This window comes from Danio aesculapii, chromosome 15 (assembly GCF_903798145.1).
Source record: "Danio aesculapii chromosome 15, fDanAes4.1, whole genome shotgun sequence".
NCBI lineage: Eukaryota > Metazoa > Chordata > Actinopteri > Cypriniformes > Danionidae > Danio > Danio aesculapii.
In genome coordinates, this window is record NC_079449.1 from 41,339,469 (window position 1) to 41,483,647 (window position 144,179).

Genomic DNA, 144,179 nt, shown 5'->3' on the forward strand with positions numbered 1-144,179 from the left:
AGCTTGATTGCTAGAAGCTCCCTGTCTCCTATGCTGTAATTCTGCTCCGCCGGGCTCAACTTCCGAGAGAAATAGGCACAGGGATGCAGTCGGGGCGGTGTATCATGATGTTGGGATAATACTGCCCCGACGCCGGTGGTGGATGCGTCCACTTCCACCACGAAAGGAAGATTTGGGTCAGGATGAGTCAGGAGTGGGGCCCTTGTGAACTCCTTCTTAAGAAGGCGGAAGGCTGCGGCTGCTTCTTTGGTCCACTCCAGTCCTTTGGGTTTACCCTTGAGGAGATTAGTGAGAGGTGATGTAATCCTGCTGTAGTCCTTGATAAACCGTCTATAAAAGTTAGCAAACCCAAGAAACCTCTGGAGCTCCTTAATGGAAGTGGGTTCTGACCAGGATAGAACAGCCTCAATTTTCTTCCCATCCATACGTATACCGGTTTGGTCAATGATGTATCCCAAGAAATGAATCGACTTCTGGTGGAATGAGCATTTCTCCGCTTTGAGGTAGAGGTGATGTTCTCTCAATGTGTGTAGGACCTCCGCAACGTGTTGGCGATGTTCGGCCTCACTCCGGGAGTAAATGAGGATGTCATCTATGTACACTATTACAAAGTGGTGAAGAAACTCCCGGAGGACTTCATGAATGAAGTTTTGGAATACGGAGGGGGCGTTGACCAGACCGTAAGGCATGACCTCATATTCATAGTGGCCAGTAGGGGTCACGAATGCTGTCTTCCATTGGTCCCCCTCACGTATTCTTATCAGATTATACGCGCTGCGGAGGTCCAATTTAGTGAAGACTTTAGCTTCTCGGAGCTGTTCCAAAGCGGCTGGTACCAGAGGAAGGGGATATCGGTATTTTACTGTACCGTTATTTAGGACCCTGTAGTCGATGCATGGACGCAGCCCTCCGTCCTTCTTGGCCACAAAGAAGAAGCTTGAGGCGGCTGGTGATTTTGAGTGACGTATGTACCCCTGACTCAGAGCCTCCCTTATGTAATCTTCCATTGCCTGATTCTCTGGAAGCGAGAGCGGGTAGATCCTACCTCTTGGCAACTGGGCATCTGGAACTAGGTCGATCGCGCAGTCCCATGGCCGATGCGGCGGTAGCTGGGAAGCTCTCTTGGGGCAGAAGACATCATGAAAGGAGCTGTACTCCTTAGGAATGTGGATAGACTGCTTCTCAGGAGGACTCTCGACCGATGTTGTAAACAAAGAAATGGGGTTCCGACCTTGAAGAGGGAGATTTGGAAAACAGGTAGGTGTACATCCAGATCCCCATTTCTTTATCTCTCCTGTGCCCCAAGAGATGATGGGATCGTGCTTCACCAGCCACGGGCGCCCTAGAATGATGTCCATATTTGCACCCTCCAGAACCAGAAATTGAATCCTCTCTTGATGTAACAACCCCACTTGAAGAAGGATGTCTTCGCATTGTCGATGGATACGGGTCGAAGATCGAGTGCACTGGGTTATCGGTTGTATCTGGTATATATGCGAGGACGCCTCAGTACGTAGGTGGAGTTGACGACAGAGGGATTGGGAGATGAAGTTCCCTGCTGACCCGGAGTCGATGAGGGCTGTGACAAGGAGAGAAATAGAGGCAGTAGTTATTTGTACGGTGGTAGTAAGTGGTTTACATTGTTCAATATTCGTACTGAATACACTCACTGAAGTCCGAATGGGACGAAGGGGACACTCCATACGGGTGTGTCCACTGACACCGCAGTATAGACACAGACCCCGGGTCAGCCTCCTCTGTCGTTCCGCTGATGTCAGTCTTCCAGACTCTATTATCATGGGTTCTGGTTCTGGAGAGGCTGTTGACTCAGGCGATTGGAGGAGTGCAGACGAGGGGGTGATGGTGTCCTGTTGATAGGAACGGAGACGATCGGAACATCGGAGAGAATGTTGGATGAATCTCTCCAGACCCATAGTATCATCTAATGTGGCCAGCTGGATTCGGAGAGTGGGTTCCAAGCCGAGCCGGTACGTGGTCAACAACGATCTCTCATTCCATCCACTTGCAGCTGCTAGAGTGCGAAACCGGAGAGCATATTCCTGTGTAGATAGAGTACCTTGCTTTAGATGATACAGCTGCTCTCCAGCGGCTACTTCCCCATCAGAACGTCCAAACACCTCTTTGAAATACTCCGTGAAGGTAGTGATGGAATTCATGACCGGCCCGGCTTGGTTCCAGATCGTCTCAGCCCATTTAAGTGCAGGCCCAGAGAGTAGTGATACGATGTAGGCGATCTTTGACTTATCTGTGGGATATAGAGAAGGTTGCATTTCGAATATGAGGGAACATTGTAACAGAAAACCATTGCACTCCCCCGCTCCGCCTGAGTAGGGCGCTGGTCGGGCCATGGGACTGGAAGGAAGGGCCGAAGAAGAAACTGTGGAGGCGGAAGTGCTCGGTGCTGGTGGTGCGTTGGAAAGTGGAGCTGGTGGCTGTAGAATCCGCTTCAACTGGTCCACCAGCTCTTGAAAGTGATCGGGGGTGCTCATGTTGTCGTCGTTATTGGTCCGGGCTTCTGTTATGAAGCGGACAGGAGACAGAGGTAAGGAAACGTTAGGGTGTTTATTAAATGACAACAAGGAGCACATGAAGGATAGCCAGGAGGATCAGGAATGATGTTGGGGTCTTTTCCTCCGTGACTGGGTAACAGGAATACACGAGGATGGACAGCACACACCAGATACAGCTGACAGAGGATGACACAGACTTGGAAGGACTGGAAGACAGGACGATTCGGGTGGACCAGGAAGACTAGGAGGAATACAAAGAGAACAGGTAAGTAAAGCGTTTGTTTTAGCTGAGGATGACTACGCTGAGTGGTCGCTCAGTTGTCCGCTTTCGTCGAGACGAGCCCGGACAATGAGCGACTGGAGTGCTGTGCTTTTATCTGGTGCTCGTGAATGTGATGCAGCTGTGTGCTCATTAGAAGTCAGGTGATGGTGATCTTCGTGAGTGGGGATCGTGAGAGCCTGACCAATCCGTGACAGTATGAGGTCCTATTTTAGTTAAGTTAGACAGCTGTCTATGGCAGAAGGCAGTGAGGCATATCTGGTTTTGGAACAGAGCCATCAAAATCCATTCTGCGGCTGTGTAGTCTTTCTTGTCTCCTCTTAATGTTCCTCTTGTTGTTTTATGCTTGCCACTGAATTTTAATCATGTATGATTTGATGATTCTAATTCTCACAATTTATCATGTTTTCTTTTATTTATTACTCTCTTTGTTGTCTCTAGAGTACATTTCTTTTGTGATATGAGTTATGAAACAGGGCTTAGGAAACTATATCACAGTTTAGTGCGATGCTACCAGAAAATCAATGCTTTTTTTTCTTTAGAAAAACGTCAATATTGCCTTTCTCATAATAACCTGATTTATATGATTAACATTAATGACACTGACATTTATATCTAATGCACAGATTTATTGAACTAATGCATGGATCTGATATATTGATACACGTGTTTGCTTTCGAGCAGCACAATGATTCAGTGGTTAACACTGTCACCTTAAAAAGAAGGCCCCTGGGTTCGAGTCGTAGCTGGGTCAGTTGGCATTTCTGAGTGGAGTTTGCATATTCTCTTTGTGTTCGCATGGGTTTCCTCCGGGTGCTCTGGTTTCCCCCACAGCAGTATAAGTGAATTGCATTAACAAAATTGGCCTAAGTGTATAAGTATGTGAGTGTGTATGGGTGTTTCCCGGTTGTGGAAGATTAGGTTTAATAAATTATTCATTACATATGCAGTGACTGAGAATTCATGCAAAATGACTTCATAATATTGTTATGTCCTCCACAAATGTGTATAGTTGTGATAACCTGGGCTAAATAAGTTCTATGAGAAGTCATAAATTAAACAGGTTTCCAGAACAGTCCATTTGTCTTAGTATTATTCACAAAATTAGCTATTTCTGGTGAATTAAACATAAGAATCAGCGGCGTTGTGGGGGTGGGGCGAGGAGTGCTACTTTGGGGGCTAAACCCTGATGTACTGTCAAAAGCCCCTGATCTTTTGGAATATGTTGCACTTAAAAAAAAACATTTATTTTGTTATCAAATTACTTAAAATTACCACATAAATCACACGCATTCCACCTAACGCAGCTTTTGCGTCTGGTATTTAAATAGTCAGCTGTTCAGCAGTAGTTACCTGTTTCTACCAGCAGGTGGGAGTGGGACTGTTGTCACGCGGCAGATGTTAAAAAAATCCTGCCACTGCACTGTCGTCAATCATTCATTATTTTGAGGAGCTGAAGCAGATAAGGTAATAATACAACTGTTTTGTGAAACTGAACAATTCTAAACAGTTCTCTGAACAGTTCAGTTTTGTGAAACTGAACAGTTCTGATAAAGCTTATGTGTGTTTTCACAATAAAATGTGTGTAGTTTTGGTGAAATAAAATCAATCAATAAAATGTGCATCATATTAATGTAAATACATGCTAATTATTCAGAAAAATATAAATTGCACTAGTTTTTTAGATAAGATAGACATATTTATTTGGATATGATATAGCCAGTCACATCTTTTCTGTAATAGTTAAATTAGAACTTTTTGGGGGGTGGGGGGTGGTCTTCCACCCCTTATCCCTATCGACTCTAGCTATGCCCCTGATAAGAACTATTTTTATACCGTTAGTTATATACTGTAAACTGTAAAAATATCTGTTAATTAACAGTACAGTATTTTTTAATTCACGATTGTTTTCATTTATTTACGCTTGTGAATTGCATTACGTGGCCTTGTTCTCTGTTCTGTCAACTCTAAGTGACTTTCATCAACATTTTAGTAGTTTGAAATAATATAATGTAAGATAAATCATTTGTAGAGAAATAAGAACATGTAAAATAACAGAAAATGTACTGGCAGATTATCGCAAGATGTATTGCAACACAAACCCAGGCAATGTACCACTTTAAACTATTAAACTATAAACTATTACACCTCAGCCATACGCCTGCAGCCCAAGACCGGTTTCTCACTGAAGCTGAGCAGGCCTGAGCCTGGTCAGTGGGAGACCACATGGGACTAGGTTGCTGTTGGAAGTGGTGTTAGTGAGGCCAGCAGGGGACACTGATCCTGTGGTCTGTGTGAGTCCTAATGCCCCAGTAAAGTGAAGGGGACCCTATACTGTCAGTGAGCGCCATCTTCTGGTGAGATGTAAAACCGAAGTCCTGACTTTCTATTGTCATTAAAAATCCCATGGCACTTCTCATAAAGAGTAGGGGCAGACTTAGTGATTTAGGGGCCGTAAGCAATTCCAGGTATAAGGGCCTAACATTTTTGAAAAATAAACCGCATGTAAAAAGTATATATGTTTATTTATTTATTTATTTTATCTCCAACTTGTCTCAACACACCTGCCAAAGACGTTTCTAGAAAGCCTAGCATTAGCCCAGGTGTGCCTGATTGGGGTTGTGGAACTAAACTTTGCAGGACACCGGCCCTCCAGAACCGAGTTTGGGCAACCCAATGTATAGTTAATTAGCCATTTTTGTGATTGTGATTAACAGCAAGAAAATAATAAATGGTCCATTTAAATTATTACATTTAAAACAAAGAAGAAGCAGATCGGTTTGACTGTACCAGGGAAATACCTCTCGCTCGCAGTGCTAAACATTTGCCGATACGATATCGATACGCAGAGGAAAGATCTGCTTTCAATGCTGCAGGTGTGAGTGACGGCTGTGTGGCACTGTACTGCCTTTGAGTGCTCCGAGACGGGGGAGAGACCAACGGCATTACCCGCAGCTCATCGCGAAGAGTAACATTAGAAGCAGCACAGTATGGACACATGAGAGTCTCTAAAAATGTAACACCTAAAAACATTCGCTAGTTGCTTTTTTTTTGTTGAAAATTTGACACTATGGGAGTCTGAAAAGTCGCTAAGCTGGCAACACTGTCTGGCAGTAGCGTCTTTGATCAAAGCGCTCACACCTCGTGCATGTGCAGTACGAACGAAACGTTCCATTATCCTTGGGGGCCCCCGGTTTTTAAAGAAGTAATAACAATAAAATCTTAACAGTTATAGACAGATTTTACAACAGATGTTAGAAAATAAAAGAGCTATATGATTATTACAGGCTTCTTGGCATTGGTCAGGGGCCCCTAGTTCCCTGGGACTCTAAGCGGCTGCTTACCTCACTTATTGGTTAAGTCCGCCCCTGGTCCTGTTGCTGCCGTCGCATCATCCAAGTGGATGCTGCGCAGTGGTGGTGTTGTGGAGAGACCTCCCCCTCATGATTGTGAAGCACTTATACACAATAAATGCACCATTTAAATACACATTACTATATTAAATACACATTACTTACTTACCTATTTACTTACTTATTGAAAATGTTACTAAAACTCACTTTATTTAACTTTTCAAGTTTTAAAAGTTGTTGGAAGAAAGATCCAGGTCCTACAAGCAGGCTGTTTAGGAATATTTATTTTCACAAATGTCAGTCTATGCTATAATGTAATCACATATATTCAATGATCCATTACTCACATATGATGCATGATGGTTTGAAAGACAATGTTCTTAAAGCAGTTTAAATATTTGACTCATAGCAGTTCATTAGCTTTTCCATAATAATTACCAATCTGTTATGACCACTGCATCTGCTCTGTTTTGTAGATCTGCAAACTGAATGAACACATTAATGGAGCCATTATATAGGTCATTACATTTACATTTATTTATTTATTTATTTGGCAGACATGTCTGTCCATAAGAAATTGTAATGAGGGTTCAAGTTAATCTAACACATTTGAATAGCAGGGCATAAAATGAAAAATAGATTAATGTAAAGTGCTAGCAATAGCAGTTTAAAAACTGAAGTATAGAAATAAAAGCAAACACAATTTCAGGAACATATTTTTACATCTTTCTCAGTCATTAATTTATTGCATTACAGTGCATCCGGAAAGTATTCATAGCGCTTCACTTTTTCCACATTCTATAATGTTACAGCCTTATTCCAAAATGGATTAAATTCATTTATTTCCTCAAAATTCTACATACAATACCCCATAATGACAATGTGAAAAAAGATTTTTTGAAATTGTTGCAAATTTGTTAAAAATAAAAAAACCTGATAAATCACATGTACAGACGTATTCACAGCCTTTGCTCAATACTTTGTTGATGCACCTTTGGCAGCAATTACAGCCTCAAGTCTTTTTGAATATGATGCCACAAGCTTAGCACACCTGTCTTTGGGAATTTTTGCCCATTCCTCTGTACAAAACCTCTCTAGCTCACCAGGACCTCATCAGGTTGGATGTGAAGCGACGGTTTACAGCCATTTTCAGATCTCTCCAGAGATATTTAACAGGATTTAGGTCTGGGCTCTGGCTAGGCCACTCAAGGACATTCACTTAGTTGTTGTGAAGCCACTCCATTGATATTTTGGCAGTGTGCTTTGGTGTCATTGTCCTGCTGGAAGATGAACCGTCAGGTTTTCATTCAGGATGTCTCCGTACATTGCTGTATTCATCTTTCCCTCTATCCTGACTAGTCTTTCAGTTCCTGCTGCTGAAAAACATCCACACAGCATGATGCTGCCACCAGCATGCTTCACTGTAGGGATGGTATTAGCCTGGTGATGAGTGATGCCTGGATTTCTCCAAACATAACGCCTGGCATTCACTCCAAAGAGTTCAATTTTAGTCACATCAGACCAGAGAATTTAGTTTCTTATGGTCTGAGAGTCCTTTAGATGCCTTTTGACAAATTTCAGGCAGGGGGTGGCTTCCGTCTAGCCACTATACCATCAGCTTAGATGGCCGGCCAGCACTAGGAAGAGTCCTGGTGGTTACAAACATCTTCCAGCAGCAGAAATTTTTCTGTAACCTTCCCCAACCTTGAGGTCCACAGACAATTCCTTTTTCTTCATGCTTGTTTTGTGCTTTGACATGCACTGTCAACCCTGGGACCTTATATAGACAGGTGTATGCCTTTTTAAATCATGTCCAATCAACTGAATTGACCACAGGTGAACTCCAATTAAGCTGCTGAAACATCTCAAGAATGATCAGTGGAAACAGAATGTAAAGGCTGTGAATACTTCTGTACATGTGATTTTTCAGCTTTTTTATTTTTAATAAATATGCAACAATTTCAAAATATCTTTTTTCACATTGTCATTATGGGGTATTGTGTGTAGAATTTTGAGGAAATACATGAATTTAATCCATTTTGGAATAAGGCTGTAACATAAATGTAGAAAAAAATGAAGCGATATAAATACTTTTCGGATGCACTGTAAACTTATGAGAGAGGAGAATGCTTTAAAAAGCAAATCATAATGTTGGTTATTATAAAATGTAAAGTGTTCATTGAGTCTTTCTGCTTTGCCAGTATTTTAGACGTATGATTATGTTAATCAAAAATCAAAGGTGATTGCAGTGACATTTATTTTCACTGAGGGAGATCAGATGATGTATGCGGCTGCAGGTGTTGATGCTAATATTTTTGACATAGCATGTAGGCGGAGTTTGCCATGATCTCTGCTCGTCTCTTAGGAAGTGACGCTCTTTCTCACCCATCTGTCCACACAGTAATCCCTGTAGCGCTTAGTGATATTACTGCCTGGCTTATCGCCGTGGCAACAGGCCCTCAATCCCAATTTGAAACCACGTGACTGCGGGCAGTAAAGGGGGTTTAGATGACACACACACACACATAGAATAAAAGAAAATAGGCACACACTATCTAATGTCACATTTACAAATCCATGACTCACATACAGTGCATGGTGCTTGAGGTGGGAACGGTATTTCATTTTTGCAGTTTTTATGTTTTATTCATGACAGTTCATTAGCTTTTCCAATAATAATTTTCAATATAATTATTGTTTCTGCTATGACCACTGCTGTTAAGAAGCTGTTGGTGTAGATGAACTCATTAATGCAGCTATTAAGCCATTGGAAAATACAGCAGTTACATTACTAACTGTGATTAGTGCAGGATTACTTATGAATAACACTGAGTTGGAACCAAAAGTATGAAACCACTAAATCAGTAGTGGAAATACTTATCTTATTCCATTTTTTACATGTGTTGTTGTTAGCTGAACTGTACAATTTCATAATATATTAGATTTTAGGATAACATATTGAAGCACAATACAACACAGCATTAATCTTTATTAATGCAAATTCATTCCTTCATTTCCTTTTCGGCTGAGTGCTATTTATAATCAGGGGTCGCCACAGCGGAATGAACCACCAACTTATCCATATGCATATGTTTTAAGCAGCGGATGACCTTTCAGCTGCAAACCATCACTGGGAAACACCCATACACACTCATTCACACACATACACTACGGACAAATTAGCTTACCCAATTCACCTATAGCACATGTCTTTTGGACTTATGGGGGAAACAAGAGCACCTGGCGTGAACATGCAAACTCCACACAGAAATGCCAACTGACCCAGCCGGGGCTCGAACCAGCGACCTTCTTGGTGTGATGCGGCAGCTCTGCACCACCGCATCGCCCCTAATGTAAATTCAACATTTAAAATCAACATTTTATTTGTTCACATTGGTTACTGCAGTGTGAACATATGCATATTTTCAATTCATAACATTAACAAAATTAATTAATGCTTTAATTAGGGATGTCCAGATCAGATCACGTGTACAGAAATCGACCCTGATCACGTAGTTTCAGACTCGATCGGAAACAGACATTAGCTCCCAAACAGGACTCGAATATATATGTGGCATGCAGGGGCGCCGCTAGCTGCCACAGGCCCGTCGCGGACGAAATTTAATAGTGTTTTTTTTTTACAGACTTATAATATGCTGATGTTCTATTGGAATTTTCATTTCAAAATGGCCACCGCGTGACACTAGCGGCATCTAGTGGCTGTTTCCCAAATCGCACTAGAGTGTCGCCTCTTGGTGACTATGCTCTTTGGCACGAGTATGTCTGCGGTCTGGAAGTATTATTAAGTTGATGATGACAACATTGCCATAGCAAACTGGCATGTAAACGTAAACATGTAAATGTAAACTTGGGATTGCCTGATAAAATAAGGTGAATTAAATAAAAATAAGGAACATCCTGGATCTGTTTCTTCACTCTACTTTATTCTTTTTATGTATTATAGAAGTATCGGATCGGGTATCGGAATCGGTAGATACTCAAAATCAATTGACTCAGACTCGAGGGCAAAAAAACCTGATCGGGACATCCCTAACTTTAATAATTGCTTTTGTGAGTTAGAGAATATATATTTAATGTTAGTTATGGCATGTTAATGTCTAAATTTTTTTCTATATTTAGAATGTATCCTTTGTGTTTAACAGCAGCACTCAAACTGAAACGTGTGTGCTACTCCACAAATCTGCAATAAACCTGATGATCCATGTTATCTCATCATGTTTTGAGGATGTTTTATGGAAAATCTTTTCTGAAAGTTGTTTTAATTGATCAATAATCAATAATTTCAATTAACAATTGCTCTGGTACATTTCTACACTCCCTATTCTACCTTTTACTGTCTAATGCTAATATTCTTATTACAATCTTTATATATAAATAAAATAATAAAAATAAGTAATATATACACATAACTTTGAACTAACCCTAACATTCATTTTTCTATTTTCTTTAATAATAATAAAATAATAACCAGACCCCCTAGTTTTTCGTGATTCCGCGATCGCTGAATACAATGCCAAATCAACAAAAATTCGCAAATTTTTGCGATCCTGCAAAATTTTTTATTAAACGCAAAATAATCGCAAAAAAAATGTAAATGATCTCATAAAACTTCCAATTCCAAACCATATAATCAAAATATATTTATTTCAGTTTGCAATTTGTTGTTTTATAGATGTTGCATACGCAGCATGCGCGGATCAGCTGAAATGACACCCGAATCCGCGGCTTCATACTAATCAGCCACGCTCCACCGCATAAAAAATTTTATCTTCTGATATATGTATCCGCACCCGATCATCGCTTTAATAATTTAAGTCTTTATTTTAGGCATGATATGTCACCGTCAGGGCCGGAGCAAACTGAACTGGAGCTCTAGGCAAAAGATGATCATGCCGCCCTCATACTGAAAGCGAAAACGAGAAACGGGGGTGTGATTGCGCGTACGACAGCAAGGACGGGGCAGTGGGGGGATTGTCGTGGACGCCGCCCTCTCTATTCTGGTGCCCTAGGCGACCGCCTGGGTGGATATTATCTTTGTTGATATTAACAGCAGATTCAGTGAGCTTTAATCTGCGCATCTCTGATAGTAAAATAATACGTTAATCTTAAACATTTTCAAATGAACATTCATTTATAAAAACAAAAGTTTGTCTACAGACAACATTTTCTTCATTTTCAAATAAATACAGAAAGTAAAAATAAGACATTTTAGCTTTTACAGATACAGGAACAAGATAACAAAAAGGGTGCCACTTCAGCCTAAATGGCAGCTATGTTATGTTTACTTGGCCTTTTTCTTCGCACTGTGTAAAAACAGAATAGCATCTATTGTGCCTGGATTCAGGCGATGCACCTCTCCTCCAAAACGCTGTCAGCTGCATTGAATTGAGCGTTCGCTTTCACTGCTTGTTGTAGGAATGAACAAGATTCTCCTCGCAAGACGCTGCAGTTGTGGAAATATGCGATCTTGTTTCTCCCAGAATGATAGCAGATTTTGCTCTGATGACTCTAACTGAAAATTCAGTATAGGCTACTCTTCATCCATTATTTTGGGCGTCTCATCTTCCCATTCTGTAAAGCCCACTCTCTGCTTTTTTCGCTGGTTCACTGCCATATCCCGCTACATCCACCCGCAACCCACCCGCAATTAATCATAATGTATGTTTTTATTACCCGACCCGCGGATTATCAGCAGCGGTCACGGATATAACCGCCATCCAAGCATCACTAGCGCACGTGATGTCTCTCGAAAAATGACGTCTCACATGCGGCCTCACAATCATTACATTACATGGAATGGGGGGTGGGAGAGTTTTCAGATTGTGCAGTAAGCAGACACAGATGAAGCACGAGTGATTTACATGTGAAGCCAATGAAAAGATGAGATATAGACATCTTGTGGCACAAATGGGCTCTATGTACAGCTAGAGTTTTAAAGCCAACGATAAACTTCCGGTAAAAGTTAATGTGACTATTTTCAGCTTCACACGGTTGTTTTTACAGCATCAATGTTGTAATGTAAATACAATACATTCAGTTAAATAGACTTAAGCATTCATTTAGTTCAGGGGTGGGCAAACTCGGTCTTGGAGGGCCAGTGTCCTGCACAGTTTAGCTCCAACACTAATCGAATACACCTGAACATGCTAATCAGTGTCTTCAAGATCACTAGAAATCTATAAGCAGGTGTGTTTGATTAAAGTTGGAGCTAAACTGTGCAGGACACCGGCCCTCCAGGACCGAGTTTGCCCACCCCTGATTTAGTTGTTCAAGCATAAAACAAGATGAAAGATCATCACCGCCAGTGCCATCAGAAGCAACAGGCCAGTGTATTGTAAATACTGGGGTAAAATAAACATATTTTCATATGTCATATTTTTTAAGACATGGCGGGGGTAAACGGAATTTAATGCAGTGCTTCTTGTCCGATCTGAGACCCACTTCATATTGTAAATCCAACAGGCAGTGAAGATCGCTGATTTTTAAAGAAATCAGATCTTAAACGTGACAATTTTGTTAATGGAAAGACAGGAAGCCCTTGGACTGCCTGGCTGAAAATGAAAAGTCTGTGTGCATGTAGTCCATTGGGCGTTTAGTGCGTTTGACGCGCTTCAGACTGCAAAAGAAAGTTGGAGCAAATGGAGCAATTAAACAGACAGGTGGAGATGAGATTTAAGGGTGATGGCCACTGGACATGACTGAATTGAAGGACAAGTATGGCTGGTATCATGATGTGTGTCAAATCGATAAATGATTCCGTTTAATTCTTTCCGTGCAGTTAACGAGAGAAAACACTTCTCTGCCATTGACAAGTTTTATGGCAATCTGTGTTTTAGGTGTATTACGGTAGGGGATTCCCCAACGCATGTCCTATGTGTGCTGATGTCAGATGCTCCTGGGAGTGAAATCTGAAAAAAAAGTAAGATCGTAGATAAAAATAAGAGGGATACAACCTTCCTTTGGCTTAATTCCTACCGTTTCAAATCTTGTCTTGACAAGAGATCAAAATAAAGAAGCTTTATTTTTATGATTTGTGTAATTGTCATTGTTTTAGATTGCACACATAACACAGTAGGCTACCCAATATGTTAAATACATATTAAAAAAATTTCATTTGTATATATATATGTTTTTTAATCGCACAGTTGTCCACAAATTTCTGGGAATTACCTCCAAAAAATCTGTAATTTTATCGCAAAAAATCAAAAAATTTATATAAACTAGGGGGTCTGAATAACATCTTTCTCATATTATTTACTGCATGTTGTTCTTTTGCTGCTTTTGTAAGCTAATTTGCATAAAAGCATTTGGCAAATGATTCATTCATTTAAATGTAAAATTTGACCTTTTGTACAATTTTTTTCTTGTACCTCTTCTGAACTTAGAGTTCTAATGTTATATAAAGCACACTGTGAACAAATATTAAATGGAAATGCAGAACTGGAATAAGAGACTACTCTATGTAGGCAGCAATTATGCCACAGAGTAATATGAAGAAAGAAAGAGTGACTTCAATAGACACTGGCATTTGCATGATGCTAAGCTAACAGCTAAATACAATAGCTTAATATTTATATATACTGTATGTCTAGCTGCCTAGTCTTCAAATAATGAATTCAGACCATTAATGGATATAAATCACCTGTCAAGCGAACAGTTTTTTTCTTTTTTTTTAAATAATGTGGTGGTGCAGTGGCGCAGTGGGTAGCGCTGTCGCCTCACAGCAAGAAGGTCGCTGGATCGAGTCTTGGCTGGGTCAGTTAGCATTTCTGTGTGGAGTTTGCCTATTCTCCCCCCGTGTTGGCGTGGGTTTCCTCCAGGTGCATGTGCTAGGTGAATTGGGTAAGCTACATTGTCTGTAGTGTATGTTTGTGAATGAGATGGTTTGGGTGTTTCCCAGTCATGGGTTGCAGCTGGAAGAGCATCCGCTGCATAAAACATATGCTGGATAAGTTGGTGATTCATTCCGCTGTGGTGACCCCTGATTAATGAAGGACCTAAGCTGAAAAGAACATGAATGAATGACTATTATATGCTCATAACCATCATACCTCCACTTTAGGCCTATAAAAATTCTTTACATGTCATTTTTAAATCTAACAAAATCAGTTTGACGTGATCATGCTGTGCATACGAACATACCAATATAAAAAAATCCAGGCCAAATCCAAATTGGTTGACTATACAGGGACGGTTGACTATACAGGGTTGAATTGGTTGACTATACAGGGACGGTTGACTATACAGCAAGCTGAACTGCCGCTCTAGGCAAAGAACTGTCACGCTGCCCCCAACCTGTGTTGCCAGATGTAGCTGGCTGATTCCAGCACAGTCATCTGGAAATCACGCTAGGTGGTGGAAGGGGTTTCTGTTCAGTTTTTTTATCTTATTTTATTATTGTACTATTTGATTGTTCTTAAGGAAATAGCAAATGTTAATTTCTTTTATTCATGCTGTCTAGCAGCTATGGATCTGAATAATTTTACAAATATCTAGGTAAATATACATGAACATATACAATAGGTGATCATATATGAACGGACGGACGTGGAATTCAAACTAAGTGGGGGGCGGGGAGGGGGGGTGACGGTCGCGGAACTTACGCTAAGTGTGGGAGTGGTATAGTTGGATGCGCGGAGGCTATGCACTATGCAGTTAATTTTATGTGGGTGTATTCTTTTCTGAAGTCATAATACCAATTACTTTTAAGTATAGTGGAAGTTATACTTTTTTTTTTCCTTCCCCCATTTCTGCCGCCCCTTGGACGTATGGGGCCCTTAGCATTTGCCTATACTGCCTATGCCACGGGCCGGCCCTGACTGAATATACTGTACACACAAAAGCACACAAAAAGACAGAGTTCATTCAAGGTGTTTAATTAAGTCATTGCACACAATCCACAAGTCAGAAACATATAGAAAGAAACCTTGAAAAAAGGTCAGCTACAAAATCGAAATCTGTGTTCCAAACAACAGACTTCCTTGTGGAAATTAGAAACAAGTAAGAATCATTCATTTGGATTCAATTCAGCAAAAACTATCAAAGAGATCGAAACAGGGCAAAGAGACAGTGGCATTTGTAGACTTGACGACTGATGTACAGCTGTCAGTAGAATCAATAATACAGTTATGCATTTAGCAGCACCTGTTTGACATTTCTGGAACATCACATTTTGGAACAGCACACTGATTTGAACAAAATTGTGCGTCGACCTTTATCTATCATTGCCACACACAAAATAAGATCAAATGAGATTCAAAAAAATAAAATCAGATTTAAAAGAACATAATAAATCCTATTCAGTGCACACATTCTAGCCCATTTTAATTAGATAAAGTAATCAGACTGTTTATTTTGTGGTGGATTAAAAGGTTGCACTTTGACCTCATTAATATGTATAATCTCTGAAGGACGTGGCTGAAACATTCAACCACAGGTAACAGTGTTCGCCACATAGAGTGGAGCAACAATGAATATGCTAAATATGACTCTTTTAATGACTGAAGAGCTGCTGACGATCTTTAGAAAAATGTAATTAAATGGACTCGCATTGCATTAACAATGACTGACCAATCCTACGCTGCACAACATAACAGTCAACTTTGAAATGAAATGAGTGTAGTTAACTCAAGATTTGACTGAAAGTTAATTCTACTCTAACTCAGTGTTGAAGATAATGAGTTAATTAAATACCTCATTACTTCAACTTAAATTGAGTAAGTTCACAGTTCTCATATAGATTAGTTTTTAAACTCAAATGGTTTGTTGCAATCGTTTTCCGAAAATGGTTTGAGTTGTCTTAACTTATTGAGTTTTACAGTACTCATTTGGTTTAAGTTCTTGCCATTTATTGGGTTTTACGGTGCTCAAATTGCTTTGTTTACTCAAATGGATTAAGTTCACAGTACTCATTAGGATTAGTTTTTGAACTTAAATAGTTTGTTACAATCGGTTTCCTCAAATTGGTTTGAGTTACCCTAACTTTTTGGGTTTTGCAACTGCTGCAATTCTATTATCAAACCAGCTATAGAAAAAGTTTGTGTAAATATATTAAAGATGATCTGAAATGGTTTATTGAAGGATTCGTGCACTCTAAAATCTCTGATTGGACAGATTGCCCACCCTGTTGTGATTGGTTTACTGCTTACAACGTCTGACAGGGAAAAATATGAGCCTGATTTCAAATTTGCTTTTGTCTTTTCTTCATGTGGATCAACCCTCAACTTCAATAGTGGAAGGCAGATCATAAAAGAAACATCACATGAATGTAATACTGGAAATTAATATTACAGACTATTCATTTCAAGTAGTTCATGCAGTTTTGAAACTTTGTAGACTTTTACATTCACAAACAGCTACCTAGGGGCACTGTTGATGCACATTAAGGGGATAGCTCACTCAAAAACGACAATTATGTCAGCATTTACCCACCCTTGACTATTTAAAAACCTATTTGAGTTTCTTTCTTCTGTTGACCACAAAAGACGACATTTTGAATAATTCTAGTTGCTGGCAGCCATTGACTTCCATAGTATTTTTTCCTTCTATGGAATTCGATGAGTCCCACACTGCAAAAAAAATGATTTCTTACTTAGATTTTTTATCTTGTTTCTAGTCCAAATATCTAAAAATTCTTAAATCAAGAAGAATTTTCTAGACAAGCAAGAATTAATGTCTTGTTTTAATTAAAATTAAGTGAGTTTTTCCTTAAAACAAGCAAAACAATCTGCCAATGGGGTAAGCAAAATTATTTTAGGTCAAAAGGAAAAACAAGATTATTTTGCTTAATTCATTGGCAGATTATTTTGCTTGTTTTAAGGAAAAACTCACTTAATATTTGCATATTATTTCTGAAAACAAGACAATATGTTTTGCTTGCCTAGAAAATGCTTCTTGATATAAGAATTTTTAGATATTTGGATTAGAAAGAGCTTTTTTGCTGTGCAGCAACTGCCGTTCTTTAAAATATCTTCTTTTGTGTTAAGAAGAAAGAAACGCATAAAGGTTCAAAACCACACAAGAAAGAAAGAAAACTGTGAGGTAATTTTCCCTTTTGGGTGAACTATGCCTTTAATGCATCCCAGCAGGCACACAACATCATAAGATGTTATTAATATTAGGTTAGATCAGCCTGATCTCATGAGAAAACGTAAGTAGTTTTGTCAGTTTAGTGGCTAATTGGAACGAATTCGAACGAGTTCAGTCGTACGAAATTGTACGATTTTAAAAAGGAGGCGTGGCACCTAACCCCACCCCTAAACCCAACCATCATTGGAGGATGAGCAAATCGTACGAAAATGTATGAATTAGATCGTACGAATTCATACGAACTAGCCACTAAATCAAAAAGTTATGAATTGCCGTGAGATTGTGTTGATTAGATTTAGGTCATGACGTCAGGTGACCAAAATTCAATGTCTAGCCAGCATTCAAGGACGTTATTTTAACATCCAATAACGACGTCAAATTAAGGTGATATATGGTTGATTTTAGGTTGTGTTGGAGAGTGACCAAAATCCAATGTCCGATAGATGTCCTATAGGTAACGTCCACACAACGTCAAGGTGATGACATTGATATTTGGTTGATTTTAGGTTAATTTTATGTTAAACATGGGACATGACATCAGCCTGACATTGGGCTCTGACGTGAACCCGATTTTTATTTCCAAACAACATCCAACAATCCAACAACGTTGGGGTACAACGTCAATTTGAAGTCATGTTGACATCCTGTGCCTGCAGGGACTAGACAATTCAGTTTTCCATATTCTAAACAACAGTAAGCAAGGGGGCAAAGGTCCACTGTACTTAAACAGTCACTTATGCATCATGTTTTTAAGGCTAATTGAAATCACAAATTGCAATGGTTTGAAATGTATTTTCAGTTCCGTAATAAAGTTTCCCTGTAGACAGAATGGACCCTGATTTCTCTTGCTGCTCTCTATCTCTCTCTGTGTATAAACATCGATTTTAGGGTTGATGCTTTTTGCGCAGCTCCTGAGTTATGGTGGCATGTGTTGATGTGATTTGTCCTGTGATGGTACAGGTACAAGGGATTGATGATTCGTCTGCCCTTTTGCCTTTGCCAAATGCTAATCCAGTGTTTATATTACCGTATAAGCAGCTGGGAAGGATTAGGAGCTGCAACTCTTCTTATTCCTGAGAGATTAGTACGGCTTGTCTGGCGGGTGTCAAGCAGGAGTTGTAATTGGTTAAAGCTGTCCTTAACTTTCATCCCAAACCAATTTTGTACTGCCGTTTTATATTAAAAAAATGAAGAACATTAGCCCTAAATGAGGGTTAAATGTAAAATAAATGGCTTCTCTGAGCTGTTTGGAAATACAGCAGTGTTTATTCAGCAAAGGACATCAGATTAAAAATGCATCTCAATTAATTGTCCGTGCCGAAATGAGGGATTGGTCATGAGCCAGAGGAGCCAAAGCTTTAGAAGACAACCTGGGTTTTCAATGGAAAAGTATGGCCGGGACACAGGCTCCGGTGACAGTGGGTGCTGTGATTTCTGGCAGACATTCAAAGAGCATTCTGGGACATTTGATGATCATTCAAAAGGGATTAGGATGAGATTAGAATGATTCTTTTTCCTGAGCTAAAGGAATGAACTTCACTCTGTTTTATTCATTACTTAATATGTAAATCTGGGTGGAATGATTGCTGTAAAAACCTTTTGGCACTGCCAGGAGAGACTCGACTGGAATTATTTTTCTGCGTTGTTTACATCCCCCTATAAAACAGATTGTAAGAAATGTACTTCTTGTATTAAACAATTCTCAATTTATGAGTTGCTTTATAACTCTACAAAACATGGGCAAAACGTTCAGCTGAATACTGAATACTAATATTCAAAAAACCCTTGAAAAAACCTGAGACATTTCCCCCCACATGCATTGGTCCACTGTGTTCTCTGGGTGTTTAATTACCATTATGATTTCATGAAAGATCAGCAGTTAACATCATCTCACATTTGATATGATGGACTACACAGCAAAATCCTGTAAAACTGAGTAAATGTACTCAGTTCAGAGAGTATTTGGCCCTAAATAAGGGCAAACAGGTTGGTAATAAGCAGTGCTTAATTTGTGAATTGCGAAAGTGGAGAGTGGGGAAGGGTGGGGCGTTTGATGGCGGAGGGGTGCCGCGGACGAAGGACGAAAGTGAAGAGCGGGGGGTTGTTGCGGACAAAAGTGAAGAGGGTTGGGGAGTCGCGGAAGAAAGTGAAAGTGAACATCGGACGGGGGAGGAAGGCGGTTGAGGAGGGGGATCAGCAAAATCAGGTGTCGGATCAGATTTCAGAGCTGCCGGAACCGGCGTGTTCCGGCACAAATTAAGCCCTGGTAACAAGTAAAGCTGCTGTTTGTGGAGTTGCTTAATGATATTCTGCTGAGATTTTGAGAGATTCAATGTATTATAATTCAGCTGATTTCATCTAAGGCTGTGACTGAAGTCAGTTGTAGTTTTGTGTTTCTCTTCTGTGTTTCTGTTTATAATAGCAGGTGTTCATCATCACCAGTGCTCAATCATCACCTTATTAATCCTTTCATTGTCTCGTTAACTTGAGTAACTTTAACTCAATTTAGAGAGGGACCAAATACTTGATGGATTCAGATTTCTGCCTTCCAATCCGTCCCAGCATGGATCAACATTTATCCTTTTTCTCATTCTTTATTAATATGATTATTTGAATGATGAATAAAGTTAACACATAGCTTAATATAAGAATGTTCAGTGCATTTGCCTGTGTCTTTGTAACTATTTTCAGGAGCCACCAAATTAGGTCAGAGGTCATGGAGACCTCGAGTGGAACTGAAGTGCTTGATGATTGAAAACAACTGTTTTCCTATTTGTTTTGCTGTGTGTGAATACTATCTAAAGTGTTTTTGATATTATTATTATGTGTTAATTCTGTTTAAAGTGATTTCCTTTTAATGCAAAATAGACTTTGTGTGTAATAAGAATATGTCAGCCTGAATGCTGTTATTACCAGTTTTGAACTAGTTTGATAAGATGGCTGAGAGTATGAAGAAACGACCTTAGGTTTTTATAACAGATTGTCTCTTGCCAGTGTATATGGATCTAATGGGACAGTTCTACAGGTCTGAGACCAGGTCTTAATTGTCTAAGGGCGACCTGACCCAAGCCTCTTGTCGCCATCCCCATCTGGACTCAGATACGACCCCGCATTGACATACATATTTAGAATTGTCTATATTTGCCATGACCAATCGTAACAGTTTACTGGAATCACACCTTTAGTCTGGTGTAGATGGTATAATTGTTTTTGATTTGTGATTGTAAGCAGAGCGGCCTAGGAACTCATTGCGAGTGTTGAAGCTGGCTTCTGCTGATGAAACTGCAAACTATCTTCAGTAAACTTTATTTATTTGAATCTCCGGCTCTTCTTCATCTGACAGACTGGTCGTTCTTTGGGTTCAATCTGTAAATTATCCATACAATCTTAACTGAGTAACTTTTACTCAAAGGATTTTGCTGTGTATGGCAGTAGAGTATCATCATAATGTCAATTAAACAAGCAGGTTGATTACTTCAACTTTTTTTTGCTGGCAAAACATTTATTATGATTATTATTTTTAAATACAAAACTGTCTGGCAGTGACTTTGTTGCATGTGATAATAAAAAACATTTCCCTCATTTCAAAACCTTGTGCTGAAAATTGAGTTTTGCATATGTTTGTAGACTGCAGTCTATGTAGTTTTAAAAAACCTAAAATAATTAGTCAATGGCTCATTAAAGCTTGAAAAAACCCCAATTCAGTCTAACCATGCCTTTACTTGTCCCTGCTTTTCTGTTTCATAAAGAATCGAGAAAACAAAACAAACAAAAAACATGCTTTCCATGTCAGTTATACATGCTTTACAGTAACTGAACAACCCATTCACCGAAACCCATTTAGTTGCATATAACAGAACTTTGGCAAGAATAGCCACATTTTAAGTTTAAACTATAACTCTGGTCCCCACGTCATCCCTGTTAACCCTCATATTACAGCACTGTATAAAAGAAAAACACACATATACACAATTCACAAGTTGGAATAAATAATAATAATATTCATAATAAACAATCCAACATTGTTCTCTTTGTCTATTATTCAAACTTTGATATAGGATTTATAAAAATATACTGAGGAGAAGAGTGGATTGATGCAAGCACATGAAGAAGTTCTCACTTGGGGAAGCAATCTTCATAATCTCTGAACTGCACTTGAAAATAATACGCTTAATTGTAAAAGATGCCCTTTTATGCTGCATAGTTACAGAGGTTATGGTTTTGGTAGTGTTACTATTTCTTTTTTAAGATCTGAATGAAAATATCTGGATTTCTCAAACACAGGAGAAGGTACAGTGTAAAAAAGAGACATGTTCCTAAGAATAGGGCTGCATATTCTTTTTAGCCCACACGATAATGACTATAAACTGGTCCCAATTATTATATCTGCAAAATATATATTTAAACTTTGGTGTCAGGAAAGCCACCCGTAGCTACAATGTTATTACAGTGGCACTATTATACATTAAATAATGCTTAACGCACAGCTAACAATGAGTTAATGCACGACTCACAGAGATGTGAACCATTTATTAATGCTTACTGAATCAACAATAAACATTTTATATTAATAGATTAAATGATGTTTAAACTGTCAATAGTCAAATGTTTTGAAATGTATGAAATCCTTAATATCATACAGTTGAAGTCAGATTTTCTTTTTCTTTTTAAATATTTCCCAAATGATGTTTAACGGAGCAAGGAAATTTTCACAGTATGTCTTATAATATTTTTTCTTCTGGAGAAAGTCTTATTTGTTTTATTTCGACTAGAATAAAAGCAGTTTTTTTTTTTTAAAAACATTTTAAGGTCAACATTATTAGCCCCTTCAAGCTATATATTTTTTCGATATTCTACAGAACAAGCCATCATTATACAATAACTTGCCTAATTACCCTAACCTGCCTAGTTAACCTAATTAACCTAGTTAAGACATTAAAAGTCACTTTAAACTGTATAGAAGTGTCTTGAAAAATATCTAGTCAAATATTATTTACTGTCATCATGGCAAAGATAAAATCAGTTAATAGAAATGAGTTATTAAAACTATTATGTTTAGAAATAAGTCGAAAAAATCTTCTCTCTGTTAAACAGAAATTGGGGAAAAAAATAAACAGGGGGGCTAATTATTCATAGGGTTAATTTTGACTTCAACTGTAATTTATAACAATTTATCGATTACTTAATTGAGAATTATATAGAGTGTTCGGTTGTTTGATGCAGTAATCCTTAATAATGAGCCATACATTTATTCGCCATTAGTTAAGCATTATGTAATGCATATTAGTGCACACATTTTGTAAAATGTTACCGGCGCAATAGACCCTTTTCACATTTCAGGGTTTCTCAGCAGCGGAAGTTGTCATACTTGGGTAAGCTTAGAGAGCAGTAAATGGTAGACTACCCGCTCTATATATACTGTATATATCAATTTAAAACAACAACACTTTTTGGTCACACTTTTTTATAAGGTACAATGCTTGCTGGTAAAACACCACTAACTATGTATTTTAGCTTAATAAACCACTAATTTACTGCTTATTAATAGTTTGAATGGTCATTTTTGAATTCATGTACTGGGTAGGATTGGGGTGTAGAATAAGATTAGGTAACACTTTATTTTGATGGTCCATTTGAGTATTAGTAGACTGTCTGCTTAATATCTGTTGATACTGTTCCTTCAACAGATTTTTAACTGACTATAAGAATCTTTTCAAGTACATGTCAACTTAACCCTTTAACCCCAACCTAACAGTCTACTTATCTAGTGAGAACTAGTTGGCATGTAGATGCAATGTAACTTAAATTCAACAAACGGACCATCTTATACTTTATTAGTATTAATACACAGCTAATATTTTAATAATAGGCACATAATAAGCCAGTAATTAATAGTTTAATAAACTAACGTGTTACCCAGTTTTATTTGCAGTTTGAATGGCTTGAACCATGACTTCATCACATTATAGCAGTCTGTTGAGGTACCTAATATACTAGCAAGACACTTCATTTATGTACTGATCAATCAAATTTGCCACTTGATGAGAGTTAATTCTAGACTGTAAATGTAAGCATAGAATACCTGGTTTTTATCTCAGAGGCAACAAGGGTTGTGCAGAAAGGTTTTACTAATCATTTATGAGCTGTTTACATTTGAAGTAAAACAAATCTGGTACGCATTGCAAGCCTCAAATGTGACCTATTTTATACCTCTCATTGAATTTAGATGTGAACAACGTCCATCCTCATACTTAATTCTGGCCAGTATCAGAATTGTGGCTAAACTACATGTCATGTCAAGCTAAACATAAACACACTTTCCTGTGAAAGACCTTTTTTTTATTTCAAGTCAGGACTCATTGTGTTGCTATTAAAGGGCCTCTGCAGTTTCCTCTCTTTCTCTCTGTATTTTCTCTGACAGTGTTTTCTGTGTCTGCGGTACGTCAGCGAGCTGTCCCGTGTTAGCTGCACTGTGTTCTGTCTACACTGGGTTCATGTGCACTTGCAGAGTGGTGTCAGGGCTGTGTAGGCACAAGTACTTTCCATAGTGGGTCTAAGCTAGTGCTAGTATTGGCTGAATGACAACTCGATATTATCTGGGTGATTTTGTTACACCCTGCTTTAACCCACACTGTGTAAACAAAGGCACACAGTGGATCACAGCTACATATACATACATACAGTACCTACAAACTTATAATTGATCTTTTTTTAGGGTGGACCAATTCAAAAGGCTCACTTTTCCACCGCTAATGTCCTTCCCAGAGTGAGTTTCTCCTTTTATCCACTCTTCCCATCCCACAAAGTGCAATGCATACATATATATTCTAAGATTCATCTTTTGTTAATAACAAAGGCATGCCGATAAACACGTGACAAGAAGGAAAAGCTAAGAAAAACACTCTAAATTGTTCATTTTCCTAATAACAAACACTGAACATCAATTTGCATTTCGTGTAACAGATACGGCTTTGTAAACATGCCTTTGAAAGAGACCAATAAGTTCATCTGATAGAAATATCTTATGACTTATGAACACGTCACTTTTTTTAGCTACAGGTTTCTCCCCCATGCATACAAATGATCATAACAAACACTATTACCTTTGTCAATCATGATCACCAGAATCACCATGCTGGTTACCTTCCATTTCATTATTTTTTATTCTGCTTAAAAGTGTGGCTAGGCAGCTCCACCGGTTACAATAGCAACAACCAGCTTACGCCTGCCTTGGACCAGCATGGAAATTCTTTTCAGCAGAATTGGCTTCCATTCCCAATAAAGATAAATATTCTAACTTTGTTACAATCTATCTAAGTAATAATCTGAAATAAACAGTCGTTTAAATCAATGGCACCAGTCTTAGTGAGAAAAACAAAACATAACTGAAAATTAACACGAAGGAATCTGCAGTCTAGAAATTCTTTCAACTTTGATCACGTACATACATAGAAATGCACATTCATGCACCACAAGAGGGAGGAATACTTGACTGGAACACATAACCGTGGGTGTCTTGGTGGAAGGGCACACTTTGCGCAGAGGTAATAATCATCTCTTAGGTTTGTACAACAACCAGAGAGAGATTATATATATATAAAAAAAAAAACGATGCTAATGTTTGTTCAATCGTATGTCAAAGTGAGGGTGCCACTGCTGGAACAATGTTTATATGTCACCAGTTGTTTGTTTTAGACAGATTCACTGCCAGGAGAGCAATCCTAAACAGTACTCTTCTTCTGGCACCATTGCAGTGACAAAGGTTGAGGAAAGTGGAAAAGTGGGAGTGGGAGAAAAGTGGTCTCCTTTTCTCATCCTTCCTCTTTCCTCAAGATCTGAGCATGAGGAAAGAATCCAAGTGCCTTCCCCTTGTCACCCTTCCACTTGTGATCCTTGTGCCCAATTAGAGACATCACCAACATTTCTTGTCTTTACCACAAGCTTAACACTGGGCTACGTTGTTGTATGCCACAAAGAGGGAGGGAGTGGCTTATGGGAAAGGGGTATGGCTATATTAAGCCCACCCCCCCTCTCTTCATTTTAAACATTTACACAAGTACCTTAACCAACTTGACATTTCAGCATTCCACTCTTCAACTCCTTGTGATGCCAAATTTGGATGAATGGAGATCAAACATAAGCTGACTCGCTGGACTGGGTCCTGCCCAGGTTTGGCGGTTGTGACAGGTGGGCCATGTCCTTTTTGCGGATCTCACAGATGGACTTCCTGCGGGCTTGGACACCTCGAATGGCAGCTTTGATTTTTCTCCAGCCGAGGTGGTTGAGTTCAGCGAGGTTGAGCACAACGCAGATGCCACTCACTGCAAACATAAACACTAGGAAGACTGTCTTCTCAGTGGGCCGGGATACATAGCACTCCACTTCCTTCAGGCAGGGGTAGCGGTCACACTCGAAGATGCCAGGAACACTGAAGCCATATAGAAAGTACTGCCCTGCTAAGAAGCCTATCTCCAGTGCATTGCGGAACACTACCTGGATTATGTAGAAGCGAGAAATCCCCTCTTGCCGGCGTACCTTTGAACTCTTGCCATGCAAGAGGCCTCTTGGAGCATTTGGGATCTCCTTTACCTCTAAGCAATCAGGTTCATCCTTTCCACCACCACTTTCAGAGTGCTGCACCAAAATGCCATTAATGTTGCGTAGTTTTCGCGTACCCTCACGGCTGTAGTCCTTCTCCATTATTGGGTAGAGGAAGGAGTAGCGACGGTCACGCTGTTTGGCTGACTGGTGTACTGAATAGGTGATGAAGCACAGACTTGGTGTACAGACAAGGATAATCTGGAAGACCCAGTACCGGATGTGGGAGATGGGGAAAGCTTTGTCGTAGCAGGCCTGGTTGCAGCCCGGTTGGAGGGTGTTGCAGATAAACATGGTCTGCTCATCCTCATACACGGTTTCACCAACAATGGCCACGATTAGGATACGGAATATCACCACAACTGTCAGCAAAATCCTGGAGGAGAGAAAGAGAGGGATTAATTTGATCTGTGATGTGAACAGAGCAAAAACAAAATCTCAGTTTCTTTCGTTGACGTAATTTGTGCCTTAATTAGGCTACCAGCTAATTAGCATCGCAGATGTTCACATTTGCTATTCAAATGTGCGTTTTTCTCTTTTAAGAGCAACTTTACTGACTTAATCAAGAGCTCTAATTGGAAATAGTTCTGCTCTCTCAGGCTCTAATTATAGCATCCTCTGTGCCATTAAACTCTGTTAACATGGCAATCTGTATTGCTGATACAGTAGCATGTGTCAAAGCTTGTCTTTCTACTGCTTATTAATTTGGTAGTGTGATAGCAGTCAAGCTCATTCTCTTCTCTTTCCCATAGCAACAGTTTAGATTTTACACCTCACTTGTCACTGCAGTTAGGGCTATTTCTGTACCAGTGTTTGATTGAGAGAAAGAGGGAGGGGAGAAGGGGGTGGACAAAGACAAGGATTACATATGTTTGTAATGTAAGACAGGAGAAGATTACTGTCATAAGACAGCTTTTTTATGTAGGACAGGGGTCTCAAACTGCCGGCCGCAACTGACATTAAAAATATAACGACATTCGGCCCACAAAAACATGTATTTTTGAAACACTATCATTGTTATGCAGTAGCGTCTACCCACTTGTAGTTTTGACTCGCCACCTAGTCGACATTTAAAGTACTGCATTCAGATAAATTTTACTTTCATTTTCTCTCAGCGTTACAGTTGAAACCAGAAGATTTTTTTTTAAATGTCTGATGTTAAATCATACTAAACGTTTACTTTTGCTAAATGCCAGAATAATGAGAGAATTATTTTTTAGAGAACGTTTTATTAATTTCTAGACAGTCAAAAGTTTACATACATTTCCTTGGTATTTTTTAGCTTTGCTTTTAAACTGTATAACTTTGGTCAAATGTTTTGGGTATCCTTCCACAAGCTTCTCACAATAGTTTGAAGGAATTTTGGCCCATTCCTCCTGACAGAACTGGTTTAACTGAGTCAGATTTGTTGGCTGTTTTGCTCACACAAGCTTTTTCAACTCTGCCCACAAATTTTCTATAGGGTTGAGATCAGGGCTTTGTGATGGCCATTCCAATACATTCACTCTGTTGTCCTTAAAGCACATTTTAACTAATTTGGCAGAATGCTTAGGGTCATGGTCCGTGTGGAAGACCTATTTGTGGCCAAGTTAGCTGATGTCTTGAGATGTTGCTTCAGTATTTCTACATAATGTTCTTTCTTTATGATGCCATCTATGCTGTGAAGTGGACCAGTCCCTCCTGCAGCAAAACAGCCCCACAACATGATGCTGCTGCCCCCATACTTCCACAGTTGGGATGGTGTTCCTAGGCTGGTACACTTTCCCCCTTTGTCCTCCAAATGTAACACTGGTCATTATGGGCAAACAGTTCAATCTTGGTTCCATCAGACCACAGCACATGTCTCCAAAAATGAGCCTTTTTCCTAGTATAATTTATCAAATTGTATTCTGCCTTTTTTGTTGATTCTGGCTTGATGATTTTCCCATGTTGTCACACAAGGAAGCAGTGTGTTTGAGGTTTTCCTTAAGTGAAGTTTAGTTATAAACTAATTTCGAGAGGATCACGTGCTTATGATTGCTAGCGGCTGGATCCGCATTATCCAATTCTCAATGCACCAATCAGACGATTCCTAAGCTACTAGAAATACCCTGGGTTACGTACCAACGCTATCTCCGTTTTGAAGAATCCCCCCATCCACCCCTACTCCTCCTTCTTCCTAGATGGGTGACACGGTGGCCCAGTGCTTAGCACTGTTGCCTCACAGCAAAAATGTCTCTGGTTCTAGGCTTTACCAAACCAGCAGACATTTCTGTGCGGAGTTTGCATTTTCTCCCCATGCTCACATGGGTTTCCCCCAGGTTCCCCGGTTTCCTCCCACCAAAAAACATGCAACATAAGTTAATTGACTAATTCAAACCAGCACTATAGACATGCTCCTAGTAAATGGTTATCTCTCAAGAGCAATCACTGGCTGTTCATTGGTTATTACAGCGGGGGAGTTCTTGAGATCTACCTGAGCTCAAACTCCCCTCTCGCCTTGCAACGGGAGGGAGCCCCGGGCTCGAGGATCTTATGAGCTTAGGGCTCTCTCCCGGGACAGCATGCCAAACAAGCTTATAATTAATCATCAGCTAAGTGTGAACTCTTGAAATACTATTCTACAGTTGTGCCTCCAATTAACTCAGATGTTGTCAATTAGCCAATCAGAAACTTCCAAAACCTTGACACCATCTTCTGAGCTTTTTCAGAAGCATAATAATCTTATTGTATGTGAACTTGACTTTCTTGAAAAGTTATAATAATTTCTCAAAAATATCTCTCTCATTATTCTGCTATAACAGAAACACATTTGATAAACCTAACTTATCTAAAAGAGAAAAAGTTTAGTCACATTAACATCTGACTTTTTTTAAATGGTTATTTGCCTTTTTATAGAGTGTATGTAAACTTCTGGTTTTAACTGTACGTCGAGAGTAACACACATGCGTTTTAATTCTGTGGCTGATTTAAATATTAAAATATTTAACCGTAAGTGCTCTATTTTTAATAAAACTCTATTTTTGTAAATATTCAAGGGTCGTTTGATTATTATCAGTTCTATTCCACTTGTATTTTGTTGACAAACACTTCATCGTGGCTTACACGTTGTGCTGGTAGCGTAATAAATATGATCAATTTGCTAATATTTGATTCAAATGGTCTTATTTAATATTTTCCTCGTTCGCTTATTAAGGTTTGCATAAAAACTTTGTACATCAGTAAAACTGTACTGCTAGTTAAATTAAACTTGTTAGTAAATAATATATGTACATACTTTTCCCCTCTTTGTTGTAGTTTTACAAAAAAAAAGAAAGACATTGAGAAGAACAATTGCCTGAAAAGTCTCTTAAGTTACTCAAACTGCTTTCTGTTCTTACACTATTGGGCAATACAATTGATTGGGACAGAATGATAATTATTAAGCCTATTATTTGTAGTAATTTCACAGCAACTTAAACTATCCCTTCAATATGTACAACAAATGGAAAAACTCTTTGGAAGATGACTGAGTGTGTGTCTAATGCTCGGCCATACACACAACAACAGATATATTTCAGCAGCTGCTGTGTGACATGATAAACGTGCTGATTTGCATTATCACTGGTGAAAGGTAATGCTTAAAATATAAACTTCATGTCTGTTGTCCTAAGATGCATAAGTTATGTCAGGTTTCCACTTTTGTCTTGTGTTTGAATGTTAAAACGGCCCTCCTATGATTTGTCATTCACTGAAATGCCCCCCTGCCATTTTGAGTTTGAGACCCCTTATGTAGGGCATTTACATATCCTCTTTTAGGTTCTATAACTGCATCAGTTGATTGTTTTGAGCATATAGAAGGTATAAGGTAAATATTAAGTCAAAACCCTTTCAAACCTATCTCTTTAGCTTGAAAGGTTAGTAAAACTTTGTGTAATTTATAGACAAATTTGAAGCTGAGCACATTGTGGTGGCAGAAAAACAACATAATTATTATCTACGATTGAAACAGGCAAGACAACCCTCAGAAAATGAATTGTCATTCTGTTGAATATCAGAATAGGAATAGAAAAAGGGGCTTAAATTTTTAACACCCCATTGTTGAACACCCCATTTTAAGGTTCACGTGGATGTAAGCCATTAAATGGGAAGACTGAAGTAATGAAATAATCTCGAATTTTCAGTTTCAACATAATCTATTTAACGTTTCAAGAAAACATATAAAGGTCACACTTTATTTTGATGGTTTGTTTGTTGAATTTAAGTTACACTGCATCTACATACCAACTAATTCTCATTAGATTATAAGTAGGCTGTTGGGGTTAGAGTTAGTGTAAGTTGACGTACTTGCAAAGTTTCTTATAGTCATGTCTGTTGAAGGAACAGTATCAACAGATATTAAGCAGACAGTCTACTAATACTCAAATAGACCATCAAAATAAAGTGTTACCCATACAAATGATGTTTCATAATTTTCCATTCCAAGCTCTCATTACCACACTGCTCTAATAGCGCACAACATTTGATTGTTTTATGATTGTCAGTACAAGCCAGTTGTTTACATAATGGAGAAACAACTGACCCTTGACTTTAACAGTAGCCTATACAGTATATAAAAGTTCACAAGGTTATATATTTGGAGTATTGATTTTTTTAATTCTTATCTTTAATGACTTATTGTAGTCAATCAAGGGTGTGGCTCAGTGGTTAGCACTTTCACCTCACAGTAAGAAGGTCGCTGGTTTAAGTCAGATCTTTTAAACGTGTATAACTTTTTTTTGAGCATTATAAACTCTAGATGATGGATAATAAAGCCCAAAGTTACTTTTTTCAAAGATGCATGAACTGTGAATGCAGACCAAATTATTTAGCAACTGTTACTGTTTTAGTTTGGGAAGGTCATTTTTGAGAAAATGCCTTTGACGGTGAGGGAAACCTCACTTTTGAGGGAACTTTTTACAGAAATCTCATTTCCCATGCTATCTTCATCAAATTTGACATATAAACTCATGAAACACTTCGTTTTCAAGGCATATTTTTTTTCTAGGACATTACATTAATGTTTTCTCTCGACTTCATAATGTGTAACTTTTAAAAGCATATCATAAAAAAGAATTCTTTGATATACAGCTGCTGGTCATATCTTTAGAATGTCCTCAAAAGCTGATTTATTTCAATAATTCAATTTAAGAAGTGAAACTTGTATAATGTATACATTCATATTCGTATATATACATTCACACACAGACTGATATATTTCAAGTGTTTATTTCTTTTCATTTTGATGATTTTAATGACAACTAATGAAAACCCTAAATTTAGCAAAATTTCAATATTGCATAAGACCAATACTTGTACTCATTTTGCCTGAATCACTGCAGCAATGCAGCGGGGCATGGAGTCAAGGAGTCTGTGGCACTGCTCAGGTGTATGAGAGCCCAGGTTGCTCTGATAGTGGCCTTCAGCTCTTCTGCATTGTTGGGTCTGGCAAATCACATCTTCCTTTTCACAATACCCCATAGATTTTCTATGGCGTTAAGGTCAGTTTGCTGGCCAATTAAAAACAGGGATACCATGGTCCTTAAACCAGGTACTGGCAGCTTTGGCACTGTGTGCAGATGCCAAGTCCTGTTGGAAAATTAAATCTGCATCTCCATGAAGTTGGTCAGCAGAAGGATGCATGAAGTGCTCTAAAATGTTCTGGTATAGAGTTCTGTTGACCTTGGACTTTAGAAAACACAGTGGAGCAACACCAGCAGATGACATGGCACCCCAAACCATCACTGACTGGAAACTTTACACTGGACCTCAAGCAACGTGGATTGCATGCCTCCAGGCTCTGGGATCCTGATATCCAAAGAGAGAACATAACATTGGACCACTCAGCAGCAGTCCGGTCTTAATCCCTGGCGAGACGTTTCTGACGCTGTCTGTTGTTCAAGAGTGGCTTGACACAAAGAATGCGACAGCTGAAACCCAAGTCTTGTATACATCTGTGCATAGTTGTTTTTAAAGCACTGACTCCAGCTGCAGTCCACTCTTTTTCTACCACATCTTTCCTTCCCTTTGCCTCTCTATTAATGTGCTTGGACACAGTTCTGCGAACAGCCAGCCTCTTTTGCAATAACCTTCTGTGTCTTGCCCTCCTTGTGCAAGGTGTCAATGTTCATCTTTCGGACAACTGTCAAATCAGCCGTCTTCCCCATGATTGTGTAGCCCACAGAACTAGACTGAGACCATTTAAAGACCTTTGCAGGTGTTTTGAGTTAATTAGCTGATTAGAGTATGACACTAGGTGTCTTCAATACTGAACCTTTTCACAATATTCTAATTTTCTGAGACACTGAATTTGGGGTTTTCATTAGTTGTCATCAAAATCAAAAGAAATAAACACTTGAAATATACCAGTCTGTGTGGAATGCATGTATACATTATACACGTTTCCCTTCTTGAATGGAATAAGTGAAATAAATCAACTTTTTGAAGATATTCTAATTATATGACCTGTACTTCAGTAATGTACTGTACATTTTATTCTGTTGGCTGGAATCGTAATCTGGAATACTCTAAAAACCTAATTTAATTTAATAAAAAATACCTTCTTTACATCTTTACCCGTCTTTTAATACAATACACTGTATAGATGCATGTAATTTACTAGATTTTTTTTCCAAAATGTTTCTGTAATTTTCCTATTTAGAACTCTAGCCATATTCCATCTAAATTTCATACAAGCGAGGTTTGCAATAGAACATGAACTAATTCAATTGGGACCGAATGTTATTTTATTTTTTTAACAAAACAGTCAAATAAGCAAATGTTTTAAGTAGGCTCCTTTTCACCCTGTACATCCTAACTACTATGCTAATCTATATGTACACAGTAAAAAAGGAAGCTTGATGAAGTACTTAGCCTTTTATTTAATCAATAGGAAACAACATTGCATACTGCACTTTACTGTTTTTTGGGGTGTTTTCGATCCCTGTGGTTGGTGTCACATCAGGTAAGTGAATTGTGTGATTGAAGCCACCGCTTATTGGATTTATGCACTGCGTTCCTGTTCCAGCTGTGAGGTCAAAGAGGCAGCTTTAATCTGCACCCAATCAGCAGCAATGTTTCTTTTTTCCTGAAGCAGTCGGTGTCGGACAGTGGGTGAAAATGTGCAGCCAAAGAAATTCAAATGTGCATCATTTCTATTGTGCAGGTGTGTGATTGTCACCAAAAATGACATTTAAACACTGCCTGCTGTTTCAGATGAAGATTTTTAGTTATTTATCTAAAAATATTATTATAATTATTCATTTTCCTTCAGCTAAGTCCCTTTATTCATCAGGGTTTACCACAACGGAATGAACCAACTTATCCAGCATGTTTTTACACAGCGGATGCCCTTCCATCTGCAACCTAGTACTGGGAAATATCTATACCACTCACATGAACACACACATACACTACGACCAAGCACCCGAAGGAAACCCACACAAACACGGGGGGAACATTCCTCCTAACAACTCTTATTATTATTATTATTATTATTATTATTATTATTATTATTATTATTTGGATGAAATGTGAGAGATTCATCCAAATTACGAAAACAAATTCCTCGTATGTGTGAACATACCTGGCAATAAAGCTCTTTCTGATTCTGATTCTGATTCTGATTCTGAAATTACGTCAGAACCCAACATCAATGTACAACATAATCAACCTAAAATCAACCTAATATCAACATATAATAATGTTACACATTGACATTGTGTAGACGTTACCACTATGAGATCTATTAGACGTTGGATTTTTGTTACTTTCCAACACAACCTAAAATCAACCAAATATCAACGTAATTTGACGTCGTTATTGGACGTGAAAATAACATTGTCCTTAGAGGCTGGCTAGACATTGAATTTTGGTCACCTGACGTCATGACCTAAATGTAACCTAATATTAACATCTTATGATCTTGTGTGCCTGCCGGGAGGATAATTTGAAGTTGGAAAACAGCAACCATAATATTTTTGCTTCGACTCTGGATGTCAATGGCTGATGGTTTTGTAAAAAAACAATCATAAATATTTAGAACCACATAAATAGAGTGAGTAAATTATATATATATATATATATATATATATATATATATATATATATATATATATATATATATATATATATATATATATATATATATATATATATATATAATTTTTTTTTTTTTTTTTTTGGCTGATCAATCCTTTTGATTAATAATCTTGTCATAATCAATGTCTTTAATAATCTTTAAATGTTTACACTTTAGAAAGTCAAGATAGTGATTACCTAACCCATTACTTGTATGTGATAAATACTAAGCAAAAGGTTTTAAATGAGCTTAGTTGCAGTGTTTCATTGCAGGTTTGCTCAACATTTCATCACATGAATCCAAACCCACCAGTGACTTTGCTAAGGTGTGCAATGGAGAATATATTCTATGATTTATTTTTTTGCAATTCATTGCAAGCACTGTGCATTTGGTCGGTGTTTGTTGTCTTTATTTGCTTAGTGTAGGCAGCAAGACTGATCAAAAGAGTCGGCTGAATACTGGGAAATGAAGAAAGGAAAAAACTGCAATTCCCAGCACTGTTTTTCCTTTTTCCATGCACAAAGAAACATGCAACACTGACAACTAAAATGAGATTTTTGTGAATAAAAACTGCCAATGTGGTAAAAATTTCATCAGAGGATAAATTATATAATAGCATCCAAACGCAAAACCCACAGCCTCTAATCTGTACTAAAGCCAATAGAGGGATTCTTGCATTACGAGTTCTTTAATGCCATCCAATAGCTTTAGATTATCTATTTCCCAACCCCCACCTACTCATCACACTTTCCCTCTCTGTCGCTTTTCTTCTCTTTAAATTTCCCTTCTGTCTGCCTCACCTTCTTACTTTCTGTTTTTCATTAGTTTCCTGTCAATCCAGAAATACATTTTAAACTGCACTAGTCTGAAAAAAGATATATCATCTACTATTCCAGGAAATAAATCTGCCCAAAACATTATCTTTGGTAACACTTTATTTTGATGGTCCCTATTGCACATTTTGTTGACTAAAAGTTGCATTGCAATTACATGCCAATTCATTTTCATTTGAGTATTAGTAGACTGTCTGCTTATTATCTGTTGATACTGCTCCTTCCAACAGACATTTAACTGACTATAAGAAACTTTGCAAGTACATATCAACTTACACTAACCCTAACCCCAACCTAACAGTCTACTTATAATATACTGAGAATTATTTGGCATGTAACTTAAATTCAACAAAATGCATTAAAGGAACCATTTTAGGGGTAACACTTCAGTAACAATTCGCACCATTTACTACTGGCTAGTTACCTGCCTATTTTTTAAGATGATAACTGTTTGTTAGCACTTATAAAGTATAATCTTATTTTACATCCAACCCAGGCTCATTCTGAAAACGTACCTCTACAGACATTTCTGGAGACCGTGAAATATGTCCCGGCGGCACGTTTTTCTGCAGTTTTTGTTTTCGCGAATCCACCAGAGTTAGCTGTGTACGCTTTTTGAGATCTTAAATTTCCCTCGCGAGTGCCATTCGTGCCTGCTGTTCTCGCGTTAACCCACCAGAGGCCACTGTTGAGTCACTTCTTGACAAACTTTTTGACTGACTGAACCAACGATCAGCTGACCCAGCCTCCCCTTCCCTAAACCCAACCAATTTTATCGATTGACCCGCCCACCCGCTTCCCTAAACCCAACCAACAGGTTTCAAAAGCAATCCAAAAAAATAAAAGCCCTTGTCGGCTTTCTGGAACCGCTCTTCACCGGACTCGAATCCCGTCTTTGTGGTCAACTCCAACTGCATCTCAAGTCCGCCGACGTATGTGGCGCGCTAACGGGACAAACTGGTTGCAGCCGGAATGCCGTCCATACGGAGGTGAGCTGTCAGCTGGTAAACACGAAAAGGAACGGCTTCACACCACCCCGTAGCGTTTGTTTAACAAATGAAATGCAGCCATACGTACCTCTGGCTACGTAATTCGCTGTCTCCAGAAACGTCTGCAGGGCTACGTTTTCAGAATGAGCCTGTGTTGATCCCTAAATCTACCCAATACCCAAACCCAACTACTATCTTACTAACTATACCATTAATTCATCTTACGATACTATACCATCTGAAGTATCGATGCCAAATAGTATTGTGATACTGTAATTCATAACACAAATTATAAAGAAAATTGTCAGAAATACTAAATTTTATATGTTATAATATGTCTACCTGGATTTAATTCATATTTCTTTGCATGTCACTTCACCTAAAATGTATTAGTTCTTTTAGTTTATTTTGTAGATAACTGGCCAACAAAAAATACATTAAAATAAAGATACAAAATTATACCAAAATGAAATTTGTTACAAAAAAAAAAAAAAATTTCCAACAAAATTAGGCTATATGAGGTGGTCAAAAATTGTTTAAGTGTTTCCTGTTGTTATTTTGGGTTTTTCATCTATTGTTTTTTATTTTCAGTCTTATCAGGTAACAATCCAAAGTAATTCAAAATTTCACTTTGTGGAGATTGTTGCTGTTGCTGTAGCTGCTAAATCATATTGACAACAACAGAAGTAAACTGATTCAGGTGTGCATTTGAAACGTCAGAAAACATCAGAAAACGTGCTACCCTAAAGAGCTCCACAGACTATTAAAATAAAATAGTCTATTGTTGCACAAACGTGTGAGCATTTTAGTGACTTTTCCACATGCAACATTATGTATTGTTGATAGACCGTTGATGACGATACTACCGTTTACAAACTACAGTGGCACCGCCAGTATTTTGGAGCCATAAGATCACCATACTACCATAGTACTGGTAAACTGTGCAACCCTAGTAGCTGATTTGCAGTTTATGGAGCTAAAAGTCTTAGAGCACGATCGCCTCGCAGCAAGAAGGTTGCTGGTTCAAGCCTCGCTGGGTCAGCTGGTATTTCTGTGTGCAGTTTGCATGTTCTCCCCATGTTCGCATGGGTTTCTTCTTGGTGCTCTGGTTTCTCTCACTATAGGTGAATTGAATGAGCTAAATTGGCTGTAGTGTATGTGTGTGAAAGAGTATGTAGGGGGGTTCCCAGTGTTGGGTTGCGGCTGGAAGGACACTGCGTAAAACCTATGCTGGATAAGTTGGTGGTTCATTCCACTGTGGTGATCCCTGATTAATAAAGGTACTAAGCCTAAATGAATGAATGAATTTGAACACATTGAGAAATCTGCATTATGGAAAATTCCTGATCATATTCTAAAGTTCAACTGTGTACATTTGCCAAACAATGGTAAAAGAGACTGCACATTTCTATTATACAGTGCATCCTTAAAGTATTCATAGTGCTTCACTTTTTCCACATTTTTTATGTTACAGCCTTATTCTAAAATGGATTAAATTTATTTGTTTCCTCAAAATTCTACACACAATACTCCATATTGACAATGTGATAAAGATTTTTTGAAATTGTTTCAAATTTATTAAAAATAAAAAAAAACTGAAAATCACATGTACAGAAGTATTCACAGCCTTTGTTCAATACTTTGTTGATGCACGTTTGGCAGCAATTACAGCCTCAAGTCTTTTTGAATATGATGCCACAAGCTTGGCACACCTGTCTTTGGGAATTTTTACCCATACTTCTTTGCAGTTCCTCTCAAGCTCTATCAGGTTGGATGGGAAGCGACGGTGTACAGCCATTTTCAGATCTCTCTAGAGATGTTCAATAGGATCTAGATCTGGGCTCTGGTTGGGCCACTCAAGGACATTCACAGAGTTGTTGTGAAGCCACTCCATTGATATTTTGGCAGTGTGCTTTGAGTCATCGTCCTGCTGGAAGATGAACCGTCGCCCCAGTCTGAGGTCAAGAGCACTCTGAAGCAGGTTTTCGTTCAGTATGCCTCTGTACATTGCTGCAATCATCTTTCCCTCTATCCTGACTAGTCTTACAGTTCCTGCTGCTGAAAAACATCCCCACAGCATGATGCTGCCACCACCATGCTTTACTGTAGGGATAGTGTTAGCCTGGTCATGAGTGCTACCTGGTTTTCTCCAAAAGTAATGCCTGGCATTCACTCTGAAGAGTTCAATTTTAGCCTCATCAGACCAGAGAATTTAGTTTCTTATGGTCTGAGAGTCCTTCAGATGTCTTTTGGCAAATTCCAAGTGGGAAGTGGCTTCTGTCTGGCCACTCTAACATACAGGCCTGATTGGTGGATTGCTGCACAGATGGTTGTCCTACTGTAAGGTTCTCCTCTTTCCACAGAAGAACATCAGAAGTGACCATCAGGTTATTGATCACCTTGCCGACTAAGGCCCTTCTCCCCTGATCACTCAGCTTAGATGGCCGGCCAGCTCTAGGAAGAGTCCTGGTGGTTCCAAACATCTTTCACGTACAGATGATGAAGGCCGCTGTGCTCATTGGAACTTTCAGAGCAGCAGAAATTTTTCTGTAACCTTCTCCAGCCTTGTGTCTCGAGACAATCCTGTCTCAGAGGTCTACAGACAATTCCTTTGTCTTCATGCTCGGTTTGTGCTTTGACATGCACTATTAACCCTGGGACCTTATATAGACAGGTGTATGCCTTTTCAAATCATGTCCAATCAACTGAATTGACCACAGATGAACTCCAATTAAGCTGCTGAAACATCTCAAGAAAGATCAGTGGAAACAGAATGTACCTGAGCTCAATTTAGAGATTCACATCAAAGGCTGTGAATACTTCTGTACATGTGATTTTTCAGGTTTTTTATTTTTACTAAATTTGCAACAATTTAAAAAAATCTTTTTTTTACATCGTCATTATGGGGTATTGTGTGCAGAATGTCGAGGAAATACATGAATTTAATCAATTTTGGAATAAGGCTGCTACGATAAGTGAAGCGATATAAATACTTTCCCAATGCACTGTTTATACATATTTGAAATAATGAAATTAATTATTTACCGCTATCAACATAGCTTGAACACATTTTCAAGATTAATGCTCTGATGAATCAAAAGATGTGGAGAAAGGACATGCTTTTCCCTTTACTCTATCCTCTAATACAACTGACTGTGTGTATGCTTTAATAGTAAGGACTGTGAAAGCTTTTGATTCGTGAGGGAAGAAACCCCCCAAAATGTCTCCCCTCCACCCCGTCTATGATACCCACAGCATCACTCTGCCTCCCTCTGCCTGTTGCCACGGCAACAACACAGGGCAGAAAGCTGGAGAGAACAAGGGGAAGGCGAGTGAGAGAATGATTTTCTTTTAGTTGTGAGATAAGAACCTGCTATTTTGAGACATTGTGATCTATTCATCTGCTATTTCAGCTCAAGCAGTGTGCTATTTCATCGCCTCAGATAGCAGCAATTACACTGGCATGCTGATTCAGACAACAGAACAGAGCCGAAAGGCACCAAATTTTTTAATGCAATACAGCATCATGTAGTTCTTTTTTTCCTGCTTTATTAAAAGACAGTGAGGAAGGGAGACAAAATGAAGAGGAGAAATTAAAGCACTGCTGTTGTGACTGAATCGATGAAACCTGAAAACTCATGTTCCAATCCACTTTTAGCTTTGGCATTTTCAGCTGAGCTGCAGACTATGAATTGTGACTTGGATAGTTATTCATTAATTTATTTTACTGCCGCTTAATTACTGCATTAATTAATTAATATGCTTAATATTTAATAATAATTTCCTTCATGCTCAAATTTCTCTGAAGCCATAGTATTATAATGCATATATTTAAAGAATCTGTATACATACACAGTTAAGAAGGATTCGTTCATTCATTCATTTTTTTTTCGACTTAGCCCCTTTATTAATCTGGGGTCGCCAAAGCGGAATGAACCGCCAACTTATCCAGCATATGTTTCATGCAGCGGATGTCCTTCCAGCTGCACCCATCACTGGGAAACATCCAAACACTCTCATTCACATACGGCCAATTTAGCTTCCCCAATCCAATTCACATATACCGCATGTCTTTGTAAATGTTGGGGAAACCAAAGACTTTGTTTCATAGTAGACAGCTCACTAATTGTTAAATAACTATCACAGGGTCTGACTAAGAAGTTTTAAACCTAATCTGTAGGTTTTATCAATCAGCAAAGCACAAACAAAACGGGATCCCTTCAGTACACTTCCTGAGTCCTTGTTTTTTGTTTCCTCACCTGCATAAGCAAATGACTTTCTATAACTATTACCTGCTTTTTTGCTTCATTTATCAAACTGTTCGGTAAACAACCTGGCTTTGCACTTGTTTCTCATCCTACTTGATGGATGTTAAGAAGGCAATCCATACTAAATCCATATTAATGGCATTTCTCATCCTTCCTAATGGTGGCGTCAGGGTAGCGCAGTGGGTAGCACGATCATCTCACAGCAAGAAGGTCACTGGTTCGAGCCTCGGCTGGGTCAGTTGACGTTTCTGTGTGGAGTTTGCATGTTCTCCCTGCGTTCATGTGGGCTTCATCCGGGTGCTCCGGTTTCCCCCTCAGTCCAAAGACATGTGGTACAGGTGAACTGGGTAAGCTAAATTGTCCGTAGTGTATGAGTGTGAATGAGTGTGTGTGGATGTTTTCCAGAGATGGGTTGCAGCTGGAAGGGCATCCACTGGGTAAAAAATATGCTGGATAAGTTGGCGGTTCATTCCCCAGATTAATAAAGGGACTAAGGCGATAAGAAAATGAATAATTAAATGTGGTTATAAGTAAAGAATACAGGATTTGTAGATGCAGTTATAAACTGCTTATGACCGTTTATTATTGTAGAGTTAATGCCTAACAAACAATGAATTCACTAGATGCTAATGCTTAGTAAATGATTCATAGTGTGTAGTTTTTATAGTGTTACCAAATTGTCTTATTGTTTTTAACTATGCCGTTGAAAAAAAGTGTTATGTTTTCTAGCTTTCAACTTAAAATTCATATTAACTTATATTTAATATAATATCAAGTCAAATTAATATACAATGAAGCTTAATATCATGTATCGTTGCACTATTATTTTATTGTGTAAACATAATAAACTGGTAAGTGATAGAACGTGCCTTTGCAAAAAAAAACATGGCTTAACCTTACACTTTATTTCAGTTCAATCTAAATCTCAATATTTTGTCCCTAATTGTGTATAGATAAAATGAAATTCTCCAGAACCGGATTAAAACAGATAACACATTGGTAAAGCAGTGTTCCATTTGCAAGACTGGGATGTTTGGTACCCTGGTTTAATCAAAGTGCCAAGGTGTTACATCACTGTAGTTCTTTGAGGAACTTCCTTCCACAAACCCATGAGACCCACATGTCCTTATATAGGGAAACAGAAGATGGCTAGTTTCCATATCTTTCCTCTCTAAGCAGAAGGACAGAGGAGAAAGAGAGGAGAGGAAGGTCCCCACGCACACTTTTGTGCCAGTAAAACCATCCGTTTACCCGCACTGACTTCCAAATATCAATGACACACACACGCACAAAGCTACAAGTCAGCAACTTGAAATTACCATTGAGTTATATTGAGTTATACCATTGGTTATATATTTATTTTTATTATTTATCCTGTACTCAATAAGATTTTGAATCTACTTTAACTGAGCAATGATATGAACATTTAAAAGGTATTTATTTGTATTTATGCGAGGCTTTAGTAAATCTTTAAGAGTGATTTTGGCAGTGATTTATAAATATTGCATAACCTAGATCTTCAATGTTTAGGATGTTTTGTCCTCAACCTTTATTGTTTGAAACCTGCTAGTCTTAAAAAAGCATCCCTTCAGGATTGCTTTGCTGATAAATGCTGTGTTTCTGTGTCACTGAATGGAATTATACAGGCTTTATGCAGATCTTACATCTCTCACAGTAAAATCACATCTTGCTAAATCTCTGCTTTGTTTAGTGCTGGTCAGATCACACGATTTTGGCACGATTTCCTTGACGTAGGGTGTTGTGGGGATTTGTAAACGACAAATAAGCGTCATGACACAGATTCAATTGTGTCTTCTCATGTAATGTGGCATAGTTCTTGACAATCGATACCATCCCTGCGATGCCTTCTCACACCAGAAAGTTTAGCATGTTTTATTTTTTCTTGTTCTTCACGACGAGTTCTGTCACGTGGGTGACACTGAGCAATAGGGGCACATCATTTCTCGGTTATATCAGTGGGTGCTGCCGTTATTGCGCCGGTCAGGTAATCAAAAAAATAGGCTTTATTGTTTATTTACTTATGGGTGGGTCTCGAGTGGATAAGATCAATCATTGGTTATGCAAACTTTAACTACCTTTTCTAAAATGTTAAGGTGTTTTAAGCAATTTTATCTGACAGACTGGCACAAACGTGTAGACATCTTCATTCTCACAACAAGTTTCTGAGTTCTCTCATCCTTCCAAGTTTGTTCTTCTGAGGTAATCTGGGAACATGTTTAGTGCTGCGAATATATTGCTGTCACGATCACCAGCGATCATACTCCCAAGATCGCTGGTAAGTACTCACATTCACATGGACTACAACTTATGGACTGCATATTCAGTCATGCCACACACACACCTGCTCCAAGTCTCCACTGATTAGACTCCCACAGCTGATGCTGCTTCTGGACTGATTACACACACTACTTTAGCAGCACACACACTCACTTCCTTGCCGAGTCTTGTTTTCTGTATAGTGACAATTCAATGCGTTTTTCCTTGTCTTGGTTTCCCGTGTTTTGACCTTAGCCTAGTTTATCTTATTGTCCCTGTCTGCCGCCTGCCTTTCGACCTCTCGCCTGATACATTTGACTATGATTCTGGACTGCCTTTATACATCTGTTTGCACCTGTGTTGACCATTGCTTGCCTGACTTCGAATAAACCTGCAAGTGGATCCGAACTTCAGTTTGTCACTCTCCGTGTTACAATTGCAAAAGCATTTCCTGCTTCTTCAAATTTGTCATTACTAGTGAAAATAGTTTAGTATAGTCTTCTCTGAAACGGAATATTTCACTTTTATTTTATTTAGGCTAGATTATTATTTTATTTAACAAACAAACACAATCTCACGGCAATTCGTGTTTCGGCACATATAGCAGACTTGACTTCACCTCAAATGTTATTTGTTATTCATGTTTATAGATAACTGACCAGCAAAACATACATTCAAATTAAGTTGAAAATCATAACAAACTTTGTTTCAAAAAGAATACGAATTATATTTTTGTTTGTGCCCCTGCACTACTCAACTATACGAGTGGATGATTTGTTTTGCTCTGTGGAAAATAAGGATTTAATGAATGCTTCAATCTGATTGCATCACAAATCTCAGTTATATATTTACACATTTTCAAATATGTCATTATTTTGTGTGGTTTATTTATAAACTAATTTTGAGAGGATCATGTGCTTATGATCAACACGGCTGGCTCCTTATTAGCTCCGTAATGTGACCCATTAGATGATTACGGAAGCATTATAAATAACCAAAGTTTTTCACTCCAGTTATCTTCGTCTTGAAGCTTCCCCCTCCTTCCACCCCTACTTCCTCCCCCTTTTTTCCGATAGGGTGACACGGTGGCCCAGTGGCTAGCACTGTTGCCTCACAGCAAGAACACCGCTGGTCCAACATCCTATCGAGCTGGTTGGTGTTTCTGTGCGGAGTTTACATGTTCTCCCCATGTTCGCGTGGGTTTCCCCCGGGTCCCCCGGTTTCCTCCCACCGTCCAAAAACATATACCATAGCAATAGATTAAACCAAATTATCACCGAAAACAACCCTAGTTTACATTTCTCACGTGGCGACAAGCAGGGGAGTCTTGAGACCTACCTGAGCTCGAACTCCCCTCTCGCCCTTCTAACGGGAGGGAGCCCCGGGCTCGAGGATATAACAAGCTCAGGGCTCTCTCCCGGCACAGCATGCCAAATACGCTTTATTGATTATCAGCTAAGTGTGAACTCTTGAAAAAGGTTATGTCTTGAGCATCTGATTTTCCTTGCTGCTTATGTGCTTTCATTTCTCCGTCTCACTCGCGGCAAATTCAAATGAGGGAGTGTTTAATACACAACCCATGGCAGGAAAATATTCAGATTTCAAAGAAAAGATCTTAATAACATAACGAATGCCCATAAATAATGTAGTTGTTAGTTGTTTACAAGCATTGATCTGACCGGTGCTTTACATTTAAAGATACGGTAGCCTATATCCAAACTTGATATGTCTGACTTACAGCCAATTGATGGGGTAAATAATTATTTGATCTGTACAACTCACTGATGCATTTTATTTGTTTAATGTGAATGAAGATTCCTAAACAATTGACTCTATACATCTCCTTGGGTGAGCCCCTGCATTATCAACGATTTACAGTTTCCTTCAGAGTTTGAAAACGAGACGTTCTTTCACTGAGGAGGAGTTCTAACCATTCGGAAATATTATATTGAGTAAACTTTGAGTAGATATGTGTAGTATAAATGAAATCAGGACATACAATCACCATGTTGCAATTGTCATCAACCACCAGCATGAGTTGTGTTGTATCACTGCCATTTACAAACCCTCTACAGATTAGAAGTATACAGTTTCAGATGTCTCTCTATAATGAAGATAAATGTGTCAGTATCTACTGAGGTTAACAACAGTTTATAGATTGTCCAAGGCAGAATCTCAATACTTAAATTGATCCAATAGGAAGGTTGGTTAGGATGGCTGACATTATCAGCCACATGAATCAGCCAATGCCTTATAAACTCAATAGTAATTGTTAACGGATCCTTCAACCATAAGTTAGATCTTTCGGTTATTCTTTATATTAGGTGGCCGTATGTAATAACATTAAGGGCTCTATTTTAATGATCTAGGTGCAAAGTTTAAAGCGCATGGCGCAAAAGCATTAAGGGCATGTCAGAATCCACTTCTGCTATTTTAAAGACGGAAAAATACGCTCTGCGTCGTAGTGCACGGTCTAACAGGGTTGTGCTTATTCTATTAATGAGTTATGGGTGTGTTTTGATCAGAGTCTCATCTCCCATTCCCTTTAAGAGTCAGTTGCAATTTGCTATTTACATGGCAGACTTTGTAAGTGCAAAAACTGAACGCTTCACTAGTGAGAAAAGAGTTAAACAGAGCATCTGCACCGCGAGGATAAAGAACAAGTCTTCTGCATTCGGCCTCTTTCTTTCTCTTTCTCTCTACGCACTCCACTGAAGACATCCATTAGCCTACATATTTAATTTCATTTGTTAAGCACAAGGATTTGTTTCAAAACTATTTCTAAATTCAGTTCTAATTTCCATCAAATGAATAAATAAACAATAATAACAAAGTGTGGTCAAATAACTGAGTTATATCCAAACACACGTCCTATGCCCCATATGGTCCAAAACCTGACAGGTGGACAAATCTAAGCTTGTTTTTAATAAAACAAATATAAATATGCATATAGTAAATAACACTGCTAATAATAAAAGCATCATACAGAAGCAAGATGTCATGAATAATCTGCAAAAAGCCCCCTGAGATGAAGAAGGCATGGATGCAGTGGGTTTTATATTTATGTAGAAAATAATAATTTTTGTAACATTTTAATCCTTTAATTCTTTTTCATTTGTAAACATTTGCGTGTTGCTGTATGTCATGTGTGTATTATGCAATGTGTACGCATTTAAGGCACACAACTAACGTGCTCTGCGCTGGGCTTTCAGCTGGTCTATTTTAGTTACTCAAAATAACAATGCGCCAACAATGCGCCTTAACACACCTCCATCTTAGACCAGCACACCCATGAGTGCACAAAGTGGCGCAAATGGATTTGCTATTTAAACAACGTGGCGCAAAACAAAAAAATTTGGGTTGCGCTTGTCTGTAAATAGCAACATATCGCGCCAAACACGTCTTGCGCCGGATGATACGGCCCTAAACACCTACAAGATTATGTACATTTATTTATAGTTGTCAGATGCAGTTGGTCTCACTTTATATTAAGTGGCTTTAAAGGCAAAGTTTACACCCTCAGTCGTGTATATCATATGTAAAATATATTGTTGTTATTATTTTTTTATTTCTTATATTCCTCCTTGGGTGTGTAGAGGGGGCTCACTGACAATTTTGAATGTCTACTCTTAATTGTGTTAAAAATGAAAAAGAAATGTGCAAATTTATCAAGATTGCTATATCTTTTGTCTGATTTTTTTTACTCACCAATAGAGCTCACTAAACAATCCATGGCTTAATCAGTATGATATACTTTAATAAGATTATAATTTTATTATAATATAATAGGGTATATGCACACAGACTTTTAATTTCAGCCAGCCAGCCTCAGCGCTTCTGGTGAACTGTCTTTCCATTATAAAATTGCCATGTTTAAGGTCTGATTTCTTAAAAAATCAGAGATCTTCACTGCCTGATAGGTACATTATAAAGTGGGTCTCAGATCGGACAAGAAGCACTGCATTAAATTCCATTTCCCCCTGCCATGTCTTTAAAATATGAGTTTATTTTACCCCAGTGTTTTCAATGGAGTTTCTGCACTCACCTGCTGATCCTGATGGCGCTAGTGGTCACACGGTCTTTCATCTCGTTTTATGCTTAAACAACTAAATGAATGCTTAAAGGCTCATACACACCGGGACACTTTTCATTTGCGTTTATCGTCAGTGTTTTGAGACGTTTTTCTGGATTCAAACCCAAACGATTTTCAATGGCGTCGAGCAGAAGAGTATGCAAAATCACTCCTTGACGTTTGATGGCGCTACACAACTTTAAGCTTGTAACACAGAAGAAGAAGAAGAGAGAAAGTTGACATGCTTGTTGTTAAAGTTACTGGCGATTCGAACAAGCATGGATGGTTTAAGTAGCAGCTCCAGCTCTAGCAATGAAGAAATGATTATTGTTCACCAGTGAAATAAGCAGCTTAGATCACCTCTGGGCATCTTCTTCAATGTGCGCTCGCATTGACAGTTTAGTGCTTGAGCGCCTCAAAGTGCTGTTTACGGTAACGTCAGAAGCTCCGTGCACGTGAACAAAAGTGCCAATCTGATTGGTGGAGAAGGCGTTTCTTTAAAAAATGACGCTTTTACGCCTGGTGTTTTGCATGCTGGTGTGCACCATCACATTGGCGTCCTTTATTTAGTCACAGGCCATTAAATGTCAACAGAAAATGAGAGCAAAAAGCATCCCGGTGTGCATGGGTGTTAAGTATTTAAGTATTTAACGGAATATATTGTAATTACATTACAGTGTTAATACATTTTATATATATATATATATATATATATATATATATATATATATATATATATATATATATATATATATATATATATATATATATAAATTAATATAATATATATATATATATATATATATATATATATACATATATATATATATATATATATAAATTAATATAATATATATATATATATATATATATATATATATATATATATATATATATATATATATATATATATATATATATATATATATATATACATTATATAATACAATATTAAGATACATTGATACTGTAAAAAAAACCTAATGAAACTGAAAATAGTCACAGTAACTTTCACCTGAGGTTTATCATTGGCTGAAAAACACTAGCTGGAGTATAATTTTAATATTGTTTTTAAATATCAATGTGCCATTAAATGTATACATTTTCCCGCTCATTTATACACAAAGAAAATCCCAAAGTAATCTAAGAAAAATAATTACTATTTAACTGCACAGAAATTAACATCTGCTTAAAGAATATATTTTGAAGAAAGCTGAAAACCTGTAACTTGTAATTATTGACAAATACTATGGAAGTCAATGGTTACAGGTTTCCATCATTCATCAAAATATCTTCTTTTGTGTTTAACAGAAGAAGAAAAAAACTTTAATAAATGTTTAAAACAAGTCAAGAGTAAGAACATTTCATTTTTAACGAATTATCCCTTTAATCAAAATGTCAGCATTTTCTATATTTAGACTGCTATAGATTTACAACAATGCCCTTTTAACTGTACTCTGCCACTCTCATATATTCACTTCTAAGTATCCAGTGAACTTTAATAGCAATGTCTGAATGAAACCAAACATGGTGATATGGGTCCATTGCATTGTTACTATGCGAAAAATATTTCTGCCAGCCCTCCTACATGTTGGCAACAGACATGAATGTGTAAGCATATGTGTGTGTGCATACTTGTTAAATTACGTATATAGCACAACAGGAGGCTGACGTGCCCCTGAAAGAATGGTTGTCTCGCTAATGTGATGTTAGTAACTGGTGACATACTGTTGGTGCAAACGGCTCTCTTGGTGTAAATATGTCTGGATGATAATTGTGTGTATTGTTTTCATTTGTGTGGTTTTTAGGTGTAAATGTGAAACCTGTAAACTATGATATTCATTTAATTTGTACACTGTAAAACACAACAGTCAACTTGATCAAATGAAATGAGTTTAGTTAACTCAAAATTTACTGAAAGTTAATTCTACTCATTTGAGTTTTGAACTCAGTGTTAAAGGTAATGAGTTAATTAAATACCTCATTACTTCAATTTAAATAGAGTAAGTTCACAGTACTCATATAGATTAGTTTTTTTTAACTCTAATCGTTTGTAGCAATAGGTTTCCTCAAACAGTTTGAGTTGCCTTAACTTATTGGGTTTTACAGTACTCAGTTGGTTTGAGTTCTCTTCATTTATCAGGTTTTACTTTGCTCAAATTGCTTTGTTTACTCAAATGGATTAAGTTCACAGTACTCATTAGGATTCGTTTTTGAATCGGTTACCTCAAACGGTTTGAGTTACCCTAACTTTTTGGATTTTAAAGTGTATTATAAAAACAAAAGCCACCTCAATAGGAGATGATGATGAGAATTATATATGATATAATGAACCAAAGCTCATCACAATTTTTTTTTACACAAGCAGAGAAACACATTTACATATAAGCAGAAGGTGCTCTTTGTCATTCACACAACTGCTTAACACCATCATAGTAACACCAAAGTACAGCAATAAAAAGTATTTTAACAATTTTAAATGTAACAAATCTCTAATGAACTCAATTGTTGAGGAAAAAAGATAGTAATGGCAAAAAATTTTAGATATTAAACTTAGCTTGTTTGGCCCCATCTTTGAAGGAAAACTAATTCTGTTTAGATGAAAAACCTAAAAACATGTTGAGATGAAAACTCATTTTAAATTGAAAAGTCCATAAACAAACAAACAAATAAATAAATAAATACTAATAAAAACGAATAATTAAGAATAAGTAAACAAATAAATAAATAAATAAATAAGAACAAATAAGTATAAATTAGAAAAATAAATAAATAAATAAATAAATACTAATAAAAACGAATAATTAAGAATAAATAAACAAATAAATAAATAAATAAGAACAAATAAGTATAAATTAGAAAAATAAATAAATAAATAAATAAATAAATAAAAAGTGGTTATTCACCAAATATAGTAAGCAGACTTATTGTTAACCAGGGAACATTTTACAGTAACATTCTTAATTTTTCCTGTTAAAATCACTGCCATTTTGTTTTTACAGTGTGCCGTTATATAGACTGGTTTTTTATTTAATGGTTATTGTCTGTGAAGTGTTTATTTTACAGATTTTCTCTTCTTCTCAGCTTTCAAGAACATATTTAGTTTAAACACATTCGCGTATCAGCCCTCAACCTTGCATTGCACTATATCGGTTTTGACAAGCATCATGTGCGTCTCTTGTCCTCACAGGACCCTTTCATCTTTCTTATTCCATCTTCCACAGAGCAGCTTGGGGTGTTGATGCACACTGATTTATACTTTATTTGTGCAGGCAATTAGTGCCATTCAAAATTCCCTATGGTAAACTACCACACATTTCAGTTTCGAAGGAGCTCTATGCACAGCTAGGGTTTTAAATCCAACGATAAACTTCCGGTGAAAGCTTAATGTGACTAATTGCAATTTCACAAGATTGTTTTTACAGCATCTACTTTGTAATATAATTACAATACATTCAGTTAATAGACTTAAGCATTCATTTAGTTGCTCAAGCATAAAACAAGATGAAAGACTGATGTAACCGCGAGTGCGTCAGTAGCAACAGGCTAGTACAGAAATTCCATTGAAAATACTAAGGTAAAATAAAGTGTCAAATTTTAAAGACATGGCAGGAGGAAATGGAGTTTAATATAGTGCAGTGAAGATTGCTAATTTTTTAATAAATCAGATCTTAAACATGACCATTTTGTAATGGAAAGACCGGAAGCCCTTGGCTGGGCTGAAAATTAAAAGTCTATGCACTTATACGGTTGTGCTTGTGAAAAAGCACATTGTCTTATTATTATTATGTTTTCACAATATTTGTGATTTAATTGCCTTTAACATATTTACTTAGTGATATTATACCATTCATCATCAAGCTGTTTTTACACATTAAACACTATAAAACGACACTTCTACAGTGGCAGCTAAAGCTAAAATATGCACAGAGGAACATTTCATTTGCTGCGCAGCAAGTTCATTGCAGAAATTTTCTTACGCAAAACCCAAGGCGGGTTAGGGCTAGCATGGTTTTGTGTCTTTTGTTTACCTCAACAAAGTAAAGATGTCATATTAGCATACCCATTAATAGCTAGGGCATGGGGTATGTACAATATTCTCATCTTATTTGTTCGGTTATAAGAAACCTTAGAAGCAATGCACTGTTTTAATGTTGACATGTTTTCATATATTATATTTAAATAAGTAAATATGTTCATCTGGAGCTGTTTCATCATAAATAAACCATTAAACAGTCAGTAATATTTTATTATGATTATTACTATTCTTTACAAAGGATAGAATAAATAGTATACATTAGATAAGCGGCAAATAAATTAGAAAACAGTTTTAACAATTAAAATTAATAGCTAAAGAAATAGAATCAAGGTATCAAATCTCATTAAGCTTTTCTTCACTGTATAACTTGAACATTCTGATTAAAGAGCAACAAATGAATCTCTCATTTAGATATTTCATTTGATTACATTAAATAACAGGTGTCACTTTAAAAAGCGCAGATCTAGCGTTATAATGAAAGCATTCGATTGCTTTCCTAACTTTTTATGCTCATTTAAGACTAAATTAGTTGTGTTTAAAAGAAAGCCCACCAAAATCGACATCTTTAGATATTATTCTTATTATTAACTATGTGTAAACACCCACCCAAACCAGACCTTCGCTCCACTTCAAATCGCATGTTCAGAATCCGTTTGGAAAGCAGCGTCTATTTTTCATTATGGAGTGCGTCAGCTGACAGTCACACACTGCTACATGACTGTTTTGAGGATTGTATTTTTATATTTATTTCAAAGTGTTTTCATGCGGAAATAAAACGAAAGCACAGAACAGATTCACATCTAAGAGAAAGGGCCGTCCCTTTGTGGTTTGGCGGTATGAGTTACGTATAGGGAGGATTGGGTCTTTATTGCCACCCTTCATTGAAAGATTGAAAATACGAAAGAAAAATGGGAATACCTTTATGGGATGAAAGAAGAATAGAACTGTAAAATACGAGACAATCCCAAGAAAAATGGGAATGTTGACAGGTATGGTTTTTATGTTGGTTTGATTTGAATTAAAAGGATAGTTCAACCAAAACTCTGTAAAAAAATAAATAAATTCTGTAATTATAAAAGAACATAATTTTTCTTAAAAGTATAAATAGTAACCAAACGGTTTGGTTAATAAGATTGTTGTTTTAAAAAACACACTTTCTGTGATGCCTTTGTCTGTTATAGTAAAGCTATAGCTTTAGTTGTAATGGGAAAAGTTTTAGTCTGAAATTTCTAATTTTGTCATCATGTGCTCACATGCATGTTATTGCAAAACTGTAAAACATTATTTCTTCTATGGAACATAACATAAGATATTTGGTTTAAAGCAGGGGTGCGCAAACTTTTTCAAATAAAGGGCCGAAAGCCAAATATCATTATGAGCCATGGGCCGAAGTTAAATATAGACCATTTTGAGGGATGTAAATAATAACAATGGTATAACCAAGCGGCAACCTCTCGCTCTCTCTCGGGAAGCCAATACGGAAGTAACTAAAACTGCAATTCATCAACTCGCCTTGGGGGGCTGGCTCCAGGAAGTCCAGGTGATTTCTGACTGCAGTGGGAAATTGGCCATTTTTACAGCTGATAAAAACATGCTTGCAGCCTGGTACAAAAGATGGCTTTGGTGCATATAGCCATGATTACCCTTCATGACAACTGTGAGGGGGTGAATTTTTTTATGACTCAACCGTTTCGTTTTTATTAAGTTATATTAAGCCTGCATAATTAAGGGCGTGGCCACTTGAGTGGCAGCTAGGTCTCACTGCTCGCCACCTCAGCTGATTCCGGCTAATTAGCAGCTGAGCTCAGCATATTCATCATATTTTTGTGTTGGTTAATGTTTCTTTACAGTCAGTTGCCTTTTGGGATTATTTCCTACAATTATCAGATGATATGGCATGCTGTGTGCACTTAAATGTGCTCACAAATCGTTCAAGTTGCCAGGTGAGTGAAGTTATATACTTATATACCATCTCTATAAATGTATTTGTTTTATTTAAGAACGTTTATCATTTATAATGTTCTTTATAGCTGTAAAGCACTCCAGAATCTGACAGATTAATTAGCTGTAGGCTCTAGAACAGTCATCTGAAGTTGTCATACAGTGTTATGCCTGGAGTTCATCAATAGTCTTGCATTTACTAACACAGACTATATCTGAAGTGTTTGGAAGTAATTCGGGTTTTCCTTCTATTGAAAAACATCATAAGAACAATGTTTAATGCGTCAATGTGTTATAAGAGTGTTTTTAAAAGTCTAAACACTTTATTGATATAGTATACAACCAAGCACATGTGGTCAGATACTATGAGATACTATTGTATGTATTACAATACAATAGAGTATTAAGCGTTTCTCCCAAAGTAAAGTCTGTCTGCCAGGTCCAAGCAAAATGCCAGCAGGTGTCTGTAGCTCCGCTCACTCTCCGCCTCTTTGCCCTTGTTTGGTATCCCGCCGTGGGTGCGATGACACGCGAACAAAATGGCGACGGTTGGCCACGACTCCTTGCCGCTTCTTTTGCAGTGTTCAGAAACCTATGGGTAGGGCCAGACGGAATCTGCGGACGTTTTTTTGCGATTTCTGCGGAATTATTTTGGGAGTATCATAACTAAAACCTTAATATATTAAATAAAAAGTAATACATTTTTAACTTTTATTTAATGTTTAAAATGCAAATCCAATTAGATTCACTTTATTTGGTAAACAAAACAGGTCTCTCATATAATATATCTACTAAAAGACAGAAAATATTACTGTGATTAATTTAAAAACGGAATAAATATAGATTTACACACATTTACTCAAGTAAATAAACAGAATTAATGATGGGCTAAAAATCTGCGGAAAATCTGCGGAATTCTGTGCGCGCAGATTGCATGTGGGCCTATTTATGGGTGACGTCACAGATACTACGTCCATATATTTTACAGTCTATGGTCTTACCATATTTTTACATTTTTAATTTCCATATCTTCCGAGAATCCTAAAAGGTCCACATATTGATAAATAACAGCATGACAGCTGTTTTAATGTTGAGATGTGATTGAATTGCCTCATTACAGTTGTTAAAATAGTTTGACAACAAGCAGGAAATGTTCATGGGCCAATGGCATACCACACTGAAATGGTCTATTCCAAACTATATTACATTAAAGTTGCCATATTTCATTATATATTTCACAATATTTGAAAATGAAATGTAAAAACTTTACTTTAAATCGTATTAACTAATGCAACATGACTTTTAAAATGAAAATAAAAACATAACAGTGACCAGTGGAATTTAACTAGTCAAGCAGAACCTGGCCTTGCCTTGATTTGCTCACCAAAGTCTCTGCTCCTCTATCCATGGGGTATGTACATTTAAGCTAATTCTGATTAATTTACAATATTTAATTAAAACATTTAATTTCAGTCAGCTTTTAACAATAAAACAAACAAGCAAAAGGTTACATTAGATTTAAAATGACAATCTATAAACCGTACCCATCGTTCTTCCTCCCTTGTCAGATGGGATGGTCGGCCAAATCAAAGGTTACCATGGGGCCAACTTTGGCCCGCAGGCCCTAGTTTGGGCATCTTTGGTTTATAGAATGTTGGTAAAAGTCACTCTGAATTACATTATATGGCTTAAAGAAACATCTTTTATGTCCCACAGCGAGCACAGTAAAATAATTTATATTTTTGGTCACTGTTTTTTTTAGTTTTACATAAAAACATAAGAGTAATTTTCTATTTTTCTTGAGATATATTCATTCTACTCTATCCTTAATTTAAACTCCTAATCACCATTCGACGTAACGTCTGTCTTCACTGTGTATAATCTTGCTGCAACAGATTGAAGATGATTGTGTCTGCAATATACATTTGTGGTCTCTAATCTGGATGAAATCTGTGTTGATGTTGAGTGGCAAACGGACTGATGATTTGAAAATGTGTGTCATAACACATCTCCTCTGAGGCTTCGTGTTCTTTCTTTGCACAGAATCAAATACACAAGCAATATATAATCCAAGGGCTAAAACTGGTGAAGAGATGAAAACATGGAAAGAGGGCAGAGAGGGGGACTGGAAAAGCAGGACGGACAACAGCCAACAGCCTGTGGTTCAGGAAGTCACAGTGTGAATCAAGTCACGCATGAGTGTGTGTGAGTGAATAGAGCTGTAATGAATGTGTAAATGAATGAATGATAAAATAAGGATATAATTAAAGGATTGAAGAGTGAATGATGGCTGTATTGTGTGATGGAAATGCAGAGTGGACAGTCAAATCTAAAAATACAAGCGGAGGCACATTGAGAAACACGCGTGATGTCCATAAATCTGTGGAGCTATAAATATCCCATTCAAAGATGAGGATCTCTGTGTGAAGACCAACTAAACTGATCATTCTTGTGGTCATTACAGACTCATATTTTGAGTGATTCCTTCTCTTTGTGGAGGGATTTTGCTTTTGATACTACAATATGATCCTATTTCACAATGTAAAAGTGCCATGGAATTTTCCATCATAAAATCGAACAACTATATAAAAATAAATGATTAAATTGTACATGCATCATTTAAAGAACAGAACTGCCTATCGGTGGTGTAAAGTAACAAATTACAAATGCTCAAATTACTGTAACTGAGCAGTTATTCTTAGGAATTGAAAGTAGTTTAAAATGTGTACTTTCCCTTGAGTACATTTCTAGGGCAGTATTGGTACTTTTACTCCACTACTTTCTTTCAACCTGCTGTCACTATTTTTTCTTGTCTATGGAGATTAGAAAACACAGTCCTGTGATTTCTGTCCAATCGAATTGCACATAGAAGTAAAGAAGTAAATCGAATCATAATGAACTACCTCAAGACATGGGTGATTTATAATTGCAGCAAACTGTTTAGAAGTATTAAAAGTGTCCAAGAAGATGTCCAAAATCTTTTTAAAAAATCTTTGCATTGACCCAGAGACTGTTTAGATGCATGTCACTGATAAAATATTGACGGATGTTTACTGTATGATGACCGAAATGGCCTAAAAGACATGAAAACTACGTCACATTAAAGTTGTACCCTTACATAATGGGGACGTGGCATTTCGTTTGTAAATGAAAATCAGGTTGACGTCAGAACTCAATGTCAGGCTGAAATCAATGTCCAACGTCCATCCTAAAATTAACCAAATATTAACGTCTAATGATGTTACAGCTTGACGTTGTGTGGACGTTACCACTATGACGTCTATCAGACGTTAGATTTTGGTTGCCATACCTGGCGAATTAATGTCAGTATTTGACGTCAATATGACGTTGGTTTAAGATGTTGGCTTAACATTGGATTTTGGTCACTTTCTAACAACCTAAAATTGACAAAATATCAACATGATGTTACAGCTTGACGTTGTGTGGACGTTACCACTATGACGTCTATCAGACGTTAGATTTTGGTTGCCATACCTGACGAATTAATGTCAGTATTTGACGTCAATATGACGTTGGTTTAAGATGTTGGCTCAACGTTGGATTTTGGTCACTTTCTTACAAACTAGAATCAACAAAATAACAACATTTTTTGACGTCGTTATTGGACATCTAAATAATGTTGTCCTTAGACACTGGCTAGACATTGAATTTTGGTCACCTGACATCACAACCTAAATCGAACCTAATATTATCGTCTTATGATGTTGTGTGCCTGCTAATCAATAACTAAATGCACTACAGAATTTTACGTTTACACACATCCACAAATTACATGTATATGCATCTGCTATTTACAGGGTAATACTCACTACTTTTGAGTACTTTTGAAAGATCTTCTTTTTACTCATACTTTGAGTAATATTCACAACAGATACTTTAACTCTACTTGCTCTACATTTTTAGGCAAGTAATGGTACTTTTACCTAAGCATGATTTTTCAGGACTCTTTCCACCACTGTCTGTTTGTTAATTACCAGTAAAGCGATGACATCAAAATACAACTATTAATAATATTAAAGTTGAATTATTATGCTTGAGATGATTGTTATTTGTCATTGACAACATTATTAGACCATTTTATTCACTAGTAAAATGAAAAATTTGTCAAATACCCTCTTGCATTATATTTAATATTATATAGGCTAGAGTAGTTATACTGACCCAGTAAACATTTATTTTCAAGCACAAAACTTTGTGTTCACTATGAAAGAAAAAAAACATATCAAATGCTTGTAATCATAACTCTAAAATGCAATATGATCGTTTAAATGATATAATTATAATGAATAATACTATTTTCACCACTGTTGGTTATATTTATTTGTATATGTAAAATATAACCCTTACCCCTGACATTTCAACTAACAATACTTAAAAATTGTAATAAAAAGGTACAGAATTTATTTTTACTAAGATATTACTTGTTAATTTTACAATCCATTCATTATTAAACATCCATTGTGAACTGTGAAAGCACAGCCACCTGTCTAATCTTGTGGTTTCTATTTTAAGATATCTTTTGTTGAGTATAGCTTGTAAATGATACCGCTGTTTAGAACAAATACTAGTCATCCACATTCCTGCACTCTCTTTCCTACACGAGGATTGAATTAAAACTGTCTCCTATTACTGCAAAATAAATGACACATTAATTATAAGAGGGTTTATGTGAGTTAGTTGGCTCAAAGGCTGTAAACATATTTAAAGCATTTGGAAAACCTGAATTTAGACTGGATTGTCATTACAAAACCTTCTGCCATGATACTAGGGTTTTGTTGCTGGTTACCAATGAAAAAATATATGTATTAACTAAGATGCTCAGAGCAGTTTTTAGCATTTCACTGTGCAGTTGCCAAGGTGTTGTGAATGGTTGCTAGGCAGTTGCTAGGAAATTCTGAATAATTGCTTGGTGGAAAGCATTCAACAAACCAAAGTATCAGCATAATATTCTTGATATTTTGCTGCAGCATATCAGACAAAGTAAACATTTTGGGCCCTATAATACACCCGGCGCAATAAGGCGCAAGACGGGTTTGGCACAATTGTTACTATTTTAGATCAGCGCAACAGTAATTTTCCTATTTTGCACCACATTGTTTAAACAGCAAATCTATTTGCGCCACTTTATGGACTCATGGATGTGCTGGTCTATAAAGGAGGTGTGTTAAGGCGCATTGTTGGCGCATTGCTATTTTCAGGAACTAAAATAGACCCACTGAAAACTTGTCTAAAGTCCAGCGCAGAGCGTGTTAGTTATGCACCTGTGCGTGTTCAATTGCTTACATATTGCTTAATACAAACAGGGGGCCCTGTCCTACACCCAGTGCAATAAGGCTCAAGACGTGTAGGGCGCGATGTGTGGCTATTTTCAGACCAACGCAACTCTAATTTTCCAGCTTTGCACCACGTTGTTTAAATAATAAAATCCATTTGTGCCGCGTACCGGCAAAGCGTACCGAACCGAACCATACCGTACCACTTTTTCGGCACCCTTTCGAAAGGGTACCAAACACGAGAAAGGGTACCAAAAGGCGGAGCCACACGCACAGCTGAACTCTATTGGTTTACAGAGAGGCGTCATTTGCTTACGCAACAAGCCAGAATGAAAACAAAAAAACCGCCATGTTTGAAATACACAGCCGACGAGCCGAGACATTACAGCGGAATGATATATACATATAATAATGTGCCATGGTCGACCCGGGCTCAAACAAATCTTGTCGTCGTCATGATGAACAGCCACAAATCCAAAAAGAAGAGCAGATTTACCTTGAGCCCCGTAGTTTTTTTACGAGCCAGTCTGAGGCGGGAGCGGTTTCGCTTTCTTGCTAGCGCTCGCGTGCGTCTAACATTATATCTGAAATAACAAACTTCTTGAGCTGATGATAATAACGCGCGCTTGATTTTTGATGTGCTTTTGAAACCCAATCCTGTCAGACACTGACAAACGCGAGAGTGAAGCGTGAAGAAACAAAGAAGAAGCCGGAAAAAAGGAGCACATTATTTTTCAGCAAACAAAATGCCATGTATAATCTTCACATTTTGGACTAATATGAACCGGGAATGACGGAATTACTCTCTAACAGAGGCTACATGTGCTGCTGAAGCTTACATACACAGATGAGAGGTTTTCACTGGGCTATATTTTGTGTTGTTTTGAACCTAAATACGGACGAAAATGCCTGCTGTGTGTAGTTCTGTAGTTTATAACATATTGGAGACTGTAAGGGGCTGTATGTGTTTATATATGTTCATTTATTTAGTTATTTAATATAATTACAGATGTTACAGTAGTCTGTACAGTCGCACTGTCATTGATCTGCAGTTACAATCAACTCATGTTCATAGAAAAGTTAGTAATAAACATTTCTACACAAGTATTTATGTGTGTAAAGCATCTGTTTTGTGAGAAGCGCTTTTCATGTGATATGTGAGCGACCCGTACAGCTTTATTGTAGACATTTCCTCGAGTGAGAATGACGTCGACTGAAACTTTCTGTCATACACCACGCCCACCAAAAGGGTACCCCCTATTAGTGGAAACGCAAGCCTGATAAAGGTGACCCGTACCAAACCGAACCGTACCGTACCGTACCAGTCAGTGGAAACGAGCCATAATGGATGTCTTCAATGGAGTGCGTACAACACTGTTTCCTACGAAAGTAAACAAGTAAAGAGTAAAAGTAAAATAAAGAGTCAGAATGAGGAGGCTCATTCTTTATCCTCGTGCGGCAGATGCTCTGTTTAACTGTTTTCTCGATAGTGAAGCATTCAGTTTTTCCACTTACAAAGTCCACCATGTAAATAGCAAATGCACCATGCACCATTCACCACGCAACTGAATCTTAAAGGGGGTGTGAGATGAGACTATGATTGGTTTAATGCACGTTATGCTCAAAACACACCCATAACTCCTTAAGAGAGTAAGTACAACCCCTTAATGCTTTTGCGCCTGGCGCTTTAGACTTTGCGCCTAGATTGTTCAAATAGAGCCCTTTGTGTGTGTGTCCAAACACTCAGACTTTTGAAGTGTATATTTTTAAAGGGCATTCCACACTTGCACTAAAAAGATTCATGTCTTTGTATTGATTTTATTAAGTTGGCAAATACCTTTTAACTCCTTGCATTTAAGAGGTAGTTTAACAAAAGTGAAACTTTTTCATCATTTATTTCCTCTGTTTGAACATAAAGGAAGATAAGAATGTTAAGGTAGTATTTTTAGTTACATAGTATTTATTGTTCCTTCTATGGATGTCACTGGCTGCTTTTTAAAATATTCTTCAGGAGATTTTATTTTCAGCCGAAGAACAAATCATTTAGAACCACCAGTATGAGTAAAGGATTTTTGGGTTAACTATCCCATTAGCACAGGCATCAGTTTTTGTCGTCTTTAGTAATGTGATGTTGTTTTTATTTCATCTCCTCTCTTTATATTTGGATTGTGAAGCAATGGTCCCTGTTCATCGTTGACACATTGTAGACAAACTAAGTAGTGCAAAAAAAATGATTTTGAAGTGCATGTGCAAGCTGTAGACAAAAAATAGGTTGAACATGTACATTATGCATATACTATTCTGGTGACACTTGACAAAATTTGATTGACTCACTTTATTCAAATTCTTGTGTTAAAAGTGACATAAACCAAAAATTAAAATAAAAAAATAAGCTAATTATATAAATATATATATATATATATAAAGTTGAAGTCAGAATTATTAGCCCCCTTTGAATTTTTTTTTCTTTTTTAAATATTTCCCAAATTATGTTTAACAGAGCAAGGAAATTTTCACAGTATGTCTGATAATATTTTTTTTCTGGAGAAAGTCTTATTTGTTTTATTTCAGATAGAATAAAAGCAGTTTTTAATGAACCATTTTAAGGTCAAAATTATTAGCCCCTTTAAGCAATTTTTTTTCGATAGTCTACAGAACAAACCATCATTATACACTAACTTGCATAATTACCCTAACCTGCCTAGTTAACCTAATTAACCTAGTTAAGCCTTTAAATGTCACTTTAAGCTGAATAGAAGTGTCTTGAAAAATATCTAGTCAAATATTATTTACTGTCATCATGGCAAAGATAAAACAAGTCAGTTATTAGAAATGAGTTATTTCATGAATAGAAATAATTATGATTAGAAATAATCAGGGGGGCTAAAAGTTCAGGGGGGCTAATAATTCTGACTTCAACTATATATATATATATATATATATATATATATATATATATATATATATATATATATATATATATATATATATATATATATATATATATATATATACACACACACACACAGTTCTAAAAAGAACTTAATACCATAGGTATATATATATATATATATATATATATATATATATATATATATATATATATATATATATATATATATATATATATATATATATATATATATATATATATACACACACACACACAGTGCTTAGCACAAATATGTGCACCCCCTTTTAAAAATGAATATCCATTTCTCAGTGAATATAGCTAATATATATTAGTGCATAAAATTTGATCAGTAATTTCACTTAGTATAGAAAAAAAGGATTGGTCAAGTTCCCTCCATATTCAAAATCATTAATATCTTTGTAACAGCTCATAAACTAATTAACTAACTAACCAAATAACTAACTGACTAACAAACTACATTACCTCAGTAATGCCAAATATGATGAATGAAACGGTCCCTTGAGACATACTCTGTTAGGCATAGAGTAATTCACCATTGACAGCCAAACAGCCTGTGCTCACTGAAGTGTGAGTGTGGAGGCAGTGACTGGTGAATGAGATCTGCTCAAGATAATCATTCATATTCAGCCCAACAGCACCTCTATTAAAGTGTCTCTAAATGCCTGGCCAGCCAAATCAATGAAATCAGACCTAACATGTGCAACAAAAACGCATGCCAAATGCAAACCTTTGTTATTGTGAACGGAGGAGAGTTACACAAATTGCAGCATCTGTTGCCATGGGACCTGTGCACATTCTGGGTTGTAGCATTGCAATGAACTGCAGATTCAGCAAAACATGTCATACTGTATCAATCTAAAATATGTGCCAGATGAGAGTCATTCATATGAAGATTAAATGATTTATAACACATTGTCAGAAGGCGAATTACCAAAAACCTACACTAAATATTAAGCATTGATGTTTTTTGGACGTCTAATACAATTTCACACACCATGTTTCCTGGCTGACTGGCTTTTGCTGAACAGTCATTGCCTTTGAAATAAATTCTGATGACAGGCTGAGACAAATTAGTGTGTTTCTTGGATTTAGGTACATGACACTGAGAACAAATTGCAGCTGACAGAAAAACAACAAATGAAACCAGCAAATATCTCATGTAGCTTAAACAAGCACCATTCGATGAGTCTATATAAAATCAGTATTTGTTTGAGGTAAATCTGGCAAATATGGCGGGACATTTGTGTCTGAATCACATGAAAAGAAAAGAATGTGAGAACATCACCCGAGCAGGCGATGTCACTTGAGGTCTCCCAAGCTTCAGTGGTTCAAACATTGGATCTACTGAAGCTTGAGATCGGCCAATAGCAGCTCACAGCGCCAGCAGGATTAACTAAAAGCTCAGCAGCTAGGTTATTCTTTCTACACCATAACCCACCATTATGTGCGGATAACGTCATATAGAAGGGGTTCGTGATCTTGGTGTGAGGGATTAACAGCTCTGCACGTTGTATATGTCTTCCTAATTTAAAGCACATCAATCTAATTGACAATTAATTGTTTTAAACTGTGTGTGCCTGATAAGAAATACAGAATATGCAGTTATGTGGTCTCTGAGTGCAGGATTAATAACCACTGCACAACAATTTTTTATTATTCACCAATTCATTGTAATTTTGTATTAATATTTTAGAATTCATTTTGAAATCTCAGAACAGCCGGCACTTTTATTTTGTAGTTAAATTAAAAATTTCGAAAGCCATGTGAAAATCAATTAGATCAAGCAAGTGTTATACTTAAGGTTAGAGGTTTAGACAAGCAAATATTAAGGAGAAATAGCATCCACCCTAAAAAAAACAAAAAAAAGTCCACACTGAACACCACAGTTAAGCATAGCCATCACTGGATGTAAATAGATGAAATCTTATGAATAAGCTACATATTTTAAATTTAAAAATCAACTGCTAAAGCGCTAGTAACAGTTACCATTAATAATAATTTCTTTGAAATAACTGAACCTGATCATTTAATTTATTTAGCATTTCTTACCTTCCGATCATAGTAGAGTGCTGCTGCACAGCGGCCTCCAGGAGGCGCTCTAAAATGGTCCACTCTCCCATGGCTGGGTGCTGAAGACATCCAGGGATCAATGGACACTATAATAGACCCCGAGCGATCCTTTAAGTAAACCTCCAAAGATCTCTTACAGTCTCCGTGGCTGCTCTTTGAGGTAGTCAACAGGAACTGCAATACTTTGTTCCTAAAAATAGTTCCGCCGATGGCACGAGAACACACGTGCACCCATGTTTTCTCCTTATCTGCTTTCTCAGTCTCTTTTTCTTGGTTTGCTTTCCTTCGTCGGGTCAGCAATACTTGGACGGCAGTTACATTTAAGCAAAATCTTTGAGCTTAGCTTGTCCCTGGATGCCCTGGCATCCTCAAGTGCTTCAACTCTCTGGACTATCTTTTCCTGTTCCTCAGGCAACTCTCCAGCTGCACGCTTTTCCAATCTAAACACGCACACTCGCGGACAAGCTGCACCTAACCCTTTTGTTCACCATTAAACTCACACACTCTGACACACACACACACACACAATCGTCCTCTTCTTGATCTCTCATAATCCACCAGGCACGTTTTCCTGGTGGCGCAGACAATCAGACCGGCTACACAAACACACTCCACGCTGTGGTTTAAGCACAGCCAGTTGCACATCACACACACATTTGGACAGATCACTCAATTTCCACACGCTCTCTGTACTTCTTCATTCTTGCTTACTAATGTTTCTATCTAGGCTTGGCAAGCAGTCGGCATTCTCCTGTTTTTCCTCCAGCAACCCAGCTTTCAGTGTCTTGCCTGCATTTTCCGCCGCCTCAGTACTCTCTTCCCCTGCGCGCTCGCTCTACCTCTCTCTGCCCCTGCTGTCACTATGAGCTGCTTTCTTGCCACACTCTCGTTTTCAGCTTTGCTCTCCCCCCTCCGCTCTGTTCGCCTGCCGTTCTCTCTGTCACTCTTGATAAGTGTGCTGCCTCCCCCATCTCTCCCTCTCTCTCTCTCACAAACACATACACACAAGTGCTCTTGAACTGTTGCACGAGTCTCTGCTTCAAGAAGGGGCACAAACCGATGCCACTCTTTATTTAAATGGTTTGTCTCTGAATTAACCCTCTTCATTCACCTTTCACTCTACAAGCCTCTTTCTCAGTCTTGTAGGCACCTGGCTTGTGCGTGTGTCCAGAGGATTAGTGGGAGAAATCATCACGCTACCCCTCCTCTCCCTTCCCTTTCATCACACGCCATACATCCAACCAAACTCCTCCTTTCCTTGCCAATCCCAATCCTGTTTTTGTCAGACTTATGCAAAGGACGAAAAACAGAGGTGTTCAACAGATAATATGTTGAATGCTCGTGATAAAAATATTGAAAGGAGACAGAAAAGGCAAATCTTTTTTTTTTCAATTCACCTTTATTTGTCTAGCGCTTTTACAATGTAGATTGTTACCCCTCCAGTGACCCTTTTCAGTGTTTAAGTTCGTCGAGAGAAACCAGGCTCAGTTGGGCACGTCCATTTCTTCTATGGCCAAACGTCTTGTGTAGAGCTGCGGTCTAGGCGCTGGAGAAGCTGGATCAGTCAGAGAGACTCGGCTGTCCCTGGAGCGTCACAGGAATCAGTCTCATGCTCTCCACTCCTCCATGACCATCACAGCAGCTGCTCAGGATACGGCCTGGTCCAGAATAATGGAAACCTTGGGATCATCTTGGGATCATCTCGACGCTGGTTTTGGATCTAATTAGTGGCGCTGCATAGTCTCTGAGGGCCTCGGGATGAGTATCCCCAGGTGGAAATAGAGAATAAAGAGAAAAATTAGCGTAGCTGCTGTTCATAGTGTACATAAACGAGATGTAAAAACCTGTGTGGAGCACATTCATGTAACATCCCGCTAAGTGATGCACTGAGTGTATGCTTTACTAAACAGATAGGTCTTTAATCTAGTTTTGAACTGCGAGAGTGTGTTTGAGCCTCAGACATTATCAGGAAGGCTATTCCAGAGTTTAGGAGCTATAAATGAGAAGGCTCGACCTCCTTTAGTCGACTTTGCTACTCTAGGTACTACCAGAAGCCCTGAGTTTTTAGATATTAAAGAGCAGGTTGGATTGTAGCGAGACAGAAGGTTGATTAGATAAACAGGAGCTAAACTATTTAAAGCTTTATAGGTAAGAAGCAATATTTTAAAATCAATATGAAACTTAACAGGCAGCCAGTGTAATGAGGATAAAATTGGGGTGATATGATCATATTTTCTAGACCTGGTAAGAACTCTGGCAGCTGCATTTTGTACTAGCTGAAGTTTGTTAATGGAGGATGCTGGGCAGCCAGCAAATAGAGCATTACAGTAGTCCAGCCTAGAAGTCATAAAAGCATGGACTAGCTTTTCTGCATCTGAGATGGATAGCATACTTCGTATTTAAGCGATATTTCTCAGATGAAAGACGACAGTTTTTGTGACATGGAATATATGATTTTCAAAAGTTAAATTGCTGTCTAATATGACACCCAGATCTTTTATAGTAGCGCTAAAGCTAACTTTGCATCCCTCTAATTGCAGTTTGAGTTGTGAGATCTGCTGTGTACAGGATTTAGGCCCAATAAGTAACAATTCTGTTTTGTCTGAGTTTAAGAGAAGAAAATTGTTGGTCATCCAGTCTTTAACATCTTTAATACACTCAGTTAGCTTCATGTAGAAACTGCTTCAAACAACACAACAGCTTTAAGTGGCATTTACAAAGCAGAAAAGCATTACACTACAAAACAGCTTTAAATATCACCTTTACACAAAAGAGCAGCATTAATAAACAACATAATTATATACCACCCCTGCAGAACAGAACAACATTACAAAACTCTAATCATTTTATAGCAAAACAGCTTTACACAACCATTACCCCAGATGAGTTCTACAACATAACATATTTATTCATTCATTTTCCTTCAGCTTAGTCCTTGATTATCAGGGGTCACCAAAGTGGAATGAACGCCAACTATTCCAGCATTTATTTTATGCAGCAGATGCCCTTCCAGCTGCAACCCAGTACCGAGTAACACCAATGCACACTCAATCATGCACACAATTCACCTATAGTGCATGTCTTCGGACTGTGGGGGAAACTGGAGCACCCGGAGGAAACCCACGCGAGGACGGAGAGGATATGCAAACTCCACATAAAAATGCCAATTGATCCTGCATCCTTCTTTCTGTGAGGTGACAGTGCTAACCACTGAGCCACCATGCCACCAATAGCATATTTAATGCACCTTTATAATACAGAATAGAAAAACTGTACACCACTCACTGTATCACAATTTACAGAGTAATTCAAGTATATGTACCTCAGTCTACATGTTTGTGAAATGCACAAAATACCTGGCACCAGTTGTTTCAATGCAAAATGTGCTGCAAGGATAGTTTCATTGCACATTTCAGATGACATCCACTAGAGGGCATTGTGTACATTTTTGCCAATCTTAAATACTTTGAGTACATTTTGCTATAACTTTCAGAAACACATCCCCATCCCTCTTGTGGAGAAACCATTAACCCTCTGGGGTCTGAGAGGGTTAGATACTGGGGAAGTTTGGCATACCCTGACATTTTTTTTCAATTTCTTATAAATATAATAAAGGCGAAAATCATCTAATGACAATGTATTTAGCAAAAACTGTACTACAATGATATGAAAGCAGCATGTATGTATATTTTATTTTTGGGGGGAAACAAATTATTAATAATAATATGGACGTAGGTCTTTTTTTACTTCTACTTTTTAAAATCACTGAAATACAACTAAACATCAGACAGTAAATATGTAGTCTGTGGTAACTAATTAATAAAGGTTAGAATATTGACCTGAAAATAACTGTTTGCTCAATCACTATAAACAATAAATTGATTTTCATTACGCAAGAGACTTATTTTGTTAGATTTTATACCTGTAGGGCCCTTGTCATGAATATTGATGGACAATTCTCACACTTAAACAGAAAAATTCTCACACTGAGGACAGAAAAAGACCAGCCCCTATTGCCCCATCAGCTGAAGTTCGGGCTGACGCGATCGTCATAGCAGCATCAGCCAATGAAGTAAGTCTGCAATTGGCTACTGTGTGAGTTGGGGTATTTGCATAAAGCGATTTGATTGGTTGACACTTGAAAAGTTGAGAAATTCCCAACTTCTGCAGAGAGCAATACCGTTGAAGCAGAGCAGACCGACCCACAATTCAGTACGACAACGCTTGACGTCACCCATTCAAAGTGAATGGAAAGCATTGACACTGACGTCCTGTGTGAATGACGCGTAATGGGCAGAGAGTCTGTGTGACTGAGAATTGTAAATGATGATAACTAGACCGTGAGTGTTTTTGTGTCTTCAGTTTATTTACAACTTAGTCCACAATATAAATATAAAAAAATCATGGTCAAAGGTGGTCTGAACAATGTCTTGAATATTCACATACATTTATGTCAAGTATCTGTTCAACTGTAGACATAGAGCAAGTGTGGCACCTGCTTTTTCCAAGGGCCTTACTGATTCTTTTGTCATGGAGTACTCAGTGATTTTGCTCAGCTTGAGCATGCAGTCCACCATACAGAGCTTAATTCTGCTGACATCTGTGAGTTTGAACCAACAATGTCAATTCAATAATATAGCTGCAAGTAGCTATTATCTGGGCCAAGCAGCCACATCATAAACAAGCACGGCAACAAGGTACAGAGCACTGAGAAAATTCTATAACTTTTTGGCAGCATGTTCTGAGCCAACTTTGGTGGAAATTGGGCCAACAACCTATGGAGAGTTCCATACAACATTTTTAAAACGAATTCAAGATGGTGAAATAGAAGTTGTGTCAATTAGGGAATAAATTATATCCATGTTCACATATCAATGATACAAGGAATCTGCAAAACCAGTCTCATTACAATAGACAAAACTATTCAAAAGTCATTTGAAAAATCTTGAATGATTTCTATTGATAAAATTTGTCAATTTTACCATTGGTCAAAGTCAGGTCTAGATCACACACATTAAGTTTGGTTTCAATATTTAAAACCATTGCAGTGATTCAGACTGTAATGTCATCTGGGAGCATTACATCAAGTTTGCACATATGCTACAAGATGCTTGCAAGGTGACCCAACGCAAATTTGGTGAAGATTGGAGCAACGGTCTAGGAGGGGTTAAAAAAAAGAATGATTTGAACAAAATCAAAATGGCAGACAGGAAATTTGGCAGATTATGGTTTAATTGGTATCTGTGTTGTCGGCATGACACAAGGAATAATTTGAGACCGATTTCATCAAAATAAGCATATGCAGTCAAAAGTTATTACCAAATTTGTACGTTTCATTAATAATGGCTAATGAATGTCTTATAACTCTTTACCCATAGATGGTGCTGTCACCAAATTTTTACGGTGTGGTCAATGCGAGCAGACAATGACAGACCTAAAATTTGGTGTCATTGTCTTTAACTATTGCAAAGATACAGCCTCAGATGTAGCTGGCATCATGCCATCACATTTGTCGGAGCTGTATAAAAAAATGTTACACATATTGACACAAATTCAATAACTTTTTGTCAGCATGGTGTGAAGACAATCAGAGTTAAATTTGGTGCAAATCAGACAAAAAATGTAGGAGCAGTTTGAAAAAGTAGGTTTTTGACTTAAGGCTAGATGGCGGACAGGAGTTCAGTTAATTAAGGCATATTTGGTATCGATATTCTCAGGACAACCCAAGGAATGTATCAAGTCAAGTTTCATAACAATAGGCAAAATTATTCAAAAGTTATAAGCAGTTTTAGAAATATCGTTATAACGTTTGACCAAAAGGTCGCGGCGTAACGACAAAAATTTTTAAGCACCTTCAGGGCACAGTCTTGAAGACACATACAGACTTTCATAACAATTTGCCAATGCATCCATAAAATGGCCGAAGACCAAAATGGCTGACCTGGGAAAATCATTCGAATTGGCCTGCTCTGCCAGATGTAAAGAGATCAATTTTATGAATTTTGGACAAAGGGTTGAGAAGTTACAAAAAAAAAAGGCCTTTTTTTGTATCTCCGGACCACTACGGGGCAGTGCATCGAAACGCTGTAGGTAATTTCAGACCATGTTTGTCATAACACACACTGAGTTTGGTGTGAATACGTCATTGCATTACGTAGATATTGCCTCAGGTCCATTTTTGCAACATCTATGTTAAATTTGTTAATTGAAAACGGATCGTCTAATCAACTTGAGTTCCATAACTTTTGGTCAGCAGGTTAGTAGATCAACACATTGTGAAAATTTCCTTGCTCTGTTAAACATAATTTGGGAAATATTTAATATTAAAAGAATGCTCCACCTTTTTTGTAAAATGCTTTATTTCAAAGTCTCCTCGAGTTATTTGAATCCATTCAGCCGATTTCTTGTTCTGGTGAGGTCCCTTTTAGCTTCATGCCCAAATTATATTACAATATGAAAGATATGGATGAATTAAACTATAATACAGCGTAAGAAAACATGCTGTATGTGTTAGGGAAGCAGACGGACAAACAAGGAGAGTAAATGATGAATGAGGTTTATTATCACAGCGGAGCAAAAAGGTATAATGATGGAAGTGAATGTAGTTCGGTAGAGCTGATAATCCTTCTTTGAAGTAGGATGGATGACAGACGCTGAGGATGACCGTATGCACACACCCGAGGGCTTGCGGGGAAGACAGACTGACGATACACACAACTCTGACAGGACACCGGGAACACTGGAAGGAAACAGAGATCAGGTAAGTACAAGAGATGAGTCAAGTAGATTGTGACTACCCAGAGGTACTCACTATGAGCCCGCTTCGTGGGAACGAGACCGGACAATGAGTGAAGTGAGGTGTGTGCTTATATAGTGAGTTGGAGTGATTGGGTGCAGCTGTGTGTGATTAGTACTCAGGTGATGATGCTCGTTGCGTGATTATGGTGGAAGAGCCTGTCCAATCCGTGACAGTATGACCATTAGCATTTCATTACAAAAATTTAAAAATAGTTTTTATAATTTTCCTATTTAAAGCTTGAGTCTTCTGTAGTTACATTGTGTAATAAAACTCACAGAAAATGAAGAATTACTGTTTTCTAGGCCAATATTACTAGGAACTATATTCTGGCATAATAATCAAGAAACCCTGCTGCTGTACTTGAGAAATGTGCTTGACAATTGGCTGTTTTCAAAGAGTGCCGTGAAAACATGGAGATATGAGAGATGCTGATAGGACGCTCCATCAGAAAATAGTCCTTATACACAATTCATTTTTAAAATGCATAATCTAACATTCTGAATCAAACATTATATTGAAAAATAAATCCACTGCAAACTAATCTGAGATATTTATTAGACATAAAAAATATAAACATAAAAAATAAAGCAATGTAAATATGTAAAAAATTATATTATATGCTATCGAATGCTTAACAGTTAACAGGCATTTTAAGTCTTAACAAAAGAATTACTGTTATTAATAGATGACCAATATACAAACTAAAATGATGTACGAAATATATATTTTTATAAAACAAGTCATTCTGACTTTACCTTAGCGCTTGTGTGCTTTTATTTTCTCCATACCACTCTCAGCGAGTTTAGGTCACTGTTTTGAATAGAAGTAACAGGACTGGCACAGAAATCAAGGTTTGCTGAAAGTCGATTATTTTACCTGAGATTTTAAAGGACATCTAATTGCCTTATTAACAAGCCTAATATTGACAAAACAGATCCTATCAATGTCGTAACATAGAATGCCTTTAAGTAATGTGGTTTAATGCAAGCATCAAGTATTTATTGATTGTGTCTCTCAAATGTAAGTCTATATGTTCTTTACAGAAGCTTGTTTAACCAGACATCTCTCATGTTTCCATGGTTTCAAGGCTCCTTCTGAAAACAGCCAATTCTCAGGTGCTGTGTAATATCACTCCACCTAGTGTAGCCATTGTACAGCAGCAGGGTTTCTTGACAATTACACAGGAATGAGAATATAGTTCCTAGTTTCTAGAGTAACAAAATAAATTAAGTCCTTTGCTGCTGACTTATCCAGTTGACTTGTTATCTTGTTGTTTCTTTTCAATCCTCTTGTGATACTTTCCCTAATCTTGTTTTGACAAGTTCCACTGATGTTATAGGCTTTGAAGTTCTCTCAGACATTACCTGTGACATTGACTCTGGTGGATCTATTTTTCAGGGTTGTAGGCATTGTATGTGCAGTCCTTTAGTTCTGGAGGGCTATCAACACTGCAAATTTATGAATGTGTTCCAACTGATAGTAAGTTTCTTACAATTCTGAAGGGAAGTGCCCAATTACACTCTAAAAAAAAGAGAGCAAAAATACTAACGCTGAAAAACACTAGCTCTGAACTTCTGAACAAAGCTTCTGGGTAAAGAAAACACTTGGAGATAGGGCTCTCCACCAGTCCTGCCTTGCTGTACAGCACTTACGAATCTGTTTGGTTAAGTCTTTATTAATCTTCCTATGTTCCATAATCAATGAGGAGTATTGTGATCCACCTTCTGTCAAAAATCTTTGCAGACAGACTTTGTCCGCCAACTTCTTAAAGGCTTTGCTAATCTTGTAACAATGGTAGGTACTTCCTGCTCCCCCGCTTTAAGAACAAATTCAAAAATATTGAGCTTGCCTCCATCTTCTTCTAATGTGTCAATTGCTCTCTTGAAAAAGTCCAGGGGCAAGCATATATTTTCCATTCCGTATGGATGGATGTGACTGGGAGGGAGCGCTTCCAGGACATTAATGTCATCAGATTCCTTAGTGATAGGACAAACATAAAGCATGGCTTCTATCTCACATGGGATTGTAGAAATGCTGTCATGCCGGAATGAATTCAGAAATCTTATTGAGGCATTCCCAAGCACTGCCATGATGTGATGCACCTGGAGTGTTGAAGTCAATGCCATCTTTTAGGAAAGCTTGCTGTGATCAATAGCTGCTAAAGCTATAAAAAACTCTTGCACTTCCTTGTCTGATCTTAAAGCCAGGAAACACCAAACTTATGGTCGGTCGTTGGACGGCATTGGGCCATCGGTCAGCATTAATTCGTCTAGTTGGTTTTGGTGTGCTTCACACATCTAACTTCAAAAAGTGCATTGAAGACAGATTTTAAAACAATGACCTTTGACATATGTGAACCGGTATCCATTATAAGTCAGCAAACTGCACACATCCAACCAACACCACACTTCTCAGACTAACTGAACAATTTCTTTGCTTAATTGGTCAAAAAACAAAACAAAAACACAGAAACAACAACGCTGCCTTGTGATTACCTGATGCTCACACTTTCCAGTGATGTACCCTCCATCTTGAGTTTGGTAAATGCACACAAAGCTGCCTGGACCTGACTGCATTCCGGGTGTAGTGCTTAGGGCTTGTCCAGAACAACTAGCAGAGGTCTTCACCAACATTTTCAACCTCTCTTTGTCACAATCCATTGTTCCCAACTCGTTCTAGACAGCCACCATTGTGCCTGTACCAAAACATGTTGGTGCAGTGGCCATCAATCACTTCCGTCCAGTTACTCTCACTCCTATAATAGCAAAATATTTTAAGAGGCTGTCCTCTCCCATCTGAAAACATGGCTGCCCCCAACACGAGACCCATATCAGTTTGCTTACAAAATTTAAAAAGGTCAAGTGAGGATGCCATCACCTCAGCTCTCCACTCTGTCCTTGATGCATCTGGAAAAAAACAACACGTATGTCAGGATGCTATTCATTGAATTCAGCTCTGCCTTCAATATTGTGATTCCATCCAAGCTGATCTCCAAGCTTTGTGATCTTGGCATTGACTAACCCTTGACTTTCTTACCAACAGACCACAGTCTGTGATGATCAGCAACCACACCTCCTCCATTCTCAGTCTAAACACTGGTGTTCCTCTGGGCTGTGTGCCAAACCCAATACTTTATTCTCTGTTTACCCATGACTGCGTACTTGTACATGGTTTGAACTAATAATCAACTTTGCAGATGACACCACAGTGGTAGGCCTAATCAGCGGTGACAATGAGACAGCCTACATAAGTTAGGTTCAGCATCTAACAATGGGGTGTCCTAACAACAACCTTGCAGTCAACACCCAGAAGACCAAAACGCTAATTGTGGATTACCGGCGAACTTATGGCTCGTTTCCACTAACTGGTACGGTATGGTATGGTTTGGTTTGGTATGGGTCACCTTTATCAGGCTTGCGTTTCCACTTATAAGGGTACCCTTTTGGTGGGCGTGGTGTATGACAGAAAGTTTCAGTCGACGTCATTCTCGCTCAAGGAAATGTCTACAGTAAAGCTGTAGGGGTCATTTACATATCATATGAAAAGCATTTCTCACAAAACAGATGCTCCATACACCTAAATACTTGTGTAGAAATGTTTATTACTAACTTTTCTATGAACATGAGTTGATTATAACTGCAGATCAAAGACAGTGCGAAACAGCCTACTGTAACATCTGTAATTATATTAAATAACTAAATAAATGAACATATATAAACACATACAGCCCCTTACAGTCTCCGATATGTTACCAACTACAGAAGAACTACACACAGCAGACATTTCGTCTGTATTTAGGTTCAAAACAACACAAAATATAGCCTACAGTCAGTGTAAACCTCTCATCTGTGTCTGTAATCTTCAGCAGCACATGTAGCCTCTGTTAGAGAGTAATTCCGTCATTCCCGGTTCATATTAGTTCAAAAGGTGAAGATAATAAGTTAGTTATACATGGCATTTTGTTCATGTTTGCTGAAAAATAATGTGCTCCTTTTTTCCGGCTTCTCCTTTGTTTCTTCGCGCTTAACTCTCGCGTTTGTCAGTGTCTGACAAGATCGGGTTTCAAAAGCACGTCAAAAATCAAGCGCAGGATATTATCATCAGCTCAAGAAGTTTGTTATTTCAGATATAATGTTAGACTCGCGCGAGCGCAAGGAAGAAAGCGAAACCGCTCGCGCCTCAGACTGGCTCGTAAAAAACTACGGGGCACAGGGTAAATCTGCTCTTCTTCTTGGCTTTGTGGCTGTTCATCCAGATGACGACAAGGTTTGTTTGAGCCCAGATCGACCATGGCTCGTTATTATATGTATATGTGATTCCACTATAATCTCTCGCTGTGTATTTCAAACATGGCGGGTTTTTTGTTTTCATTCTGGCTTGTTGCGTAAGCGAATGACGTATCTCTGTAAACCAATAGCGTTCAGCTGCGCGTGTGGCTCCGCCTTTTGGTACCCTTTCGAAAGGGTGCCGAAAAAGAGGTACGGTATGGTTCGGTTCGGTTCCGTACGCTTTTTGACAGTGGAAACGGCCATAAAAGCGTACCAAACCGAACCGTTCCGTACCACTCAGTGGAAACGGGCCATTAGAAAAACTTCTGAGTACATCACTGGTATAGGGCTTCCCTCCATCAAAGACAGCTACCACAAACACAGCCTAAAGAAAACAAGAAAAATCATAAAAGATTCCTCTCATCCTAGTCACAGATTATTCAATTCTCTCTCTTCTGGGAGATGCTATAGGAGTACTCAATGTTGCAACAGAAGACTCAGAACAGTCTCTTTCCCTCAGCTATCAATCTACTGAACTCAAACATAGCAGTATAGTAAATAGTAGGGAAAGTACATGCCCAAATTATATTACAATATGAAAGATATGGATGAATTAAACTATAATACAGCGTAAGAAAACATTCTGTAGTAACAAGATGCCGAACCCTCTTTAATATACCTGTTAATTTTGATACTTTTCTGCCAACATAATCTGCTTGTTTCCAACTCAAATTCTCATCAATAAAAACTCACAAGGATTTTGTAGTTGTTACTTGAGGTACTGCAATAGAATCAATCATAATTTTGGCTAAATCATTAGGGTATGATTTTATACACAATAAAATAATAAAACTTGATATTTTTAATATTTAAAGATAATTTATTTAAGTTAAACCAGTTTGCATAAGCAATTTGACCATTATTTGTATTATTAATGGGTGAATTAATATTTAGATGAGAACTAAGGTTGTTAAATCAGCAAACATTACTGGTGTATGAGTATTTGATAAGTTGTTTATTTAAATAACAAATAGTAGTGGTCCAAGTATGGACCCCTGATGAATACCCCCAAGGAAAAGATAGTCTATATGCTATTATAGCTACCCTTAAAAAGAAACTATGATTTAAGATACACATTTTCAACCATTCGTATGCAAAATTAATAAAACCATATATTTTACAAATTTTTCCAATGAAATACAATGATTCACTATGTCAAAAGCTTTTGACAGGTCTACAAATGTACTACAAACCCATTCTTCATTTTCAAGAGCAAAAGTAACCTTGTCAATCAAGTGATGCAAAGCCATATAAGTAAATAGATTTTTTCAGAAACCGCAATGATGTTCATAAAGAACAGAATATAAGTCCAAATGAGAAATAATCTGTTTATAAACTATTTTTTCCCAACATTTTTGAGAAAAATGTCAAAAATAGATATAGGTCTATAGTTAAAACATTGTGAATCATCTGCTTTAAACAAAGGAATATTTTTAATTCCTCCTGCACAATACCTGATTATTAAGAAAGATAATTAATATGGACAACTGGCATTATCTTAACATTTATTAAGAATACAACCTGTTTATTAAGAAATACATCTATTGACCAGCAGAAGATATTTTTAATTCATCAATAATTTTACATATTTCCTGAATTTCAGATGCCTTAATATTAGATATTATGGGAAAAAAATTCCAGATATAAAATCCAAGGGTACACCATTAGCAAAAGGGATATTTTTAGTTACTTTATGTCCATGTTTTGAGCTTTCAAATGGATTGTTAAAAGTATTTTCACCCTCCACAAAATTTGAAGGTAGCATCACAAGCTTTATTACTTTCAGTTTTAGTATCATTTGAACATTTGTTAATTTTTTTGATCCAACATTTTGATCATTATACATCTTTCCAAGAGGTATTAGAAATCTTCTTTTTTTATTTGGAAAAATGTAACTTATTCATAATTATTTTTTGGTGAATTCCTTTGGTGGTTTAACCTAGTTGACTTTGATTCTAGAATAATGGAAATTAGCAAAACACAAATCTGAATATAAAAAGCCTGATTTAGCATCTTCAGAAAAAAGTTAAAATACAACCCTAAATCAGAAAAAGTTGGAACAGTAAGGAAAACGCAAAAAAAAAGGAAAGTAGTGAATTCTAAATTTACTTTGACTTGTATTTCATTGCAAACAATATAACAAATATTATGTATTGTGTTCCTCATGATTTCTATTGTTTATTGTTTGTTTGTTTGTATTTTCAAAATAAACACGTATTCCAATTTTGGTTCTTGCTACACATTTCAAAAAAGGTGTAACAGTAAAGCATTTACTTTGTAATGTTGCCATTCCTTTTCACAAAACTTAAAAGACAAGGGACTGAAGACACTAAATGACGAAATGTTTCAGGTGTAATTTTGTCCCATTCATCCTTCAAACAAGTCTTAAGGTGCAACAGCACAGGGTCTTTGTTGTTGCATTTTGTGTTTTAAAATGCTCCGCACATTATCTGTTGGAGACAGGTTTGATGGATTGTGAACTGGTGGATGCACAATGAGCTTGTCATACTACAAATATGCAATGTCACATCTTCCTCAAGCTGCCGTCAATGCTGGAAGTAATTCTCTTCTTCTTTGCCAGAAGATTTCAGGAAAGTCTTCGCTGAGGCCAGCTTCCAGCCTCCGCCACTGAGACTGCAGCTCTGCACAAGACGTTTGGCCAGCGGAGAAATTAAAATGATCATGCCCAACTGAGCCTGGTTTCTCTCAAGGTTTTTTTTCTTCACTTCCGCCATTAGTGAAGGTTTTTTTCCCTCTCCGCTGTCGCCACTGGCTTGCATGGTTCTGGATCTGTAGAGCTGCGCATCGTTGGATTTGCCCTTCAATATTTGGACTTTCAGTAGTGATTATTAAACCACACTGAACTGAGCTCAACTGAACTGAACTTAAACACTACAAACTGAACTACACTGTTCCAATTTACTAAGACCTTTTATGTGAAGCTGCTTTGACACAATCTACATTGTATACAATGCTATACAACGCTATACAAATAAAGGTGAATTGAATTTAATTGAAAGTCCTTTTTAATAAAGATGACAGAGCGCTTTAAATTCTTTGCTTTATCCAGATCTGCAAGTTTGTCCCTTAGCTGTAAAATCTAACAATTGGTCAGCGCTTCTCTAATGATACCATGGATTTCCCAACTCTGTGAGCCCAATCCAACTTTTTCGGTGGTCAAGTTGCAATTTTTCACTGAAAAATGTTCTCACTTCAGACACATTTTCTCTTAAAGACTTGTTAATTCCACTTACAACAATATTATGTCTTGACTGGCCGTCCAGATACTATGTCTTGTCTGAAATTGTGAACAAACTTTTACATACTGTATCCACATCTGTTCTGGTTTTGTTACAGTTTGTAGACAGGTTTTTAGAGGAAATGTTACGATCACCAATTCTTTGAGTTATTTCTAGACTCACCTCAAAATCATATACTTGTTTTAACAGATCGTTTAGCCTCCTGTTAAAAGAGTCAAAGAGTCAAGAGCTTGACATGACCATGACACTGAGCCTACTCTCAACAAATTGTCCCTTAATACAGGATCCAATCTGTAAATATTGCTGGATTTCATTACAGTGGCTCCAGCTTTTAACATTGAAATTTCTTCCTTGAATGCTACTTGCTGAGTAAAACAAACCATGGCAGCTTCAGCTCTGTATAGATCACTTACAGAAAGTGGTTGCTTATCAATTGCCTTTCTAACTTCTTTTATCTTCTCTTTCTCCTCCTTTAGTTCCACAAACAAGCCAAAATCATTTTCTTTCTACTCAGTTCCAACAGAATGGATTTGAGCCTCAGGAACTAAACAAAAGAGATCTTGTGCTTAAACAACTCAGAAAAAATAATCAATGAGCTTAGTGGTTGCAACTTCAACTTGTTTAATGATATTCACCAAGACATCCCTTTTGATCACTGATCACAAAAATATGGGCTGTAACTCAAAAGGTCTTGGCCAATACATTTTTGGCCAAGGGAGAATAAGCTGGGAATAAGCATTCATCACAGGTTAGATGATTTCTACATTGTTTGCTATTTTGTCCTTTCTTCAAGCATCCAAAGCAAACTCCTTTTTTCTCAGGAATTCAATCTTTTCCTGTTGAGATTTTTTTTTTCAAACTGAATCCACAGACTTCTTTACAGCAGAGGCAAAATTCCATACCTTACTCCTAATCTAAGCACTGAAATGGCATGATGTCTTGCATATTGTGGCATTGGTAGCTTCATTATCAATGGTAGCTGAGATGTAAGTCACAAAGCTACTACCTTTGATGCCACTCTTTGGCTGTGGTTTGTTCTTATTCATTTTCTTTGAAATGTTGATCTGTGTACCTGTAATATCACAAAAAATTGGATAAGACAAAATCGTGACTTGAGTCTCCAGAAAATTCAACCATATCTGGAAAGGCGGCTCTAAAGCCTCATTACTCTTGTAGTTCAGAGGCTGTTGACCTCTAACTTTCCCTTTACTTGTATGGCTAATACATATTCTGTATTTCAGAAACAATGTTGCAGCAAACCCTGGCCTAGGACAAAACAAATCCATGTCATCTTGATTTGCCAGTTTTAAATAGGATATTGTGACTCACCTTTATATTCGCCATCTTCTCCAATTCCAACAACTCACTGTTGTCCATTGTTGAAGGGTCGAATAGAGTAAAGCCTCATCCCAGAACATATCTCTTCTACACATTTCTTGCAACAGCAACTTTGGCAGCAAGGTGACAGGTGATATGAAACAGTGCAATATAGAGGGAATTGACGACTGATAAAATAAAAAGTCTGGTAAGTGGATGTATTTCCACTACATGGTCGATCCCAGGATGTATTTGTTCTACATATTTCTTGCAACAGCAACTTTGGTAGCAAGGTGACTGGTGGCAAGAACCCCAATGAATGAAAGATGGAACTGAAGACTGGAAGATCTCCACGTCTTTGTATGTGGATACATTTCTACTGCTTAGCTCATCCCAGGACATATCTTTGCTACATATCTCTTGCAAAGGCAACTTTAGAAAATCAATGGATCATAGATAGAGCTGATGACTGAGAATTCCATGGCTGGTATGTGGGGACATTTCCATTGCAGAGCTCATCCCAGGACATTTCTTTTCTAAACAATTCTTGCAAAAGCAACTTTTGTTGCAAAGTGACTGGTGATAAGAAAGACAAGGGATCATAGATGGAACTCAGAACTGATATAATTCCACTTCTGGTACGTGGATGCATTTTCACTGTATAGCTCATCCAAGGACATACTGTACCTCTTCTACACATTTCTTGCAAAGACATCTTTGGCAGCAAGGTGACTGGTGATAACAACCACAAGAAGTCAGAGATGGAACTGATCTGATGGAATGGAAGGCAAACCAGATGGGCTACTTAAGGGGAAAAATACATTAGTCATTGAGCTGTGACTCTATACCTGTTTTGATGTTTGCTTTTATCCTCTGTTCTTCTGCAGATAAAAGCAGCTGATAACCAACACTCGCCAATTTACAAGGACTTTGGAGCACTTACCTCACTAGAGGTTTGTGGTTTGTTCTTACTCATTGCGTTTGGAGTGGTAGGTTATGTGTCTGTATTATGACCAAAATGTAGACAAAACAAAATATTGAATTGAGTCTCCAAAATGATCAACCTTATCTGGAAAGATGGCTCTAAAGACTTGACGCTCGTGTAGTTCACAGGCCCCATCTTTTCCTTGAATTGTATGGTTATCACATCATCAAATGATTCAAGTTTGTTGGGATATTAAACCCCTCCGTATACTGCATTGTAGCCATAACATACCAGCAAAAAGAGAGATGGACATCTGTTTTAATGGCACAACCCTTGCCTTGCCCAACATAAATCCAACACACACCTTCTCATCTAGGTGTCCCAGCCTTAAATAGGATAGTGTGTCAATAACCATATATACTGTCAGCTGCAAAATAAAGTTGTGCACTGGCCAATCTTCCAAATCCCTTTGGGTTGATACAGTGGCTCACATTAGTCTTTGCCATCTCCAATTCAAACAGTCCATTGTTGGAATACATTGTCGCAGGGTTATATGGAGTATAGGTTCATCCCAGGACATATCTCTTATTCCCATTTCTTGCAAGGGCAACTTTGGCAGCAAGTTAACTAGTGATTAGAAACACAACGTATCATAGATGGAAGTGAAAACTGATAGAATAATACTAGAAGCCATATCCCTAAACCCAACCGTCATTGGGGGATGAGCAAATCATACTAAATTGTACGAATTAGATTGTACGAATTTGTACGAATTAGCCACTAAATCAAAAAGTTACGAATTGCCGTGAGATTGTGTTGAGTATACAGATATGTGTTCCACGACTTTTCCAAAACTTTATGGGTTTTTCTGTTTTCCAAAACTTTTCAAGGCCTGAAAAATGCCATGTCAAAATTCCATGACTTTTCCAGGTTTTCCATGACCGTATGAACCCTGCTTTAAGCTAGGTTGTCTTTTTTACTTACCTTCACGTTGCGACCATACCTGCCAACACTTCCGTTTTTCCGAGAGCAGTGTTGCCAGATGTAGCTGACTGATTCCAGCCCAAAAACTATCCGAAACCCGCCGAAATGCAAAAACAACCGGCCAGAAATCTGGAGGCTAGCATAAGCATAAACACTGCCCGGGATTCTCCCATATTTCACACTTACCTCCCGCCACGTTATGTCTTCCGGAAAACACCCGTAATTCCATTTGACTGTCGACATTCCATCAAACACTCGACAGGGAGGGGATATCCTGTATTTAAAAAACGTGGTTTGTCCATCGCAAAAACTCAATCTCAACAACAAAAAATATTTTGGGTAGTGATGGTACTACAAACTTGAAAAGCGATTTGATGTTATCTAGCTGTAGCAAACTAGCATGATGGTAAAAAATTTTTTTTAAATTGTAAATATGTACAAACTTAGTTCAAGAGAATACATCTCACAACAATTATGAACAAAATTAAAATAAATAAAATAAAATGAGAGAAATTATCTCAATTATACAAAGTATAAACAGATGCCAGGGGTAAAAAAAATAGGTAAGATAATAATAATAATAATAATAACATATTCAATCAATTGAAATTTACATAATGCTTCATATGTTTTTTTTAGCTTATCTGTTTTTAATGTTTCATAGTCTAGTACCATATTGTTTAATCTCCTTTATAAAATGTTCCCAATTTGGCTTAGCTTTGGCCCATTTCTTGACATAAATATGGTATTTTCCAAGTAATATTATTAGTTGTATAAGAAAATAGGTTGTACTTTTTGAATCAATTTCATCTTGTACTAAAGCAAATATGATATCATATAACCCAATTTATATTAGTGTACCAAATGTCCTTGAAATAAAGTTAGAAACATCAATCGATGAGTAACATTCTTTAACAATACCACAAAAATCGCAAGTTTTCTCTATTAACTTCAAACCGTTCAAATAACTCTTTTACAGGATAAATTCTGTGTAAAATTTTAAGATACCCGTCTTACTTTATTACTTATAAAAAATGTATTTGTTAGTAACCATACTTTCTTCCACTCAATGTTTCCAAACTGTGATGATCAGAAGACTGCTGAAGATGGAATATGATTCTTTTTAAATACATTTCTAATATATCTTTTACTACATTTATCTTTAACAATGTTAATATCACCAATGAATAAAACATCATCACTTGTCTTTGGCTGTTGTTTCACATTATATATGGAATTACGCAACAGTGATACAACTTTACTTGGTATTGCATCAAAAATAACAGCATAGTCTTTTGGTTTTACAGAAACTTTTCATTTTTAAAGGAATTTCGAGTATGACAAAAGCAATCCATGTTCATCAAATAATTGACTGACTGTAAATATTCCATTGTCATACCATAACTGAATAAATATAGACCTCGTTTTGTACGAGATATCTTTATTACTCCACAGAAAATACCAATAAGGTGTAAAATTATGTTTATAGACCAACTGCCAAGCCAGCAATGCCTGCTTATGAAAACTTGCCAATTTTTGGGGGATTTTGTCAATAGAGAAGTTACATTTTAAAAGAAGAAGTCTGGTGCAGTCACAACAACCTGGAGCTCAACACGCTCAAAACAGTGGAAACCCCCTGCTCTCCCCCCACTGAGCATCATGGACAGCATTGTGGCAGCAGTGGAGTCATTCAGGTTCCAGGGCACCACCATCTCTCAGGACCTGAAGTGGGACACTCACATTGACTCCATTGTCAAAAAAGCTCAACAGAGGCTGATTTTTCTTCGTCAGCTGAGGAAGTTTAACCTCCCAAAGGAGCTGCTGAAACAGTTCTACACCTCCATCATTGAATCAGTCATCTGCACATCAATAACTGTCTGGTTTAGCTCAGCTACTAAATACGACCTCCAAAGACTACGTCGAATAGTTCGGACTGCTGAGCGAATCACTGGTACAACCCTTCCTACTCCCCAAGAACTGTACTTATCCAGAGCGAGCAGGAGGGCTGCCAAAATCACTCTGGACCCCTCACACCCAGCACACTGCCTCTTTGAACTTTTACCTTCTGGTCGACGCTACAGAGCACTGCGCACCAGAACAGCCCGACACAGAAACAGTTTCTTCCCTCAGGCAATCCATCTCATGAACACTTGATGATAATTATTGTGGAACCAACATCACTACTTGCCATACACTTTTATACACATATACACTTATTTAACCACACACTTACATGCCAATTTGCACATAACAGCTACATATAACGTTGTATATAGTAATAAACATGTACATACACTTGTCAATATGTATATTTGCACTCACTAATTACTTCTATTTTTTTTTTAAATATATTTATTATCTGTTTTTTGTCCTGTCTCTGTAATGCTGTTGCACTGTAGAAGCTCTGTCACCAAAACAAATTCCTCGTATGTGTGAACATACCTGGCAATAAAGCTCTTTTATTTATTTTTATTTATGCCACCCATGAGAAATATAAAATTCGGAAAGATATGCCACAAAGTTTCTTTATTTTTAATGTATTCAATTATCCATTTTATCTGAAATACCTCATTGAGATCTGTAAAAATGTAACACTTTAAGACCCCGAAAGTCTTTGCTGTTAAAATATCTTTTTTTTTTAAATAGTGAGCCTTTTTTCGCCAAATAAAATCATAAAGAGTTTTATCCAATTCCTTAACAACATTTTTCGGAGTTTCCATTGACATTAATATGTATAGACCTTGAAATTCCTTCTGTCTTAGACAGCAACACACGACCATGTAAGGACAGATCTCTCATTAATCACGTATTATATCTGTTTTTTTTATCTTTTCAATGATGGACTTTATTCATTTCTTTGTTTCAAATCCTTGCATATTATTACACCAAGGTGACAGTGTCTTTAATTGGTATACCACTAATTTCTTTTAAGGGACGGTCTTTAAGAGCAAATAAAATAGATTTAATCTTATTCATGTTTAATTCAGAGACCTCAGAAAATTCCTCAATACAATTAATAACAATCTTTACTTCTTTACTATTTTTGACAAGCATTGTAGTATCATCAGCTAATTGACCGAGTTTGTTCTTTGTAAAAAAATCGTAAAAATCATATGATCTCCTTCATAGCGTCCGCTCACGCATACACCTGTGGCTATGTAATTTAGCTCATACTGCCACCTAGTATAAACCACCCCCATTACAGCAATAACATTTTGTGAAGCGCGTTCTTGTTGTAATCACAAGAGCTACATTTCAAATTAATTAAAAATATATACACCTTTTCTTTTACACTTTTATTTAAACAAAAAAGGGTTAATGAGTTCAATCTTAATAGCTACATATATACAAACACAAATAAGCCACTTTAAGAGTACACAAAAGTCTGCATTTTATAGTATGCACAATATTTTCAGAATAACAAGAAACGTATGTAACCATTCCAACAAGTCTATTCTGAGGATCTTTATAACACCTTAACCTCAGATATTCTAAATTTGGGCTGTTCTGAAACATTTCAATAGTATTATTATATATTGTGTTGTCTCTTCAGGACTGAGAACACTGTTAGCTTGCATAACAGTGATGACACTGAATCACTAGTATAAGATGTAAATGGCTAAAGCGGTTTCTTGGTCATGTTGAAAATTAAAGGTCAAGTTGAACTGCATGAACAGGGTTTATGTCGAGGTCTTTCTTCCCACACTGATAAACTTCCGGTAAACAGTCAATGTGACTTTTTTCCATTTTATACGATTCCTTTTACAGCATCGATGCTGTAATGTAATTAAAATATAATTAGCTAAATAGACTTTGGCATTCATTCAGTTGTTCAAGCGTAAAACCAGCTGAAAAGCCGTTTACTCGCACGCGCCCGTCAGGATTAGCAGGCTAGCGCAAAAGCTCTATATACTGGGGTAAAATAAAAGACATGGTGGGGAAATTTTTTATTTAGTGCAGTGCTTTTTGTACAATCTGAGACCCACTTTATATCGGCTATCGCTCAGCCAGTGGAGATCGCTGATTTTTAAAGAAACCAGACCTTAAACGATTTTGTAATGGCATACAGTTCACCGGAAGCGCGCGACCCAAGTTACTGACAAATTAAAAGTTGTTTCGGATACATCCACATAGAGTCCATTGTTTGACTTGCATTGTGAAATTTCTTGTTTTCACACAATGGAGACAAACTATATAACACATCTTTACCTTAAAAATAATCTCAAATACAATCTGAAGAGTCACAGCAACAGTTTAAGTCCTTCCAATTGCAATTACATACTAGACATTAATGGCTTTATAGTTTAAGCCTGTTTGGCAGGCGGGAGACCTGGATTAAGCAACGCCTGGAGCAACATCCCCAAGCAATCCGCAGATGTGTGTGTATTTGGTGTACTGTTTAGTTTTAACATGCACACTTACACTAAACTACATAGGAAAAAGTGACAAAAAAAACCTGACAAAATCTTGATTAATGTTTCTAAAATGAAAAATTATTCCATGAACGGGATTAAAATTTCTCATAGAACTAGACAATATTTGGAAATAAATTTATATATACAGAGTAGTCAGAATTATTAGCCCCCTGTTTATTTTTTCTCCCAATTTGTTTAATGGTGAGATTTTTTTCCAACACATTTCTAAACATAATAGTTTTAATAACTCATTTTTAACAACTGATTTCTTTTATCTTTGCCATGATGACAGTAAATAATATTTGACTAGATATTTTCAAGACACTTCTAAACAGCTTAAAGTGACATTTAAAGGCTTAATTAGGTTAATTAGGCAGGTTAGGGTAATTAGGCAAGTTATTGTATAATGATGGTTTGTTCTGTAGACTATCGAAAAAATATAGCTTAAAGGGGCTAATAATTTTGACTAAAATGGCTTTAAAAATTTTTTTTAAACTACTTTCATTCTAGCCAAAATAAAAAAAGACTAAAACAAATAAGACTTTCTCCAGAAGAAAAAATATTATCAGACATACTATGAAAATGTCCTTGCTCTGTTGAACATCATTTGGGAAATATAATTAAAAAAAAGAAAAATTCAGGGGGGGCTAATCATTCTGACTTCAACTGTGTGTGTGCCTTTTACTAGAGGGTGGGCTTTTCTTGCAGAATCTGCTTCCTGTCAATTTTTTTTTCACATATTATGGATTTTTCTCTTTGTCACAGTCACCCTTGACATGCTGGCTGGGGGAACTAAAGAAACAGTTTCTGTAAACATGCTTTGGCACAACGTGCACTATAAATCTACAACAGGAATAAACAAACAGACATTTTCAAAAACAGCACAAAGGCAAGAGATTGTTGGAATATAACAGCTTTATATTTTATTGCAATATGAACACACAACATCATTTCTCAGAATACCAAGACGGAAAAATAACAGCGTGTGTTCACTGTATCTCCCTGAAGGCTCTCTTTTCCGAGTACTTCAGCTTATACCTCCTCTTAAACCTGAAAAGAGAATTAAAAAAAGACACAAATGACACAAAGCCTAACATTTCCAAGTAACACCACTAAAAGAATACACATCGCCAATGTTATTGTACTAATAAAACAGTAAGACATTGAACATACTTGGCTCTTTCTCTAGGTTCAATGAGGTTTCTCTTCTGTAAGCTCTTGAATCTGTCTTTTAGGATGCTGCCCTCTGGCTGCAGGATAAGGAAACACATTGTTTGCAAATTACATAAAGTGAAACTCTGGTGAAGCTCAACAAAGCCCCAGTTAAACGCACCTTTAGACTGCGAAGTGAACTGGCAAGCTCATCACTGAGCTGAATATCGAGATCGGGTTCCTGGAACCTACAGGAGATAAAACACAAATCAAAGCACACAAGGTTACTTAATTTGGGCTGGATCATGTTCTGGAAAAGATCAGATTTTTGTGTGTGAGAATGAGTGCGAGTGAAAAAAAGCAAGCAAGACTGTGTAGGTATATGCAAACATTCTGAGCATTTAGCTGTTGAGACCATTCAGAAACTTGATTCTCTTTTGCTAGGTTCACACCAAACATGAAGCACTGTGCCACTCACTTGTTTATCCATGGGGTGTTTTTCCCCTTGCACATTCCATGATAATTCACCTCTATTTGCTTTTGCATTGCATTTGTGTACCCCTACTCCTTGGCCCTTGAAACACAGTGTGAAGGGGAAGGGCTTTAAAGGGCACCTATGGTGAAAAATCAACTTTTCAAGCTGTTTGGACAGGCATGTGTGTAGGTATAGTGTAGAGACCGTCATATTGGGGTGATATAAACACACCCAGTCCTTTTTTTAACAACATAAAAACGGTCGACCGATTGGGGCGGTTTTCAGACCAACCGCAACTTGATGTAGGAGTACGGTCCCCCCGGCCACCAATATTGATTGACAGGTGCGCATCACCATATCCTCAGTTTGTTGTTTCACGTCCGCCATTTTTCAGCGTGCGAGTCAAAGCGATGTCACTAAATGAACACTCTTGCTCTATTTTTAGATGTAAGGCTCATTGGGCTCAACACAAAATCAACTTTCATCACATGATCGCTCTAGTCGGAAATATTGTTTGTAACTTAGTTTGTTTGTAGGTAGGTTTGCAAACGTGTACTTTTCATTACGTCTACCTGAAACTTCAGGCGTTTGTATTTCTCGCGGTCACAGAAGCTCCCTGTGATCTTAACTAGGTGCTGCTGGAAAGTGCGAGCGTGTTGCCTCACGTGCGTGTCCCTTCATTGTAAATAAAATAACAAACTTGCCTGCAGGTCGCACGCCAGAAATGCTGCATGCATTTCAGAATTCTAAACATAGGTTTCTATCAGGGTACACACAACGGTGCTTCAAGTCGGCGTCTGTCCACGGCACTTAGCCACGATTCGGGACACTTCATATTTCTGCTGCGCCATAGAGGACAATCTGAATAGTTTCATTTTAATAACATCTGAGTGTGCCTTGTCATGGCTCTGGTGCCTCAGTCAAAGTTAATTCAGTGTGCCTGGTTATTAGTCTCAGTGTACAAGCTTGGAACTTTAAACTAGCACAGTTGGCTGTAAAACTATACAAGGACTCAAACGATTTTGTACTCTCTGCTTGGTCTGTGTCCGACTCATGTTGCTTCACTCTGTCTCTTGGCTCCGCCCCCTTGTTACATTGGGCGGGAAGTGGAAACTAATTTTCATGTGAAGCAACACACCCCTAAAACGGCTGCCTGTGGACACGCCCCCAAAATGACACTTTTTAACACATTATAATAAAACAATCTAAATTGTGTTTTAAACTGAACCTAAACTGGCACACTCAGAAAAACCATAATATTAATATTAAATCTTAAAAAAGGGGTAAACTATGTGCCCTTTAAAAAATAAACCCCTAAGACATTGGACAGCACTACAGCACCTGCGCACGTCATCATACGTCATCGTGATCTCATGCTTCATATGAGATCAGACGATCACGACTGTTGTAGTTATTTCAGTTGCTTTATTTTTTGGTATTTATCTTTAGGAAATCACTGAAGGCATATATCATGTTATCATAACGATATAATGTGGCAATAAGATCGTAACTATATGCTTAAAACGAGGAGTAGGGATCAGGGGAAGGGCTAAGTTTGGTGTGAACCCAGCAAATATCACACTATCACCATTAAGTTATGTCATGTTTCAGGAAAACTACAAGTGTGTTGTTGATGTTAAGGAAATTATTCATTTAAAAAGCAAGCACCATCTATGTGCACTTTTCATAAATGTGGTAGAAACCAACTCTTTGAAGAAGAGGAGAGAACCTGAAGAGGTTAATAATTGTCTGATCAAAGGTGCCAATTACAGAATTGAAATGAGCATGCATTCGCAATGGTATGAACTGTTGTAGGGTGGTCAAATGTGTATGATCTTTCTTTTTAGTCTTAATATTTAAGACTCATATCAGTGTAAGATATTTACCACTATGTTAAAGATCTAACCCCCACATATGTTGTTTTGACATCCTTCAGGGGCGATCAAGGGTTAATCAAGGTTAGCCGGCAGCTAGCTCTCTCTGAAGTCCTTCAGCATATTAACTTTAAAAATGCAGAACTTTCTTGCTGGCTGCTCCCAGACTCTGGAACATCCTCCCTCTCAACCTTCCCCTTTTGTTTAGACTTTTTAAAATCCCTAATATATTCTGTGTTTTTAATGTTTTTTTTCACAATGTTGACACCCAGTGTAAGTCTGAGAATGATTGGCAAAGTACTGACTTGAGTCTGCCCAGTCGACGAGGCATGCTTTTCTCTGCCTCTTGTTTTGCCTTGCGCTGAGCCTGCCTCATCTTGGTCCTCTGTTCCTGATTCTTCAGGTTTGCACGAATAGAGCGCAATTGAAACAACTGCTGTTTCTTATCGATCACCTCACGCTCTGCCTTCCTCTGCAACTCCTGTTAAAGAAATGAAAGATTTGAAAATGAATCAAGTAGGAATACACAGTGTTTATTGAACTAATAAATTGGACAATATGGGTGAAAGTGAATAAATAAAATTGGATAATAACAACCAATGAAGTGCGCTTGGTGGTCTGATGTGTCCAAAATGGACTAAACGTGTCACATGCTCGAAGCACTCTTGTATTCATTATTAATTTAACATTCAGTGCACAAAGACAAAGTGCAAAAATAAAGATAACAGAAAAAAGTGATCACTGCAGTTGCCGGGTTTAGTTTCAATTTCACTCTGAGAAATAAAGGTACAAAAGTAGTCACTAGGTGATACCTTTTCATAAGATACACTGCTGTACCTAAAATGTCCACACTGGTACCTTAAAAAATACCCTTTGTGTTTAAAGTACCATTGAGGTACACTAGTAAGTTCTAATATGTACCTTAATGGCCCGTTTCCACTGACTGGTACAGTATGGGTCACCTTTATCAGGCTCGCTCAAGTAAATGTCAAAGTAAAGCTGTACGGGCTGTTCACATATCATATGAGAAGCACTTCTCACAAAACAGATGCTTAATACACAAATCCTTGTGTATAAATGATCATTACTAACTTTTCTATAACCAATTCGATTATAACTGCAGATCAATGACAGTGCGAAACGACCTACTGTAACGTCTGCGATTAAATAAACAAATACATGCAGCATATATGAACACACACAGCCCCTTACAGTCTCTGATACGTTGCCAATTACAGAAAAACTACACACAGCATACATTTAGTCCTTATTTGGGTTCAAAAACAACACGCAATATATAGTCCAGTCAGTGCAAACCTCTCATCTGTATCTTTAATCTTCGCCAGCACATATAACCTCTGTTAGAAAGTAATTACGCCATTCTGAGTTCATAATAGTGCAAAAGGTGATGATAATAATTAAACATGGTAGTTTGTTCATGTTTTAGGTTGCTGAAAAAATCATTTGCTCTGTTTTTTCCAGCTTCTCCTTTATTTTTCGCGCTTCACTCTTGTGTTTGGATGTCAGAAGCACTTCAATAATCACGTGCATGTTATTATCATGAGCTCGAAAAGTACGTTGTTTCAAATATAGATGCACACGTGAGCTCTCTGGAGAAAGTGAATACCCGCTCGCACTTTTAGACAGCCTCATAAAACAAACAACAGGACAAGGCAGATTTTGTTCTTGGCTTTGTGGCTGTTCATCAAGAAGACAATAAGGTTAGTTTGAGCTCGGGTCGACCATGGCTCATTATTTGTATATAGTATTTCGATTTAATGTCTCGGCCGTGTATTTAAAAATGGCGGTTTCTTTGTTTTCATTCTCCTGCTTGTGTATGTGCAAGTGACGTATCTCTGTAAACCAATAGCGTTCAGCTGCGCATCTAGCTGCACCTTTTGGTACCCCTTTGTCGTGCTAGGTAACCTTTGCAAAGGGTACACAATAAGTGGTACAGTACGATTCACTTTTAGGTACCTTTTGACAGTGTAAACAGCCATAAAAGCATACCGAACCGTACTGTATCACTCAGTGGAAACGGGCCATAAATGTATAAATGTGGACTGTGTATGAAACAGTTAGGTACAAAAAAAAATAAAAAAGAAGCTTCTGAAAAGTTACCACCCTAGTGACAGCTTTTGCACGTTACCTATTGAGTACAACTGTTTTTAATAGACAGAAAAATTCTGGTGTGTATTCTGGTGTGTATCTGCCCCTTGTCTCATGTAAATATTATGTGCAGCTGTGTGAGGGGTGGCACTAGAGACAAAAGTAGAGATATTATGTTAAAAAGGTAATAGGATGGCTTGTCCTAAAGACTGAATTTAAGTCATTGATCCTCTCGATATACTGTGTGCAAGTGTTAATCTTACAGCTTTTATGGCCTTAGCATTTAGGATGGTATTTTCCTTTAGTTTAATTTCTCTTCTGAGATACAGACATAATAAAACATGGGAAAGCCCTTTTCTTTTGAGTGATACGTTATCCCTTGTTTATCGGTCAGCTAGGAAGCTCAAAATATTGTGTGTGATTGGGGAGCAGTAGAGAGGACGCCAGGTGACTTCTTTTAATAGGGTCATCTTTATATATTATGTGCAGAGTATGGTGTTTGTGCTATGTAACAGTCAGGGCTTGACATTAACATCTGCCAGCCTGCCAAATGAAGAATAAAAATGTATGTAAACAGCTATATTTAGCTTGTTTTGGCACAATTTTTTTTTTTAATTGGTGGCAAGGAAATAATTCGTTTAGTGTGGCCAGAGGAAAAAAATGATAAATTCTTAGTGTTGAGCCCAAAAAAGCCATGTGAAATAAATTTTTAAAAAGTTAAGGAGGCATGTGGACATAACACAATTTAAATCAAGTAATTTTAGCATGCCAAAGTCAAATTTATGCATATAGAATTTTCCCAACAACAAAATTGTGGCTAGTGATTAAAAAAGTTAATGTCGAGCCCTGTTAACAGTACTTTTATTTCTGCACGTTCTCTCCAGTTGGCTTTTCAATAGCACGGTTTTGTAAAATTGCCACAGCCCTTCAACTCTGAAAACTAGACTGACGCAATTTCAATTTACTAGAACTTCTATGTTAAGCTGCTTTGACACAATCTACATTGTAAAAGTGCTAAAAATAAAGTGCTAGAAATAAAGATTAATTGAACTGAATATCTGTATCTGAAAAAAGAAATGACATATCGTGCATCCCTAGAATCAAGAGATTGGTAAACAATCAAGTCCATTTTGCTTGCTTACCTTGATCTTTTCAGCCTTCTCTTTTTTCCTTTGCCTCTCCGTTTTCTTTTCCTGTGTTGCAGTTGGCCCAATGACTGTGTCATCAGCATCCCCATCTGGATCTTCTGGCTGATACTCATCTTCTTCAATTAACCCCTCTACCTGCTCTTTAAAGGTGCTCTCCTGCATAAACACAAACAAATTCATATTTAGGAGAGCATGTGGATATGTTATCTAAACCTGGAGCCAGCGTCTGAAGCAGAATACCAGCTCACTTAAAGGCATAGTTAAAAAAACAATTTTTGTACATACACATTTTTACTGCTAAAATTCCAGGACTTTTCCAAGACTTTCAAATGACCTAATGTTTCATGCAATGTCTACATATGCCTGGTAACAGAAAAACATTGCATGTTCAAATTTATAACAGCATATCGTAAAACACGCAGCAATCTATTTAGTTTCAATTTATATTTATATCTATGTAAAATTGATTTTGATAATGCTGACACCGCACTAATAATGTGAGAGTATGTGATTGGCCAAGGACAGAATAGAAGTCAAGACAATTATCCCAAGGTTTCGTTACATTTATTCTTCCATAGTGGGGTGCCACACCAAAATTTATCCCGCCACAGCTACATTACCGTTCTCATTCAAAACAGTCAGTCTTTTTTTTTAATAGCGGGTTATAATCGCACCAAAACGTATAAGTGAACTATAACACAGCTAAAGGTTCTATAGTTCTGCATACAACAACAAAAAAAGACTTTATCTTGCTGGAGTTTATAGCCATTTTACTTCAGGATGCATTAATGTCGCTTTGTAGGTCTATTGGAGACATTCATAAATATTCCTAGCAATCTAATAAATGTTGGAGACATACTCACTACATAAACGTGCACTTCAGCAGCGTTTATTTGAGAGCACACAAGAAAATCTGCGCTTGAGCAGCATATATTTGAGGGCGTGTAAGAAGTTGTGCATGAACAGAGGAAATCAGCGGGCAAGCAAAGATTTTCTCATGCTCGTATTACATAAATCTGATTTTGACTTGTAATACTACGCTTATGACATTTGCTATTGAAATAACGCCATAGGTAGTTGGTAGATCTGTGCAAAAGGCCTACCGCCACAGCTGGAAAAATCCTAGAGGAAACACTGTATCCTATATTCAAGAATACAGATATTTGTTTTCCATGACTTTTCCAAAACTTTGTGGGTTTTTCTGTTTTTCAAAACTTTTCCAGGCCTGGAAAATGCCATGTTCCAGGACTTTTCCAGGTTTTTCAAGACCGTATGAGCCCTGTATAATTTATTCGGCATTCAATTGTGCCAAACCTGTTTGGGTTTCTTTCTGCTGTTGAACACAAAGGAAGATACACAAAAAGATTTTGGAAAGCAGCCGCCACTGAATTTCATATTTTTTGTGCCTACAAGTGACGTCAATGGCTGCTGGTTTCCAACATCCTTCAGAATATCTTGTTTTGTGTTCAACAGGATAAAAAAAACTTGATAAAAGTTTAGAACTACTTAAATACAAGTAAACGGTGAACATTTTTTATTAGTTTTTAGGTGAACTTCAAGTATTATGCAGCGCAATGTAGTGTGTGCCTACTCAAAAAATAAATAAAACAAACCTGCTAAAAAAAAGTGTGTATTGTGTCCACTTAACTTAAAGGGCCATGAAAGCTCTTGTCTCAGCAAAAAAAAAAAAAAAAAAAAAACTGTTAATTTGCACAACAGCAATGCAAACCCACACACGTGTCGTGGAGATGGAGAGTGATTCTGAGAGCAGCATTTACAGAGAGCGGTTCTGAGACCTGTGTGGATGTGGAGGATTCTCCTGACTCCTGTTTTATTGACTGTAGTGCAGGTACACCACCTTATAAAATTAAACCTTTGTACACAAACATGAGCGGATATGCAGGAGAAAGAAGACTTTTTTTTTTTTTTGAGCTGTGTGTGCATGTGCGCACACAGCCGAGAACTGTGAAGGCTGTTATACTTCACGCGCTCGCCAGAAACCCAAGCATGTTTTATGTGAGATTGCCAACTGTGCAGAAGAATATCAAATATCGCAAATTAAAAAAGTTTGGTCAGTTAAATTATGCTACTGTAAGTAGTGTTTATTCAGCAATAATTTTCCAGGACCGATAGCAGAACCGTTAACATCAGAGCTTATCGATATTTTGGTCTTTTATAATTTAGCAATAAATAATTTAGTATTTTTTCATATTTTGAATTTGTTGGACAAATCTCATGTTGACCAACAGAAAGGCAGTTGGTTTGAAAGTGAGCTAAATTCATTACTAGCCCATTTACCCAAATGAGATTTCCCCAAAGTTTGGTATTGTGACTGCAACCTGAGGAGGTAAAGTTTGAGGTTGTACCTCAGTGGCAATGTCCTGATTCACAGCAAGCTGTCGTGCCAACTTTTCTTCCACTTTCAGCTTTTTGACCTCCACCTCATGTGCTTCACGAAGCAGCTCCTACAAAAACAAACAATGATACGGAAAACATATGGGTCATCATGAAAACACATTTAATTATAAATTAAGTTATGCGTAAGAGAAACAGAGAGCATTTTACCTGGTGAGAAAAGAAGTCTGGGTTGTATGAGCCTCCTGGAGCAATGACTTCAATAGCAGGAAGCACTGAAGGTTTCTCGTTCAGTCTATCTGGTCTCTAGAGGAGGAGGGGAAATTAATTAATAATTGAGCACCTGAACACAACAATGGATGGGTTGTTCTCACAAAACCATTAAAACAACACGGCACTTAGGATTTTAAATTTAAAACAAGTAATAATAAAAACAACACTGTTCTCTACGACGCACAGTGTAATTTCAACATTTTACAGCATTTTCTACTGGAATTCTCTTTACAGAAACGTGTCTATGTCTAAATGTGTGTTGTGTTGCAATTTAAACAAATGAATGTGAACATTTTAGAATAAAAATAAAATTATTCTAATCGATTATTTTACATGTCAGAAAACATATTTCCTGAATATTCATGTATAATGGTAATAAATAAATTGAAAAAATGGAAAATAACTGTTGTCCATGACTGATGGTCTCATTGAAGGTCACAGGACTGTTTAAACTGACATAAAACTATTCAACTTTATTTGAACTTTAAGTGTAAGAGCACACGAGCAAGTTATTTCAAGACGGCTGAGAGGTATAAAAATGTCTTTATATTTTTTTATTCTTAACTGTAGCCTCCACTTTTTGAACATAGACATGACATATTCAACTCAAATGATTGCCTATCTTTAATGCTTTGGTGCACATATTTAAGCCTAGTCTCATTTTAAAGAAGACATATGTCAGATTGTTCAAATAAAGTTCAAAAAGTAAACAAAACTACAGTTATGTGGCTTTATGTTTATGAAAATAATAGAACATTGAAACATTTTTACATTAAATACAATTTTATAAAACCAGTTTTACCTTAAATTTGATAGTAAATCAAAGCTAAATATCTGAACAAACTAAATTCCAAATATGAAGTTGCCATCTAAACAAAATTAGCTTTCAGTCAAATTTTGTTAGGACAAATTACCAGACATGACCACCAGATGACATCCATTTGTGTTTCTATAGGTGACCATGCAAGAGCTCCCAAGGTTTTTTCATGCTTTTTACAATATTTGTAAAGTAGACATAACATTTAAAGTACATAAAAGATAGAGATTTTTTTTTTATTAGAAAAATATTTAATACAGAATAAATGTGTTCAATGTTAAATAAATTGATTCATATTTTATATATGATTTATAAAACTTTATCTGTATTTATTGGTAGAATTTTGTATTTTTTAGTAGGAATTTGAGTTCTTTGTATGTCTGTGACTGCCAGCAGTCAAAAAACAATCATTACATTCTCCATACAACGTCAAACTGAAAAACTAGTCATGCCGGACCTTAACATGTCAAACTGAAAAAGCAGAAAAAACAGCACCTGAAACTGGCAAATATATTTGTAACCTGCTAGCTATAAGTGATAATGTATGAACTTCCTAAAACAAAGCTAATCACAATACAAAAAAAGAACACAGTCTTCACCTTGATAAGCTTTTTCTTAGTCTGTTCAAGGTAGAATGGATCAGCAGCCTCAGGTGCTGTTGGACAATGAAATGAACACTTGTGTTACTATGCACATTTCCGACATTAGAGCAAATTCAAACATTGACTGTACTCACTGCCTTCACTCCACAGGTCATAAAATGGCCTTTCTGGATTATTATTGGCCACGGGTTTTTCTTTAACTGACACCCCAGAGGCAGCTGCTGCCCTTCGGAGTTGAAGAAGCTTTTCTCTTCGCGGCAACACACCTATAGCTGCCAGCTTAGCTGCTTTTTCTGCCTTGCGCCGCTGCTTTTTAGCGTTGGGCTGTTGGTACGCCAGCACACTGAGGGGGAAAAAAAAACATTCGAAAATTATGTGAAAAATGGGTATAATAAGGGGTTATAGATTATCAGATACACCTATTGCAATACAAGATTCAGTACAAAAATCCAGCTAACCTGTTCTGAAGTATTTTCCCTAATATTTAATATAGAACTCCTCAAAGTTACATACAATATTAATGTCACACTTGCTGCCGTTACTCCCCTCCCCAAATCATCTTAATTACCATTTTTATCAATACTATTATTACTTGACTTACCACATTCATACATTTTTAGATGCACTCATTACATGTTTTTGTCTCTGTCTCTCTTGTTTTTGAAGGGGTGCAGAGAGAGAGTTTTAATTTTATTGCCATTTCAGCTTCTATGGCTATGTCATGGCAAAAAATAAAAATAGATCAATTTTAGCACGTTTTATAAATACCAATTTTCTATAATTAGAAAAATATTCTAACAAGTAATCAACAGCAATAAATAACATACAAGGTAAAATACATAAATAATAATGATAATAAGATAAAAATCTAAAAGTTTTTTAAGGTTTCCTTTTGATAAAAATTGTAAAATTTTAGATGGATTCACATTTAAAAATATTTCATTTAAAGTCTGTCCAGATAAAAAATTGTTGTCTGATAACATTAAAAATGGGGCACTCCACAAAAATATGTTTAACAGTTTGGTTTGTGTTGCAATATTGACATTTTGGTGGTTCTTCTTCTTCTTGGTTCTTCTGGAGTCTCGTGTGTCTAATGCGGCATCTTGTATAAACAATCTCATCATGTCTTGATTTAAAAAATAAATTAGATTTTCTTCCTATTTCTGGCTGAATTTCAAAAAGTTTATTATCTGGGCACTGATCCCATTCGGTTTTGAAGGGGTGGAAACTCACCAGAGTTGAAAAAGGTGACAACCACAATTTTTTTAAAAAATTGTTAATATAGATAATATATTTTCAGTGCATTTAAAGAAAACAGTTTTATCAAACTGTTATAAACAGTTTATTAAAAGTGTGTTCACCGAAAATCTTAAGGAACAGAAAGATACTACATTGACTTTCAATACATTTCAACTAAATGTAATATTTTTGATGTTTTTTATTTTACCTCTATTTAAATTGCAGTAATATTTTCCCCCAAAATATTCATTGGGGTGTAAACATCTTTGCACTGTTATTTTAAGTTATTCAGTTAGAATAGTTCCAGGTTTGGCTTTAGTACTGACTAATCTTAATCATATATGCAAATATCTTACTCTTTAGCATCCTTTAGAAAGTATTAAATTAAAGGAGAAATCTGTATGCATCACTAATCTACAATAGAGAACGGGGTATATGCACAGACTTTTAATCTCAGCCAGCCAGCTTCAGCGCTTCCCGTGAACTGTCTTTCCATTATATAATTGCCATGTTTAAGGTCTGATTTTTAATTAAAAATTCATAATAAGAAAGTTATCCTTACTGACCTTTAGATACACTGCATTAAATTCCATTTTTCCTCGCCATGCCTTTAAAATATGACAGTTTATATTACCCCAGTATTTTCAATGGAGTTTCTGCACTCGCCTGCTGATCCTGATAGCGCCAGCGGTTACACGGCCTCTCATCTCATTTTATGCTTGAACAACTAAATGAATGCTAAAGTCTATTTAACTGAATGTACTGTAATTACATTACAACATCGATGATGTAAAAGGAACCTTATGAAATTGAAAGTAATCACATTAAAGGTGCTTGGATGCTACACTGTAGGTATGGTATTAGCCTGGTGATAAGCGGTGCCTGGTTTTCAACAATTAAAATAAAATCTTTTTCCCATTGTCATTATGGGGTATTGTGTGTAGCATTTTGAGGAAATACATGAATTTAATCTATTTTGGAATAAGGTTGTAACATAAAAAAATGGAAAAAGTTAAGCGCTATGAATACTTTCTGGATGCACTGTATAGTTAGTATTAAAAGGTGATCTTTTTCTAATGAAAATGCACATTTCTTATTTAATGAATACTGAAATCAAACACATTGCTTTAAATGAAGACAACACTTTTTTTGTTTTTGCAAACAAAATTAATGTCAAAACTAATTTTCATGTCAAAAGGTGGAAATAACCAGCATCTCTTGCAAGCAAATTTATATTTATGTTCATGTGAAAAGCAGAAAATATAATATAATCTTAAATTATGCAATGTTAAAAAGTATAAAACAATACCTTGCATCTATAATAATTATAATATTTTTTATGGTAGAACAGTGTTTGCGTTTGCTCAAACTGATTGGCTGAACTGAAAATGCAGATGGGAACCATGTATACATATAATTCACCATTATACAAATCAACCAGTTTTCTAAATTCAACAACATCAGACCAACGAAAGCCCTCAGATCTCAGAAGGCCGTTCACACAACAGCCCTCCAAGTTCCATTGTTTATCTTCACATTCCCAAAGAAATACTGGGAGCGCAAGGATGAGATCATCAGTGGGCAAGAGCTCAGTCAAAAAGAGGACAAAGATTACAATTCATTCTGAAAGACAATCTTACAGCTGGACTGTACTTACTTTTTTGGAGCAGGTATGTGGGAATCCGGCTGAAGAATTAGATCTATCCGCAAAGGTTTAGATCGTTTACCTTTCTTGGTTGTCGTCTCTAATAATAAGAACAAGACTATTAAATTAAATAGACAAAGTAAATACAATCAGGAGATAAACAGATGTGTTTTATACATACGTGGTTGTTTATCTTTCGCTTTTTCACCAGTGTCGACGAAGAAGAGACTTTCATCTGGTTTTTCAGATATCAACCCCCTATAAAGAACGAATAGAAATGAAATATAAATCTTGTTGCTGACTGTATCATGAAGTGATGGAGGTTGTGTAGATAAGTGCTACTTATCTAGTAATACTGTGGCTTTTATAAGAAAGAAAAAACTCCAGATGACTTTTACGTGTACTATATAATACACGATGGTATTAATGCAAAATACAATTCAACGATGAAATGCAAATTGCTACGACAAATAACAGCCACGTGATGCTGTCCAACTTTACAGCTATAAACAACCTAAATTACGTTTTTGTATATGGTCTACTAGAGGGAATGTGACTATAGATGTATTAAAATATGAACAAAAGTTAGTACAGAAATAATATAACAGTTTCCCTTGAATCCATTCCTTAACAACAGCCTTGTTTACTCTGTTCAACATCTGATCACTAACCCTGTGGCTTTCTCCTGAAGCCGCACGTCGTCCAGAAAGTCTTCCACATCTCGGATATCACTGTATTTGTTCCAGTTCTTTTTCTTGTTTTTGTTTACTCTCTTTCGCCGTTTGACATTCGAAATACTACCATCCAAATCGGATTTAAGAGGTAAAAACCCTGGTTGAGACGCTGCCATGCGTTTGTGCTTCCTGGCGGCCGCCATGATGGCGCGTAAGAGGCGGAGTAGGGGAAATGTGCGGGATGACGTTGTTTGTGGATTTGACTCATCATGAATATTTAATCAGTTTTATAATTTCATTCATTTTCTTTTCGGTTTAGCGTCTTGCCACAGCGGAATGAACTTATCCAGCACATGTTTTACGCAGCGGATTCTCTTTCAGCTGCGACCCATCTCTGGGAAACATCCATACACACTCATACACTATGGGCAATTTAGCTTACCTTCTTGCTGTGAGGCGACAGCACTACCTACTGCGCCACTGCGTCGCCTAGTTTTTAATTTATGTTAGACAATTATTTAATAACAGAGGAGTGCCTTTTAAATGATTTTTTGTCTCATTATATCCAATTACAGCTAAAGAATTTGCTATTGTTTTGGAGCAATCCCATCTGGGATTATTATATGCTCATGGATGGGACAATCAGTCTCCCCAGGTTGTGCCACATCTAAATGTGCTAAAATCAGCTCTTGGTAAATTACTATTTTCCACAAAGCCAAATGACAAAAATATCCGCTCTCTTCCAGCGTGAGATAATCTCTTGTCCTAATGCTGTCTATTATTGGAACAGACAGGCAATATAAACTGGAAAAGAGTAGGGACTTTACCTCAAAAAATCCTAATGTACAATAAAATCCATGAAGTGTCTTATAAAATAATACATAGGTGCTACCCTACAAAGTTTTATTTATTATTTATAATTTTTTTTTTATAAAGGTTTATTTGATTTTAATGTGAACTCTTCCTTCTGTGATCACCAAACTGAAGATCTGCCTCACCTTTTTTAGAATTGTGAGTATATCAATTTTTTTTTGGAAAAATGTATTAGGTATATTTAGTGGTATAATTCCTGATGTTATGTTGAAATATGAAAATGTTATTTTAGAATATAACCATCAGAATGAACATCAAGATGTGTTTTATTTATTTAATCTTATTATATTTTTGGCCAAATATTTTATACACAGGTGTAAATTCTGTAAGCATGAACCTTTCTTTCAGATTTTTCTTGAAGATCTAACTCTTTATATGTTTTTGATTTCTGAATCTATACTAACAAGAAAGCTATAAAAACTGTGAATCTGTTTAAAAGATATATATCTGTTTGCTCCCTGGTATATAATGGGATAAAATGTAATGTAATTATTTCATTTTGTTATAATAATAATAATAAAATTAAAAAGCTATATATATATATATATATATATATATATATATATATATATATATATATATATATATATATATATATATATATATATATATATATATATATATATATATATATATATATATATATCAGTTTGAATTTATGAAGAATAGAGACAATTATTCCATGTATTTCCTAATTATATATTCAATACTCTGAGTGGCATAGACTTTTTGTTGAAATGTAGCCTTTCTGTTGACAAAACTCCAGTTAAATTGTCCAGTTTTCACAGACAATCCCTACTATCTTGAAAATTTGTTTGTAATCACAAATTTTCACCCCACAATTATTTTAATATGGAATAACAAGGATGTTTTATTTAAAAACAAATCTTTATTATTATATACAATGGAACCACCAATGGCACCAAAAGCAGCACATATTAAAGTTCATTTTAATAGTAATGATATACTTGTTATAACAACAGTAATGGCTGTTGTTGTTATCCATGAATTTTCACATTTTTTGAGAGAGGCTAGAAAAAAGTTGCGAAGCACTTATTATTGTTTTAATTGTTTTTATTCAAATGGCCAAATTCTGACTGTGGAAAGCTGAATGTGTTGGCCAGTTTGTTATTTGTCAAATAAATGACAACAGGCTACAGTTTTTCTAATGATATATGATGTAATAACTTTGTATTTTAAAAATTATTTTTTGTTTTTTTCATATTTCTTTATTTTAAATCTATAGAAAATATTTTCGGTACATCAAAAATTAACCATCCAACAAGTCAATCCAGCTAAAAATAGTGCTTAAAATGCCACTAAATGGAGTACACAGATATCATAATTAAATAGAAAATGAGGTGAATAACTGCAAAAAATGTCCACTTCTTGAGGGAAAAGAGACATGAACTGGTTATGGACCTGTAAAGGGGCTAATCATTTTGACCTTTAATGGTTTGTAAAAAATTAAAACTGCTTTATTCTCGCCGAAATAAAACAAATAAGACTTTTTTCAGAAAAAAAACATTATCAGAAATACAGTGAAAATGTCCTTGCTGTGTTCAACATAATTTGGGAAATAAATATAAAAAAAAATGGGCATAATAGTTCTGACTTCATATATATATATATATATATATATATATATATATATATATATATATATATATATATATATATATATATATATATATATATATATATATGTATATATATGTATATATATATATATATATATGTATATATATATATATATATATATATATATATATATATATATATATATATATATATATGTGTGTATATATGTGTATATATATATATATATACATATATATATATATATATATATATATATATATATATATATATATATATATATATATATATATATATGTATATATATATATATATATATATATATATATATATATATATATATATATATATATATATATATATATATATATATATATATATATATATATATGTATATATATATATATAAATATATATATATATATTATACATATATATATATATACATATATATATATATATATATACGTATATATATATATATGTATACATATATATATATATATATATATATATATAATATATATATATATATATATATATATATATATATATATATATGTATGTATATTTATTTATTTATTTATTTATTTATTTATTTATTTATTTTTTCTTAGCACTTATTATACATGAGCTATTTTCTTCGCCATCCCTTAGATGGCAGTATGAAACTCGAGCAGCAGCAGTGAAGAAGAGCTGAAAGGCGGTACTGATGCGACGCATGGAAAGGAGTGCAAAAAGTTGCAGAGTCGGATGATAAATAAAGTACTCTAAGCAAACGCATAATCAGAGCGAAGGCTTCTTTTTTAAAACCTCTCTTTTCTTTTTATTCTGCATTGAACAGATCAAGCCTATACGTGGAATTATTCGTTTTGATGCCCGGCAGATTTAAGCAGGATGTACAGTAAAGTACACACTTGACACAGTGGTTAAGTTACTGTTTATGTTCATGTATGCAGCTGATGAATTTGATGCATTAAGTGAGAACGACAATGAGTCTGGCGCTGCACGAGCTGTTAGTGTGCTGCAGAGGACTTGAAAATGAGAAAGCCACAGAGAGGAAGGTGTGTAAAAACATCCTGTGTTTTTTTTTTTTACACTGCTACATCTTATACTGGCCTGATTGACATCAATCTGCTGCAAAATGTATTTTGTATATGGATTCATGTAGTCACTGCAGCCCAAAGCATGTTAAGGACGGATGATTCAGTAGAAACATAAACTGAGAATGTTATTTTAATTCGGGTTTAATTTCTGAATTTGAAAAGGAAGATCTTTTCTAATGGACTAATATTAATAATAAGATGCATGATAATATATTCAATGTTAGACCATTTTGGGGGATGTAAACAAAAACAATGTACTCAACATATTTCCTGTTTTACATTGTAAATTTTTGTAGCTTCTGCAGGGTTTTTACGTGCTCTTAAAGTCTTAAAATGTCTTAAATTTCAAAAAATTATTTTTAGGCCTTAAAAAGTCCTAAATCCACGGAAATATTGTGTTGTAGGTCGTAAATCATTTTAAAACGGGTCTTAATTTTCCTATGTCCATGTAAAACTATACTCAAACGGGTCAATGGCCATCAAATCCCTAACAATATTCCAATAAAGGTTTTAAGAAATGTTTATTTATTAGCTCTATTTACTTATTGAAATGGATTAATTATTTTCCTTACAATAACATTTGTTTTTAAAGCTTTATTAAGGTTTTATCTTGACCATTAAACAAATCTGTAGCGTTTAGCTTTGTGTAAGTCTGAAATTCCATTTATTATGGTCTTAAAATGGTCTTTAAAAGCTCTTAAAAAGTTTTAAATTTGACTTGATGAAACCTGTAGAAACACTGTCCTGAGAATCTAAAAAACAGCCACATATTGATAAATAATGTTATGATAGCTGTTTTAACATTAGGTTATGATTGATTTGCGTCTTGTTACAGTTAGCATATAGTTTGATGATAAGCAGGAAATGTTAATGGGCCAATGACGTCACCACATTGAAATGGTCTATAAAACAACAAATGGTGTGCTTTTAGAAAAATGGGCAAACATAATAATCAGTATCTGACAGTGATTGCTATAGAATGTATTCACATTTTTACAGTTTGCCAATGTACCTGTTGTGTGTGATTTTATGAACTGGATAATCTCCTCATTTCTGCGGATGCTGTAATTTACACCAAAATCTGATGTCAAATAATTAATTTCGTTAAATTGCATTTGGTCATAATTTGACAATTATATTTTGACAGGTCATTGTTTTAGTAATGTGAGGCAATGTTTAGGCTACCCTGCTGTAAAAAAAACAGCTTACACTAGGCTAGGCTGGTTGGCTGGTTTTAGCTAGTCGACCAGGGGTGCGTTTACGAAAACCATGGTTAGCCTACTAAAGTCGCAAGTTGTGTCGTTACAAACATACATATAGTTTGCAACTATAACTCTAGAGCTGTAGTTAGAAGCATAGTTCCTGGCTGTGTTCTAATCCCAGTTATCCCCCTATACTCTATTCATTTAGAACATTCTATCATTTAAACTTGGATTTATAAAAAAAAAAACATTAAAGTCATCTCTCATAGTTGTAATGTGCTTTCAAAGTAATTTCAACAGTTCAGTTTTAGCAATCTTCATATTGACAATTGTTTTACCTTCGCAGTGCACTTTAAAAACCTTGATGTCATTTTGAACACAGCCGTGGCTCATGATGAAAGCTATAGGTGATCTATTGTTTAAAAGCAGACTTTATGTTACGTCTCCAAAGCTTATGAAAGCAAAAAACATAGCATATGTTACTGCTTTTAATTTATAGTAGGTTATTTATTAGGTATCTGTACTGTATATGACACAGGCCTGTTGGTTAGCACATTTCTGCAGTGGTTTGCATGTTTCAAATTGTAACAGTAGAATTTTCAAAAAATAAAAATTAAATAAACAATATACTACTTAATAATTATAATCATCATTATTAATATTATTATTAAAGTAGGATTTTTTATTTCCTCATAAATAATACATATTAAATTTCATTTCTTAATAAATAGCCTCATTATTTATTTATTTATTTATTTATTTATTTATTTATTTATATGATTTATATAGGATATTAGAATAAGTGTTAGCTTTTGTAAGTGATTTTAGGTTTTAGAATAGGATATGTTATGTTCTCAATAATATGTGTAATATAAACACAGGCCCTATATGTGCCGTTTACATATATTTCTATTAATATGAAAAGTAAATGCATGTTTTTACCAAAACTAATATTGGATTTTTTAAAAATGTGTGTGCGTGTAAAACAATATAATTTGCACAAATAAATTATAGGGTTCTTCTCCAAAGAAGTTGTTACCACCCTGTTTAGAGCATCATTATGGGCGTTTTACATAATAACTAACATGGTTCATGAAGGGTTGATGGATCTGCGACAGAGAAACTATGGGTTTTGGGAAACACTCATCACTACATCATTCTTTTCTCAAATGATGCATCATACTATGATAGTTCAGCCGCGAGTTATGTCGTTTTGGCCATTTCCAGACTGGTTTCAGCCATTTCCAGCCTGGTCTTAGATGGTCAGGCTGGGAGATGACCAGCTGAAACCAGCTTAACCAGACTAGCCAGGCTGGGAGCCCACCCAAAACCAGCTATATTCAGCTTAAACCAGGGTGGACAAGCTGGTTTTGGCTGATCATTTTTCAGCCTGACCAGCTAAGACCAGGCTGGAAATGCCTGGAAATGGCCAAAACTCCTCTAAAACCAGGCTGGTTGACTGGTTTAAGCTGTTTTTTTTCAGCAGGGTAATGATCTAAAAAAATGGGAAAATCAATCCAATGTTTTTAGTGGAGCTGTGAAAAAAGTAAAATCATTTCAATTACTTGGATTGAAGGTAATAAGTAATGTCATAATTGTTTTTTGTTTTCAGAAAGAGCTTGATCGCTTCAGGCGGCTCATTTGTTCACCAGACACTGTGGAAGAACTTGATCGTACATCAGGATGCAAAGGCTCTAAACAGCTCACCTGGGATGCTGTTTTCCGGTCTGTTACATCATTTTCATTCTGTCTGTTGTTAGTTCTACTGTATAAGCTAAGTGTGGTCGGATGCTTATAAATAATGATTCTTGTATACAGGTTTTTACAGAAATTTCTTAAGAAAGAGACTGAACTTCTACAGTCAGGAAAAGCCAACGTTTCAGCCTCCACTCAAGCAAACCGGCAGAAAAAGATGCAGGAAATTAGCAGCCTCATGAAGTTTTTCATCAGATGTGCCAACCAACGTAATGTCTGAGCTACTGGAAATTCAAGATTTGCTTGCAACCATAGAAGATGTCTGTTCGAATGTTTAATCCATCAAACACAATAATGCTTCTGTTCTGCAGGCGGTCCGAGGTTAAGGTGTGCAGAGCTGATATCTCATGTAGTGGAGGTTCTTCAGAGTCCATTCAGCTGTGTGGCCTATGGGGAGGACTACAGCAGTATTCTGCTAAAGAACATCCTGTCTGTCCGAAAATATTGGTGTGAGATGAGCCAGCAGCAGTGGCACAGTGAGTGCATGACCACTGTTGATTTGTGTGTAGATTTCTTTATTTTTATTTTAGTGCCTTATGTGGGGCGTCAACAGTTAAAATCAGCTCAATAGGAAATTTAAAAGTGCCATATACTGCATTGATTTGTTATTTGATATCTACGTAGTTGATATATGGCTTAGGTAAGTTAAAAAAATCTCAAGAAATGGTTTCATATGCTCATTTATTCCACCATAAAATATCCCTAAAATCAGGAGCTCCATATTGACCATATTTATTATGGTTATGAATATTTCTGAGCTCAGCTCTGACTTGCAGCCTTCTCTCTCTCTTTTTTTCTCTCGTTTAATAAAGTGTATTAGGGTTCTTTAACTTCAGGAAAATGACAGTAAGAGCTAGGGGCTGTGCAATTTGGGGAAAATATCTAAATGCGATTTATTTTATTTATTTTTATTTTTTATTTTTATTTATTTATTTATTTATTTATTATTTTTTTATTTATTATTTTTTTTATTTATTTAAATTTTGTTTTATTTTTTATTTATTTATTCATTTATTTTTTATTTTATTATTATTATTATTATATATATATTTTTTATTTTTTTATTTTTTATTTATTTATTTTTTTATTTTTTATTATTATTATTATATATATTTTTTTAATTAATTATTTTTTATTATTACTATTTTTTATTTTGTTTTTATTTATTTATTTATTTTTATTTATTTATTTATTTTTGACAGTTATTGCGATTTTAGTTATTTTTGCGGTTTCAGTTATTATTTTTTTTTAATTTTTTAAAATTATTTTTTAATTTTTTTTTATTTATTTATTTATTTATTTTTTATTTATTTATTTTTTTATTTGATTTGCGATTTAATTTTGTAGTCAGGCTTCAGCTCAATAATCTATATTGTAGCTTCTTTCTGCTAAAATGCAGCGAGTGTTAATTTAAAAAAGGAACTGAAAATATATTAACTTAAGTTAAACATTGATTCAAATTTGTTTTTAAATATTCAGAAATGAAGCACTCATTTTTCTTTAGAGCAAACAGGAAACACAAATAAATGACTTTACCTTTCTGTAACCATGTTGAACTTAAAGTAGCGAGATAGTGTAGCTTATTATACAAACTAAACAATAATAATTATAAAAATACAGAACACTCAGCAAACTAACATGGCTGAAACAACAATGAAATTGTACTTTGCTGTTGCTTTCTCCTAGATTGAGTGTCACTGGAAATACTTTAAATGGACTTTTTAGCAAGACACTCCTTATATAGCTACCTGTGGTGCTTTTTAAGGTGCTGGTTGTATTTTCTCGTACTGTAGCAATAATTCCTACAAATGACCTTATTTCCATATTACCGGTGTCCTGATTTTCTTTGATATTAATATGTCTATTAATGCTTCTGAAGGGCAAATGCCATCATCCCACTTGGAAGCACTTTCAATAAAAAAATTTTTTTCAATTCACCTTTATTTGTATAGCGCTTTTACAATGTAGATTATGTCAAAGCAGCTTCACATAGAAGATCATAGTAAATTGAAACGGTGTCAGTTCAGTTTTCAGAGTTTAAGTTCAGTTCAGTTTAGCTCAGTTCAGTGTGGTTTAATAATCACTACTGAGAGTCCAAACGCTGAAGAGCAAATCCATCGATGCGCAGCTCTACTGATCCCGAACCATGCAAGCCAGTGGCGACAGCGGAGAGAAAAAAATTTCACCAGTTGGCAACCAAACTATTCCTTTCCTCTTTGCTTGTTTTTTGTTTTTTATTGTGGGCGTTCGGTTCCGCATAGTTTGGTTGCGCAATTCTTTTTTTTTTAAGATTTATTTTTTGGCTATTTTGCCTGTATTAGATAGGACAGTATTTAGGACAGGAAGCGAAGTTGGAGAGAGAGAGAGAGGGGGGTAGGGTAGGGAAATGTCCTCGAGCCGGGATTCGAACTCGTGACGCCCTGACATGCTACTGCCCCTTATGTCGACACGCTAACCACTAGGCTATTGCGCCGACTGGTTGCGCAATTCTGATTGGGTAGAATGAAAGTGTGCTTAGTCAATTGTCTAGTAAGACTGTCACACACAGACAGAGGTCACCCATTTGCTCTGGGCGAGGGAAATTAAATAGTACATATATATTTCATATTGAAGCCTCTTCCGATTAGCTAATCGCAACGTTTCAAATCACGATTGCGATTCAATTTCAATTAATCACACAGCCCGAGTAAGAGCTGAGTTATTGACACTTTCTTAAACGTGCGTTTTACACTAAGTACACACTTAGGGTGCTTTCACACTTAGAAATTGATTGTTTGGTTCTGAAACAGGGATTAAACTGTTACAATGTTGCTTTTTGTTCATGGTGCAGTTCGCTTTCACACAGCAAAGTTTTTAAACGGACTAAAATTAAAACAAGTTACGTTTGTGGCTATTAAACTGTGTTATTTTCATAGTGCAGCGGATGTTTATTATACTGCAAAAAACTCATTTTTGATTCAAAATACACTGAAAAAGCAAAACAATGATGAAAGAAAAGGGTAAACATTTTAACCAACTTGCTCATTAAAATAACTTGAATTGCAGATTAATTACAATATATTTATGAAGATAATTTTAGTGGTATTTCCGTCTGGGCGTCACGGTGGTGCAGTGGGTAGCACGATCGCTAGGCCGCAGGGAATCTGCACACACAGAATTCCGCAGATTTACTTGAGTAAATGTGTGTAAATCTATATTTATTCAGTTTTTAAAATCAAATACCGTAATATTATTGACTAATGTGAAAATGTTCATCTGATTTATTTACAATGCAGTTTGTAAAGTAATATTTTCTGTCTTTTAGTAGATATATTACATGAGAGACTTGCTTTGTTTACCAAATAAAGTGAATCTAATTGGATTTGCATTTTAAACATTAAATAAAAGTTTAAAAGGTATTATTTTTAATTTCACATATTAAGGTTTTAGTTATGAAACTCCCAAAATAATTCCGCAGAAATCTGCAGATTTTTACCAAAATATTCAGCAGAAATGGCAAAAAACGTCCACAGATTCTGTCTGGTCCTAACGATCGCCTCACAGCAAGAAGGTCGCTGGTTCGAGCCCCGGCTGGGTCAGTTGGTATTTCTGTGTAGAGTTTGCATGTTCTCCTTGTGTTCTTCCTCTGAGTGCTTCGGTTTTCCCCACAGTCCAAAGACATGAGGTATAGCTGAATTGAATAAGCTAAATTGGCCATAGTGTGTGTGTGAATGAGTGTGTATGGATGTTTCCCAGTGTTGGGTTGCAGCTGGAAGGGCATACGCTGTGTAAAATATATGCTTGATAAGTTGGCGGTTCATTCCGCTGTGGCAGCCCCTGATTAATAAAGGGACTAAGCCGAAAAGAAAATGAATGTAGTTTAGTCTTTTTGCAAAGGTGATAATGCACCTTAGGTTGTAATGTTTCTTACTGAGTGGAAATGTAAACTAATCTAGTCTTTATGTGTTGTTTTAATGTTCTGTTTTTGTGCAGGTTTGTTGGATTTGTTCTGTGGGCTGTTTAATAGGGGAAGCAGGTCAATCAACAGAGTTCAAGTGAGTCGTATCATCTACACGGTGGTTTGGGGCTGTTGTGTCCAAACAGAGGGATTGTCCAACACTCTTTTTAACTTCTTTCTGAAGGCTCTGAGCAACAGCAGGTATCATTCAATTCACGTCACATTTCTTTCTTATTTAAAAACAAACAAACAGAGAGAAAACTTTCACTTGCTGTAATGTTTCTCAGGGCAGAAAAGCAGCTGATGGTTCTGGAGAATCTGGTGTCTGCTGTAAATGTGTTTCTGCGCTCAGTGCTTCTGTCCTGCAGGAAGAGGGTGTGTGGTCTGGGTGAGGAGGTCCTGTCAGATATGCTGTGCGTTTATACTGGGATGAGACCCAGCTCAGTACTTAAAGAAGAGCTTGTGAAATTTTTCCAAATTCAGCTTTTTGTTCATCACCCTAAAGGTGCAAAGACTATCGAGACAGGTAAATGATACAACAATCTATTCAAATGCACTGCATTTCAATATTTTGCCCTCACAGTTTTTATAATATGTAATTGATGTTAAAGAATATTCTTTAAAGTTTTTTATCATTTATTATTAACTTTTTAAAATAATTTTAGGCTATATGTATTTATGGGTTTATTTGTTACTCATCTTGAACACCTAACATAAAAGACACTGAACATGATTCAGTACCTTGATATGTTACATTTCTTTTAATTAGAAGTTAAATATTTTTAATAGAAGTTAAAGGATATCCTTCTTTTGCACTCTATTCTGATAACAAAAAAAACCTAAAGCCATCCACACAGTTAAAAGGGAATTTTAGATAAATTTTTAATATGCAACTTACACTTTCAATAACAAAATAGATGATGGTAAAAACAACAACAACAACATCTGATCATAGTGATATGAATAATTTACACAAGTTCTGCAATTTTTACATAGATAAACAGGCAAAATAGTAAAACTGTCGATATTAATTCTAAATTCTAAAGTCAACAATCATGTTTTCCAGATCAAGCCAGTTTAATGTAAAAGAGTTCAGTTCAATACTAATGCCAGTCTTGCAGCATGTGATTTGACTGTAAGGCATCTCTTCAGGCCCTAACTATTCAATCCCAAAGGTGACAGTGGCAAGGAACCCAAATTCCATCAGGTGATAGAAAAGGAAAAAAAACTGGAAAAACCCCCTCTGGCTTAATGGTACGGTACGGGTCGGTATGCTTTTATGGCCGTTTCCACTGTCAAAAGGTACCTAAAAGCGAACCGTACCGTACCACTTTCCAAAGGGTACCTAGCACGACAAAGGGGTACAAAAAGGTGGGGCTAGATGCGCAGCTGAACGCTATTGGTTTACAAAGAATCGGAAGCGCCATTTTTAAATACACAGTTGAGACATTACACCGTAATACTACATACATTTAATAACAAGCCATGGTCGACCCGAGCTCAAACAAACCATGTTGTCGTCTTGATGAACTGCCACAAAGCCAAGATGATCTAAACCTGCCGTGTCATGATGTTTTACGAGGCCTTCTAAAAGCGTGAGCTGTTTCACTTGCTCCAGAGAGCACACGTGCGGTCGCTGCGCTTCTATATTTAAAATAAAGAAACTTCTTGAGCTGCATCTGATAATAATAATGGGCGCGTGATTATTGAAGTGCTTCAGACATCCAGTCCTTTCTGAAATGGACAAACGTGAGAGTGAAGCATGAAAAAAGGAGCAAATGATTCTTTCAGCAACCTTAACCATGAACAAACTGCCATGTTTAATTATTATCATCATCTTTTGGACTATTATGAACTCAGAACGATGGAATTACTTTCTAACAGAGGTTCCATGTGCTGGTGAAGATTAAAGATGAGGGGTTTGCCATGACTGGACTATATGTTGTGTGTTTTTTTTAACACAAATATGGACTAAATGAATGTGTAGTTTTTCTGTAATCGGTAACAAATCGGAGACTGTAAGGGGCTGTATATGTTCATAGATGCTGCATTTATTTATTTTATATAATTGCAGACGTTACAGTAGGCCATTTCACACTGATTTTTCGATCATTGATCTGCAGTTACAATCAAATCCTGTTCCTAGAAAGATTAGTAATGAACACTTCTCACAAAAGCATCTGTTTTGTGAGAAGTGCTTCTCATATGAAATGTGATTGACCTGTACAGCTTTACTTTGACATTTCCTCGAGCGAGAATGACGTCGACTGAAACTTTCTTTCGTACACCACACCATTGGTACTCTTTTGGCAGTGGAAATGCAAGCCTGATAAAGGTGACCCGTACCAGATCATTTAAGAATTTAAATGAGATAGGGACCAGAATTTAAGCACAGTAAGATGTCCTCTTGGTAGAGTTAAAGGATTAGTTAAAAAAATGAAAATAATAATATTTGGAATGCATAAAATTGCAGATGCACATCATAGAGCTTGTGCAAGATGAGATTTTATATTTTAAAATTATATACTTTTTTGTTAGGTTATGCCCTTATGCATTGCCTTGAATTGAATAATTAGGAAAGAAAAAGTTTTTGTGAACTCCAAATTATTCAAATTTAAAATTAATAATAATAATACTAATGTTGCAGAAGAGCAAGTCGGCATAAATGATTTTTGAAGAATCAGTTAACACATGAGTAATAGCGCTGAGATTCGAAATGTAGAAATTACTTTTTAAAACATTCAAGTAGCAGACATTTTTTAAATAAAATAATTATTTGAAAAGGTGACACGGTGGTTAGCACTGTCGCCTCACAGCAAGAAGGTCGCTGGTTCGAGTCCCGGCTGGGTCAGTTGGCATTTCTGTGCAGAGTTTGCATGTTCTGTTTGCGTGGGTTTCCCTTAGGTGCTCCAGTTTCCCCCACAGTCCAAAGAAATTGGACAGTGAATTGAAAAAACTAAATTGGCTGTATTGTATGTGTGTGAATGAGTGTGTATGGGTTTCCCAATACTGGGTTGCAGCTGGAAGGGCATCCGCCGTGTAAAACATATGCTGGATAAGTTGGCGGTTCATTCTGCTGTGGCAACCCTTGATAAATAAAGGGACCAAGCAGAAGGAGAATGAATGAATGAATAAACTATTTGAAAAACAAAAACATTTTCAACTATACAGCTGAATTCAGAATTATAAGCCCCCCTTTTTTATTTGTTTATTTATTTTTTAAATATTTCCCAAATGATGTTTAACAGAGCAGGGAAATTTTCACAGTGTGTCTGATAATATTTTTTCTTCTGAAGAAAGTCTTATTTGTTTTATTTCGGCTAGAATAAAAGCAGATTTTAATTTTTTCAAATCCATTTTAAGGTAAATATTATTAGCCCCTTTAAGCTAATTATTTTTCCGATCGTTATACAAAAACTTGCCTAAGCCTGCCTAAACTTGCCTAAACTTGCTCTAGCCTGCCTAGTTAACCTAATTAACCTAGTTAAGCCTTTATTAGCAATGAGTTATTATAACTATTATGTTTAGAAATGTGTTGAAGAAAAATCTTCTCTTCGTTAAACAGGAATTGGGGAAAAAGTAAACAGGGGGGCTAATAATTCTGACTTTAACTGTATGTGTTTTTAAGTGAATAAATTCACCCATGAAGATTATTAGAGATTTCTATTTAAAAAACTAAAAGTGTTACTAATCCCAAATCTTCTGAACAGTAAAACTGTATTTATTTAATTAAAATGTCTCTAAATTTTTGTTCACACAGTGTCACGGATTGGTCAGGCTCTCACGATCCCCACTCACGAAGATCACCATCACCTGACTTCTAATGAGCACACAGCTGCATCACATTCACGAGCACCAGATAAAAGCACAGCACTCCAGTCGCTCATTGTCCGGGCTCGTCTCGACGAAAGCGGACAACTGAGCGACCACTCAGCGTAGTCATCCTCAGCTAAAACAAACGCTTTACTTACCTGTTCTCTTTGTATTCCTCCTAGTCTTCCTGGTCCACCCGAATCGTCCTGTCTTCCAGTCCTTCCAAGTCTGTGTCATCCTCTGTCAGCTGTATCTGGTGTGTGCTGTCCATCCTCGTGTATTCCTGTTACCCAGCCACGGAGGAAAAGACCCCAACATCATTCCTGATCCTCCTGGCTATCCTTCATGTGCTCCTTGTTGTCATTTAATAAACACCCTAACGTTTCCTTACCTCTGTCTCCTGTCCGCTTCATAACAGAAGCCCGGACCTATAACGACGACAACATGAGCACCCCCGATCACTTTCAAGAGCTGGTGGACCAGTTGAAGCGGATTCTACAGCCACCAGCTCCACTTTCCAACGCACCACCAGCACCGAGCACTTCCGCCTCCACAGTTTCTTCTTCGGCCCTTCCTTCCAGTCCCATGGCCCGACCAGCGCCCTACTCAGGCGGAGCGGGGGAGTGCAATGGTTTTCTGTTACAATGTTCCCTCATATTCGAAATGCAACCTTCTCTATATCCCACAGATAAGTCAAAGATCGCCTACATCGTATCACTACTCTCTGGGCCTGCACTTAAATGGGCTGAGACGATCTGGAACCAAGCCGGGCCGGTCATGAATTCCATCACTACCTTCACGGAGTATTTCAAAGAGGTGTTTGGACGTTCTGATGGGGAAGTAGCCGCTGGAGAGCAGCTGTATCATCTAAAGCAAGGTACTCTATCTACACAGGAATATGCTCTCCGGTTTCGCACTCTAGCAGCTGCAAGTGGATGGAATGAGAGATCGTTGTTGACCACGTACCGGCTCGGCTTGGAACCCACTCTCCGAATCCAGCTGGCCACATTAGATGATACTATGGGTCTGGAGAGATTCATCCAACATTCTCTCCGATGTTCCGATCGTCTCCGTTCCTATCAACAGGACACCATCACCCCCTCGTCTGCACTCCTCCAATCGCCTGAGTCAACAGCCTCTCCAGAACCAGAACCCATGATAATAGAGTCTGGAAGACTGACATCAGCGGAACGACAGAGGAGGCTGACCCGGGGTCTGTGTCTATACTGCGGTGTCAGTGGACACACCCGTATGGAGTGTCCCCTTCGTCCCATTCGGACTTCAGTGAGTGTATTCAGTACGAATATTGAACAATGTAAACCACTTACTACCACCGTACAAATAACTACTGCCTCTATTTCTCTCCTTGTCACAGCCCTCATCGACTCCGGGTCAGCAGGGAACTTCATCTCCCAATCCCTCTGTCGTCAACTCCACCTACGTACTGAGGCGTCCTCGCATATATACCAGATACAACCGATAACCCAGTGCACTCGATCTTCGACCCGTATCCATCGACAATGCGAAGACATCCTTCTTCAAGTGGGGTTGTTACATCAAGAGAGGATTCAATTTCTGGTTCTGGAGGGTGCAAATATGGACATCATTCTAGGGCGCCCGTGGCTGGTGAAGCACGATCCCATCATCTCTTGGGGCACAGGAGAGATAAAGAAATGGGGATCTGGATGTACACCTACCTGTTTTCCAAATCTCCCTCTTCAAGGTCGGAACCCCATTTCTTTGTTTACAACATCGGTCGAGAGTCCTCCTGAGAAGCAGTCTATCCACATTCCTAAGGAGTACAGCTCCTTTCATGATGTCTTCTGCCCCAAGAGAGCTTCCCAGCTACCGCCGCATCGGCCATGGGACTGCGCGATCGACCTAGTTCCAGATGCCCAGTTGCCAAGAGGTAGGATCTACCCGCTCTCGCTTCCAGAGAATCAGGCAATGGAAGATTACATAAGGGAGGCTCTGAGTCAGGGGTACATACGTCACTCAAAATCACCAGCCGCCTCAAGCTTCTTCTTTGTGGCCAAGAAGGACGGAGGGCTGCGTCCATGCATCGACTACAGGGTCCTAAATAACGGTACAGTAAAATACCGATATCCCCTTCCTCTGGTACCAGCCGCTTTGGAACAGCTCCGAGAAGCTAAAGTCTTCACTAAATTGGACCTCCGCAGCGCGTATAATCTGATAAGAATACGTGAGGGGGACCAATGGAAGACAGCATTCGTGACCCCTACTGGCCACTATGAATATGAGGTCATGCCTTACGGTCTGGTCAACGCCCCCTCCGTATTCCAAAACTTCATTCATGAAGTCCTCCGGGAGTTTCTTCACCACTTTGTAATAGTGTACATAGATGACATCCTCATTTACTCCCGGAGTGAGGCCGAACATCGCCAACACGTTGCGGAGGTCCTACACACATTGAGAGCACATCACCTCTACCTCAAAGCGGAGAAATGCTCATTCCACCAGAAGTCGATTCATTTCTTGGGATACATCATTGACCAAACCGGTATACGTATGGATGGGAAGAAAATTGAGGCTGTTCTATCCTGGTCAGAACCCACTTCCATTAAGGAGCTCCAGAGGTTTCTTGGGTTTGCTAACTTTTATAGACGGTTTATCAAGGACTACAGCAGGATTACATCACCTCTCACTAATCTCCTCAAGGGTAAACCCAAAGGACTGGAGTGGACCAAAGAAGCAGCCGCAGCCTTCCGCCTTCTTAAGAAGGAGTTCACAAGGGCCCCACTCCTGACTCATCCTGACCCAAATCTTCCTTTCGTGGTGGAAGTGGACGCATCCACCACCGGCGTCGGGGCAGTATTATCCCAACATCATGATACACCGCCCCGACTGCATCCCTGTGCCTATTTCTCTCGGAAGTTGAGCCCGGCGGAGCAGAATTACAGCATAGGAGACAGGGAGCTTCTAGCAATCAAGCTAGCCTTGGAGGAGTGGCGTCACTGGTTGGAGGGAGCCAAACATCCGTTCCAGGTGATCACAGATCACAAAAACCTCCAATATATCAAAGAGGCCAAGAGACTATGTCCACGTCAAGCCAGATGGTCACTTTTCTTCTCACGTTTTGATTTCTCCATTTCCTATCGTCCAGGACCCAAGAATCTAAGAGCAGACGCTCTCTCTCGTTTACACGAGCATCACGATCATGAAGAACTCCCAACGAAGATTCTTCCCGAACACATCTCCATTTGTCCGATCACCTGGAACGCTCCTCCAGTCGTTGCCACTCCGGAAGCCCCTGCTCCGCCGGGATGCCCTCCTCATCGGCAGTTCATACCACCTGAACACCGGGTAGATCTGATCCACTCCTTACATACCTCGCTAGGCACTGGACATCCAGGGATCAACAATACTCTCTCGCTAGTATCCCAACGATTCTGGTGGCCAAACATGGCAAGGGATGTGAGGCAATATGTTCAGGGCTGTAAGGACTGTGCCCAATCCAAGAGCCCACGTCATCTACCCGCTGGAAAGCTCCATCCCTTGCCGATTCCGAACCGTCCCTGGTCACACCTAGGAGTGGACTTTATCACTGACCTCCCCTCGTCAGAAGGTAATACCTGTATTCTAGTCATCGTAGATAGATTCTCAAAGTTTGTCAAACTAATCCCTCTGAAAGGTCTTCCCACAGCCTTTGAAACAGCCGACAATATCTTTAATCAAGTCTTCAGGTCATTTGGTATTCCAGAAGATATTGTGTCGGACAGAGGTCCACAGTTCATCTCACGTCTATGGAAAGCCTTCTTCAAGCTCCTAGGTGTGGCCGTCAGCCTCTCTTCTGGATATCATCCCCAAACCAACGGGCAGACAGAGAGGAAGATTCAGGAGGTGGGACGGTTCCTGAGGACCTTCTGCAGTGGTCACCAGAGCTCCTGGAGCCAGTATTTGGGCTGGGCAGAATATGCCCAAAATTCACTGCGGCAACCCTCCACCGGACTCACGCCATTCCAGTGCGTCCTGGGCTTCCAACCACCGCTCTTTCCCTGGGATGGCGAACCATCTGATGTCCCCGCAGTGGATCACTGGTTCCGGGAGAGCGAGAGAGTCTGGGACGAGGCTCATCAACATCTGCAGAGGGCAGTCCGTCGAAGCAAGGTAACCGCCGATAGAAGAAGGTCTGAAGAACCCAGATACACACCCGGACAAAAGGTGTGGCTATCCACCCGGGACATACGCATGCGACTGCCCTCTCGCAAGTTAAGTCCCCGATTTGTTGGTCCCTTCACCATCGTGGAACAGGTTAACCCCGTCACCTACAAACTACAATTACCCTCTCACTACCGTATTCACCCTACATTCCACGTATCACTCCTGAAACCCTATCACGATCCTGTTCTTCCCTCCACAGAGCCTGACCACGAAGAGGAACCCCCTCCTCCACTGCTCCTAGAAGAAGGAGCCGTCTACGCAGTGAAGGAGATCTTGCGTTCCCGACGTCGTGGTGGCCAGTTGGAGTACCTGGTGGACTGGGAAGGGTACGGCCCCGAAGAAAGGACATGGGTTCCCAGAGCTGATATTCTCGATCCTAGTCTCATGGTGGAATTTCATGAGAGCCACCCTGAGTTCCCAGCGCCTAGAGGCAGAGGGAGACCACCACGGCGTCGGAGGTGTCGGCCCTCAGGAGCGGGCCCTGGGGAGGGGGGTACTGTCACGGATTGGTCAGGCTCTCACGATCCCCACTCACGAAGATCACCATCACCTGACTTCTAATGAGCACACAGCTGCATCACATTCACGAGCACCAGATAAAAGCACAGCACTCCAGTCGCTCATTGTCCGGGCTCGTCTCGACGAAAGCGGACAACTGAGCGACCACTCAGCGTAGTCATCCTCAGCTAAAACAAACGCTTTACTTACCTGTTCTCTTTGTATTCCTCCTAGTCTTCCTGGTCCACCCGAATCGTCCTGTCTTCCAGTCCTTCCAAGTCTGTGTCATCCTCTGTCAGCTGTATCTGGTGTGTGCTGTCCATCCTCGTGTATTCCTGTTACCCAGCCACGGAGGAAAAGACCCCAACATCATTCCTGATCCTCCTGGCTATCCTTCATGTGCTCCTTGTTGTCATTTAATAAACACCCTAACGTTTCCTTACCTCTGTCTCCTGTCCGCTTCATAACACACAGGTGCACAAGCGCAAGACTGGGTCAAATGGCGCAGTCAGCTCTGCACGCTCTATGACGCCCTTGTTGGTGAGATCAGTCAGATTGGCAGCAGAGGCAAATATGCCACAGGCTCACGCCATATAGCTGTGAAAGAAAACCTTATTGAACTAACAGCTGATGTCTCCCACCAGGTGATTACTGAATGTTTAACACTTTTTTTCTTGCCCATAAACTGCTTGATGTGTTAATGTGTCCATTGTACCATACAAAATGTACTACATTGAATCTGTTTCTAAAGTAAAATAAGCTCAATGGGTCTATTTGAGGTAATGTTCCTTTGTTTATTTCTAACTGCTGTCTTTTTTTAAAATGCTGTCTTTCCCCAGTTGTTCAATCAGAGCACTCATGTTCAGGAAGTGACATCATCTGTCTGCCGGGATATTCAGCGGGATAGTCCGCAGAGCTGCAAACGGAGACGCGTTGAGCTGTCAAACTGGGAGTTGATACGATCCAAACTGCAGCCCCACCACAGTGACTTTGACATGATCCCCTGGTACAGTTTCATTTGCATATTGAAGTACAGATATTCAGGTGCTGGTCATATATTTAGAATTATTTATTAGAGAAGTGGCGGCGTGGTGGCGCAGTGGGTAGCGCTGTCGCCTCACAGCAAAAAGATTGCTGGTTCGAGCCTCGGCTGGGTCAGTTGGCATTTTCTCCCCTAGTTCGTGTGGGTCATACATTTCAGGTGAATTGGGTAAGCTAAAATTGTCCGTAGAGTATGTGTGTGAATGAAAGTGTATGGGTCTTTCCCAGATATGGGTTGCAGCTGGAAGGGCATCCGCTCCGTAAAACATATGCTGGATAAGTTGGCGGTTTGATTCGCTGTAGCGACCTCTGATGAATAAAGGGACTAAGCCGAAAAGAAAATGAATGAATGAATGAATGAATTAGAAAGTTGATTTATTTGATTAATTCCATTCAAAAAGTGAAACTTGTATAATATATACATTAATTCCACTCGGACTGATATATTTCAAGTGTTTATTTCTTTGTATTTTGATGATAACTAATGAAAATCCTAAATTCAGTATCTCAGAACATAAGACCAATACAAAGAAAGGATTTTTAGAAATCTTGGCCAACTGAAAAGTATGAATATGAAAAGTTTGGGCATGCACAGCACTCAATACTTAGTTGAGGCTCATTTTGCCTGAATTCATGCAGTTATGCAGCGTGGCATGGAGTCGATCAGTCTGTGTTACTGCTCAGGGTATGAGAGCCCAGGTTGCTCTGATAGTGGCCTTCAGCTATTCTGCATTGTTGGGTCTGGCAAATCACATCTTCCTTTTTCACAATACCCCATAGATTTTCTATGGGGTTAAGGTCAGGAGAGCTTGCTGGCCAATTAAGAACAGGGATAACATGGTTCTTAAACCACTTACTGTTAGCTTTGGCACTGTGTGCAGGTGCCAAGTCCTGTTGGAAAATTAAATCTCCATCTTCATCTCCATTGGTCAGCAGCAGGAAGCATGAATTGTTCTAAAACGTCCTGGTATAGAGCTCTGTTGACCTTGGACTTCAAAAAACACAGTAGAGCAACACCAACAGATGGCATGGCACCCCAAACCATCACTGACTGTGGAAACTTTACACAGGACCTCAAGCAATGTGGATTGTGTGCCTCTCCTCTCTTCCTACAGACTCTAGGACCCTGATTTCCAAAAGGAAATGCAAAATTTACTTTCGTCAGAGAACATAACTGTGGAGCACTCAGCAACAGTCCAGGCCAGATGCTTCTGACGCTGTCTGTTGTTCAAGAGTGGCTTGACTCAAGGAATGCAACAGCTGAAACCCATGTCTTGCATATGTCTGTGCGTAGTGGGTCTTGAAGCACTGACTTCAGCTGCAGTCCACTCTTTGTGAATCTCCCCCAAATTTTTGAATGGGTTTTGTTTTACAATTCTCTCCAGTGTGCGGTTATCCCTATTGCTTGAACAGTTTTTTTCCTTCCCTTTGTCTCTTTACTAATGTGCTTGGACACAGCTCTGTGAACAGCCCGCCCTTTTGCAGTGACCTTTTGTGTCTTCCCCTCACTGTGCAAGGTGTCTATGGTCATCTTTCGGACAACTGTCAAATCAGCTGTCTTCCCCATGCTTGTGTAGCCTACAGAATAAGACTGAGAGACCATTTAAAGGCCTTTGCAGGTGTTTTGAGTTAATTAGCTGATTAGAGTGTGGCACCAGGTGTCTTCAATACTGAACCTTTTCACAAGTGTAAAATTTTTTGAGAGACTGAATTTAGGGTTTTCATCAAAGTAATAAAATAAATACTTGCTATATAAATATTATAGATAGCATTTTTAAATCTAGATTAAATTCACTGTAATCCTGGATTTAATCTAGATTAAAATGGCTCATTTGAATTCTGCCGAAGGCATTCAAAGTATGTAATATTCTACCCAATGTAATATATTATATGTAATATAATACCCAAATAATGACTAAAAGTAAGTCTTTAAGAACGGGTTTCTCACGCCAGGTGGTGCATTAGATCAGGGGCTCATCTCCTGTTTCCAAAATGCTTTACAAACTGCTTGAGAAACTGTTCAACTATGATAATTGGTGATGAAAATAAATGATGTTTAATAAGATGTACTTGTGTTTACAGACTGTAGGACTACATAAGCTCAAAACAGCGTTTTTTGATTACCTTAATCTGACTAAAGTCATAACTGAACTAAACAGAAATCGCGAAATGTGAAAGTTTTTTCTTTCCATTTGGCGTGCATTTTTAAATTCCATAAAACTTTCACCAGTCTTTACTCCTTATTTGCATCTAATACCCCAGTTTGTCATGGGGCATGAATGAAATGTTCATGAGTTAAAGTGGAAATGCCGAACTGCAGTTAAAGTCACCCAAAATTACAGGAAACTCTTACATGAAAGTACTTCACGTAAACACTTTAATTATATTATTGTCTATTAAGGCAAATAACTAGATTACAGATGATCATGTAAACATAGTCAGTAGTGTCTTTGAAGTTAGTGAAAGATCCAGAAGGGCATCCTGCTGATTTGATTCAGAAAGGCACCTTTTTTCAGACGGCTCACTGGTCGAGTATACATCCGTGCTAAAATATCAAGGTGAAAGTCATCATAGCTTGCGTAGAATAGACCCAGCTCCCAACCCAACTTTGAGAATAGATTAACAGCGATTGAATGGAATTAGTGAAATATCCACTTTTTGAAGATATTCTAATGATATGACCAACACCAGTAAATGACATAACTGCAACATACACTGTCAAAATATCATTTATGTAAGTTTTTAACTGGGTTTAAAAAAGTCTTTCAAATTGTGTTATGAGTCATTGATCTTACCACAGACATTGAAAAGTTTGAAACATGATTTATTGAGATTTTTGATAGTTTGAAATGATCTGTAGTCTTTGGTTGAACATGTCAATAACAGTGTAAAATCTGGGTAATGAGCTGCTATTACTATTGCTATTGTCTCTGTGCCAACTTGTTTACCAAAATGGTCACATGGTGACATGTGTTGATATGCCTTTCTAGCGCACTCTGAATTACAAATAACTCTGGCGGTCATCCGGAATACACAGAACCACAGTTACTATTGCAATAGTCCATTCCACTCACCTCCAAATGAGTCATGGCTGTTCCTGAAGGACCGCTGAACTGACAGTATGCAGGGTAGCAACTTCAAGCTTGTAAATCCCTGTAAATGCACAATGAGAAGCCCAAGTAGCAGCTGCACAGATAATTGCCAAAGAGACTTCTCTAAAAGTAGCCTGGGACGTCAACACAGACTTAGTGGAATGACAAAAAACACCCTCTGGTAGAGGCTTTTGAGCTGTTTTACATATCATTGTGATCACCTTTACAACCCAATTTAATAGTTTCTGTTTTAATACAGCAGTGTCAACAGCACTGTAACAAACAAAAAGCTGCTCTGTTTTTCTTAGATGAATTGTAGCAGCTACAAAGCACCTCAAGGCTTGCACAGGACACAAAGGCTATGTTCACACTGCGAGGCTTAGTGCTGAAATCAGATTTTTTTCTCAGATCCAATTTTTATGCGTGGCTGTTCACACTGCTCTTCTAAATGTGGCCAATATCAGATTTGCAGTGTGAACAGATCATGGTCCTTAACTGACCCGCATGCGCAAAAGTACAGATACGGATAGCACAAAATGTCTAATTATGCACACAATGTGTATACTGTATGAAGTAAGCACGTTGTCAGATCATGCCTATGATTATTACTCTTTTCACAGACAACCGTGGTGTATTTCATGAGCTGTAAAGGGTTGTTCTGCTACTAGTAATGTGTATTTCGAAATTTGAGACCAAAATAAGTCTCTTGTGATTGAAATTATTTGTGATTTATGACAAGCGTGACCACCAGACAGTGTAGTGAACTCATCAAGGGTTAATCAAGGGCACAAGCCTTTTTTCCTCTCGGAGAGAAAGTTCCCCCTCCTTTGCACACGGATCTATAACACCCACGACGCTCTTCAGCTTCGCGATCAACCCGTGCCTTAATCGTTAACCAGATTAGTTAACAAGCACCAGTTATGCCTTCAAAATCTTTTTCAACATGAACAACCAACTTTCTGTGGTAAAGTAATCGCCCTGTGTGCCATTCTACTATGCTGCTGAGGAGTAGATGATGTTTGCAGCACAGAATAATGACGCATGTCGCTCAAAGATTATGTAAAAGTCACATGAAATCCAACATAACCGTTCACACTGCGGTCGCATTGCAAAACATCAGATCTGTGTCTCATTTAAGACTACATATGAAAGCGGCACAGATCTGACCTGAAAAGATCGGTTTGGGCTGTTCACACTGTCATCACCTGAGTCACATGAGAGGGAAAAAATCTGATTCGGGCCACATTTGCCTGCAGTGTGAACGTAGCCAAAATGTGATCCCCTGACTGGTCAGATTGGGATCCTGAGGGAAAAGTAGTCAAACTAATTGACTGATTTAAGACTGGAAGCAAGACTTTGGGGAGAAATATGGCTCTGGTTGAAGCAAATATGCATAACTCGCTGGTGGACAAAGCATAAAACTTGCTGACATGCTTTGCAGAAGCAAAAGCATTTGCAAAGATTTCCATCTAAGGTCAGCGGACTGTAAAGATTGCCAACCCAGAGACAAACTATTCATTAGCATATGATACACAGAAATGGTCGCAACATACACATTCATTGTGGAGGCTGCTTCATCAGATACCATAAGCTGTAGCAAAATAGCATATTTGAAATATCACAGCACATGGTGTCCAGACTACAACTCCTCCACCATGAAGAGAAAAAGAGGGTTGGACCCAGAGTCCAAACTCAAAGTTGTAGGCGAGCTGGATCAAGACAAGACTATCTTTTGGTGACAATAGGTCCTTCTGAAGTGGAAGTTTCCACCGTCTGTCTGCCAAAAATCTCAGAAGCATGGGAATTCCACTTGTAAGACAAGGCATCCTGTCTCAATTGGCTGGATGTCTCTGTTCTTGTGAACCATAAGTGACCATAAGTGGTTGCCTCGGTTGCAAAAAGGTCCGCTTCTGCTATTCTGACCTGTTGCCATACATCCAGGTGGCGCCTCCATTTCCCTGAGTGCAGAATGACTCGGGACCAAATATCTACCACTTGGTTGCTTGACCCAGAAAGGTGAACTGCCCTCAGCTATGTTAAATGAGGACTATACCAAGTGAGAACCTTGTGACTTAGAGGCAGAGATATTGCAGATCTTGTGCCACATTGTGATTCAGATGAAACACTGCTGAGGTGTTGTCTGACCACATAATCACATGAAGGCCTGCCAGAACTTGTAAGAAATACTGCTGGGCTAAGAAAACCATGTGTAACTCCAGGAGATAAATGTAATCCCTGATCAGAACTGGATACCATGGACCATAGATAGACCTGTCATTAGATGGTGCCCCACAACCGAAGAGAGAAGCATTGGTTGTGGCTATTTTCTGGATATAGGAATGACTTCTAGACGCACACCTAACATCAAAAGCTCCCAATATGATCACAGCTGTGGCAGCTCCTGTACGTGTTCCTGAAGCAGACTAATGTTCTGGACCTCTTGTTGTCTTAAGGAGTCATGTAGCATCCAGTTGTCCAAGTACAGTAGGTAGGATTCATAACCCTCTGGACCATAGAATGTTCAGAGCTGCAGTCATGCACCTTGTGAACTCACTTGTTGTTGTAAAGTCCACTAAAATGATTTTTCCAACAATAGAACGTTGGTGTATCTGCATGGAAAAAAGACACAACCTCCAAATAGTACCAAGAGACACAAGTGTTGTTAAATCCTTTAATGTGATGCAATCAAAAACAGGATCATCAGCCTGAAAAAGGAGCTAAAGCCACTACATAGCAAAGAGAAGCACAGACTATTCCACAAAGTCCTTATTTGCATCATGAAATAAATGGAAACTGTAAATGTATCAATGTAGGAAAGAACACAAAACCGCTGGAGTGTTCAGTATTAGGGCAGGGCAATCAATTGAAAAATAATCGAAATGGTCGCTGAGTCTAGGCAAGCCTTACTTTGCACTACACTGAAGATGATTAGAAGCTGTGCCAGAGATGGGTTGAGATGGCATATTTTCCATTAAATAAAATTTTTTATTTACATTAAAATATTTGTTTATAGAAAATGCCAGAATATCATTCATTCATTTTCTTTTCGGCTTAGTCCCTTTATTAATCTGGGGTCGCCACAGCAGAATGCACCCAGAGGAAACCAATGCACACATGGGGAGAACATGCAAACTCCACACAGAAATGCCAACTGACCCAGCTGGGGATCAAACCAGCCACCTTCTTGCTGTGAGACGATTGTGCTACCCACTGCGCCACTGTGCTGCCGATGCAAGAAATGCACTTATAATTATATTATATAATTAGTTACATAATATATTATAGTAATTATATAATTATAGTTATATTATAATGTTATAAAACAAAATATTATTTAACGGAATATACAAGAGTATTTTATTTGGAAGAGATACTGCTTATTTTCTACTTTTAATACTTTTATTTTCTACTTAAAATATTTTAATGGGCAACACAGTGGCGCAGTAGGTAGTGCTGTCGTGTCACAGCAAAGAAGGTCTCTGGTTCGAGCCTCGGCTGGGTCAGCTGGCGTTACTGTGTGAAGTTTGCATGTTCTCCTCGTGTTTGTGTGGGTTTCCTCCGGGTGCTTCGGTTTCCCCCACAGTCCAAAGGCATTCGGTACAGGTGAATTGGGTAGGCTAAATTGTCCACAGTGTATGAGTGTGTATGGGTGTTTTCCAGAAATGGGTTGCAGCTGGAAGGGCATTCGCTGCATAAAACATATGCTGGATAAGTTGGCAGTTCATTCCACTGTGGCGACCCCAGATTAATAAAGGGCCAAAAAGAAAGCCAAAAAGAAAATGAATGAATGAATAAAATAGTTTATTTTGTTTCCAAAAGTACAAGTTATTTATTTTCACTTTTTATAGGATAAAAGTGACTGTTGGTTTTAGGCAATGCGTGATTTAATTTCAGTTGTTTAATGTTGATGTACAATAAATAATCATAGATAGTAGATAGTGTATGTTTCCTTCAATTTTTTAAAAATCAAGTAATGCACCCTTCATTCAAAGTGAGCATTTTTACTGTACAAAACTTGTTCGTGAACTATGAAGGCAAAATAATAAAATAAAATAATCGTTCTTTAATCGTAACCGAGTTCAAAATGTTCAATTAATCGAGATTTAGATTTTAGGTCAAATCACCCAGTCCTATTCAGTATCGCAATATCGAAGGCAAGCATATCATAGTAGTAACATTAGTTTAAAAGTAGCCAAAACGCATATAATAATCCTCACAAAAACATCAATATCAGCGGAGAACCCCTAATATAACGAATAGCTTTGTAAAAACACTAGCCAACAGATAAAACTGATAAACATAAGTATTATTGTGAGCTCGAGAGTTATAAAGAGCCTTTACACGGGAGGAATCAGTCATGAGTTTCTAGTTCACTTTCAATGGGAGACATGCAACAAGTATCAAACGGGTTTGCCGGCAGATTGGAGGCAGCGCAAGCAGTGCGTGTGCACCCAAAATCCTACCATTTTTACGAGTGTCGTTTGTTTCTGTTGATGTAGTCTTTGACACTGCTTTTCTCTGGTCTAAATCATGGCAAATCTTCAGAAACAACTCCACTTCTGCCAAACAAAACAACAACAGCAATAAATACAATAATTAAGAGCAAAAAGATAAATTTGACCTTAAAAAGTGTAACTATAGCAGCTCAGCCCTGAGACTGCATTGTCAACACTGGATTTACCTCACAAAATGCTTTCACCTTGAGAGAAAGTGGCTGCCTCATGGCAGTTGCAATGCTCGCTGCATCCTGTTTAAAAGGGCCAAAACCATAGACTGTAAAATATATGGACGTAGCATCCGTGACGTCACCCATAGGTTTCTGAAGAGCGCAAAAGAAGCTACAAGTAGGCGCGGCCAACCGTCGCCATTTTGTTCGCACGTCATCTCACCCATGGCAGGATACCAAACAAGGGCAAAGAGGCGGAGAGTGGGCGGAGCTACAGACACCTGCTGGCATTTTGCTTAGACCTGGCAGACAGACTTTACTTTGGGAGAAACGCTTGATACTTTATTACCTGTGACTCGTTTGTGTTCTGACCACATGTGCTTGGCTGTACACTATATCAATAAAGTGTTTAGACTTTTAAAAACACTGCTGTAATACATTGAGCCACTAAACATTGTTCTTATGGTGTTTTTCTACAGGAGAAAAATGCGAATTACTTCCAAACACTTCAAATATAGTCTGTGTTAGTAAATGCAAGACTATTGATGAACTCCAGCATAACACTGTATGATAACGCTTCAGACGACTGTTCTAGAGTCTACAGCTAATCAATCTGTCACATTCTGGAGTGCTTTACAGCTCTTAAGAACATTATAAATGATAAATGATCTTAAATAAAACACACACATTTATAGAGATGGTATATAAGTATATAATTTTACTCACATGGGAAACGGAGGCCACGTGAATGGTTTGTGAGCACAATTAAGTGCACACAGCATCCCTTATCATCTGATAATTGTAAGAAATAAGTCCAAAAGGCAGCTGACTGTGTAAAGCCACAAAAAAACTAAACAAAAATACGATGAATATGCCGAGATCAGTGGCTAATCTGCCGGATTCAGCTGAGGTGAAGTGACGGTGACCAGCGAGACCTAGCTGTCACTCAAGTGGCCACGCCCTTAATTATGCAAACTTAATATAACCTAATTTAAAGGAAATGTATGAGTTATAAAAAAATTCACCCCCCTCACAGTTGTCATGGAGGGTAATAATAGCTATATGAACCAAAATCGTTCTTTGTACCAGGCTGTAAACACCTTTTTTTCTGCTGTAAAGTTGGCCATTCTAACAGTGGGCTCAATTGAAATTTGCTCTATTATGGAGCCAGGACTAGCGGAATTTTGATGAATTGCAGTTTCAGTTACTTCCGTATTGGCTTCCCGAGGGAGAGCGGGAGGTTGCCGCTTGGCCAAAACAGGCAAAACTCACCGATGTTGAAGCAATTCAAAAGAAAAAAACTCCTTAAAATCACTATATCACAGCTTTAGCTCTGGCAAGTGGCATTTGACAGCACATAAATCTATTGAACGACCTATCTTAACGAAGAACAACCTATCCTAGCCAAGCGGGAACTCAAAAGAGGCTGATTACTGAGCTACAGCAGCTCATGTCCATGAGACTCCGCCCATGTCACCATATGACCATTTTGGTATACCGACTCAACCTGTCTAAGTGGCACAGAGACAATCCACCAGATATGGCAAACGTACACACATCCTTTACTCAAGTAGAAGTACAGATACACATGTTCAAAATGACTAATGTAAAAATTGAAGTACTGACTACACTTTTGTACTCAAGTAAAGAAGTACGGCCTGAAATAAGTACTTAGGTAAAAAGTATTTAATATATACCTATAGTATACCATTAAAATATTTTGCTTAGAATACTATGCTATATGCTTTGCTATAGCTACTATAGAATATTATAATAAACAGCATCTTATATAATTTGGTATGTGTATGTGGATTCAAATATGTAATTTACCACAGCTGTAGTGGTGGGACAGTTCAAAATGCAACTGGAAAGTGCTTAAAGTTCTTCAGTTTGACTATGGAAAAGGTGTAAGAGCCCTGTGTCTGTTGAAATAAGAGGTTAGAGTATAGTACAGAATCATTATGCTTCAAAACACTGAAAACTTAAATAAGTTTGATTATCCAATGAGATGTAGGCAATTTAAAATAAATTTATGAATTTGGTTCACTGAAGCACGCATAATTATTACACAAGCTACTGAAAATAGCTGACCCCCCTATAGTCAATGTATAATTCACACCCATTCACACTTTAGTGTATATAATACACGCTTAAACTATAAAACAGTATGAATTCTGTTCTAGAAAATATGAACTAAATAAATAAATTACAATGCATACTGTTTTCATAAAGTATTTCATTGCTTTAGTAGCCTACTAACTGTACAAACAGTGACAAAAAAAGCACATGATTGTTAAAGTTTTTTTGTGGTATTAGATTGAAAGATCAGAGAGATACAGTACACCATGATCAAATGACTTTAGCCTAAGCCCATTTCAAGAGTTAGATATCCCACTTAGATATGCTAAGCATTTATAGCAGGTTTGGTATTCTGTCCCGGGAGAGAACCCTGAGCTCGGAGAGACTTGAAAGCTCCCCGAGAGCTCCCCCTTAGAAAAGGGAGGAAAAGGAGGAGATGGGGTGGAAGGGGGGATTCTTCCAAAACGAAGATAGAGCCGAGGGGAGAAAACAATCTATTTATTGTAAACTAGGATCACTCTGATTGGATTATTACTGATTACAGATGAGCAGCCAGTCGTGCTCAATCATATCACGTGCTCCTCTCCAAATTAGTTTATGAAACTTCACTTAAATGCAAGATTTGAACAGGAATGCTTCACTTGTTTACCTGTGATCCGATCAACCATCTTATTACCCAGGACATGACATCAGTCATGTTTACATTGCTGATTCCCTCTCTCTCATTCAAGTTCACTCTTGCCACTATTGCCGTTCCCATGGTAAGCTTAATAAACAAGCCTACTTACAGCACATGATCAGAGGTTGAAAAAGCCATGCACTGCAGCACGCAGGCATGCAACAAAAAAAAAAAAATTTGACTCAAAAAGGCATTCAAATTGTGCAATGGCAAGAAATATTATAGATCGCGCCACAAAACACATTACACAGAGTCCGCCTGAAAGAGGTGGTCTGGGGTACGGTTCACGTGAACTCGGGTTCGGTTTACTTTTGATTTAAACGCAATCGTACCAAATAACGAAAGTGAACTTCCAACAGTACAACAAACTATCGTTTTCATAACGTTCATTCGCATGTGTGTGTGTGTGCCTTTGTATCACATACTGTACCTTGGACTGAGCCAGGGCAATCACAGTGATAATGTCTGCTTGTCTCCTGTTCTGAACGCTTATAATATATTTGAAACGTAAATATCATATGCAACTTTAGCAAAACATAACTGTGTGCTCCTACTCCATTCAATTAGTAGTGACCAGTGCATAGCACAAACCGCGTGGGCCCACCTACAAGAGGTGAAGGTAAATTGCATCAAAATCTGACTCCCTTTACGTGCATGCGCATCACGCAGCGCCTGCGGTAAAACTCAGCGTTTTTTCAGAACACTTATCGATCATTTTTTTCCCACAGTTAGAGCAAGAACAAACATAGAAGCGTTGTCTGCTTGACAAGCAGCACCCAATTTTGTTCAAAAAGATTTAAAACGCCAAATAGGGAGAATTTACACCACATTTCGAAAGTAAAACATACTCTAATCTGCACATTAAGTGCAGTGTGTGGGTTAGAGAGGGGCAGTGTTTCGATGTGATCCTGTTATGTTGTGGTTCTGTGACTGCTGGTTTCCCTTGCTGTATGGTTAAAAAAAATTATGACAGAATAACTAGGTTGATTTCAGTTTAAATCAATTAAGTAAAGTATTAATCGAATATTTTGGGCATTTTTTGTGAGTTCGGGTGGGTTTTGGACAGCTTACGGGCTGCAAAAATTCTGCTATTTCTGGCAACACTGTCAATGATGCAAGTGCATTGGAGTTCAGAAGGAAAAAAGACAGTGTGAACACAAACCACCCGAGAAGGTGGCAATCGAACTTGGGTATGGCAATTGAATCAAGCGTAAAAGCACCCTAAAATGAAAGTAACAGGCCCAATTTAAAAACGTAAGGAGTAGAAAGTACAGATATTTGTTCAGAAATGTAAGGATTGAAACTAAAACGTTTTTAGAAAAGTTAGTAGTGGAGTGAAGTACTGACACCAGAAAATTTACTTAAGTACAGTAACAAAGCATTTGTTCTTTGTTACTTCCCATTTCTGCAATTCACTAGTGCAATTCACTAGTACTCTCTGAATCAGGAGGATTTATTTATTTATTTTTTTACAGTTCAATTATTCTTCAGTTGAAAAGTTGAAAAACATAAAATGTCAAGTTATTTTAAGAAGATTAATTTGCAATGTATTATTCTTTGTCACTCAACAGGTTACAAGTCACAGCTGCTCTGATATCCAAATACCCATCAATCCTGCTTACTGATGATGTTGTGCCTCTGCTGGGCTTACTCTGCCAGCTTCAGGGTGAACAGCAGCGTCGAGGTGAGAGGGCACCGTATGTCCTGCGCTGCCTGAAAGAGTTGGCCCTCTGTCATGCCAAGAGCTCGGCAAACTCCTCGGCTTGCACAGCTGAACTGGGCCGTCTGTGGGCCAGAGTTTGGGTTCTGGCTCTGCGTGGAGTGAGCTCAGCCCAAACTGGCAGTTTGTGCCTGGAACTGTTGCGAATCATGGTGCAGGAATCCCTGGTACCCGTTGATAGAGAGTTCTGGAAGGTCTTCTCTGGTGCTGTTTGCAAGCCATCTCTGTGAGTTTTTTCACTCATCGTTTAAATATTAGTAGGAAACAAATAGACAAAACATTACTAATTTAAAGAAGTAACAAATTAGCATTACACTTTTTAGCTAATATAATATGTGTATCTGTCTGTCTGTCTGTCTGTTTGTTTGTCTGCCGACCCGCGGACTATTTACAGCCCTCACTCCGGCCCGCAACTCACGTCAAAAATATAACGACATTCGGCCCGCCAAAACATTTTTTTTTCAACCACTATCATTGTTGTGCACTCATGTCTAGCCACTTGTGGTTTTGACCCGCCACCTACTCGACATTTAAAGTGCTGCATTCAGATTAGTTTTACTTTTATTTTCTCTCAGTGTACAGTCGAGAGTAACACACATGTGTTTTAATTCTGTGGCTGATTTAAATATTAAAATATTTAACTGTAAGTGCTCTATTTTTAATAAAACTCTATTTTTGTAAATATTCAAGGGTCGTTTGATTATTATCAGTTCTATTCCACTTGTATTTTGTTGTACAAACACTTCATCGTGGCTTACACGTTGTGCTGGTGGTGTAACAAATATGATAATTTTGCTAATATTTGATTCAAATGGTCTCATTTAATAGATCCTCATACGCTTATTAAGGTTTGCATAAAAACTATGTACATTAGTAAAACTGTACTGCTAGTTGAATTGAACTTGTTAAAGTAAATTTGAATATGTACATACTTTTCCCCTATATTTTGTAGTTTAACTAAAAAAGAAAGATATTGAGAAGAACAACTGCCAGTAAAGTCACTTAAGTTACCCAAACTGCTTTCTGCTGTTCTTACACTATTGGGATAATACAGTTGGTTGGGACAGAATAATAATTATTAAGGCTATTATTTCTTTATATTTTCATAACAATTTAAACTAGCCCTTCAATATGTACAACAAATGGAAAAACTCTGTGGAAGAATGACTGGGTGTGTATCTAATGCTCGGCCAGATAATACAGATATATTTCAGCAGCTGATGTGTGACACGATAAACGTGCTGATTTGCATTATCACTGGTGACAGATAATGCTTGACATCTAAACTTCATGTCTGTTGTGCTAAAATGCATCGATTATGTCAGGTTTCCACTTTTTTCTTGTGCTTTTATGTTAAAACGGCCCTCCTATGAATTGTCAGTCACTGAAATGGCCCCTCGCCAAATATGAGTTTGATACCCCTAAACTAGACAGACAGACAGATAGATAGATAGATAGATAGATAGATAGATAGATAGATAGATAGATAGATAGATAGATAGATAGATAGATAGATAGATAGATAGATAGATAGATACCTGACAAAAGAAGGTCAAGGTGCTCAGGATTGGCCAGCCCAGTTACCAGATATGAACATTATTAAGCATGTCTGGGGTAAGATGGAGTAGGGATCTCAAAGAATCTTGATAAATAGCTTATAGCTTTCTTTGCCATTCCAGATGACTTTAATTAATAAGTTATTTGAGTCATTGCAGAGATGACTCAAACACAATATTAATTCTTTCTCCACTGCACCAGGACTTTATATTGTATACTGTACAGTATTTCTGTTAAGTGACAAGACTTTGTCTGAGCAAAGTTAGACCTTACTGTCCAAATTAAATAATAAAAAAATAACGTCATGATCATGTTTTATTTTGGTTAAATAAGCGTATTCTAGAGGCCTTCGTCCGTCATATAAGCCACTTTTGATACCAAATGATCAACCAATAGTCAAGTTATTATTTGTTGTTTCTAAAACTTGGATAGGCGACAAGACTTTTGATAGATAGATAGATAGATAGATAGATAGATAGATAGATAGATAGAGACCTGACAAAAGAAGGTCAAGGTGCTCAGGATTGGCCAGCCCAGTTACCAGACATAAACATTATTGAGCACGTCTGGGGTAAGATGGAGTAGGGATCTCAAAGAATCTTGATAAATAGCTTATAGCTTTCTTTGCCATTCCAGATGACTTTAATTAATAAGTTATTTGAGTCATTGTAGAGATGACTCAAACACAATATTACTTCTTTTTCCACTGCACCAGGACTTTATATTGTATACTGTACAGTATTTCTGTTAAGTGACAAGACTTTGTCTGAGCAAAGTTAGACCTTACTGTCCAAATTAAATAATAAAAAAATAACGTCATGATCATGTTTTATTTTGGTCAAATAAGCGTATTCTAGAGGCCTTCGTCCGTCATATAAGCCACTTTTGATACCAAATGATCAACTAGAAGTCAAGTTATTATTTGTTGTTTCTAAAACTTGGATAGGCGACAAGACTTTTGATAGATAGATAGATAGATAGATAGATAGATATCCATTATTAATCTTATACTGTCAGTTAAAATTTTTTTCAAAATGGTAAAGAATGAGTCAAATGTATTTTTCTGCTTTACTAACCTAAATAAATTATCAAACTGTAATCGCATTTAACTATGACTATTCATATGATGTTAGTTACTCTCTATAATGTTCTCTTTTTTGATATCTCTCCTCAGTGTTAGTGCCCTCAGTTTGACCCTGGCCTTGATGAAGTGCTCCGTCCCTAAAAGTGTCCATAGTCGAGATGCCCCCAGTGTAGTGCTGACAGATGCGGGTGGAGAGCCGCCCTCTCTGAGAGACTCCATTATCAGCTGGCTGATCATGAACGAACAGAATGAAGAGACAGAGGAGAACTGCAGACCTCACCTCATTATCTCCAGGTCCAGCATCTCTAAATAAACAGTTATATATATTAGGCTTGGGCGGTATCCAAATTTTGACACTGTCAAACCTCCTCCCTATTTTACCTCGGTATATGGTATTACCGTGCATAATAAAAACATAATGATGTAAGGCTCAGCCAGTGTCGCCAAACTGTTGGCTTGTGCCTAAACCATTCAGAAACTGAATACCGTATATGCGACGTTAGGTTCGCGGTCACCTGTTTGTCTTGTTTGTATTAGAGATCTGTGCAGGACGCTCTCTCTCATTCGCACACACACACACACACACACACATAGATAGCACCAAGCCAGCGACGCACAGCATCATGCGCTCTCTCTCATTCACACACACACACACACACACATAGATAGCACCAAGCCAGCGACGCACAGCATCATGCGCTCTCTCTCATTCACACACACACACACATACACACACACACATAGATAGCACCAAGCCAGCGACGCACAGCATAATGCGCTCTCTCTCATTCACACACACACACACACACACACACACACACATAGATAGCACCAAGCCAGCGACGCACAACATCACGCTCTCTCTCTCATTCACACACATTCTCACACACACACACACACACACTCTGACACACACACTTAAACAATATCCACGTGGATGCGCGCATGCTCGCTTGCTCGGGAGCGATATTGTTAGATCGCCCGCTCCCGTTCAAATTACACCAGAGTTACCAACCGCTCCCGCGCTTTATTCGGAAATTTAGTCCCACACCGCAAGAAATCTGGTCGGGTCCTGCGGTATAGCAGCGGGAATGCAGACCTCTAGTTTATATTTACCATGTCTCCCTTCTCGTTCCTTCGAAACCCGAAATACTGCCAAACTGCAGAGGTTGTGTTCCTTTTCGAGACCAGGTCACTTGGTCTCTTTCTCTCCTCCACACTGTCCCATGATGACAATCACGCACACACATTTTTAGGCATTAAATAAATAATATTTGATAATTAATACTTGTCTCCTATATAAGTGCATTGTTTTTTATAACAGTATTGATACCGTTGCTATTTTTAGATCCCGCAGTATACCATATTACCGTATTACAGCCCAAGCCTAATATATATATATATATATATATATATATATATATATATATATATATATATATATATATATATATATATATATATATATATATATATATAAACTTTTCATTCTCTATTGCCCAACACCCTGATAATGGCCTGTTTGGACTGATATGCATTGATGTCTTTTTTTAAAGGGATAGTTCACCCAAAAAATGAAAATGTGCTTCACTCTTCCTCTAGCCCAGGGGTCACCAAACTTGTTCCTGGAGGGCCGGTGTCCTGCAGATTTTAGCTCCAACCCTAATCAAACACACCTGAATGAGCTAATCAAGGTCTTACTAGGTATACTTGAAACACCCAGCCAGGTGTGTTGAGGCAAGTTGGAGCTAAAGCCTGCAGGGACACCGGCCCTCCAGGACCGAGATTGGTGACCCCTGCTCTAGCCCATTTAAAACCTAAGAGTTTCTTTTTTTTCTGTTGAACACTAGAGAAGATATTTTGAAGAATGTTGACAACCTGTAACCATTGACTTCCATTGTACTTGTTTATTTTATTTTGGAAGCCAATGGTTTCTAGTTTTCTTCAAAATATTTTCTTTTGTTTTTAAGAAACTGAAAGGTTTGAAACAAATAAAGGGTAAAACATTTATGACAGTATTTACATTTTTGGTTAAACTCTCCTTTTAAAATGATTCTTTTATGCTTTTTGAGATTTTTTTTATCCAAGTTAAACGGCTTCTGAAATGAGAAAAATTGTAAGATGGGGTGATTCTGGTATTGATGGATTGGATGTTGGCCATTGCAAACAAAATGGAATTAGCGAGAACAAGGAATCTATCTATCTATCTATCTATCTAATTTAAAATTTGGTATTTGATTAAAGGTTAGGATGAAGACACATTCACTTGTAAAACTTATATTTTTACTAATATTTATTCATAACATGATTTATAAATCATTGTGATAGTTCATTAAAAACTAAAACCTGTACATTTTGATATCATGGTGAATTAAATGTGTAATCCTGTCTTAGAACAAAAACCTATTCACGTTGAGTATTATGTGACAACCTGAATGTGGATTTTCTTTTTGTTTTTTTTTCTTTTGCAGCTGAGTTCGCTTATCATTTTAACAGTTTGTTTCCTTTGTGTTTCTTTCCACTAGTTGTGTCTTTTAGAGCCTAATGGATCACTGGGCAAGATAATTTCTAGAATTGGCAATCTCTTTTTTTCAAGAATAGATGTCTAGTGAATTTATGCCTATAGCCTAAGCTGATTTCGTTGGAATTAGTGCAGAGAGGTCACAGAGGTGAACTACTGCTAACATCATAATGCTTGTTGTTGTTGCTGTTTTTCAGGGATTTTCCTCTTCACCTCATTCCTAGAATTTTAGTGTCATTGACACTAAAAGACAGCAGAGCAGGACTGACATTTCTCATGGGCAGCCTGAAGCCAGAGAGGTGAGTGTTGTGACACATCTACTGAATTTAAATATCGCAGTGAATTTTCAAAATTTTCAATGCATGCATGATGTCATACTAATACAAAGGACTAGTTCACCCAAAAATTGAAACTTTGGTTATGAATTACTCTCCCTCAGAGCATTTCAATCCCCTGAGAACTTTGTTCATCTTCAGAACACAAATTAAGATATTTTAGATGAAATCAGAGAGCTCTCTCATCTAAAGACCAGAAAAGGAACCAAAAACATTGTCAAAACATTCTATGACTTCATTGAGTCATTAAACTGTGTCGAAAAAAAACATGTATAAATGACTCTATTTGTCTGTCTTATATCAGATTAGAACAGGGCTATTCAATTGGTGAAGTCCTCCTCATTTAAAGTGCTTATATAAACACGATTATCTTTATGATGATGACTCTTTGTGTCTCATTTTGTGCGCCAACTGACAACAGTTGTTCGCTCCCCTTTTTTTCCCCTGCTCTGCCGGCCATGCCCACTCATCCCTCTGCTCATAGCGCTCCACACCCATCATAGTGCTTTTTTTTTTAATTCTGAGGTAAACTTTAACCGAAAGAGGGGGTTTCATAGCCCTTTAAATTCAGTCTGTAAAAATGGATTAATTGAAATGTGTTTTCAATAATTTCATAGTTTTTTTTTTATTGTTATACCAATTTGAAAATGATGCTACTCTCTAGTTTTTAATAGTTGTTCTAATATGTAACTACTAACATTAATGGTTATGTCTAATGTTATGTATTTGTTTTCTGAACAGTTTCTCTCCTGAGAATTCTTCCTTCACCGAGACGAAGGACACTATGGATGAGGTTGAGAGTCTCTTTCTGCAGTTCAGTTTTGACGAAGCACACTCTAGTGCTGGATTTACAGTTGACAAAGACAGTGTTTACTCCGAGAAACCACAGTTTACTGTTATTCAAGCTCTCAGAAGCAAACTAGAGCACAGTCTCCTGTCTATCGCCGAGCAGCTCTTTACCTGCTACTCTCCTGATGTAAGTATACGTAGCTGTAATGTAGATCAATAATGTCAGAATTTCTTTGGCAGCGTGCTAATAACAACATTTACACCACAATAGACTTTTTTGGTACAGAGACTATGAACTAGGCTTGAGGTTTAAGGTTTGATCATACAATATTAATTCTCATTACAATATAGAATCCGTTATCACTCTGGTTTTGATTAACTGTTGAAAATATGGATGTTTTCTGTTATGATTTAATGTCTTCATGTAAATACAAATTTTGTGTATCTCAATCAGTTTTTTATTGCATCCACAGAGTTCAAACACTCCTCATGAGTGTGTGTTGCGCTGTGTTTCTCTGCTCACTGGAGTTCTGGCTGCTTATGTGTGTATTGGGATTCTTTCAGAAGAAGAGGCCTGCCACTCTCCTCTCTTCCTAAAAGCCAAGGTGAGTATTTTCCCCTCACCAATATTGTTTTAAAATCACTTAAAAATATAACGCTCAGTTGCTGTGGATTTATATATTTTTAAATATTTTAAAAATATTTTTGTTTATGTAGATGTTGGTGTTTTTACCACTACTGAAGTATTTTATACTAAATTAAAATGAAACGTTTAGATAATATAATGACAATTGGTCAAAATAATAAAAAAAGCCTTTTACAGACATGTTCATATTCAGTTTTAAGCCTGTTTCACACTGCAAACACAAGCAGCGCATGAGCAGAATGTGTTTTTTCAGCATCCATGTTAACAGATTAGAGCAGGGATGTCAAACTCAATTCCTGGAGGGCCGCAGCCCTGCACAGTTTAGTTCCAGCCCTGCTTCAACACACTTACTTGTATAGACTGATTTCACGTGGCCGCCATTTTTAAAAGCGAAATCGAGGCTGCGGTGGGAAGAAACCCGGAAGTATCGTTGGGAGTTACATAGGAACATTGTGTACCTGGCTGTATATCTTATCAGCGAAGAGAAAGTGACACAAATTTATAATTTCACCACCTTCCGAGTGACCCGAAGGTTCGTTCTGATTGAATGGTGAAAATAAAAGTGATATAAGAGCTCATTTTCAGTTAAGTTAAGGGAAATGGCACTAGTTAGCTAACGTTTTTTTTCCTAAACACACGTTTTAGATGCTATTTATCAAACTCAAGTTAATGAACTGATTCTTTCTTAGACTTGTCAGGATACTGAATTAAAACAAAAACCGTCAATTTCCCGCTAACATTTAAGGCACTGTTGATGGCTTTCTTAAAACAGCGCTGATTTGCCATTGTGTTCACGTGCTCAACAGAAATGCTTGTGATTGGCCGAGAAGGTCATCAGTTCATCCGCCGCTGTTTACCGAGCACAAACACAGACGAGCGATCTGCTTGGTAACTCGACTGATCTTCACGGCTGCTTCGTGCTCCAGTGTCCGTGTATCTGTGTTTGCACTGGGTAAATGAGCAGTAAACTGATGAACACTGGTGAATACTATGGTAAATCAACGCTGTTTATGAACACGCTCAGCGGCGTTTGAATGTTAGCGGGAAATTGACGTTTTTAAAACTTCAGGACCGGGACAACACAAGGGTGTGCTACAGAGGACTGCAGTGTTTTATTGCTCAACGAGTTACATAGGCTGAAGCAGGAAAGCATTCCCATGGTGTTTAACTAGTGCCATGAACTGAAGCCTAGGAGAACACTTGAGTGTATTACTCTTACAGAGATGGTGATGTTGTTTGATGCTAAATTGCTTTTAATTGTTTAAATTAAACTTACTGAATGATATTAAAGTGATGTTTACACCATTTCTGTGTTTTGAATTCTCGGCAACAGCTTGAGGTTTATAGTCCACAGCATGTTACTCAATGTTTACAGTGCTGGTCCTATACTTCCGAGTTTCTTCCCACCGCAGTCTCACTTTGGTTCTTTAAAATGGCGGCCGCGTGAAGCGTATAGGTTTCAAACAAGACTGAAAGACTTAATTAGCTTGATCAGCTGTGTTTAATTAGGGTTGGACCTAAACTGTGCAGGGCTGCGGCCCTCCAGGAATTGAGTTTGACATCCCTGGATTACACCGACATCCCTTTCACACCGCACGCAGAAGCAGTGCTTCAGTGTGAGGCATGAGCGTCGCTGAAGCAGCAGTGCCGCGATTGTTTTGGCGCTGGGTCTATTTTTGGCGCGCTGCTCACACTCCATTAAAGTGACAGTGCATTGATAGTGACCAATAACACATTGAATGACAGTAAAAAGGAGCAATTTTACCCAATAAATGCATCAGTAATATCCACTGTTTATATATATATAGTCAATCAAATAAACTTAAACGATTAAAAATGGCCACAAATATTTATTTAGGCCTGAACTACAAACCAAATGTAAAACAATTTTAGTATCAGTTTTGCTTAAGTTGCTCACTAGTGTTGCAGAAGAGGGAAAATAGAAGTGGTCGCTTTATTTACGGGAGTTGTAGTCCATAGCGAAGTGTATTGTGGGTTGTGTAGTTCGACACACATGCTGGATGATGTAGGCTCGCGGTTGAAGCAGAGGAAGAAAGTTTTATTTGTTACGTTCCTTTCCCTTTTTGTCTAGGGTTGGGGAATGAAAATTTGAATGATGATGAATTTAATGGGCACCTATGGTGAAAAATCTACTTTTTAAGCTGTTTGGACTGACATATGTGCATGTATGGTGTATAGACCGTCATATTGGGGTGATATAAACACACCCAGTCCTTTTTTTTCAATTTAGCAACATAAAAACGGTGGACCAATTGGAGCGGTTTTCAGATCGACCGCAACTTGACGTAGGAGTGCGGTCCCCCCGCCCACCGAATTGATTGACAGCTGCACGTATTAACATGTCCCGGTAGTCATGTGCATAATCATATCAACAAGAGAGGACGTGCGCAAAGCAACCGGGAATAAAAGGCGTGTTCAGTTTGCTATAGGATCATCAATCATCATCAAATGTGACCAAGAGTGAGTTTCACATGTTTATAATGTTTTAAAACAGAGCATGTGTGTAATGAATTACAGCGATTTAGCTTAGCTTTACTTCATCAGCACAGCCACATGTCAGAACAATTATAAAGGAAGACGCTTCAGTCCCGGTTTGTGGACGTTAAATCAGGTTTATTTTGTACATTTCCATAACAGATATCCATACAGCAGTGGAGATTAACCTGTATCCTGTCGCATTTGCGTGCAAAAAGAGTGCAAAGCTAAACGGGCGCTCTGTCTGTCTGTGTGTGTGTTTGTGTGTGTCTGCTGCGGTGTGTGTGTGTGTGCGCGCGTGAACTTTGTGTGACTCTGCCATGCAACTGCACAATAAATACTCACTGGTAAAGTTCTTACTGTAGTATTTCTCACAAATGCTAAGTGAGATCTGCTTCCTTTAAGTCTGTCTGTTGTCTGACGCTGCCGAGGGAGGACATTAAGGCACGGTAGAAACGGTGGGCGGGGAGGACTAGCCTTAAAGAAGCAGTACACCAAAACCGCCACCCAGTGAAAAAATGTATAAATAGGAATTTAATAAAAGGTATAATAAAAAAATCTGATGGGTGTTTTGAGCTGAAACTTCACACACACTTTCTGGAGACACAAAAGACTTATATTAAATCTGAAAAAAGGGCTAACCTAGGTGCCCTTTAAGGAAAAGCCCAAATTAATGAATTGTGTAAAAGTTAAATAAACAAAAATTGAGGGAACACTTCAATCCTCTGCCTCAGAAATGAGAAACAACCACAGAGAGTAAACTTAAATCTTTTATTCTTTTGTTCTCATTAAATCAACAATAACGGAAGCATAAGTCTTCAGGGGTCTGTTCTTCGTACTTGGATTACTCAATTAGCTGGGTTTGGTTATTGACGATTTGAAAGAGTACAGTTAGCATGGGAAAACAGCTGCTCAAGTTAATGCGTAATTTTACATTTAAATTTTAATTTACATTTTTTACACACGTTCCCACTTTTACACACGTTGATCAGTTTTAATATATTTAATAGTGCACTTGTATGTCTGCCTTTTTTATTGATCAAGTGATAGAGGCTGATATGACATTTAGAATGTAAGCAGAACAATAGTTTTTAGAAAGAATAATAATCCCATTATTCTAGTAACAGTAGCTACGTGTCCCTGTCGAAGGTCAGTGAATTTAAGCTAATTATTCGTTAAAATAGGACAAGCCATTCTCGTACGTGACTTTGTTCTTTGTGTGACTGAAATGTAGGCAATAGCTGTTTCCACCCAAATATATTCATTAAATTCATGTGGAAAACTGGAATAACGCAGATGTGCGAATAAAGCGTTTCCATCCAATGAATCAAAGAGAACAAAATCGTCACTTCCTGATTAACCGGGTGCCAAATATCAACAGTAAAAACAGAATTTACTGCGGTAGAAGAAGCTGCGTTAATCTTTTCTTTATTTAATAAATGTTCTTGCGCCTCAGAAGACAATGCTCACACACAATGAACGCGTGGGGGCGTTTGAAGCCATGAGACGCAGCGAACAGACCCTCTTGACACGCTACAAACGCTCTGGAGGTCATTAATAATATAATAACATTAACACTGAAACGGTTAAGGTGTTTTAGAAAGAATGACCAAAACAACATTTGAGATGTGTTACAGTGTGCTCAGCCTGCTGGTTTGTCCTTTCACACATATTTTCATCATCATCTCTTATAACAAACCTTTTTTAATGCACTGTAATTTGTTCAGTAAAAGTGTTTCCATCGTAGTTTATGCACATCTCTTCTATCGAATAAAAGTTTATCCTACTCAATCATTTTTATGCGTATCTCCAAAATGAGCATTAAAATAGGTGGGTGGAAACGTAAGGCTAAGGCGAGAAATACCGCTTCATCTTTAAAAAAGGGGAGGAGACCGACAGAAACTCAGAGTTTAGAGAATAAAACCTGCTCCTGACCAGGTTAGGTTCACAGAGTAAGTCACCACAGTAACTGACTCTGAGTTAAAGTTACCTCTCTTTCAGAAACAGGCTTGACTTACCCTGCTTTCTCGAGTTTAACAAACCTGCCATTTTGAAACGGAAAATCCAGTGTTTCTCTCATTTCAGGGTTAACATACTCTGAGTTTTCACTTAACCTCCTTTCTGAAACGGGCCCCAGAAAAAGGATTAACCAAAACAACAAACAAAACAGAACTAGCTTAGGAGAAGTACTAAACAACCTAGTTCAGGTAATAGAAAAGAAATAAAACAACAAAGGCTTTCCTCAACTCCCTATGAATAAACAAAGTCAAAAAAAAAAAAAAAAATGGCACCCTCTCCCTACAGCTTCACTTTGTAAATCAAAAAGTCAGACAAAGGAACAGTACAATTACCTTTTAAATACCAAACAAAGAGTATTTTTAAATCATACAACTAAGAAATCAGACACACTGCCTGAAAAGTTCCACAACACAAGAGAAACACCAAGTTTCTTCAAAAGACAGAAGTTAAATTGAACCCAATAGCTTAATAAACTTCTCTCAATATACACCAGGATCAATACCCACAAAGTATGCAACCACCATAAGTATGGAGCAGGGGAGAAGTGAACCTCTCTTTGGGTTGAGGCACACTGCTCTTTTGTTGCAGCGTGTTACTGCAGCACGCTCCAATGATGAGCACCACCTGGACCCAATCAGCTCTACCTAGCGAGCAAGCAGAGAGACACATTGGAAGAGTGCTAGAGAAACACACAACATAACAGCTCCCAATGGGCAGTAAGCACACAAATAAACAATAATAATAATAAATACATCCAAGGGATGTAACATATTCTGCTTTGTTTTATGTTCACTCAAGATATTCCACCTGGGAGCTGTTTGCACTGTGAACCTGACAACATGAAAATAAGAAAAAGAAGGGCATGCATTGATTACTTTTGTCCGTCTCATCCTTTGCACGAGCATGAATTAACGAGCTGTTACTCTGCCGCTGGACATCACTGAAGCGGAGAAAGTAACACGTTTGAGCATGTATAAATATCATTATAACTATAATGTATAAATATTATTAAATCTGTAGGCCTACAACATCTTGACAATCAAAAACAAAATGACATATCACAGGCGCTTGTCTTCTGAGTGAACGAGACCTGAATGACACTCCTCATAGAGCTTGAGAAGCATACAGTAATGTATGATCTATATCATTTATAAAATAAAGAGCTGCAGGTTAAGGAAACAGCATAGGAGGAAGTTGCCGCAGGCCTTGGTGCAGATGAAAAGTTAAAAAATAGTGTGTTTGTATTGTAAGGGTCCATGTATTAGTCGTATGGCGGAACTAACAGCATGGGTGAAGGTTAAATGCATGTAAGCCTTTTCAGCACATGTAAAAAGAAATATTTTTATTAGTTAAAATTTATTTTAATTTGTTTCCAACTTAAAATTTTATCTGACTCCAATTTATAATAATTAAAATTTAGATTCATCTAATTC

The 144,179-nt window shown here is 37.5% G+C and overlaps 3 protein-coding genes across 3 annotated transcripts in view; 1 reads left to right on the plus strand and 2 right to left on the minus strand.

The window, feature by feature from the left end:
• Window positions 1–22,808: 22,808 nt before the first annotated feature.
• Window positions 22,809–63,512, minus strand: LOC130241317 (gap junction delta-2 protein). Its single transcript, XM_056473024.1, has 2 exons — window positions 62,646–63,512; window positions 22,809–26,247 (listed from the first exon to the last, which is right to left on the minus strand). The coding sequence occupies exons 1-2, from the start codon at window positions 62,714–62,716 to the stop codon at window positions 25,404–25,406; spliced, it is 915 nt and encodes a 304-aa protein (XP_056328999.1). The 5' UTR covers window positions 62,717–63,512; the 3' UTR covers window positions 22,809–25,403.
• A 22,079-nt stretch (window positions 63,513–85,591) lies between these two features.
• On the minus strand, window positions 85,592–99,265 carry nop53 (NOP53 ribosome biogenesis factor). Its single transcript, XM_056474397.1, has 12 exons — window positions 99,055–99,265; window positions 98,565–98,641; window positions 98,396–98,483; window positions 95,634–95,842; window positions 95,497–95,552; window positions 94,018–94,113; window positions 93,819–93,917; window positions 91,447–91,608; window positions 88,501–88,676; window positions 86,028–86,094; window positions 85,868–85,944; window positions 85,592–85,744 (listed from the first exon to the last, which is right to left on the minus strand). Exons 1-12 carry the CDS (start codon window positions 99,258–99,260, stop codon window positions 85,684–85,686), a joined length of 1,374 nt encoding a protein of 457 aa, XP_056330372.1. The 5' UTR covers window positions 99,261–99,265; the 3' UTR covers window positions 85,592–85,683.
• A 2,988-nt stretch (window positions 99,266–102,253) lies between these two features.
• atm (ATM serine/threonine kinase) overlaps window positions 102,254–144,179 on the plus strand; it is a 155,958-nt gene continuing 114,032 nt past the window's right edge. Inside the window, exons 1-13 of the mRNA XM_056474506.1 lie at window positions 102,254–102,593; window positions 105,450–105,562; window positions 105,656–105,801; window positions 105,904–106,068; window positions 109,565–109,730; window positions 109,817–110,055; window positions 118,497–118,666; window positions 118,862–119,028; window positions 131,151–131,525; window positions 134,031–134,234; window positions 136,659–136,760; window positions 137,538–137,772; window positions 138,059–138,190. Of these exons, the coding sequence (XP_056330481.1) occupies window positions 102,522–102,593; window positions 105,450–105,562; window positions 105,656–105,801; window positions 105,904–106,068; window positions 109,565–109,730; window positions 109,817–110,055; window positions 118,497–118,666; window positions 118,862–119,028; window positions 131,151–131,525; window positions 134,031–134,234; window positions 136,659–136,760; window positions 137,538–137,772; window positions 138,059–138,190 (2,286 nt within the window). The 5' untranslated portion in view covers window positions 102,254–102,521. The remainder of the gene's footprint in view (window positions 102,594–105,449; window positions 105,563–105,655; window positions 105,802–105,903; window positions 106,069–109,564; window positions 109,731–109,816; window positions 110,056–118,496; window positions 118,667–118,861; window positions 119,029–131,150; window positions 131,526–134,030; window positions 134,235–136,658; window positions 136,761–137,537; window positions 137,773–138,058; window positions 138,191–144,179) is intronic.

Bases quoted from the DNA above. Each gene is read 5' to 3' on its own strand.
- LOC130241317 (XM_056473024.1), bottom strand. From the start codon at position 62,716: ATGGGAGAGTGGACCATTTTAGAGCGCCTCCTGGAGGCCGCTGTGCAG. The intron at 26,248-62,645 runs GTAAGAAATGCT...TCTCTCCTCCAG, and splicing joins CACTCTACTATGATCGGAAG to GATTTTGCTGACAGTTGTGG.
- nop53 (XM_056474397.1), bottom strand. From the start codon at position 99,260: ATGGCGGCCGCCAGGAAGCACAAACGCATGGCAGCGTCTCAACCAGGG. The intron at 98,642-99,054 runs GTTAGTGATCAG...CGTTCTTTATAG, and splicing joins CTTCAGGAGAAAGCCACAGG to GGGGTTGATATCTGAAAAAC. The intron at 93,918-94,017 runs GTAAAATGCTCT...TTGTTTTTGTAG, and splicing joins CAGACTTCTTTTCTCACCAG to GAGCTGCTTCGTGAAGCACA.